This window comes from Rissa tridactyla, chromosome 2 (assembly GCF_028500815.1).
Source record: "Rissa tridactyla isolate bRisTri1 chromosome 2, bRisTri1.patW.cur.20221130, whole genome shotgun sequence".
In the NCBI taxonomy this organism is placed as follows: domain Eukaryota; kingdom Metazoa; phylum Chordata; class Aves; order Charadriiformes; family Laridae; genus Rissa; species Rissa tridactyla.
The window spans coordinates 165932341-166050835 of NC_071467.1; the positions used below are offsets into that span (position 1 = coordinate 165932341).

General features: G+C 44.1%; 3 protein-coding genes across 24 annotated transcripts; 1 reads left to right on the forward strand and 2 right to left on the reverse strand.

Annotated features, from left to right (window-relative positions):
• Positions 1–11166: 11166 nt before the first annotated feature.
• On the reverse strand, positions 11167–56382 carry SNAP47 (synaptosome associated protein 47). Of its 12 annotated transcripts, none has more exons than XR_008464804.1 (6): positions 49526–49546; positions 48458–49013; positions 42527–43011; positions 38009–38139; positions 32391–32564; positions 27773–27900 (listed from the first exon to the last, which is right to left on the reverse strand). XR_008464804.1 is itself a non-coding variant. In XM_054191038.1 (5 exons), the coding sequence occupies exons 2-5, from the start codon at positions 48952–48954 to the stop codon at positions 11185–11187; spliced, it is 1191 nt and encodes a 396-aa protein (XP_054047013.1). In that variant the 5' UTR covers positions 48955–49013; positions 49526–49546; the 3' UTR covers positions 11167–11184. The 12 variants fall into 12 exon arrangements, 8 of the variants coding, with proteins under 8 accessions (XP_054047013.1, XP_054047016.1, XP_054047018.1 ...); XR_008464805.1 differs by having other exon boundaries at positions 27804–27916; XR_008464806.1 differs by lacking the exon at positions 27773–27900 and adding an exon at positions 32978–33169 and having other exon boundaries at positions 32506–32564.
• Positions 56383–56464: 82 nt separating this feature from the next.
• Positions 56465–67841, forward strand: JMJD4 (jumonji domain containing 4). 4 transcript variants are annotated; one of them, XR_008464843.1, is made up of 8 exons: positions 56465–56570; positions 57164–57750; positions 58379–58544; positions 59678–59803; positions 60531–60798; positions 61458–61604; positions 62450–64892; positions 67186–67841. XR_008464843.1 is itself a non-coding variant. In XM_054191291.1 (7 exons), the coding sequence occupies exons 2-7, from the start codon at positions 57486–57488 to the stop codon at positions 62759–62761; spliced, it is 1284 nt and encodes a 427-aa protein (XP_054047266.1). In that variant the 5' UTR covers positions 56465–56570; positions 57164–57485; the 3' UTR covers positions 62762–66856. The 4 variants fall into 4 exon arrangements, 3 of the variants coding, with proteins under 3 accessions (XP_054047266.1, XP_054047269.1, XP_054047267.1); XM_054191291.1 differs by lacking the exon at positions 67186–67841 and having other exon boundaries at positions 62450–66856; XM_054191292.1 differs by lacking the exons at positions 56465–56570; positions 67186–67841 and adding an exon at positions 56677–56814 and having other exon boundaries at positions 62450–66856.
• Positions 65174–114112, reverse strand: ALS2CL (ALS2 C-terminal like). 8 transcript variants are annotated; one of them, XM_054191283.1, is made up of 27 exons: positions 106707–106886; positions 105154–105270; positions 94551–94659; positions 93475–93667; positions 91586–91651; positions 90680–90845; positions 89660–89788; positions 89205–89324; positions 87356–87432; positions 86848–86914; positions 85744–85940; positions 83160–83225; positions 82276–82374; positions 80441–80599; positions 80018–80129; positions 78266–78343; positions 76633–76760; positions 75223–75396; positions 74557–74650; positions 73825–73982; positions 71943–72011; positions 70762–70935; positions 69845–69887; positions 69095–69156; positions 67846–67995; positions 66720–66816; positions 65174–66440 (listed from the first exon to the last, which is right to left on the reverse strand). In XM_054191283.1, exons 2-27 carry the CDS (start codon positions 105262–105264, stop codon positions 66369–66371), a joined length of 2970 nt encoding a protein of 989 aa, XP_054047258.1. In that variant the 5' UTR covers positions 105265–105270; positions 106707–106886; the 3' UTR covers positions 65174–66368. The 8 variants fall into 8 exon arrangements, with proteins under 8 accessions (XP_054047258.1, XP_054047260.1, XP_054047263.1 ...); XM_054191285.1 differs by lacking the exons at positions 105154–105270; positions 106707–106886 and adding an exon at positions 114026–114112; XM_054191288.1 differs by lacking the exons at positions 105154–105270; positions 106707–106886 and adding an exon at positions 113307–113978.
• Between the last annotated feature and the right edge of the window lie 4383 nt (positions 114113–118495).

Genomic DNA, 118495 nt, shown 5'->3' on the forward strand with positions numbered 1-118495 from the left:
AACAGCCCCTCCTCATCTCCCCTGTAGGCCTCCTTCAGGTTCTGGAAGGCTGCTATTATGTCTCCCTGGAGCCTTCTCTTCTGCAGGCTGAACAACCCCAACTCTCTCAGCCTGTCTTCATAGGAGAGGTGCTTCACCCCTCTGATCATCTTTGTGGCCTCCTCTGGACCCACTCCGACAGGTCTGCGTCCTTCGTGTGCTGAGGGCTCCAGAGCTGGACACAGTACTCCAGGTGGGGTCTCACGAGAGCAGAGTAGAGGGGGACAATCACTTCTCTCGATCTGCTGGCCATGGTTCTTTTGAAGGTTATTGTTGCAAACTACCATGCCCGATAGCTCAAATTAAGTCAAGTAACTTTGCACTTAAGCAGATTTAAGAGTGCTCGGTTGGTCTGTTCCCTCCCTGTTTGGTTGTCAAACCACTCCAGCTATATTCATATGAGCATGTCGTTCATGCATCACTGAGTTGTGATGCCCGAGGTTGGGACATCTGGGCCCAGAGTGGGATGCAGAGCCCTGATTTAGGTACCCATAATTTCTAGGAAGTGCCTGGGCAGAGATTTTTTACTATTTTTTTTTCCTGAACTGAGAAAGAAAACACAAAACATCTACTGAAAATTTTGAAAGAGAAAAAACACAATGTTTCTGGTTTGTTGAAAACAAAACTTGCTTCATAATATCTAATCACAGAAACGTTTTCCCATCTAATTAAGATTTTAGCTGAAAATGTCATTAGCTGAATTTTTTTTTAATGTTTTAAGTCAAGAACAGTTCAAAAACCATCTATTCCTTTCAGTTTTCCTCAATATAAAATACTTTTAAAAGAAACACCAAAATTGCCCTTTTCCAAATAGCTTGCTATTTTGAAGAAAATATATTTTAGAGTGGGAGCATTTTTCTTTAGATAAACATTGACCAGTGCTACTGGTTGACACCAAGTATTTCTTAACACCATGTTACGCACACTTTTTGCACCAGATCTGATGCCATTCTCGCTGAGCAGTTACAGCAATTTCTCCTTTAGGTAGTTCAGTGCTAAATATGGGAGCAAGACTAACCAAGGAGCTGTGACTATTCTGAATCTTTCCCCTTGTTCTTCTCCTTTGCAAGTCATACACAGCTGGAGGTCATCATTGCTGCAACACGATGGATTCTGATCCGTCTGCATTTGGTGCTGTGCATATCTCTATTGTGAAAAATGTACTGTCATCTTGCTCATAAAACACCTTCACTTTTCTTGACTTCTTGAGTTCACTAATAAAGTAGAAGCACTGAGGTTGTGAAAAATTGCTTATTAATTGTGTCAAGTTTGCAGATCGCAGATGAGGTATATCAGGCATGTCTACGGGTCTGGGAATCTCATTTTTGCCAGAGGGCAATGAGTGACAGAAACAGTCTGTAAGAATCCTACTTGTTCATCTCTGAGACAACCACAGGGACAAACGATGGATGAAGAGCGTAGACACCCAAAACTGCTTGCCAGTCCAGTGTCTGGAGGGGTACAGAGGGAGGGAGGGAGGGAGGAAAGAATAGATCACCTGCAGAAAAAGAAGAAGAGAGGACATGGGCAGAGATCCACCTTTTTTCCATAACTTCTTAAAACCATGAAATATTGGTGTGACTTTGCCTTTTCAGTTGCTTTACACTATATCTCTATACCAACTTCACCTTGGTCCCTCCACTTTGCACTGGCAGGAGTGATGCTCTCAGGACAAAATACCCAAAACAAGGTAACCACCTTTATTTTCTTTATCTTTCTTTCTTTCTTCTTTAATGCTTCATAGAAGAATGCCTTTAATATGGTGCTGCCATGAAGTGATTACCCTGGGCATCAGCTAGGCATCTGCTGACCCAACTCCACCCAATTATCACATCATAAAAAGGAGAATTCCTCCTAAATGGAGCCTGGCTGCCACTTCCCAAAACACACACATGTTGGGGAGGGAATCGAAGGGCTGCCCATCAAGGGCACAGCTACGCTTCACTTCAGAGCAGGAAAAGTGATGAAGCTGGAAAAAGCCCAAACAATAAGGGCATGAATAAATGAAGTGAGACTCTTTAGTCTTTGTGACGTTTGTCTGTGGTGCCACACTCCTTCTACTGGCAGTGCAGCCACTATATTTGCTGGAGTCCTTGGGGTTGGAGTATCCCAAGGCACCGGAGCTAAATCCAAGAACATGCTGATTAACAGCAATTTCCCAACATCCTGGGTTCACACGGCATCACTGGTTAGCCCACTGGTTACTGAGTCCTCTACTAAACTGAACTGGAGCCTCTACTTTACGCTTACCCAGGACTTATTTATTTGTAAATTATAAGAAAATACAATGAGGCACAAGATCCTTCATCGGATTTGATGTAGATAACTAGTGCACTGTGCTTCTGTGCACAGCAGCCACCCTCCCATACTGTGTCAGGGAACTGTGGAAAGTTCTCAGTCCTTCTGGGATTCCCAGCAGACTAATTGGAAGGTCCTAAACTAAAATAAGGTAGAGCTTACAGACACTTTTTATGCTCAGGACTGTCCACATACAGAAGAGAGATCTGATGTTAAATAGCTTACGATTCTGTTCAGTGACACCATCTGTTGGAATATTACACATTGCCTTTCCTGATTTTTTTTTCCTTCAAAATTCCCCTCTTTGTGCTTATGGTGGGAACTTCCTCAAAATTCAAAGGAAGGGGTTTTTGACACTGCTAACTGTTTTATCCGGGGCTGAAAGCATCCACAGCACCATCACGAGAATGTCTTCAGATGGATTGGGTTATCCTGCCCAAATTTTTCAGAGGAACAAAGTTACCAGCATAAGTTAATGCCATGGTCTTGCAAATCCTCCCACAGTGGAGGCCTCCAAGGCTTTTGTTGAAGTTTGCATATGTCAGTGACACCATGTGGACGGTGTCAGTTGATGGACTCAAACCTGCATTTAGCTACTAGTGCAGAATTTCTAGTCACTTCACCTGGCCAGGTGAGTCACCTGCGCTCCTTCCAGACTTACAAAGAGAGGAAAATCCACAAAGAATTAATCGCATCCCACTAGAGAATCTAAAGGTAGGGATAACTGGCCAAATAGCTTAGATCCCCAGCTTACTCCCAGGTTTTGCTCCCCTAATTGTCCAGTGTGCATAGGTGTCAGCTTGTCCCCAGGTCTCTTGGAGAAAAAGCCAATTTACTCATTTTGATATTAAATCTGAGTGCTTGCTGGGAATATTTGGCTGCAGGGATCCCTCCTCATAAGCAGTTTGGACAAGATCAAACCACGTTTGCCTTCCTTCAGCTCACAGTGTCATCCAGCACTGTCCCAGCAGGTTTCATTTCCTCAAGCACCTTCACTACATCTAGTACTACAGTCCTGGGACATGAAATACTTAGCTTTGGTGGTGGTGTACAAAACCACCACTGCCAGGGACTGTCACACAACCTCCTCACCTTGGAGAATGGATCTGTCCATCTGGGCTCACAGGGGAGAGACGGGAAGGCATCAGTAGGATCAGCTGGACTTGAACAGTCTGGTTTGTGTCCTCACCACAATACAGGCACCTACCAGCTTGCATGAAAGCACATCTCATGCTTTTATAGACTGCCCCCAGGGTGGGCCAGTTTCCCTCAGTGGGGAGAAATATTCAGTGCAAAGGAGAGTGTGTTTTGTGCTTGTAGGCAATGAATTGAAAAGCTCAGGAAACCTCTGCAGAGAGAAAGCGCTCACAGCCAACCTGGCTTCATTTCTGGGTCTGAGCTACTGCCTGTCCTCATGCACTCTTGGCCAACTCATTTAATCTCACTGCTCTTGATGGTTGAAGGTGTCTAAACCACTCTCCACTGTTGGGATACCCAATCTGAATTGATTTCCATGAGGATTAGAAGTACAATGTGGATTTGGGTACCTAAACGGTGGTCTTTTTATGATGCTTTGCCTTGGTTCCCAATTGCAATGTAAGGAAGATGATGTCTTCCTGTGCTTGTGATGTCTGGTGAGGAAGACGATTTCTTCCTGTGCTTATGATGTCTACTTAGGGTACACTTGCTCTGAAATAGTGACTGTCTCTCACCAGGTAGATCCTATCTCAACAGGACTTGAGAAAGAAAATGGGAATTAGTCTGCTCTGTGCTATAGGGACTTCTACCCTGACGAAAGCTCTTATAGATGACAAACTCCTTCCCCATCAACCTACTGTCAAAGCCCCTCCTTTACAATGTGGGCTGGTGGGCTCCTGCTTTGACACCCAGCACAGAGCAATCTCTGTAACATCCCTGGGCCTACTGCTGATGCAACCACAGATGGGATATCGCCAGTGGGATCCACCTCATCCAGCTTCAGCCATCTCCAGATAAAGTGGACAGACTCTTTAACAGCACAGACCTTCCCTGAAGTACAAACAGAGATGCTTACTCTCCCAGGGGACAAATCATGCTATATGCCTCTGAAACCTCTTTTAAGATGAGGTGAATCACGCGCTGTCATCGCCCAGTTTCTCTTCATTGCCTGTAGATGTTTAACTTTGTAGACAGGAATCACAGAGCAGGTGAACCCCACACCAGGCTGAGACATCTACTCAGACATGTGTAGAAACTTCACAAGGGAGCCTCAGATTTTCCCTGTCCTGCTGGGTTTGAAGGGTTCATTGCTGGCCAAAAGGCAATTCAGTGTCCCAGTTAGACTAATGTAGAAGTAAGGCGCAGGGCTACTTGGTCTCCTCAGGGGACACTCCAGTTCAGGTCCTGACACAGGGGAGCTGCCCTGCCCTCTCTAACAACCTGTCTTTGACCATGGCTTATACAGGGAGCCTAGAGAGTCCTGAATTCAGGAAAAATGTATCTCCTCCTTCCATTTAGCCTCCACACATTCTCTCCAAAGCCCTTCCACCCCTCTGAGGTGGGTAAGAACTTCTCAGGGTGAGTGAAGCTTGCAAAACACAACCCAAAAGGAGAGGAAAGAGATTGGGGCTGGGAGCCACAGTGTTTTGTAACCTAGAGAATAAAAGTCCTATCACCCCACCCAATGCCAGCCATTCTCCTATATCCTTAGGGCTACATGTTTTTCCACATACTGTTCAATTTATTATTTGCCAGTTCCAAGTATAGCAAATTCACAGAGTGAGAAAAATCTCATTTTGAGTTGGTTTTGGCTCCTCTCTTGCAGTTGGACTCATTTGGAACAAGGTCTTTGTACTTTATTACAGCAAATGCCCACGGGTTATTATTTCTGAGAGCCATTAGGGAAAGCAGTCCAAGTAGAGGGGGGCAGTGGGCTGAAGGGGGGCCAGGAGAAAAGGCGCAAAGCTTCTGAAATGCATCATTTTTCACCTTGCCATAAAAACAAATGGTGGAGAGAACCTGAGCTAATAAACACCCATTGAGAACTGGGTGATTTTTCTCCCCCTCTCTCTTTGGCTTTGACTACTGGTGGTTTTTTTCACCTCTTTTTAAACATATGAAGATCATAGAAAAAAAAAGATTTCTATTCAAACTTACAAAGAAATACCTTCAGCCAAATTACTTAAAAAAAAAAAAAAAAAGAAAAGGCGGCTGTTGAAAGCTGTGTATGGATATGGCCAGATTAGATAGACAGGTAGATAGGTAAGTAGATAGATAGATAGATAGACAGACAGACAGACATATAGGCAGACAGATAGGACTGGAAGCATGGACCTGGATTTCAGATGTCCTCTTCTGCAAATTGCTGTACAGGCACCAGTCAGCCTTCTTATGGAGATGCCCATATAAAAGACAGATCAGAAACAATACCAAGATATTGGTTAAATCAATAGGACAGATTTTCTCTGATTTTGTATGATTGGTTTTCTCTAGGTACAATGTGTCTCCAATCTTTCTTTGACTGGTTTTCTCTATGTCAGCATTAGGAGTCAAGAATATGGTACATGCCAATACACTATATCTTGATGATTTGGTAATGCTGTTATACACAATTTCATTAAACATATCTTTGTCAAAACACGCATTTTTTTGTAAGTTATGTCTCAATTAGACAGAAGGTGGGATTCACCTTCAAATTCAGAAATAATTACCTGGGCTTCTGTATAGTCAATGGTGAGAAATAACTCTGTCATAGTGCCCCAGAACCTAAAAGTTCTGAGTCTAACCCTAGAGATAGAGATCTAACTTTATATGTCTAAAATTAGATGAGGAGGATACCACACTACTTAGTCATGTTCAGGTCATTCCTTTTTGTAGAAGGGATATTCTAGATGAATTTAACTCAGAAACAGGACACTGCATGCCTTGTTCAGTCAGGTCTCCACCCATAAATTAAATAGGGTTTTGAGGTGGTATAATCAATCATTTTATTTGGACACAAATATTTGAGATTATAAAGTATGGGGCTTTTTTGGATGACTGTAATCTACAATTAGCAGGGTCAAAATTTATATAAATCTTTTCTGCAACATAAAATATTTTCTGAAGCTATATTATTAAAGTTTTTGTGAAAAGCTATTTTAAATGACATTTTATTTGTTGATTTTTTTCACATTTTAAATGACAAAAAGAAGGAAAAAATGTTTCCCCCACCCCCCCAACACACTGCCTTTTCCCCTTTATTCTGGAAAGAAATAATACAAGACAGCCAACACCAGACTTCTGACACTGTAATAAAAGGGTTGAGTATTTGGAAAGAAAAATATTTTAGAATTTTCTGTGAAAAAGAAAAAAAAAGAAAAAATAGAAGAAAAAGAAAAAAAACATTAATCTCTTTCAGTAATTTTAATAAAAAATCTCACTTTTGGCCTACTCAGTTCTACAGTAATTTCAATCAAGGGAGGCAATCAGCCAGAAAATCTGAGCAAACATGTCTCTAACCAACATTGTCCTGATGAATAGCATTGTCAGGATATGTAAAATCATGTATTTTCTTAAACAGGAGGAGTTATTAGCAAAAATGAAAACCAGCTCCATGCACAGACAGAAAGGCGCGTGTCTTTCCTCGTTCCAGCTTTACCCCGTTCGTTAGCGGCCGTGACCTGCTCGAACTCCACCCACGGTGATACCAAGGGTGGGATTCGTACGATGAGTTGTGGACTTCACCTTATCCAGTAGCAACCATATAAACAAGGGTCAGATGAATCATGCCCTAAAAGTTCCTATTCCTCCCCATCGACCATAAAGGGACCCCCAAGTGACAATTTCTATAGCATTAGAGGAGATGAATGGGAGACGAGGGGCTGAGTCCAACACAACGAATAGCCATATGGCTGCTTGTAATGTACTGAGAACAGATGGATCAGTGAGGGATTTACAGATGGAATAATGCTATATGATCCCAACCCCATAATGAAGTAATATTATCCCCAGTTTGCAGATGAGGAAATTGAAGCATAGGGAAGTGTAGAGCCTAGTCCAATTTCTGGTGAAGCCAAATTATTTGTCTGTCATTACCCATGATGGGGAATATCTGGAAATATAACACAGGCATTTTGAGCCCCGTCCTGATACAGGGAATCCCAGCCATAAACTGTACGGTTACACACAGGACCTGGAGCTGACATGGAAAGTCTCCTAGTTGGCTATGTAGCCTGCTGCATCACAGTAAATCAGCTTAGCACACCCTTCCCACTCTGGTTTTGCTGCAGCTATGGGGAGCACCTCTGGTTCTCTCATGTCTTGCTGCCCATGGGTTCAGCTCTTTGGGGATATACCAGAAAGCAAAATAGTGAAAGGGTCGAGGGTCTTTCTGCTATTAAGTGTCACGTTGCTGACTCTTTGGGCGGTACCTTGGTTTGTACCTTTTCTTAGAATCATAGAATCATAAAATCATAGAATGGTTTGGATTGGAAGGGATCTCAAAGATCATCTACTTCCAACCCCCTGCCCTGGGCAGGGACACCTCCCACTAGACCAGGTTGCTCAAAGCCCCGTCCCGCCTGGCTTTGAACACCTCCAAGGATGGGGCAGCCACAGCTTCTCTGGGCAACCTGGGCCAGTGCCTCACCACCCTCACAGCAAAGAATTTCTTCCTAATATCTAACCTAAATGTCCCCTCTTTCAGTATAAAACCGTTATCCCTTGTCCTATCGCTGCACTCCCTCATAAAGAGTCCCTCCCCATCTCTCCTGTAGGCCCCCTTTAGGTACTGAAAGGCTGCTATAACACCTCCCCGCAGCTTTCTCTTCTCCAGGCTGAACAACCCCAACTCTCTCAGCCTGTCTTCATAGGAGAGGTGTTCTATCTGTCTGATTATCTTCATGGCCCTCCTCTGGACCTGTTCCAACAGGTTCATGTCCTTCCGGTACCGAGGATTCCAAACCTGGACACAATACTCCGTCTACTTCTTCTTTTACTACAGGACATGCTCCCAAGACGTGGACCTCTGGACACCTCATGCATGGTGGACCAAATGCTTTGCAGAAGCATTGCAATTTCTGTGTGTATGCCAGTTGAGTACATTGCACATTTTCCCAAGAAACATCCTCCCAGTCCCAAGGGATCTCCAGAAATGCGTATTTTGCTGCAGTTCACACTGCCAGCATGATTCGTTCAGCTATTCCTGTTCACCGTCTTTCCCAAGGACAAACCGTGAATCAGCACGTCAGAGTTGGGTAAAATGGTGGCTGCTTGTAGCTATCATCTTTCCCAAGAGCTTCAGAAGCCATTTCATGATCCAGGTAATCCCAAACCCAAGGGAGAGGCTGTGGCATCAGCAAGCACTATGGAAGCTGAACACAAAATGCTCCCTTCTCCAAAAGGACCCATCCAGCCCACAGCTTGTTATCACAATGACCTTGAGAAAGACTGTTGTTGAGAGTGGGGTTCAGGATGGATGAATTGTCCTGGATGTCCCCAGATGGGTTAGGAATGGAGTGTCCTAACTGCAGAGCATGGAGACTCTTTTCATGGAACATCTGTGCAAGATGATGTAAAAAAATGTAAATCTGCTAAAAGACACCAAAAGCACAGTCAGAGTGCCAAGCTACACCGATAGCTTTGAACTGATGAGCTGCATAATTGATCTTGCTGCAGCACCCAATAAAACACAGGCTAATGCGCTGAGCCATGGTTTGATGGTGGAAGGCAGCAGCGTCCCTGGTGATTCTAAACCACCACAGCCCCGTGGCACAAAGCACCAAATCAATACAAGTGAACTGGCCTGGATCAAACATATTTGGGTGGGTTAACTCTACACAGGCTCATTCTTCCTTTTTTCTGGCACTTTGCAGTGGAGAAGTGACCCAAGGGCCAAGAGGCAGAGCAGGCTGTAGGTCGCAGCTGATTGCTAATGTAATGGTGCAATGGCCCAGGTTAGGAACCACCTAACCCAGGTCAATAGGTATTTCATAACCTGGATCAGCATCGTACTGCTCAGGCACCTGGCCATGAGAGATCCACTGGTAGCAACTGGAACCCCAGCCTTAGCTTCATGGTCTGACTTTTCTGCCCATGGTGAGCTCTGTGCTGTCAAGCTGCCTTGCTCCATCACTGCCTGAGCCAGCTGATATACATTTCCCGTTCTTGTGGCCGCAGCGTGGGATGTGGGTTGATGTTACACTGAATCTGGTGTAAATGGCTCCTGTGAGCAGCGACCATCTCCCTTCTTCTCCGGTTACGTGGCTTTGATACTCTCAGTTTTGATACTCCAGCAGTCGTGGAGCCACATGGTAAATCAGAGAAACTGGCAGATCAGACAGAAAACCGAGGCAGTTCACATCAGAACAGTTCATCGGTCGCATTCACCTCTTGGCTGTGCAATTAGTAGGTCCAGCACAAGGGAGAGAGAGAGGGACCATGTGGCTGGGGCTGCGGGTGGGAAGGAGCAGACCATTCCCTCCACTGCCAAATTAGGTGGGACGTGAAACCTCTGGTTGCACAATGGTTTAAATGGTCTAAGACCATGGGGATGCTTCTTTCCCTTTTCCCCTCTTAATTCTAGCGGCTTCCCCTTGCCAGCACTATCACTCAGGTGGTTGCAGGATGCTCTGGGTCAGATCCTTGATGTGGATGGGAGAGAATTTTTAATTTGTTTTATTTTTCTTGGCGAAGGTTGCAGTGGGGTCAGTTCCCTCCCACAACTAAGCAAAGAGCAGTGGTTGGGAGCTGCAGAGGGAGAGGAAGACCACTGATTTTACAAGCAGGACAGATGCAATCCCTTAAACCCTCTTGCCAAACTGTGCCTCAAGACACACACCAGCTGGGTTGCAGATAAGCAGATTTGAGGGGGGGGGTGTGTGCACAGAACCATCCAGCACAGCACCGAGACTGTCACAGCAAACCAACTGCCAAAGTACAAAGCATTTTGTAGCTTCAGGTGGGTCAAATGATATGTTTAAAGGAGCAAACAGAAGTAAAGTGGGTGGATTTGCAGCAGAGCTGCAATGTGGACGCAACAACCTTCAGCAGGGACCACTTGGGATGGCGGCTCCGTGTGGAAGCAGCGAGCAATGCACCCACTGCAGGGAGAAAACAGGGATGGTAGGACATGGTGTGAAGGAGCTCAAATCCTTGTATAATTGAGGCATGATAAGAAAAATGCTTCATTGTCTGTTGGCCCGTTTTGGACCAGGCTCCTTTCTTTACCCCCACCTTACATCTGTTGAAGGGCAGTTGGAGCACAGGACCTCTTGGTGCCATCTGCCAAGGTGGCACCACCTATTCAGCCTACCCTCCTCCAGTACCTCCACCACCCTGGCTGAACTGGACACCAGACTATTCGGGGAGTGGCCTCCCCTTGATTCAAGCTGAATTAGGTGAGATTAAATTTTGCATTTTTGTTTTTTTGGTCATTCAGACAAATATAATGATATTCTCATCTGTTTAGCTCCAACATTATTATGGGCTTTTCAATGGATTCCATATTGCGCCCTCAGTTATAACATTAAACCAGCCAGCTCCAAACCGCAGGATGATTGAAACATTCTGGTTAAGATGCATGTTCCAGCTCACGTCAAGCCAAGTTACTTTAAATATATCAAAATTCATGGGATGCATAAGGAATGCAGGTCAAACACAGCCACAGAGATCTGTGGCTGATAGGAGTGGCGTTCAAAGAATGCCACGGGGGGAGACAGTACCCATTCTTGCTTTGGGAATTTAAAATAAAATGAAATGAAATAAAATAAAATAAAATAAAATAAAATAAATTTAAAAAGATGGGAGGAGACAGATCTTAGTACATACAATAGATTTGAAGTTAGTCCAGGTTACCTGGAAGATCCTGGGCAAATATGTCTTTGACTCCTAAATTTGCCTTTCTGGAATATGACGACTCCATGACCTCCAAAATGATGTCTGAAGAACCTCAACACCCAGCAATGTCTGGAAGACAGAACCAAACAAGCCTACAGACCTGCAGGTGTCCATGAAGCAGCATAATAAGGGGATGCATTGCTTTCCCTTCCCAGTATCTTAAAAAGCCAAGGTCAGGAGAAAAACAGTATAATTTTGGACTGGAACCTACAGATCTAGGACCTTTGAAATTAGGATTACACAGACTGGGAGTATGACACCACAGGACATGTTTCCTGAATGACTGTTTTTTATTTAAAATTCCCCAGTCTGAAAATTGTTACTGAAATATATCTATTTTCCTTAACAGAAAACCTCAACCAACCAGTACTATGAAAGTGCTTCTTAAAATACTACAAGAAACACAGAGTTGTGTTTCATCACTGTTGAACAGGTCAACTTTGGGTGAATGAAGTCTTTGAAAAGAGTACCAAAACCCAAATGCCACCCAATATTTGGAAAATCATTCTGGATTTTTTTTGGAAACTCATTTATAATGAATGTTCTGATAGCACAGTTGTACATTTATTTTCAGGTCACACATTTGACTGTCAGGAGAGAACAAAATCAAATGATCAGGATAATTATGCGTTAGTTACACTGAAATAACTGAACAGTCTGGTTTTATGTCCTGTTGAGCTCTCCGTCACTCTGTGACTTGCTCTATTACAGCGTTTATTCTGATCAATCTGAGCATATACAATCCTTTGCAGCTTTGCTGGATTCATTCAAAGCATCAGAAGTGATTTTTTTGTCCAGTGTAAACAATAGTAAGGACCAGCTTCAACCCATTTGATGTAGTTTTAGTATTTCTGTAAACCCATAGTTTTTATTTTTTTAATAAGAGTGAGAAATTTAAAAGTGAGTGTAAATGTATATTGTGTTTGCAATAATAGCTGGGAATTAGTCTGAGTGTATTACATCAGCCTGAAATATTAATTTTTCAGAATTCTGAGCTCCCTTTTGACTTTGAGGCCAAGCCCTTGAAATGCCAAGTGCACTGAACTTTGACTAGATCTCCATCCTTTGGGGGACATTTGCACCATCTATCCTTTCTGCAGCGATGCTGAGCTCCTCCGTTTTAGTTCCAAAATCTGGTTCTGTAGTATTTAGATGTTCAGGGTCTGGTTATCTCATCTAAGATCTAGGTTTAGGGCTGTAGGCAACCTCTACTACTGTGTCCAGCTCTGGAACCCTCAGCACAAGAAGGACATGGAACAGGTCCAGAGGAGGCCACAAAGATGCTCAGAGGGTTGGAGCACCTCTTCTGTGAGGTCAGGCTGGGAGAGTTGGCGGTGTTCAGCCTGCAGAAGAGAAGGCTCCAGGGAGACCTCATAGCGGCTTTCCAGTACCTGAAGGGGGCCTACAGGGGAGATGGGGAGGGACTGTTTGCAAGGGCATGTAGTGATAGGACGAGGGGCAATAATTTTAAACTAGAGCAGGGGAGGTTTAGATTAGACATTAGGAAGTTCTTTCCTGTGAGGCTGGTGAGACACTGGAACATGTTGCCCAGAGAGGTGGTGGAGGCCCCATCCCTGAAGACATTCAAGGCCAGGCTTGATGAAGCTCTGAGCAATCTGATCTAGTTAAAGATGTCCCTGCTTACTGCAGGGGGTTTGGACTAGATGACCTTTAAAGGTCCCTTCCAACCCAACAAATTCTATGATTCTACGATTCTATGATTCTATGATTCTATTCTTCTGTAGTCAATGGGGAGAGACAGCTGTGACCAGAGGGCAAGTCTTCCCTCTACAAGGAAGGCTGAATTGTCCTCTGGAGCTGCTGATCTCTATCCGCTGACTATGGAATAACTCTAACGTGACCACAGCTATCATGTAGATGCCTCAAATATGTGGCATACAGCGAGGTGGGATGAACTCAGGTGTACGGCACAGTCATACACAATGTCAAGGACAGTTGCCCTTTCTGCAGAACCTGGCCCAGTAAGAACCCTTCAGGCTTGCAGGAAGAGCGAACACTTTTACTAAGAGCATGAATGAATACGTCTGGAGGTCTCAGAAAGTGATGCTGAAGCACCATCAGCCAGGCATTTCACCTCTTGCACTTTTTCACCTCTGGCTCCATGCTCTTGGCCTCCCATCTCCCCCCATCCCGCCCAGCTGCAGCCCACGGTTATGAAGTGATGGAAGAAAGCTGGTGTGGAAATTATTTTCTCATGTACCTGGAGACCAGCATAATTTCATATTACTAGCTAAAATTAAAATCCTATTATAATAAAAGTAACTGGAATCCCAAGGGGACAACATACCAAACATTAGCTGAAAACACCTTCCTGAGCTTGCAAAGAGAATCATAGGGGAGAATGGCATCTGTTACTAACATCTGAGTGCAAATTCCTTCCACCTGCCACGGGCAGAAAGTCAAAACCCCTTCATTTTCTGCCGAGCACTTGAGCCGTCTGTTGAAAAGACCCTGTAAACTTCATTAAATGGCTTTCCACTGTGGCCTGCGTGGATGCTGTTTCAGGCCCTGCCATCAGCCAGCGCCAAGGAGGCACCTGGGGATGCTGGGCCAGCTGACCAGTTTGCCTTTCCCGGCTAGTGTGGAAAATGATGGAATGGTTTCATTTCCTGAGCAAAAACTGCAACAGTTTGTATTCCTACAGATACGTTGAAGCAGGCTAGAAAATCACTTATCAGGGCAATTCATCCACTATAGGGAAAGCAAAGCTTGATGCAAAAGAAAAGAGATTAATGTAGTCTTTGGATAGCACCAGCAAGCTAAGAACATAAATACAACAATAAATCATCATATCAAGATCTTATCATGTCCCATGTCAACCACAAGCCTTAAAGCCAATTCTGAAGGTCAATGACGTTAGCTCCATGGGATGTGTGGGGAAACTGAGGCACACAATACTGGCTGCGGGTTGTCCAGCAAAGCTGGAAATACAGCCTGTATCTCTGAAGTCCTCCCGAAGCCCTTCTGAAGGCAAATAATCAAGAAAGCAGAGCAAATTCGTGTCTCTCAGCCTGATGCAGTGTGTACTCGGGCACAGTGCGGTTCTGCAAGACGAGTCCTTCTGCACAGCCATGCTGGATCACCCCCACAAATTTCTTTCACGTGCCCTGTTATTTTTTCTTCTCCTTGTTTTTGCTATTTAATTCCCAAACTTGGACTATCTCTTATGCAGATGTAGAGCACCCAAAGGAGCCCCTATCTCAGGTTCCCATGCCTGTTTCTGCTGGATGATGGAGGCTGTGAAAGGGAAGCGTTCAAGAAAGACTCCTAAAATCAATCAGGTAATCAGAGGTTAAAAAAAGCATCAATGGTGCCTTTGGTTGTGCTCTTCAGCTGGGACTTCAAGATCAGTGGCATCACTGTAAAAACTACCCAGGCTGCAGGTTGCCATCCCGTGCGTTATCTGTGCAGCAAACAAGCAGAATAGGTAACACAAAGAAAAAGTGATCCTTTCTCAGCTGGTCTTGTAGCTTCTCCCTGCCTCCAATGCCCTTGAAGAAAAACTGGGTGGCTGGTATTAAGCAGACAAAAGGTCCTGGGATCTTTTCCTCGGATCCTGCCCCGAGGGCTGGTAGGATTTGTTGGCAGGCAAATTCTGGCCACAGCTGCTGCCTCTGTATCGTGCAACGGGGAGAGCAGCAGCACCAAGTGGTACCAAGATTTTGGTGTGTATTTCTAGTCCTGAGCACTACACACATGTCCCTGAGCCAGTCCCAGACAGCAGGAAGGGGGGTCCAGGGCTGAACTACCTCTGGGGACCGTGTAAGCACGCCTGTACACTTAGGTTAGTCACCTGGCATAGTGACTAATCCACTGGGATGGAAGCAAGGAATTCATGTTTGGTCTGGCCACAACACTGCTGTATGCTGCTACACAAGCCATTGTACCACCTCGTCCCAACCTCGGTTTTCCATTTAGAATTCATTGACTGATATTGCTCAGAATCACAGAATGGTTGAGGTTGGAAGGGACCAATGAAGGTCACCTGGTTCAAGCCCCCTGCTCAGCACAGCCACCTAGAGCCAGTTGCCCAGGACCATGGCCAGATGGCTTTTGAGTATCTCCAAGGATGGAGACTCCACAACCTTCCTGGACAACCTGTGCCAAGTGCTTGGTCACCCCCACAGTGAAAAATTGTTTCCTGATATTCAGAAGGAACCTTCTGTCTTTCAGTTTATGCCCGTTGTCCCTGGTCCTCTCACTGGGCACCTCTAAAAAAGAGCCTGGCTTTGTCCTCTGCACCCTCCCTTCAGGTATTTATATATATTAGTAAGATCTCCCCGGTCCTTTCAAAATCTTTGTAGTCCCTTACTGGACTTTCTCCAGTATGTCCATGTCTCTGGCACCGAGGAGCCCAGAACTGGACACAGCAGTCCAGCTATGCCCTCACCAGCACTGAGTAGAAGATCAACTCCCTCGACCTGCTGGCAATGCTTTGCCTAACACAGCTGAGGATACCATTCACCTTCTTTGCCACAAGGGCACATTGCTGGCTCATGTTCAACTTGGAGTCCACCAGGACCCCCAGGTCCTTTTCTGCCAAGCTGCTTTCCAGCTGGGCGTCCCCCAGCATGTCCTGGTGCCTGGGGTTGTTCCTCCCCAGGGGGAGGACTTTGCACTTCTCCTTGTTGAAGAAAAGCTGTAGATGCCCCATCCATGGAAGTGTTCAAGATCAGGCTGGATGGGGCTTGGAGCAACCTGGTCTAGTGGGAGGTGTCCCTGCCCATGGCAGGGGGTTTGGAACTAGATGATCTTTAACGTCCCTTCCAACCCAAACCATTAGATGATTCTATGAGGTTCCTGTCAACCCTCCAGGCTATTGAGGTCCCTCTGTGTGGCAACATGACTCTCTGGAGTATCATCCACTCCTGCCAGCTTGGTGTCATCTGCAGGCTTGCTGAGGGTACGCTCTGCCCCAGCATCTCGACGATCAATGAAGATTTTAAATAGGACTGGACCCAGTATTGACCCATGGGGTACACTGCTAGTCACTGGCCTTCTACTAGATTTTGTGCCACTGATGACCACCTTCTGGGCCTGGCCTTTCAGCCAGTTTTCAGTCCACCTCACTGTCTTCTCATCCAGCCCATTTACTTGCTCTAAAAACTCCATGATGTGACATTTATGGAAAGTGCTATATAAAAGCCAGACATTGTTATTAAATCTCACCCTCAGTCAGCAAAACACTTAAACATGTGCTTAAGATTTAGGGTAAGCCTAAAGCGCGTTGGGACTCAAATGCCTGATTAAGTGTTGTGCTGAAGCGAGAGGAATTGCTGATCAGTGGTAACACGCTCCTGGGTCACCTATTGCACTTCATGCTTTTACGTTAACGAAGTGCAACGTGGAACAAAGCTGGATTTCATTGCACAGATGCTCTGCAGCAGGGACTTGGCTCTGAAGTGCCCACCTGTAGTCCAATCCTAAAATCACCGCTGTCCTCCTCAGCAGGGAGATCTTCATAGAATCACAGAATCATTTAGGTTGGAAGAGACCTTTAAGATCATCAAGTCCAATCATTGACCTAACGCTGCCAAAACCACCACTAAACCAGATCCCGCAGCACCACGTCTACCCGTCTTTTAAATACCTCCAGGGATGGTGATTCCACCACTAAAGGACAGGGCAAGTACAACTCCTCCTGCTGCAATAGTCAGGGGTGACCCCAAAGAGCAAGGAGAAAGCCAACCTCAGACAGGTAAAAAGTCCTCTAAGCTTTAAAGGAGGCTCCGAGTTCTTTGGAGGAGGTGCTCCCCATCAATTTATTATGGGAGGAGCACAGGACCATCAGCTTCCTAACTTTGAGAAGCTCTTGGAGTTACAGAAGTAGCAGAAAAATCCTAATTTTAAAAGAAATCAATGCCTAAAACTTGCCTTTTTGGTCTTGAAAAGTTTGTAATGGTCTTCTGAAGCCAAAGCTTCTCCGCAACCTCAAAAATTGCAAAAAAATCAGATTCTCACTTAATGACCAAAATTTGGGAGCTGAAGTTTGAAGGGAAAAATTAAATTGCATGGTATTTAGAATCATAAAATCATAGAATGGTTTGGGTTGGAAGGGACTTTAAAGATCATCTCATTCCAACCCCCCTGCCATGGGCAGGGACACTTTCCACTAGACCAGGTTGCTCAAAGCCCCATCCAGCCTGGCCTGGAACACCTCCAGGCATTGGGCAACCACAACACATTTGTGGTAAAATTGACAGATTTGAGAACACAGTAACTCGCACAGCCTGAAAAATTTTACAGTTGGATGGTGTAGAAGTCTCTTGCTGATAATAACTTCTAAAACGTCTGTTCTTGCTAAGGATTATTTCTAAAATAGTCTGTATTGTGAGCTGATCCATTTTATGCTTTCATTCGAACAGCATGCTGCTTTAATTTATATTTTTATGAATGCATAAACCAAATATCTCGGTGTACTTATATAAGGATGTGAGTCCCACTGAACAAAATACCTGAGCACTCCACAATCTTCCAGAATTTATCATCTGGGAAAGGGCAGTCCAGGCTCTGGCACATCAGTCAAAGACTGATTTTATTTTGTTGCTTTGGGTTTTTTAATCCATTCATTTGAATATCTGTTTGAACTCGTATTTGTTTTTGAGATCCTGAGCAATTCCCTACAATGAAATCAGACAACCAGGGTCTGGTCGTGTAAATCAGTGTGAAGGGTTTGACCCCAAAGCATTAAAAAAAACCCTGGCCTTTAATGATAAAGGTGGCAACAAGTTAAATTGAAGTGCTTTAATGCAAATTCACCTTTACACCAAATAAGAAGAGTTGCCCTGAACAGCTGAAGAAATGAAAGCAAAAGAGGAATTTTTACATTAAATTTTGGCCCACTTTTATATATGTGTGTGTCTCAAAAAAGAAAGAAATTCAATAAATAAACGCATGGAAGCATTTGACGGTGCCATTACTTAGTGAGGGCTATGGAGACAGCAGGTTGACTTCGCACCCTGCCTCACACAGAGGATGTAGCAGTTTGCTCTTTCTAAAATGCTTCATTCTAGGTTTCAAGATGGAAATGCTCCATTTCTGTAACATAAAACAACATAAAACAACGTAAAACAATGTAAAACAACGTAAACCAATGTAAAATAACGTAAAATAAAACAAAATAAAACAAAGAAAAATAAAACAAAGAAAAATAAAATAAAATAAAATAAAATAAAACAAAATATTTCTACAAATGTGTTGTTGTGGTTGCCTCATCCCTGGAGGTGTTCAAGGCCAGGTTGGACGGGGCTTTGAGCAACCTGGTCTAGTGGGAGGTGTCCCTGCCCAGGGCAGGGGGGGTGGAAGTAGATGATCTTTAAAGTCCCTTCCAACCCAAACCATTCTATGATTCTTTGACATGCAGCTCCAAGGTAGTTGTACGTCCTTGCTTATCCCATCAAATGCAAATGTTTTAGTCTTCATCAAGAGGCATAAATGTAAAAACAACATTTACCACAGGGTAAGAATATAAAAATGGACGATGAGAGCAGGTGACCTGTTGAGAGCTCACAGCGTAACACCCCCAGCGAGCTCCTTGCCTTGCTTTACCACCAGGCTGCAAGATCTGTCTCTTTCCTTTCAGGAGGAAGAAGGGGAAACTAGACAGAAAAATGTGGCATGAAACCTGGGGTCCGATTGTCATTTATTTCCAGCCACAGCGCAGCAGGAAAAGGCTGGAACCTATCAAGTAGTTCACAATTGAACTGGATCCAGTTGTCAAGCTGAACACTTGATGTGTATGGAAAAAAAAAATTCAAAATATCACTTCTCGCAGTTAGGAAAGCGTAGAGATACATTCATTATAAATGCAGTCTCCTGAAAAGCTTGCATTCAGACAGCATGCTGATTAGCAAGTAGTAAGAGATCTATTACATTTAAAGTCAGTCGAGCACGACCAAGGAACAGAAGGAGAACGGTTCTTGTGGTCTATGGGGTGGGATATGGGTTTTCTGACCAGGATGATGATGCTCCACTTCTGGTTGGCATTGATACGCTGGAGGATTACCAATGAGAGAGATGGAAATACTGGCTTGGCCAAGAGCAACCAGAGTTAGGCAGCTTCATGTGAAACCTCTCATTCCTGCAAGTCCTCTGAAACCACAGACAGGAGAAAAGGTGACCAAGAGGTTTGGTGCATCCATCATCACTTGATGACACTTTGATACCTCGATTCTCTCTTCCTATAAAACATCTGAGCATCCCTGAGGAGAAAGACTTGAGGGTGTTGGTGGATGAGAAGCTCAACGTGAGCCCGCAACGTGTGCTCACAGCCCAGAAAGCCAACCACATCCTGGGCTGCATCAAAAGAAGCATGGCCAGCAGGGCAAGGGAGGGGATTCTGCCCCTCTACTTAGCTCTTGTGAGACCCCACCTGGAGTACTGTGTCCAGCTTTGGAGATCTCAGCACAGGAACGACACAGACCTGTTGGAACAAGTCCAGAGGAGGGCCATGAAGATGATCAGAGGGGTGAAGACAGGCTGAGAGAGTTGGGGTTGTTCAGCCTGGAGAAGAGAAGGCTCCAGGGAGACCTTATAGAGGCCTTCCAGTACCTAAAGGGGCCTATAGGAGAGATGGGGAGGGACGCTTGATCAGAGAGTGTAGAGACAGAATAAAGGGCAATAGTTTTAAACTGAAAAAGGCAAGTTTTAGATTAGATATCAGGACGAAATTCTTTGCTGTGAGGGTGGTGAGACACTGGCCCAGGTTGCCCAGGGAAGTTGTGGATGCCCCATCCCTGGAGGTGTTCAAGGCCAGGTTGGACAGGGCTTGGAGCAACCTGGTCTAGTTGCACAAAAAGTCGCCCTCCCAGGGCAGGGGGGCTGGAACTAGATGATCTTTAAAGTCCCTTCCAACCCAAACCATTCTATGATTCTATGATCATTTCCAGTTCAGAATTGTTTTAGCTAAAAGCTTGGAAAACAGTCATACTAGAAGTCATGCCGTCTATTTCAAATATGAATTTTGAGGCCTTACTGTGGTACATACCAATTTCTATACCTGTTACCACCTCTGTACAATGCAGGGAGTGATTTTTACACAACTTTCTGAATGCTGTGAGATGACTTAAAGCTGATACAGCCTCCGGTATTCACCATGCTACATATCCACCACGCCCAGTCAAAAACTCAGCCCAAACCCTGTGTTAAATCCGCATGATTAATACAGTGTATTAGGGAAAAAAGTGCAAGCCTGTGGTGTGGTTTGCTTCTTACGCAGAATTTACAAGGAAAAGAATGGAGGCCAGCCCAAGAGGTTCATTTCCTAAAGGAGAATTCAAGACCTGGAAACCATTTCATCGAACACAAATTCCTTTCCCAGCCTCCGGCATTGAGCAGCTTGGCAGTAGAGGAAGGGCTGAATGGAGATGCCGTCATGGAAGGGAGCCCTTGGCATTGCTGCATCCCTGCCATTACCCTCTCCCGTCTCTCTTTGTGTCCTTAACGGCTGTAAACAACATTCGCTGCCGCACAAAAAACCACGTGCAGTATGGAAGAAATCAGAACGTTTCCGAGCAGGTCTGTCTTTCTCAAAAGAACTAAAGTAGTCCTTGCAGATGTTCTGCACTCAAGCGTAACTGAAATACAAGCTCGTTGTCTGAGCTAGAAGCAAAATGGGAAGCAGCAAGCACTTTACAAGCCTACGATAAACACTACACAATGATGAAAAGCCTTATGAGCCTCACCGAGTGTTAGAAGATGGTCCTGCTCCCAACCCTATGCTTCAAAGGCTTAAGTGCAGTTTGTGGCTTAGTCATGTCTTAGTGAGATGCCGGAACACATTGCCCAGAGAAGCTGTGGCTGCCCCATCCCTGGAGGGGTTCAAAGCCAGGCTGGATGGGGCTCTGAGCAACCTGGTCTAGTGGGAGGTGTCCCTGCCCAGGGCAGGGGGGTTGGAACTAGATGGCCTTTAAGGTCCCTTCCAATCTAAACCATTCTATGATTCTACATACCAGGAGCTGCATCAGGCCGGTATAGTGAAGTTGCACCACCTGCTACAAGCCAATAGTTTCTGATACCATCATCCGCTTGGCTCTCTTCACCTCTTATTCCCCCCCAGCCTGAATGATCCAGGATCTAATTAACCTCTTAGGAAACAATCAAAAAATGCCATAATCTTGAATTCCTTCATTTTGGTGTTAACCCTTCTGCTGCCAAACTCTAAAAGAGTTAAAAGCCACTGGTTTAAAATTAAACCACATGACAGAAGCCAAGTTGGACTTTTACACCATTAAGCAAACACTTTTCCACTTCAAACAGGGGGCAGCTTGAATCCAGGGGGCTTGTTTTGTCTTCGGCGTGCCCTGGCTCGCACACAGCTGTAATTACCGTGAGGAGGCAAAATCCTCACCAGCAACAGCTCGGGCTCGCTGGGCTGGGATGAGCAAGCGCGTGACTGGTGGGCAAAGCCCGAGCCAGCATGTTTCCCACCAGGTCCATGATGGACAGCCCAAAGCTGCCCCATTAGGAGCCTGGTGCCAAGCTGCAAGTCGCAAACCCATGAGCCCAGGGCGGTAGGTGAGTCAAATGCTGTTTACTCTGCAAAGCCCAGCTCTTAAACATATGACTAGGACCATTACAAAATTATTTTTCCCTCCACCAGGCTGAGGTTTGACATTGCTCACACGCACAGCAAGCAGAAAGAAGGGATACTGCTGCCATGGTTTGTCGTATTAAAAAGTATTAAAAATAAATACAGCAAATTTCTCTCCCAAACACTCTTCTCAGAGGCGGGCTGAAACACTCACAAGCAGCTTTGCTCCGTTTCCTTCGGTGAAGAGCACAGCAGCGGTTTCAAAGCACTGGCTTCAGAAACACAGCCAGCTATTATGAGGCTTGGGTTAAATTAATTAACGGCCTGAAAAAAAAAGCTCCTTACAACACTTGGCTGAGGACTGCAAAGTGCCACGTTTATTACCAGTGTTTCACTGGTTCCACAGGAGACATTCCATTCAAACTGCCATACAGAAATACATTTAAGCTCCAGCCCTTTCAGACTCACTCATCACTGCCACGGACACACACCTACCATACCATACAGCACAATCTAGTTCTGTTTTGCAGGAGCTGAAAAGCTTTCCCAATTAAAACCTTTTTCTTTTTTAGCTTAGAATTTTTTTTTTATTGGTTATTTTCTTATGTCTCTTAAAGCCTCCCACCTGTCACATTATAGTAAAAGACCTGCAAAGAACTAACAAACTGTGCATCTAAAAGGCAAAAGTTAGCCTAAAAGTATGTCTCTCAGCCCCATGTAGATAATGTCAGCGAAGAATGGAGCACAAGAATATTGTTTGGCAGGTGTTACCTGTAGCATCGTCCCCCACGGAGCATCGGTCCAGATCTGCGACACTATTTGGATAACAACGGCATTTGGGTTGAAGGTAGAAGGAAACATGGGAGGTTCTAAGCATGACATTAAATTCTGTTCCATAGTATGACGAGGGGATGGCATAGAGGATTTTTTACTGCAACTTCTCGGCCAAGTAAATACAAGAGAGAAGATCGCTATTCCAAGATATTTAATAAGAAGAAATTACAGATTGAAAGTCCTCTGGGCACGTGAAATTCAGCCAATGCACAGCTCTAGAACGGGTCACTTCTTACAAACAATATTACAATTTATTTATTTTTTTTGCTTTAGCATGGACATGTCAGACTACACAAACCACAAAATACTGAATCAGATGCAACAGCTTGTGCTAAAACCCACAATAATAAAAATATGGCACAAAAAATGTTAAATTAAATGACGTGTAACTAGTAGTTACTTTTGGCAATCCTGGTTCGCACGAATTCAGTTCAGAGATTGGTTCCCAGTCAGCACCAGGTTCAGTTAACATACCATTCTGTGCAAAGTACCCTTTTAAATTCATGAAATAATTAGTTGTGTAAACGTATCTTCCTTTCACAGTAAAACGACAACGATTTGGGTATCGGAAACAAACGAGAGAACCCCAGACAATATTTTATTTCACAGTACATAGTGTATGTATATATAATCACCATATTCAGCAAGTAGGTAAAGTGCATGCCAGTAACAACTTGGACTGTAAATTAAGACTTTGAAGTGCAGAAGTACATTTTACTCCAATACTAACAAACTAATATGAAGTAATACAAAACAAGGTAGAGTAAGATCTTGAAAACAACATCCTCTACGTGATTTACTGTGTCTTTCTTTAAAAGGTAGGGCTGAATTTCTCTGAAACAGGAAACATTTTACAGCTGCTATCAATGGAATAAACAGTTCAAAGCTTCACTAGTTAAAAATATTGCACCAAAAGTGTTGTATTTGAAAGCAATACAAGAAGAATTTTTAATATAAAAACACTTTAAAAAAAAAAAAGACACATTACAACAGCTACTTTTGAACTAAAATAGCTGGTAAACTGTAGGAATTGATGAAATGTGAGTTCTCTGCCACAGGCGATGGATATATGGATTACCTGGAACCTCTCCTATGTAATATTAAGTAAGTTAGGAGGGGAAAAGGTCCCCACTCTCCTGTAGTCTTGATGGAGCCAACTGTAAACTCAACAAAACCGACTAGATAATTGATGGTATTCCCTTTTATTTTAGAAATACAGGTCTACAAGAAGTCTTGAAATGCTTCACCACCAGTTAGTGCAAATAGAATCACAGAATATAATCTTCATGGTTGGAAAGAACCTTTGAGATCACTGAGTCCAACCATACACACACACACATAAAACACATAAATCTCTGCCACTAGAGCATGCCCTGAAGTGCCAAATCTATATGTTTCTTACATACCTCTAGGGATGGTGACTCAAACACCTCTCTGGGCAGGCTGTTCCAGTGCCTGACCACTCTTGCAGTACAGTAATTCTTCCTAATATCTAATCTAAACCTCACCTGCTGCAACTTCAGACCATTTCATAGAATCATAGAATTGTTATGGTTGCAAGGGACCTTAAAGATCACCTAGTTCCAACCCCCCTGCCATGGGCAGGGGCACCTCCCACTAGATGAGTTTGCTCAGAGCCCCATCCAGCCTAGCCTTAAAAACTTCCAGGGATGGGGCTTCCACCACCTCTCTGGGTCACCTGTTCCAGTGTCTCACCACCCTCATGGTGAAGAACTTCTTCCTAACGTTCAGTCTGAACCAACCCATCTCTAGTTTTAATCCATTCCCTCTAGTCCTACCACTACCCAACATCCTAAAAAGTCCCTCACCATCTTTCTTGTAGGCCCCCTTAAGATACTGGTAGGCCACTATAAGGTCTCCTTGGAGCCTTCTTTTCTCCAGACTGAACAACGCCAGCTCTCTCAGTCTGTCCTCATAGGAGAGGTCCTCCAGCCCTCTGATCATTCTCGTGGCCCTTCTCTGGACACATTCCAGGACATCCATAGCTTTCTTGTAGTAGGGACTCCAGAACTGGATGCAGTACTCCAGGTGGGGTGTCACGAGAGTGGAGTAGAAGGGGAGAATCTCCTCCCTTGACCTGCTGGCCACGCTTCTCCTGATGCAGCCTAAGATATGATTGGCTTTCTGGGCTGCTAGCGCACACTGATGGCTCATGTTGAGCCTCTCGTCCACCAGAACCCCCAAGTCCTTTTCTTCAGGGCTGCTCTCAAGCCAGTCCCTGCCCAGCCTATATCGGTGCTTGGGATTGCCCCAACCCAGATGGAGGACCTTGCACTGGGTCTTGTTGAACTTCATGAGGTTGGCATGAGGCCACCTCTCCAGCCTGTCAAGGTCCCTCTGGATGGCATCCCTTCCCTCCAGTGTGTCAGCCGCCCCACACCGCTTGGTGTCATCAGCAAACTTGCTGAGGGTGCACTCTATGCCACTGTCCATGTCACTGACAAAGATGTTAAACAAGACCAGTCCCAGTACTGATCCTTGAGGGACTCCACTCGTCACTGGCCTCCACTTGGACATGGACCCATTGACAGCCACTCTTTGGGTGCGGCCGTCAAGCCAGTTCTTTATCCACTGAATTGTCAGGCCATCAAACCCATATTTTACCAGCTTGGAGACCAGGATGTGATGCGGGACAGTGTCAAAGGCTTTGCTCGGGCCCAGGTAAATGATGTCAGTTGCTCTTCCCTCGTCTATTGATGTTGTGACCTTCTCATAGAAGGCCACCAGGTTTGTCAGGCACGAATTGCCCTTGGTGAAGCAGTGTTGATTGTACCCAATCACCTCTTCGTTATTTTTCTGCCTCAGTTGTGCCTCCAGGAGGATCTGCTCCATAATCTTACCAGGCATGGAGGTGAGACTGACTGGCCTATAGTTCCCTGGTTCCTCCTTCTTTCCCTTTTTGAAAATGGGGATTATGTTTCCCCTTTTCCAGTCAGTGGGGACCTCACCAGACTGCCGTGACTTTTGGAATACAATAGAGAGCGGTTTAGCAGGACCTGTGGTTCCTTCAGTACCTGTATCCAATCAGGTCCCATGGACTTGTTCGCTTTTCAGGTTCATCAGATGGTCACGAACCTGATCTTCACTTACAATGTTCTTCCTAATTTTCTCTTTGTATAACCTAACAAGATCTCTGTATTCCTCCTGAGTTGCCTGTCCCTTCTTCCAAAGGTGGTAAACCCTCCTTTTATTCCTAAGTTCCATCAGAAGTTCCTTGTTCATCCAGGCTGGCCATTTCCCCCGCCCTTTAGACTTGCGACACCTGGGGACAGCCTGCTCCTGGGCCTTTAAGATTTCCTTCTTGAAAAGCGTCCAGCCCTCCTGGACCCCTTTGCCCTTCAGGACTATCTCCCAAGGGACTCTCTCAACCAGTGTCCTGAACAGGCTAAAGGCCGCCCTCCGGAAGTCCAAGGTGCAGGTTTTGCTAACCCCCCTCCTTACATCGCTACGAATTGAAAACTTGACCATTTCATGATCACTAAACCCAAGATGGCCTCCGATCACCACACCTCCCAGTAGTCCTTCTCTGTTTGTGAACAGTAGGTCTAGCAAGGCACTTCCCCTGGCAGGCTCACCTTACCAGTTGTGTCAGGAAGTTATCTTCCATGCACTCAAGGAACCTCCTAGCCTGTCTGCTCTCTGCTGTGCTATATTTCCAGCAGATACCCGGCAGGTTGAAGTCCCCAACCAGAACAAGGGCTGGCGATTGCGAGGCTTCAGCCAGCCGCTTATAGAATACTTCATCTGTCTCCTCATCCTGGTTGGGTGGTCTATAGCATACTCCCAGCACAAAACCTAACCACAAAAATTAAATAAAAGATACATAGGTGCATGTACCACGACTATCAAATGCCACACAGATGCCTACAGCTCCGACCATAGGCCCCATGGCCTGTGAATCTGGAGGAGACACACAAAAACCACATGATGCTCCACACAACTCATGAAATTCCTATTTAGAGAGTCAGAGACAAACAATAGGAGATCCTTGGAATATGAAAGACAGAGAAGCAAAGAGACAAGAGACATCCATCAGAGATGTGGCAGCCCAGATCCAACATTTAGGCACCACACTTAGTGAATACTATGTTCTTGATGCTTTGAAGACGCCACATCCCATGTCAGACAATTACCCAAAATATAAATCCACTGTGTGCACAGGGATGCAAACAGCAAACTCCAAGAACTGAATAAATTTGCCCGTGAAGAAAATCGCTTTCTCCACTCCAAAAATCAACTCCTACCCTAGGTGTGCAGTTTAAAAAGGAAAAAGAAACCACACAAAAACATGCAGATGATCACTGAAGATCAGCAGTCCCTTTTTGGAAAGTAGAAGCATGTATTCAATTTTGACACTTACTTTTTATAAGTGACTTAAGTCAGCAAAACATTTATCAAATAGCAAAAACCCAAAAATCTGCTCAATAAGTAGGTGCCTGTACTGATACATGCACATTAACTAACCTTCTTCTCTTGATTTCCCAGGACATGGCATCAGACAGCTGTGGCCACTAAGTCTTCACTACTCTTATAAAATTTCTGGGTATATTGAAACCACGATTGAAACCTATTAAAACTATTTGCTCAGGGAACACAAGGTTTTATCACCATCATTTGCTCACCTCAGCATTAACTTCCAAAAAAAAATGCCTCAATGACTTGCAGTTGGACATCTGGCCCTTAGTTCGGCTATTAAGTATTTTAAAGAAAGACCTTGAGAGAGAATTAATAGGCTGTAATCATATAAAGTAGTCTCATATGCTGTTCGTTTTTCCTTCACTTCTTTGTTGCAACAACAAAAAAAAAATAAAATTCCAAAGCAGCAACATAAAAAAAGCACGTAAAAGTTGATTCAGATTATATCACATCCCTTCATATTTACAGATTTTCTGTAGTAAAGAATCCACTATCATTTTTTCACCGTAATTAAAATTCTTGGCCTTTTTAATCCTAAACCAGCCTTCAAACATCGTCCAAGTCTGGAAACATTTTCAAAACCCTCAGGAACCCGACAACAGCAGCATCGTATTCCAGACAATATTGCAAACACCTCCCGTGCAATCAAAGCATCTATTAAAGAAACAGTCTTGAGAAATTCAGTTCTCCGACCCTCCTCTTCCTCATGACACCATCCCCACCGTCTCATGCGGGCGCTACGTTAGTTTCTTGATTCTGCGGTTTTGCTTGTCGATATTCAGCGTCGCGCGATCTACGGAGGTAGTGATGGAATCAAGAGCTTCGTCCTGTCTCTCCAGTTCAGCTTCCGTCTCCAAGGCAAGGCCTTTCAGTTTCTTTAGTATCTGTCAGAAGAAAAGACTGAGAGCTTTCAGCAATCGACCAGCCAGTTCTTTGAGAAATGTAACAGACCCCATGGCAATTTTTTATTTCATTGCTTTAAATGAGCAAATCATTTGCCTGACTCTGCCCTGGAGTGCGCTGGTGAAAAGACACAGGTCTTGCTCCGATAAGCTGCATGGAGATGAACTAAACAATGAACTAAAGACCAGAAAAATCGAATCTCAAATGTTAGGGTTATACGAGGAAGGGAATAAATTAGAAGTAAAAATCAATGTAAACATCAGCTTTATGCTGGCTCTGTTGTTATCTCCTTGGTACGTCTGCATCTCGGAGCAGTGGCTTGTCCTGACAGGTTGCACACATTGAGAGCCAACGCAGACAGAGAACGCGGCCAAAAAAGGCGACCACGTGGCCGAAGGCGTAGCAAGGTTATGCAGGGACCAGGTCAAAGGGCAGAAAATGCTGTTTTACTGCAATCCACTAAAGAAAGAAGTGTCACTAGACAGAGCAGAAGGGAAAAAGTGAGACTTGGGCAACAAAACAAATAATTTTCAAGGGACTGGAGGGTGGTGTGGTATGAACGGACGTCAAGGCGGCCAAGAGGCTCAGGCTGTACCCGAGATGAGAAACAACAGATGCACTGGCTATACCTCAATTCCAGGCTGCAAGCATTATATTAAACATCAACCACTTTACACTATGCTTAGCAAATTACTGTTCATGTGTGGGGCTGTAAGCAAACACCCTGAGCTGCTCCAAGATTGTGTGGAAACCCTGTTGTCTGAAAAAACCTATTGATACTGGTCCAAACAGGGCAGAAGGCTCTAAAGTGAAAAAAGAAAGCTAGGCTGATGCATTCTTAAAGCCAGAAGACATCCATAATGATACCGTGCACTGACTTATGGGTCTTACTCAACTTTAATTTTCATCAGTTCACACAACCAAGTCCAAGAGCAGAGATCCAAACAACACAAGAAAAATCTGTCTTAATTCCTCACCCTATAACGCTGGCTCATTTTTAGCAGCAGTTCAAGGCATGAGTTATATCATTGCCTTTTCTTCCCTCTTGTGGCTACTCCCTTAATAAGCCCGGCTGCGTGAACTGAAAGCACCTGCCTGACAGGCAAACCTCAGCTGCCTTCCCTCGGATGTATCGGAGGGAGATTTGGAAGCATCGTATCATACAGACTGGAAATCCAGCTTCTCAGTCAATTCAGATCATAAAAAGGTTGTCAGTGCTGGCCTACATGATAGAATCCTACAATGGTTTAGGTTGGAAGGGACCTTAAAAATCATCCAGTTCCAACCCTCTGCCATGGGCAGGGATACCTCTCACCAGACCAGATTGCTCCAAGCCCTGTCCAACCTGGCCTTGAACACCTCCAGGGATGGGGCAGCCACAGCTTTTCTGGGCAACCTGGGCCAGGGGCTCACCACCCTCACAGCCAAGAATTTCTTCCTAATATCTCATCTCAATCTCCCCCCTTTCAGTTTAAAACCATTCCCCCTCTTCCCATGGCTCCACTCCCTGATCAGGAGTCCCTCCCCAGCTTTCCTGGAGCCCTTTTAGGGACTGGAAGGGGCTCCAAGGTCTCCCCGGAGCCTTCTCTTCTCCAGGCTGAACCCCCCCAGCTCTCTCAGCCTGTCCCCACAGCAGAGGGCCTCCAGCCCTCCCAGCATCTCCGGGGCCTCCTCTGGCCCCGCTCCAACAGCTCCATGTCCTTCTTATGTTGAGGACCCCAGAGCTGGACACAGTACTCCAGCTGGGGTCTCCCAAGAGCGTGATCTGCTTCCTTAGGCATCCACAGGTGAGTCCTTGAGGAGGATATCCTCTCACTGCCTGCTTAATAAAAGCAGTTTATTCAACCAATTGCAATAAAAGTCTCCAAGAAAGCAAATTATCCCATCACTATCCCACAACATCAACTGCTGTGGTACATGCGCATCCAGGTAATGCTACGGAAGATACCTGCAGCCCATCTAACAAAATAAGTCTGTGTCTTTTGGTAAAATAGGGGAAAAGAACTGTACTCTACACATGTTTAATTTAATTTTGTTTTCATTACAACTGGTGAACTCTTGTTTTCCTTTTAGAATATACATAATCAGGCCCCAGAAAGCTGCTGTGAAACATCACCAGCCCCGTTATCCACATGTGGGGCTGAATTCCCCAGCAGTCCTATCGTTTGCAGCTAGGCAAATTACCGGTTTGAGGAAAGCAGTGAGGAATATTGTATCTAGCTGGAATGGCACAGGAATTTTACGCAGAGAAAATGCTTTGACTGAAGCTGGACGTCAGCCACAGTAGTGAGATTTATCTCATAAAATATCTCTCAGCTCTTTCCATAAATCACAAGCAGTTAGAAATATGGCTGTGTGAATAACTGGTTCTGCAATTTGGCTGCCAAAGCAAAAATACAAAATAAACCATGGATCAAGCTTAACCTACCTTTTTCTGTTCTTACCAAAACTACAAGCTAAAAAATCCTCTGTTTCTATCCCAAATGAAACGCTTCATGTTCTTTCACTGTAACGGGAAAGTCAGGCTGAATTCCCCAAACTGGAGGCGGTAGATGTGTGTAGGATACGCATCAAAAAGAAAAATGACAGGATCAGATCTATCATGCGTATGATTGAGGACATAGGTCTGAAGTAAGGTCTTGCCTCTCCTGAGAAAGTAACTTTACTACTTGGAAATGGGAAGTTCAGAGGTGGCTCTCCCTCAGCTCTTCCTTTAAACTTCTTCTGCATAGATTTTATGTAATATATATAAAAACACACAAAATAAATAGCCAGCACTATATGAAATGATTCCTACCATTCATCAAGTCACAGTATAATTAAGATTAGAAAAGACATATGAGGGTCTTCTGGTCCACTCCACCCAACTGAGAGCAAGGCCAGCTTCAATGTTCAGCTGAGAGAAGATTACAGGGTTTCAGCCTCCAGTCCAATAAACTTTTAATTCTTTATACCAGTTTAAGAGAGAAGAGACCTCACTCCTTCAGTATATCCTAAAGGATGGCAGTGAAAGACGTGTTTCGTCATTTGCAGATGATTTAAAGATGGTCCATGCTGACCCTTTTTCAGCAAGTTTACTAGAAAGCTTTATACAAGAGCATCCAAAAGTTTGTTTTCCAGCACTGCAGAACAGAAGCAGCAGTGTCTGCCAACTCTTTCTAGATCACGGCTTGACACATGCTCCAGAACGGTCCCTCCAGCCATTCAGCACCTTCTGCTGCAGCAAGGCACACACTTAGAATCATAGAATGGTTTGGGTTGGAAGGGACCTTAAAGATCATCTAGTTCCAACTCCCTGCCCTGGACCGGGACACCTTCCACTAGACCAGGTTGTCCAAAGCCCCGTCCAGCCTGGCCTTGAACACCTCCAAGGATGGGGCATCTACAACTTCCCTGGGCAATCTGTGCCAGTGTCTCAGCACACTCATACTGAAAAATTTCTTCCTGATATCTCATCTAAATCTCCTCTCTTACAGTTTGAGCCCGTTACCCGTCATTCTATCACTACATGCCCTTATAAAAAGTTGCTCTCTGGCTTTCTTGTAGGCCCCCTTCAGATACTGGAAGCTGCTATAAGGTCTTTCTGGAGCCTTCTCTTCTCCAGGATGAACCCCCCCAACTCTCTCAGCCTGTCGTCACAGCAGACGAGTTCCAGCCCTCACAGCATCTCCATCGCCTCCTCTGGACCAGCTCCAACAGGTCCATGTCCTTCTTGTGCTGAGGACTCCAAAGCTAGATGCAGTACTCCAGAGAATACTTTTGGAGGTTTATCACCAAGCACCCTTAGCAGTGCGGCAAACTCAGCTTTCCCGAGCTGTGTCCTCACCCAACACATTTCAGTTCATGAAACCCACTGAGGTGAGCACATAAATGTGGTGACCGGCAGTGCAAGTGTCCAAGAGAGCTACACAGCAAAGAAGGGACTGGCACCAGAGGATGCAGAAAGGAAGCAGGGACACTCCTCCTTCCCCACCTCTCCAAGAGGCACCCAATTTATTTGTAAATCAAAATTGTGCCCAAAAAGGCCCAGGTTTGCTATGAAAAAGAGTTTATTTTTAGTTTCAAACCAGATTATTTTTGATAGGCTTCGCGTTCATCAGAGCACGCTTAACATTTAAAATACAGAAAAAGACACAATTGTTGAGAACAGAAAAGCTTTTAAAATACGAAAGCAGTAAAATGGAAACTCGGCTACAGGGCTCTGCTCGCTTCACCTGCCAATTAGGCTCTGCCTTGAAAAGCAGTGGGCGATGATGATGTGGTTACTCACACACAAAAAATAAAAGGCAAGCGGCTCACTTTCATCTGTTAATTCTCTTTGCCTAAGAGAGTCTGGTAATAAATCCCTTAACCCTTTGTCTGTCAGCATCTTCAACTGTTCAAACTGAGCGCTGCTACTCAATCCAATGGGACCTGAAATTGTTAAGATGCTTTTCCAGCACAGCTCACAGAGCTTGCCGGAGAGACTTACTGGAATCTGAAGTCTGGCCAAAGCTGGTCACTGTTTTTGCAAAGCGAAATGATGGCAAGATGTCTTGTTATCACTGCTCCAGTTCTGTCAGCTGCTCAGACCAGCACTGTCTTCTGTGCCAGCACGTCATTTGGACGGTGAACCAAGACATGAAAACTCAGCGTGAAACTCTATCTGTTACACAAAGCCAAACAGCAGGTATGAGCCCATCAAAGACACGTTTTAAAGACACATTTCCTCAGGCACTGGGCAATCTCACATTGAGACAGCCTCAGATTTATTCCACCGGATTATGAATTGGAAAGTCTGACTTAGGCCCATGGCTCCGCCACAGATTTTCTGTGCGACTTCAGGCTAGTTAACCTAATATTCCCACGCACAGAGCTCTCGCTGTCAAAAACAAGGAAGCAAATTTGTCACGGCTCTCCAAATCTGCCCTGTGTCAAGTGCTCAACTACAGCAGACTTGGGCCTTTCTGGGAGAAGGTGTCCATCCAAGCTACCTACCCCAAGTTCTTGTACAGACTATGAGGACCTAGACAATGCAGTGCAGTTTAGGTCATGCTTCATCTCTTCTATTTTATGTACCTGCTTACGGAGGAGTTCAAGCGCTTCCCATTTCTCTCTGCTTTGGCTCAAGTAGGAGCTGAGGTGACCAGCTTTAGCTGGAGGCCATCACAATGTAGACACAGATGGAATGACATGAGAGGACTCCAAGCCTGTGAATCTGCTCAGTACTTAGCCCTGTTATTTCATCACTTTGCCACGCCACCTGAAGACCTAAACCCAAAGTGTCAGGCATTGTACAAACAGAGATTATAACCTAAAGATCTCACAATGGAGACTTGAGTTTAGTTCGGGTCCTGAGATGCCATCACAGTCGTGCTATTTAGCTAAAGCTTGTGAAATATGATCTACCGTCTCAATACACTGAGTATCCAGCCGTAAAAATAAGATACAGACAGTGTCATTGTCCAGGAAGTACTGCCAGTTGTAGCTTGCCATAATAAAAATCTATGGACACTTCGTGTTTGGGATTGCTGCTATCAGCGCTTGCCTGTAGCAAAGCAGACATTCCTTCTGCTTGATCCAGGGTTGCCTTTGGTGTAGGAATACCGGAGCTCTACACCAGCCACTAGCAAAAACGCTTCCGCCTGCTCTAGAAAAATCAGGTTGCCTCTTGTCGCACAAAACTTCTGAGCACAGAAAACCCTGGAACAGGCAAGTCTGACAGGACAGCAGGTCCCTTGTATTTGAAGCTGACAAATTTTAAAGCATCAGCTCTTTTGAGCCAGTGGCTATTCAGACAGCGTGGAAGGGTCAGTGTTTACTATCTTATTCTTAGTGGATGATTTCCCCCATTATTTCTTCTTGGACTGATGCAGAAGTCTGATTTTATTTACTTTCTCAGGGAGGACTAAGGACTCATGGTGCCACTAACACACCACTGACCTTGTCTGGAAAAAAATACTCAAGCAGCTCCACAGGCTTAACTACCACCTTTTATTTTGGTACCACTAAATACTTCAGTTACACACAAGTAAATACAAAGCGTTTGTTGTGAGGACCTCTGTTCCCTCCACGTATTGTGCCTTCCAAAAAAATAAATCCGGGGCATGGTCATTACACGTGTCTGTTAAGATCGGTTGTCTGTTGATCGCTATAGGCCATGGAACAAGGCCATCCCATGAGCAAATTTGGTATTTAGAACTTGGAATGAACGATTCCTCCACAAAACTCTTTTTCTCTGACGTAACGGTTGTGATTTCCTGAGATGAGGCCACAATAAAAGGGTAAATAAACACTGAAGAGACTGTGAAAGTAGTAAAGGGCTGAAATGGAACCATCTAGATCCGAGAAGACATCGAGGAAGCAAATGTCGCAAAGATATGCACTGGGATACGGGTTTTTTTTCCCAGATGTAACGGAATTAAATTCTTTAATACTGTCTCTGTCTCCATGGCATACGCGATCTGCAGACAGCAAATATCAGGGCACCAGTTCTCTAGCAGGAATGGTTTCGGAAATTAGAAAGCACTGGTTTGGCAAAATAAATTCAAATTCAGTGAACTCCTCCCCCCACCCCCCGCGACCACAGCCCTTAAGCTAATGTTATCCTATCCCCTCCCTCCCCCAGTGCCATCATGTCAGCCACAGAGAGGCAGGAGGCGGAAGCTCCGCCAGAGACCACAGAAACTTTGTAGGCTTCTTTCTCCACCTCTATAGCACAGCTAAGGAACACAGCTCCCACTGCCACAAACTCTGTGGTTTTTGACATAAACGTCCCTCCATGAAGTCCCAGTGAGGTTCTTTACTCTGGCACCCAATCACAACTGCAGACCGCTCAGGGCTTCCAGCTCTAATGGAAGGAATTTAGTAACATTCGACAATTCCTGTGGCAAAACATCTATTATAATTACTACAAGTACTTTGTTTTTGAGGAGAGAGGACGAGTGACAGCTATTAGTCTGTTTATCACAACTTACTCTTACTTCTCCAACTTCAAAAGGTCTGCTAGACTTACCCGCATCATAAGTAATGAGGGTGACAGAGCTGAGCTCTTCCGGGCTTTGTGACTTTGTTGGTTTTTTAAAAAAACAAGTGCTTGGACTACAGATAATCAAAGAATAAAACATAATAAACCTCAAGACAGGAAACTGCTCAGGCAAACACTGTAGTTACCAACAGAAAGACCTCGAATACCCTTAGTTCATTCATGGAAGTCTGATGCCACAAATGTCATTGTCTTCAATGCACGTTAATGCTTTGCACTTGTAACCATTTTCCCCCTTCGCTCTCTAAACGCTTTTCAAACTTGATTAACCATCATCGTGCTCATTCCCAAAGCATGATTAACCACTATCCTGCTCATTCCCAGTGTGGGAGCTGAACTGAAGCAGTGCAAAGAAGCTCTCAGAGAGCAACACCTCAGCAAGGAGCACCCTAAAACCCAGTTCATGTCTGACTGCTTAAAGCCACACAGCTGGAAATGAGACAAAGCTCCTGGTTCCCTGCCCTGCTTTCTATTCATGGACTTAACCCACTTCTCAACTATCAAATGAGTGAATATGGCAAATATAACCTTAGATAAAGCCTTGACATAACTTAGATAAGCATTAAATGCCCTGCTTAGATGTAATTTCAAGATCTTCACCTCAAAATCTTCACTTCAATACCCAAAAGGCTTCATATGGTGTTTACCATGATGCTGCCCTTGAACCCCATCAGAATACATCCCCAAACTCCATACCTTTCAAATCCGCTTTTACTGTCAGGAGCTCCTGACTTCAATCACACTTTCCTTCACTTCCACATCTTTACACTTCCCCTCTAAACCTCACCGCGTTCTCTCCTACCAGAACGGAAAGATCCTGAGTTATTTCACTCTGCTTCGGGCTTCAGAGCAATGAGAAAAAGCAGTGCTTGCACAATGCCTGGGAGCAGCTGGAGAGACACCCGTCTATACAAGACGAGAGGCTCCATTCCCAGTTCACAAAACCTGTTGGAAGATGCTGAACTCCTCGTCCTGTGTTTCCTCTGCTTCTCCAGTCACAGCCAACTGCTCTGGTAAGATCAAGCATCAACAAAGCTTGGTGTTCACCTGTCAAGAACTGGCCCTGAGGAAGCAATTCCTAGAGAGCCTTTTCTTTTGTTTGCAAGGTATAGCAAAATGTGTCTTCAATAGTAGTCCCTGATCAACAGTCCTTTATAAAGTATTTAGGTTTTTTTGGGTCTGGCTACAAATCAGAATTATAGTGCTGAAAAGCTGACATTTAAGGAAGGAACAACTAGCCCCTCTGAATACATAACAGCTGTACAAAGTGCATGCACACAGGAATAATAGATTGCTGTTATTTGTACAACTACTACTGAGAAATACTCTCCCTTAAAATCTTCCAAAAGGTCAATGCTGCTTCAGAAATGCTTGGTTTTTGATAAAACGACAGATCGCGGAGAGAAGCTCTTTAAAACATGAGAAGAAGGGAGAATGATTCAATGGTGAATGCCCATTTTGGTTCTGAAAAAGCCCAAATAAGATATTTCAGTCAAAAGATCTTGATCATATTTTGGTCACAGAGCCAAGTTTGGGTCTAAAACTGTGTATTTATGTGGGAAAAGGAACAGGAGTTTTATAGGAATTACAGCACGTACTTTAAAATTATTAATGACTGGAATAATGATTAAAGAGGTCTCACTCTCTGGGAACAGGTGCTCAGCAATGATTGGGAAAAAAAATCAGGCCAATTCATGGCCCATCAGTTTGGCTTTCAGATCCTCTCCCCACTCACACCACCCCACAAGCTCACCCCAAATCATTAATTGGCTTAAAAATTCTTGGCTTGGAGCGATATAAAAAAATACCAGAATTGTCTTTTGAGCTCTAGTTAATCTTGAAAGTGTTTTGTTTTGTTTTAAATAACACTGGCCATTTAACACTGTTTCTAGTCCACTATCCAGCACAGAGAATTTCAGAAATTTCTGAAATTACCCTTCTGCAAAGGTTAAACTCTCACTTACCCAACTGTCTTTTAGTTAATTTTAATAAATAGATTTTTCTCCTGCAAGCAGTTTTCATTTTTAGCCACTCGAGTCACTACTAAGAGCTCATGACTCTCAACTGTGTTCTAATTCTCAATTATAAAATAAAAGAACGGGTCTAGAAAACTGCAGGTTTGGCTAAGAGGCAACAGAATTAGCAGAAAATTCATATGATGCTATCACCAAACTACAGATGGAATATTAAGGAGAATAAAATGCTACAGGGAAAAAAAAAATATATATATATAATCTCCAACCACGTCTTCTGATGTGGCTGTGATCATCACCAGTAACCTATTTTAACGGAAAAAACACTAAAACCATAATCCTTTGCTTTCCCAGTTAGTTCACTCTTTCAGATCAAGCAAAGAGGGATTTTTCATTAAAACTCTGAACATCAGCTATGAGAGAAACTCATTAAAGAGCCATTTCGAGTAACAATATCAGACTGGATTAATTTAAATAAATATCTTTTTCTTGTAAAATCTCCAACCTATTTCCCCTTTATGAATTTGCTGGACTGCATACTCATTTCCTAGCTACAATTCTCTCTGTGTGTCTATAAAACACTTCACGCAATCACGGAATTTTCAGAGTTGGAAGGGACCTCTAGAGATCATCTAGTCCAACTCCCCTGCTAAAGCAGGACTGCCTAGAGCACATTAGTCTTTTTTCAGCTTTGTGGATATTTCTGAAATAGAACCGCTACTCCTCACTAAAAAGAATAAGACAGCACAGGAAAAACACAAAAAAGCTGAAAATGATTTAACTGTTAAATTTCTTAATCTTCAGAAAAAAACAGGTTACAGTTAAGGATTTTCCTTGTGTCATAATCCTATCACTTAATATATATTACTATAATCCCTGATTTGTTCAAAATAGTTAAAAACAAATATGAAGTTATCAGTGTATTTTAATCACAGGCTTGATTAACTATTTTTTTAAATATGCCCATCTAAATTTAGGGAGAGAAATATTTTGTTAAGGACAAGGACTATATTTCTGATGATAAAAACGCACGTTATTAAGGAAGAAGAGGGAGTGAAACAATTCTTATATCAACGTGATCTCAACTTATACCTGTTTAAGCTCTTTTGCTTCTTCCTGGGAGATTTTCTCTTGCTTCTGTAGCTGAACCTGGTCATCATCAATCCCTTCTCTGTCTCCCACCAGAGAGCTGGGCTGCACCACTCCTCCAAGGAGTCCTGTGGCTGCAAGAGAAATTCCCATGGTCAGACTGCCATCTCCTGTACCGATGGAGAGAACTACCGCTACCATCAAACTGGTTGACCTTTGCATTGCTCCATAGCAGTTTGCGAGGGGACAAGTACACTCAGAGATGCCTAATCCAACTTTCCCATTAAACTGTGTTCTTGTAGAAAGGACTCGAGCTGTATTTTGTACAATACATAACCTGGAGGTGACCAGATTGACAAGAGATGGCATTATTAAAGGCAACAACTGGAGAATGGGCTCGCTTTGGGCTGTGGAGATTCATCTCAAAGATGGTCCGAGGGCTGGAGCCCCTCTGCTGTGAGGACAGGCTGAGAGAGTTGTGGGGGTTCAGCCTGGAGAAGAGAAGGCTCCGGGGAGACCTTGGAGCCCCTTCCAGTCCCTCAAGGGGCTCCAGGAAAGCTGGAGAGGGACTCTTGATCAGGGATTGCAGCAATAGGACAAGGGGTAACATTTTTAAACTGAAAGAGGATAGATTTAGATGAGATATTAGGAGGAAATTCTTGGCTGTGAGGGTGGTGAGACAGTGGCCCAGGTTGCCCCGAGAAGCTGTGGCTGCCCCATCCCTGGAGGGGTTCAAGGGCAGGTTGGACGGGGCTTGGAGCAACCTGGGCTGGTGGGAGGTGTCCCTGCTCATGGCAGGGGGGTTGGAATGAGATGATCTTTAAAGTCCCTTCCAACCCAAACCATTCTGTGATTCCATGATCTGAACAGAGAGCGTAGAAGCAGCAACAGATTCCCAATCGGATAAATGATGATTCTCCACCTGCTGCTTCTTCTTTCTTTAATCTTTTTTAATTAAAGAATTTAAAAGTGATGAATCAGGGACAGAGCCCAAGAGTCAAGGCAGCAAATCCCTGAAACAGAAGGGCAACACTGACGCTAACAGCCACCCCCAGCTAAGCAATGTGGACACAATCCCTCGCGTAACATGCCACCTGTCCTTTATTTAAAGCATCAGCTCTTATTGCAGGATGTGATACTACCCAGTAGGGTAGCAGGGACGTGCTGCAAGGAAAGGTTGTTATTTCTGATGCAGATGGGTGCTAAACACCTGAGACGCTAGAGGCATAGTGCCTAGAGGCACTTCAAACATCTCCAAAGCTTTCCCACTTAGAGAGGTACCAAGAAGGAAGCTCATGCTACTGCTGCCACCTGCGAGCACGTGGCCTGACCCAGGACAGGGCAATGACAGCAGCTCTTATGTACATCAGCACAGAAAGCATGTTGAATGCCAGAGCATCCTGCCAGGTCGAAGAGCTGGTGCCCAGCTGGCTGGCCAACTGACGGTGTACACCCGACCGCTTTGGATAGCATTACTTCCCCGTGAAAAGGGAGACAAAAGCTAAACCGAAAGCACCAAACCCTAAATCCCTCTCGAGTAATTACTGCAAACTCATAATCCCCGGAATTATTCGGTTATCAGCCTGAGAGTCACTGAACTCAGACACCGTCAAGATTTAAGACAAGCAAGTCATTCACTGTGCTAGTGTTACCCCGTGCAAATGCTCCTTGTATTCAGGGGGGCTAAGAACCAGGCACTGAAAAACGCTGCTTATGGTAAATTACTGTCGTGATCTCCCCCAAAGCAGGGAGGGAACGACAGACCTTCCTACAGCAGCAAATAGCCAGATGAGATTCTTTGTGTTTCTTATCAGCTGAGTGTCACTATATGCTAATTATTTCATTAAAACCAAGAAATCTATCCATTTCACTCCATTAATCTCGGTGAGGACAAGAAGAAGAGGGGGATATGACAACAGCGCACAAAAAGAATGGGATGAGGAAGGAGATCTGGCATTTCCCAGCAATTTTCTAATTAAAAAAAGGGAGAGAATAGAATAGAAAGGCAGAAACATTTAAAAAGCAATTTTGGTTTGTTTTTGTTACACCCAGTTGGACGGGGAGACCCGCTGCCACCACGTGAGGATAAGAAGGTACCAAACCTCTGGACAAAGTGCTGGAAACACTTTGAGAACATTCGGTCGCAGGGGTAAGCAGGAAAAATTCAGCAGCCTCAAAAGGGATAAAAAAAACCAAAAACCTGTGAATGCCAGTCTTCAGCTACAGGATTAAGACAGCACTGCCCCAGATTGTTATACTGCAGATGCACTGTAGGATTTCTTGTGCCTTTTAATCCCAGGTAGCTGTTATCAGCCATTATTGAGGAGGTTATTGTCTAGGAAATCTTGATTCAGCACAGAAGAACCTCTGTTACAAAAAAAACCTCCCTGCTCCGTCCTGAGCATTTAAACACCCGTGCAGCTTGGTCCAAAAATACAGTCAGAAAAGACATGCAAAGCAGCTAAAAATACTTTCAGATAATCTAGTGTGTATAAAACTCTTCACAAATTCCTCTCCTAGGTGGAATCAAGCCAAATCTCTTAGGAAAGATGAGGGTTTTTTTCAGTATTTAGTTATACAAATGTGCAATATGCCCAGCTTTAAGGCAGGATTAGTATAAACAGACAGGATCCAGATGAGACTGTGACAGTTGTGGAAATGTTCACATCTTGGAGTTGCACCACCGAGGGCAAAGAATAGTGCACCGAGACAGATGTACCTCCGCTGCAAGGATATTTCTCCTATAAATCTCTGAATCAACATTCGCTATCTGAAAATAGACACATATATTTTATGTCTACACAGAGGCGGGCATGCATAACACAGACTTCCCCCCCTCCCCGCTTTAGGAAAAAAAAAGAAGAAAAAAAAAAAAATTAAAAATCAGTATTTCCACCATGTGAGCAGCCATGGAAAAAACCCAGAGGTTAAAACGCAGTCCGTGACTGCCATCTTGCGACAGAAGACAGAAGGCGACAGACTCCGGGCAAGGAACAAACAAGGGTTTTGGTGGAGCTGGCGAAGTCAGGATTTCCATAACCTCCAGTTTTCTTTACTGACATTTCCAAATTAAACAGTCAAAATGCAGGTGGGGGTAGGAGAGCAATATCCTTGACTCACTGACTCAGATGCAAACAGAGCAGAGCAGTGGGAAATTAAGCACAGTAGGGCTGTATATCCAATTATTTTATGTAACCAGCCTTAAGACCATCAGGAACTGAACACCAATTTGTTGGAATAACTCAGTGCTTAAGAAACCAGCAGGTTGTTTTTCCTCTAAGTTGTTGTGCTGACATTTTAGTGCCAGATGTCCAAGACTTACTTCCTTAAAAATTAACAAGCTTTTCCAAGCTATGGCCCTTGACAACAAGACGACATTATCCTCCCTGCTGAAGTCCAGTTTTAGCTTGGTGCACAGAAATAGATTCATCTATTGTTTTACTGTATCATTTTTCTACTTGTTTTTAATATGCTGGCAATAAATCCATCCACCAATTTGCTCTTTTGTCACTAACAATTAGGAACAACAGAGAATTCAGGCGTGTTGAGAGAAATAAATTCCTAACAGGCAAAAATTCACCAGCTATCCAAATGAATCCCGGGTTGAATTACAAAAACAAAAAACCAACCCTGCCCGGAATTTTAGAAGTAATAGTAGTAAGGAATGTCATTCTTATTGTTGTGAAAGGGAATGCAGTCTTCTCTGCATTTTCTTAAAAAGACTAAACTATGCATTCACCTAATCTGAGACCTAAAATCTCCTAAATCCAAACACCTGAACCTCTCAAGTAACAAAATTCTATTTTTTAAGATATGAAAATTAACATGATGTTTATCCCGTAAGTTATTTAAAAACCTGCTGGACTGGAAATTTGTTTTGAACTTTCTACAATTAACCAGATGACAGATTTAATATAAATACGCTTCCAGCTACGAACTGCCAAAGGAAAAATAGCAAAGATAGAGGACTCCAAAGCACGCAGTGAGGAGAGAAGAATGGATTTCTAATGACCCCTCCCCACAGAGTGGCACAATATTGAATTGGTGACCACCCGAAAAAGAATGACATTGTAGTTAAAACCCAGGCCAGTAGCTGGAACTCAAATTAAGCTAATCCTTTCACAAAGCGGTGTGGAGCTAGTGACAACACCAGCTGAGAGCACTACGTTAAAGAGGGCCTGGCGTGTTCCAGCTGCCAGGCCCCCAAGGGACACACACCTCCAGCATCCACAGGCACAGGTTTGGGTAATGTAGTTGGGGTAAGTAGAAGGTAAATCCAACTAAACTCAAACAGGGCCACACGATTCTGTCATCTCTACCCTCTCCCTCTTGGCAAGATGGTCTAAAGTCACCCAGCAGTTATTTTTTGCATTTTATCATCAGCACGGTCTCATCGTTGGGGCAGGTGGGAGAGGATTTGCCTTGTAAATATTATACAGTATTTTGAGTTTGAAAACCACTTGGAAACATTTGGTGCTTGTGTTACTGCTGACGGATGGGATTGCTTTGCCTGCCACATACCTGCTTGCCAAATGGACGTCCCCAAATCTACCTGTGGAGACTTCCTGGTGCCAACAAATCCTAGGGCATCTTCTAAAAACTGTATCTTCTTGCTAAACTGCATCTCCAAGATGGGGATTGCTTCTGGCATCTTTGCTGACAAGAGCCGGTAAGAGGTGTCGGGCTTCCCAATAAATCTCTGTCGGACACTGATTTCATATGGCGTATGAACTCTGATATCATCCACATCCTTTGATTCAAACCGGTGAATGACCTGAGAATTGCAGTCACTGATTTCCAGGCCAGAAGCGAAGAGCGTGAGTTTTCCTGGCTTGACATTTGAGTCTGTTCTGTGGGTGATAATAACTGGAATTCTAATTATGATTCCTTCCTGGTTCTTCGAATCGGAAACTGTGGCAGTTTCCTTTGGCTTGGTTTCCAATGGCGCTTTCCAGAGCCTGCTGCTAAATGGCCACCAAGAAGGAGATTCGAGCTCAGTCAACAACCTAGCGGAGACAAGAGAGTGTTAGAAGAGTGAAAGCCAGTAGCAGGGTCGTGCTACCCCACCAGTTCAAAGCAAATTACCGCAGACACAATGATTTCTTAATACTGAATCCAGCCCTCTGTTATTTCGCTTCTCAAACCTATTCACAGCTCACCAGGATCCATCCGTTTTAAACACCAGCTTTTCTTCATTTCCTAACACTTTGGAAAGCGGTCCCAGAATCTCACTGTTCTGATGTAAGAAATCCAACTTCCAACTGGATTTATTCAGGCCAATTTACACCCATCTGGTTCTTCAGCTAACACTGCCTTTTACCTCAATGTTTCCACACTTGGCCATCACCACCACTGCCTTTTTTTGCTTCTTTATACCTCAGCCCCACAGTCCGATGCCACCTTTTGCTTTGTCCCCACTCCCAAATTCCCATTGCCAGTTAAAACACTAACAGTGCAAGGTTGAGGCTGAAAAGCCCAGCAGCGACTGCCCGCTGGGGTCCAGCATCTGCCTCACCATCAGTCTGGGGTAAATCCTGAAGGGGAGAGGCCTCCTTGGTGGCAAACTGTTGCCTTAGCTTAGAGATAACCAGACTCCATGAATTAATTAAGCAACTGCTTCCAAGGAAGACCATTGTATAGCCAGAACTAACACAGCCTCTTATTTCTAAGCAAGAAGATAAGTAGGCACCTAAGTAGGTACCTAAGTTTATCAGCTGTGGGCAAAAAGGATGTAACACGCAGTTAGGAAGAATCAAGGATATGGAGGACACGATCATTCTGTTCTATTTGCTATCAGTATAGCTCATTCCCCTTTTCTGGGCTCCTCTCCATCACAATCACCGATCTCTTTGGGTCTAAGCCTCATCAGTACTCTTTCTGCCAAAAAAAAAAAAAAAAGGGGAATGAGAGGAAAGGTGGTGGTTTTGGTTTAATTTTCCATGTGCTGTGCTGCCTATCTGTTAGCATCCCTTTCCAGGTCTAGACAAGAATTGGAGGCAGAGCCACAGTCAGCACCAATGATGTACCGTTGCCAACACTCCTCTCACCCCCTGTCACCCAAACCCACCCTGCTAGCAGAGGATCCTGTATTTCAGAATGACTTGAGCCTCAGTGGCTGGAAAGAAATTTTGGGGCCAACTACATCTCCCCACGCAGTCAACAGTAACTTCAGATCCCTCCCACTGCTCAACCAGCCATGTCCTCTCTCACCCACCAGCAGCCTCTGGTACCCACCTCGCATCTGAGCCAAAATGGTTCATCTCCAGTTACAGGTAGGCATAGGAAGAGGCAAGTCAACCCTCTGGGATGCATCCACTGCTCAAACAATCCTACACCACTGGAAAACAGCGGTGAGCTGGCTGGAACATCCCACAAACCAAATCAGTCTGCAGGCCACTAGCCTGAGCAGGATGTTTTAAAATGGAGATTTCTCAGCCTACCCGTCAGTCACTGAGCAGAACAAGAGAACCACCTCTGGAGGCACAATCAGCTTCTCAATTAACTAACGGGAGGGAAGAGGTTCTGTTTAAACCAAACCAAAAAAAAAAAAAAAAGCTCTAAGGAAGCTCAACTCAGACCAGAATAGTGTTCCGCGTGCTCCATAAATACCTTAAAGACTATCCAGTGATTAGGCATGTGCCACTGGCACAGCAGTTGCATTAGGTGCTTCTAAATAAGCCAGACCACATGTAATAAAATCTGTAATGAAACACTGTGATCTTACTGATGCTACAAAATACTATTATATTAACTTAAATTCTACAGAGGCAAGCCTTATCAGACCAAAATACAAAGCACTACTGCTTCACTGCTATTTTGGAGAGTCAGGGGGTTTTTTATATGGCTTTTTATAAAAGTAGCGCCTGATAAAATATGCATCACAGCAGTGCTCCACTCAAGATACTTTTTGTAATGATTTATTTTCCATGAGAGAATCAGAGAGTGTCTACAGAAGACTTTGCAATTTTAAAATCCTGTTTACTTTGTCTGTATACAAAGTCTAATCTGAAAGAGGATGCTCTAACTGAACACGCTTTGTTTACTAGCTATCAAAGTTCTGCACTGGCTACAAAACAGACCTACTTAAAGAAATTCATCTGCTACAAAGAGCAGAAAAAGTCATATTGGGTGCCAACCACTGAATTCATGGATAGCAGAGGCAGAATGAATGGTTCCAAGAACCTACTCCCAACTAAAGCAGGAACATCAGATATTTATGTAGATAGCACGCAAGATGAGTAATGGGTCTGGAGCTCTCCGCTGCCCTCTGAAAATGCTGCAACACTCCCCTAAAAAGGAGGGGGGAAGACAGACCAAAGGAGATGTAACAGAAACTTGTACAATAACAGAATTTGTAATGGCACGGTATCATAGATTTAGGGCTGAATTCTGAAACTATGAGGTTCAACTTAAGTTCAACACAGAGTATGACTGAAAAAGCCCTAGGCTCCGCTAGCACACACCATCTTCCAAATTAAAAGCCATGCTCTAACCTACCTGCTGTAACTGAACAGAAACAAATGACCTGATCTCATTTCTACAGAGCACAAAGCACGTTTTCTGTCCTCTTGATGTATGAAAGAGCTACAAGGTACTTCAGGGCAACAACAGCCTATGCCTGTGTCAACCTTTGAAAAGTCATTGAATTCCTACCCCAGTATGCGTTCGCTCATCACATTCACCGTGAGAAAGGCATGTGCGTTCATTTACTGAAAAGCAGCTGCAATGTGACAAGTCTAAACTGTCTAAACTTATTCTGGATAGCTTAATTTTTATCACTTTGTCCCTTCACCCGTCTCCTTTCCCCTTTCCCCAGGGACTGACATCCCGGCTGGGCAATGCCTAATTTACAGTCAAGATTTTTCTGTTGCACAGCCCCAACAAAGGCTCCAGCCAACTCCTCTGGCCTTCCACGGAGGAGTCATCCCTCTGTATCAACAAACTGTATGACCAGTCCTTATATACAAATGAAAATTTGCAACTAGAGTACCCTGTCCTCTGATAGTAATATATTAAAAAGGAACCAGTGAATCTGGCTTTCTGTTTATTTTTGGTCTTCGAACATCTGCTAGCATGTCAGGCTCAGCTCTGCTTATCTGCACACAGTTCCACTCAAAGCAGCTGTATATACCCAAGCACACATAAGAACAGAATTAATAATCCGAAAAAACCCCACACATACAGGCAAGATAAAATTAATCACAGTTTTAAACATATGAAAGTAGATAAAGGGCCCTGGTTCTTTTTATAAAAGACACAGCCATCAAACTGGTGTCGCTTACACAACCTCGAACTAACGGACGCAAAAGTTCATTTCCTTCCGCACAAAATCTGCTCTGCATGCAAAATGGTCCCACATGTAATTACTTCTCATCAAGTTTCTAAAGAAAGCAAGAGTCAAAGAGCCTTAACAGGCATATTTATCTATGCTAATAGTCTGAATTTCCTCATATGCAACAACTAAATGAGCTTCAGTCACTGTCTCCCAGGTTTCTACACCGGTTAGGGACATGAAGAAAAATGCCCTCAGGTTAAGAGAAGACCTTGTGGGTGGGAGGGAGTGGGGAAAGCAGCTTTTTTAGAAAAAAAAAAAACAAAAAAAACACACACACAAAAACTATGCGAATAAACCAGGTGTTAAAATTCCCCCAAAAGCATAATGCAATTACAACACAGTTTGGCTAATGGATTCTGAGCTGCATTTCAGCCTGTGAGCAAGCTGGCCAAACTCTTCATACTGTATATAAAACAGAATCCCAGCTAACGTTCGGTCAATGCCTTCCTTTATTTTTCCATTTTGAAAATCAAAGCATCAAGCTCTTCAGATTCATGAGGACAAATAATACCTCCCAGTGCATCTTAACCCAAAACAAAACTCTCTTCCAAAAACAATGAGCAGGTATTTATTTTCCTACTCATTGTTTATTGCCACAGAACTTTAAAAGCTATTGCTGAAGCTTTCAGTTGTCTTGGCTTTTCATTAAAGGGTATGGAGAATATCACCAGAATCATTGTGAAATCAACACCTTCTTTTAGACATGATATCCGTCTAGAAACAGAGGCTTCTTCCAAAAACAACTAGTTTGAACTTCATTGTGCTTGTTTCTTCATGCAGGTGTTGGAGCTTCCACAAAGACACTCAGAGCTATATATCTTCAAACATTACAGTACTACTCCTAACTTTACTGTCTATTTTGGATTGCTATCAAATCCAACTTGCAGCATACCAAAGAAGAGAATAATTCACTTTGAGTGTTAATCATTAAATAGTAAAGTCACAACGTTCTGATCAAGACACCAACCATTTACTATTCACATTGAGTTCTGCAACAGCTAAAGTTAAGCAACATCTCAAATGTACTCCAAATCTCTTATTTTAGTTGCCTAAAGCACGTGGTGGCTAATTTTTTTTGAATTTTGAGTAATTTATTGAGATTACCACAAATAGTCTAGCATTGTCTCTCCACTTCTTGCACCCCCAGACTCTGCAAAGCTCAGTTCAGTGCTGCTCAACACTGCTCATTTTCTTCTCAAAATGTATTTATTCCACCTAGACCTAAAGGCAGGGAGTATTCCATGTAAGGCTCAATGCAGTGTAGTTTTACAGCACAAATAAAGGAGCACTGTTTCTACAGCCATTTTCATGACTACATCCACACCGCAGACCCAACCCTCGCTCTTGTGCGTAGCTGGGACGCAAGTACTTGTGAAGGAAAGGGCAAATAAAACTACACACATTTTGCATGCAAAAAGCAGCCTCAAGAGCTGACTTCCATGCACAGAGAAAGGAGTACAATCTACTTGAACTAAAGATTAATTGGCCTTTGTCCCCTGATAACTCTGGGAAACTGTCTCCAAGTCAGCAGCCCATCTGCCATATTCAACATTTCCTTTGATAAAAACCAGAAAAGCCAAACTGTGGTTGCATTTGCTGCGAACAGCAAAACAGGATGGTCCAGGACTGGCAAAATTAACCAAACCCAACTTCCAGTATTTTTTTATTTATGCATATTCTAGGACACCTAATAGAAATGTAAATGACATATCTTGTCCTTCAGTGGGGATGTTAATTTACACCTCTTTCCCCTAACTGGTTGCCAATTCTCTCAAAACTTATAGGTTGTTAATATTTTGGCGATCTCTACTATTTCTGACAGTTGTGGCTGAAACTTATAAGGGCTTGAAAAGTTATTTGAAGGAAAGAGGACAGGTATATATAGACAAACAGCTTCACCAGGGTGAAAAAATGTCGCACAGAAGGGAGGACAGAAAGACAGAAACATCTTATAACAAGAACTAGATACACAAAAGGCGATCACAAGCTTAGAGTTTCACTAAAAGTCAACAGTTTAATTTCCTAAAGACCTCTGTGGATCTGCCCCATAAATTTCAGGCATAAACAATACAGTCCCACAACCTCTGCTTAGCTCAGAGGATGCTCCAGTACCGTACCTATCTGCCACATCCATATCCCCTTCGATCCTGTTGAGTCCTCTCATGATGTTATCAAACTGCTCGCCCTGGTAATGCAGCACTTTTGCTGTGTCCTCCAGTCGCTTCTGCGATCCAGTCAATAACCCGGTCAGTTCTTTTCCCTTTGTTGACTGCAAAGCTGCTGCTTCTGCTCCTGCCCCTTCACTTGACAGCAATTGCTCCCTCCAGAAGTGCTCAAGGATGTTGAACACCACATTTCTGCTGGGTTGCAGAGAACTGAACCAGTGCTTGGTGCTCTTCTCTAAGATGGTAAGAGAGCTGAAGATTAAATTTGAAGATTCCTTCTTGATCTCACTGATACTAGAAAGATGGAAGTTGACCAAAAGCTCCCCAGTCTTGTCAGCTATAAATTTGATCGCAACAGGAGTCAGAGATAGTCTGCCAGAGACCCATTGTTTGCTGGTGTCCAAATAGTACGAACAAGGCCAGCTATGGATACGTATGTCTTCGTTCATCAGCTCGCCGTTCAGATCCTCTTCTACAAGAGCAACGCTCTCAAAGCCAGAAGGAGAAACTAGAATAAAAAAAATGCAACAATCCTTAGCAACGTATAAAAGATGATGTTACAAACACTCATAAGTAATTAATCCCATCCACAGCTGGCTTCCAGTACTTTCACTGTAACCTTTCAGGTGCACACCTAAGAGATTTGGAAATAGGTACGGATGGGTTACAAAATTTGATAATCATTCCTAACCATCCCAATATCTCCTTCAGAAAGGCTCGCTCTTTCTGAAGAGGACCATCTATATTATTGCCCACTCCATAAAAGCACTGCCACCCCTTTTTATAATGTTCTCATCATATTCCAGCACTTGATTTACAACAGCACAAACTTCAAATGACTATTGCATTAATCTCCTGGGTATTTAATACCTGCTGTGTGGTTTTGAACAGCAGAGGTGCTTTATAATTAGATTAGTCTATACGTTCACATGTGTATGTTCATATTTTTGAGTGGAGGGGAATCTACCAAAAACAGAATCATGAAAAACATTTACTGACTTTTCTGAGTCTTTCACATACCCCTTTTTACTGGAAAATGATCATTTAAGAAGTTTTCCATTCCCCACCTCATCATCAGAAGCAGCTTCCCACGGACCAAGAGGTACTGAAGAAAACCCAGAATAGACCAAAACATAAGCTCATTGATGTATATCTACAACAATCACAATAAATAAATTGTCCTTCCAATTCCACTCTGATATCTCAACATTCAGGTATGTTAAGAACACACCCAGACTGTTTATCCAACATATTCAACAGCGCAGGTGAAATCAAAATCTCCACTGACCAGAACTCATAGTCACTAAAAAACAGCAACACACAGCCACAAATATTCTTCAGAAATCATCATTATCTCAGACCACCACTCTTGGTCTCAGGAGACTTGCAAAAATATCTACCTTATAAAACTCAAGTCGATAACAGAACTTCTGGTAGAACAATGCAGCCAAAATAACCCCCCACAAATCTGCAGTATTTGTTCTGTGAAATATCCATTTCTACCAAAGATGTTTGGAAATAGGAGTTTGGAAAGAACTGCAAACCACTTAGCAATGCTAAGTGGGAAAACCCTGATGGACCCAAGTGGAACTTAAGATGAAAAAGATGCCACCGTGGTACTGGAAGAGGTGCTGCTGGCCTGTCATGCAGAGCCATTCCAGACACGACAGCAGAGCAAGCAGCAGCAGAACCAGCAGAGGCTTAGAAGAGCCAGAAGAGCTGACTCTACTCACGCAGTGTGAATGGACACAACATTCAAAGCAATGGTGATTTCATCGCACCTCTGTGACAGGCCATGTTTTCCTGGGAGCCCATGATGCTATTTGATGACATAATATTAATGCTATAAGACGTGCTCATCGCTATCTGGAATCCCAGCATGAAAACATGGAGCTGTCATATGTCTCAGGCCTGGGTTGCTTCCATCAAAACAAGCTCAAATTTGGAACGGTAAATTAAATTAAATGTATCTGGAGCGGCATCTCTCCACACTTCTGAAGAGGCTTCTTGTATCCAAGGGTCAGATTGTTTCCTGTAACATCTCCTTCATAATCCTACAGCTTTCAGCACTTCACTGAAGACCAATTACGTTCCACAAGTAACTTCTTTGTGAACACCCATTATGTAATGATGATTTAATCACTCACATATTCATTATCTTCTCAAAGCCTTTGATGTATCATGGCCCAATTTACAGATTAGCACCATAACATTATCTCAAGGTGTTCTGCTACTTGAATAGCGCAATAAATGAGAAGAGCTCCACCACAAAATCCCCACTTAGGTTGACACTGACACTAATTACAGCTTTTTACTTCCATACATTTGTTCCCCTTAAGGAAATGTCTAGGAATCCTAATGCAAATTTTAAAATGTCCTTTAAAAAGGTCCTTTTTCAGGTGAAAATTCACTGGTGCGAATTCCTACAGCACACGTTGAAGATCTAGTGCTTTCACGCTTAAAAAGAGCACTCTAAATCTGAGCCCAGTTCCAATGACGTCTTTTATTAAATATATTCAAAACTTCATTATTACTGGAAAAGGACTACTCACAGAATGCCATATTCCACAAAAATCTTTACTTTGGTTTTCATACCTTATCTCCACGGCATTATGAATTTTAGTGATGCAAATGGAAAAAAAAATAAGCCATAAGTTTACAAAACAGCGAGAGTTTAAAGTGAAAATTCTCAATCTGTTTTTGGGCTAATAAAACCAAAGTCCTAGAGAGACAACTTCGCACCGTACTATGGGCCAAAGAGAGGGTGAAAAAACCCACAGAAATCTGATTTAAGTGAGTAGCTATAGCCAAAAAAACAATGAAACGTTCTAGGAAATATTATTTCTTTCTCAATCCTTTGCTACAAAATTTCGTAATTTGGAGAAAAACCTAAAAGCTCTGGCCTCAATTCCTCTATCTAGAAAAAGAAGGTAGTTCCTCTAATATAGCAAGGTTAGATTACCCAGATCTGATGGCGAGAATTTTTTATTTTTCCAGCCTGACTGGGCTTTGCGAGAAGCCAATTATTATAATTTCTATTTAAAGGTTATTTTCTTTCTGCCATACACAAAGAAACAAGAACAAGAAAAATACTTTTTAACTAACAGTCAGATGTGAATGCAAAGAAACAAACAGCAGCAGTGGGATTCCAAAACAGCCATAAACAGAAAAGTATCCTTTTACAGGATACTTTAAGTGGAAAATGTTTCTAATATGGATACGCAATTATGTGCTGATAACAGTATACTTTTTATTACAGACAACTCTGTCAGTTTAAACAACATAAATTACCTTAGTGACACTTGAACCTAAATCCTGTTATAGCTTTATTAATCAGGATTTACAAATTACTAATCATAATTGAGCTTAACTGTTTGACACTGCCTAGATATGAAGTAAATACTATAGCAAACAATAAACATCTTGTATTATGCCCTCAAGCTCCTCCTAGCCTAAACGTATTGCAGAGGCAAATGAAATCTACTGAAGAGCTCCCACCAGACCCAGGAAAAAAAAAAAAAAAAAAAAAAATTAATCAGCAGCCTCCCAATTTATCAAACCAGCAGATCCCAGTCCATACAAAGTAGCCGACATCCCCTTCACCACTCTGCACAAGTCTTCGCTACCTCCACTACTTTCTGAAAATCTCATAAATAGAGAACAGCATGCTGTTCACAGCAAGCTGTTACCCTGAGATGTTATTTCATAAATAAGGTATATAAATAACGATAAAACCAAGACACTGAAAGATTATACGCCTTGCAGAGGATCACAAGGGAAACCTGGAACCAAGTGCAGGTTTCTCAATGCTCACTGCTGGGACAGGCGTCGCAGAACATAATGTTATCTGAAAAACAACTCCTAGGCCGTGCTAACAGCAACAGCCACCTTCCACCAGGCACAGCCATACTAGGGAGGCAAAAAGAAACTGTAAACAAGCAAATGACTCTCAAACTTTTGTAAAATCTCAGCCTAGAGCCCACTTTCACGTCTAAGAGTTCCACACACTCTCTTCAACCACCACTAGCTCCCCATCAGGACAGTATTTTCTCTCAAGCCTGCTCTCTATCTTTAGACTGTGAAAATATTAACGTTTGATGCAGTCTCACAACTGTGCCATAAAAAAAGATCTTCCTAAACCGTATGTCAAGCTTCTTACCTCTATCTGTAGACGCAGAACTCACAGGCAGCCTTTTGGGGGCTGCTGCCCTTACAGAGCTGTCCATCTGTAGGTAGAATTTTTTTTCCTGAGTACTTCTTTCTCTTCAAAGTCCAAAAGAGCAGGTAAAAAACCTGAAGCTAAAGCAAAAATCCTACTATGCCCGTTACCAAAAGGAAAAATATATAAATAATAGAGGATGTATATTTAACCCTGGATCTAGCAGTAAAACAAGTCCTCTCAGTCCGGGAAAAAAAATGAAGCAGTCACTTGACCTGTGTATATATATGTGTACATGCCTTGAGTCATATGATTTTTGACTCACCTGAGAGCTTAAAGGCTTTGCCTGACAGTCAGCTCCGTTCTGTGTCCGAGGCCAGAATCGCCAAGCAAAAACTTATTTGGTAATCAAATCCATTCATTGTTTCAGCACATTTTTCCCCAATATAGTATATAGCATACTACAACACAAGACTTCCAGGAATCAGATTAAAACACATGAGAAATTTTACCAATGTTAAACAAAAAAAAGAAGAAACCATCACAACTATTTGAAGTTAGCTGAAAAAGTCATTAAATATGTACTTCACCTATGACAACGGTGCATTGTGTTGTATAATGTTGGGCATTAACCTGTGATTACGGTTTTTGAGCAGCTAAAAATCAGTATTATCCTATTACTTTTGTAACTCTCCTCGAGTCAATATTAAAGAAACTTCTTTATCTACTGGCAGAACTTTGCCTTTTATAAAACAGAACCTTGTCTCTGCTTCTCTCTCTGATTAGTTTGTACGGCACCTACACGGAGGATGCCTCACTGTACTTGAGCTGTGAAATGAAAAGCAACGTTAAATACACCGACTTCACTTCTGATGTAAACAGTGAACTCGCCGCTAAAGACCAAATAGCTCAGCTACTGTCCTTCAAAATTAATATTTTTTCCCCCCCATATTTCCTAAACCTTTGACAATCCCATTTCAGAAATGCAGAGACCTAGGCCTTCTTCCATTTACACAGCTCGTTTACTATGAGGAACTATTACTCAAAATTCAGAATTTCTCTCCTCTCCTCTTCCTATCACTTTACTTTGACCCCACCACCTGAGGTTGACCATTATGTCATTCACCATTCTACTACTCCTAAAACATGATTAGAAATTCCTTATATTACAAGACATGGAATATTCATAGTTTTGTAAAATACACTGAAAAAAAAAAAGCCAATGGAAAAAAAAAACACAACAAACAAAAAAAACCAATGCAACAACAAACAGATGCAAGTCCTTTAGAATGCCATGCAAAAGGAAAAAAAAAAAAAAAACACACACACACAAAAAAAAGGCTTTAAATTACTTGTAAATACAGCCAAGAATAAGTTTATGAACTTGAGAGGGTTACAGTCCTTAAACCACTTCCCTGTATGCAATGGAAGAGGAAGAGATATCTAAAGGATTTCACAATAAATTCCTACATATTTTTTAAAGAAAAACATGTGGGCCTACATGTTTGTCAACAGACCAGATGACACAAGCAGTCTCTCCCAGTCTGGGCTCCCCAAAACATTATCCACATCCTGTAAATCGCCTCTTTTTTTGGTAAATAGTTTGTCTTTTGACACATCTGCCTCTCGAAACCGAGCATAGTACCATACACAGCTACACACAGCAACACAGAGCAAGAACGAGGATTAGCAGCAGAGGCTTGTGGATTATGTTTCCGTCCGCGTCACCACAACATTGTATAAATTCTTTAGTTAACACATAACTCAGGGATGTTTCTATAAAAAGGAGGTGACTCACCTCCTCTTGTGAAGTGCTTTGAGATCATTCAATGAAATGCAAGCACTACTAATTACCCCAGGTGTGAGAAGATGCTTCATACACCAGGAGAAGGTGCTGTCAGCTCATGAACAGACCACAATCTCTTCGCAATGTCTACCTCAGAGCCTCCAAAACTTAATCACAGATTCTTCTCATCATCATTTCTGCACCCATTTCTAATGTGTTGGTGTTTGTTTACTTTTTCTCCTCCTTCACGGCTGAAGTTTCCATTGGGTCATTATCTTTGGTGGTTTGTTCCCAAAGCTACCATCAGGCAAGTGATGAGTTTAAGACTCCTTCAAGCCCAACAATCCCCATAATGAAAATGTTTATAAGGCCTATCAAGTGACTCTCCCCTCTTTTTTAAGTAAAGGCATGAGATGCAGTTCCACCAGCTTTCTAACTCTATGGTTCTCCAAATGATACTACGAAATACTCAGGGGTGACTCTCCAAGAGGTGCAGCAGGCAAAGACACACAATATCTCTCTACTATGGCACACAGAGAAATTCAGCCCCCTTTGTCTTAAAAGATCAACAAATCTCCACTAAAGAATGACTCTAGACCGAGGGGCTTCCCCACATCAACATGTTTTCATCCTTCTATGGAAAAAACATTTTGATTCCACTCCATTTCTAATACAAAGCAACTTTATAGAAGACAGAAGTCCCACCAACCTCTCCCAAATACATTTAAATATGGAACTGCTGCAGTTCCCATCCTTTAACTCACATCAAACCCCCATGCTTTACAGAATCATAGAATTGCCTATGTTGGAAGAGACCTTTAAGGTCATCAAGCCCAACCATCAACATAACACTGCCAAAACCACCACTCGTGTGGTGCCCCTCAGCACCTCATATCCCTCAGCACCATATCTACTCGTCTTTTAAATACCCGCAGGGATAGCGAGACTCCGCTACTTCCCTGGGAAGCCTGTTCCAATGTTTGATAACCCATTCAATGAAGAAATTTTTCCTAATATCCAATCTCAACCTCCCCTGGTGCAACTTGAGGCTGTTTCTTCTTGTCCTACCACTCGTTGCTTGAGAGAAGAGACTGACCCTCACCTCGCTACACCTTCCTTTCAGGTAGTTGTAGAGAGCGATAAGGTCTCCTCTCAGCCTCCTTTTCTCCAGGCTAAGACCCAAGGCTTCCCCACAGCCAGACCTACCTCTCCCTTCATGTCCACCCTACTCTTATAGAGTTAGATATTCAAACCTCCATTCCCACAGCTCCCCCCAATTCCAGGCCAGACCCCCATTCCTTCCCCTAGGCCAATCTCCACCCTCATCTTTCTCTCAGCCTTCACAGAATCATAGAATAGAATCATAGAATTGTCTACGTTGGAAGGGACCTTTAAGATCATCCAAGTCCAACCATTAACCTAACACTGACAAAACCACCACTAAACCATGTCCCTCAGCACTGCGTCCACCCGTTTTTTAAATACTTCCAGGGTTGGTGATTCCACCACTTCCCTGGGCAGCCTGTTCCAATGTGTGATAACCCCTTCTGTGAAGAATTTTCTCCTAATAGCCATCCTAAACCTCCCCTGGCACAATTTGAGGCTGTTTCCTCTTGTCCTATCGCTTGTTGCTAGCGGGAGGAGACCAACCCCCACCTCAACCGTTCGCTCTCTGTAAGTCAGACTATTCAAACCCCTGTTTCCACAATGCCCCCCGCCCCAATCTAGGCCAGACCCCCATTCCTTCCCCGAGGCTAACCTCCACTCTCATTCTCCCCTCAGCCTTAGGCCAAACCACCCTTAACCAGATACTACCAACCTCCGCCTTCCCCGCAAAGCTCGGCTAGACCGCCTCCCCCTTTCCCCGGCGCCGCTCCAGGCCCGGCCCCGCACCCACCTCTCCCAGCGCAGCGCAGCCGGCCGGCCCCCGCATCCACGCTCTACGCATGCGCCCGCCGCCCGCTCCTATTGGCTGAGCCGCTCTCCGCTGCGCTCCCCCTTCTCGGCCCCCCCCGGGCGTCGCCCGCCGAGCGCCGAGGTTCCGGGAGCGGTCGCGGCAGCCAGTCCCCTCCGGCGCCGCCGCCACTCGGCCCGGGGTCCTGCCCCGCGGCGGGGCGGGGGTGAGTATCCCTCCTCCGTTGCCCTCTCCGCTCCCGCGGGTCGCGGACGCGCGGGGGTGGACCGAGAACCCAACGCAGGGATGGCGTGTGCGACGCCCTGTGGCGTCCGGGTCCCCCCTCCGACCAGCTCCGGGAGCTCCCTGAGGGGGGGAACCCCCTCATGGCGGCCCCTTTTCCCCCCTGAGCACCCTGGTCCCCTCTTCACCCCTGGTGTTTCCCCTTTCCTGAAGCCCACCCCTGCAGGGTATGTGGCCTCACTTGCCCTCGGGCCTCCTCCCTCCTGCTTTGTGCTTGCTCCCATCCCCGCTTCCCCGGACACCTCCCTTTTATTCACTGTTATTTTCGTCTTTTTAATCTTTTCCTCTTTAATCTTTTTAATTATTGCTGCCTGTGCCCTAGAGAAAGGTCTGACGAGGGTGGGGGGTGCCAGGGCTTCTATCTTCTCCTGACAAAGGGGTGAACCCCAATAGAGTTGCTGGTCTGCAGTGGTTTCCCAGGCTCCCAAATATTTAGGGATTTTCCTTTCCTCCACCCCAGCAATTAATTCATTTAGCAGGGATATCCCACTGAAATTAATGTTTCTGCTGTTTTAGGAAGGAACCAGCCTTTGCTGGTTGCCCCCAAGAGAGCGTTGTCACCCTGGCAAGAAGGTGACGAGGGAAAAGCAACATCTTCACCATCCATAGGGTGACTTTATTGTCAGATATCCCACCGGCATTAAACATTATAAACTATGGAAGATCCTAATTAGCCCAATGTGGTGGGATGTTCCTGCACGACTGCTTCTTTTACCTCTGGTGGTTTATATTTTCCTGTGAGTTATGGATTTAGAGACTCGAGTCACGTTTTAAAGCTGTTTTTTTTTGTATCTGGTCAACGCTGCCTTGGCTAAGCCAGGAAGAGTATCCAGCCTGCATGGACAGGGCAACATTCGCCTGTTCCACTGCCTTTTTTCGTGACTACAACAGTTCATCTCAGGGCGCATTCTGCCTCCCAGGAGGACACGTTGACTTTATTGAAAAAGTAGAATCATTCACTTACTCAGACTTTTTCCGGGATTATTTGATTCCCAACCATCCCTGTATTTTCTCAGCTAAATTCACTGAAGACTGGGGCAGCAGGAGAAATTGGGTTACTTGGGATGGAAAGCCTAACTTTGATCATCTGCTGCAGAAGTTTGGTAAGTCATGTCATTTTTGATACCTAATTAAAACCTGTATGTTAAATGACAAAGCTTTTTTCTTTTTTTAATCTTAGAAATAGAACTGCTAGACAAAACCAAACAATTCTCCATACTTTTTTCTTAGTTAATACGTTCATTTCCTATACTTACTCACACTTTATGTTTTGCAGATTCCAATCTTGAATTTATTCCCATAATGAAATAAAATAAAAAGTGTTGTATAATTTAACCATACCAATTTATTTATCTGCTTAACTTTAACCACAGGAGTGGCCTGACACTTTCGCCAGGCAACGTGAAAATATCCTGTAGTTACACTGAAATATTTCTTCAGGCTGTAAAATATTAGTGTATTAATAAGAATCAATACCCCACTCCTAGTGTAGTTTAAGAGGAAAATTCAGGTCACGTTAAATAAATAATTTCTGGTCTGAATTATGTTTGCCTAGAGTGATGGTGTTGGGAGGGAAAACTGGGCTAGGCATTGTTGCTTTATGTGTTTGTACTGTACTTGGCATGATAGGGCCTAGGTATTAGAGGCTGCTGCAGGGGATAAGGTTAAGGAAACTTAGTTTCAGCATCAGTTATTCTGTCCCCACGTGGGCTCAAAGAGTTTATATTTCAGGAGAGGCTGTAGTACCTGTTGCCAACTGTGACGTCAAGGAGTACAATTCCAACCCGAAGGAGCAGCTTCCCTTCAAGGAGTATATAAAGTACTGGAAAGAGTACATTAAAAATGGCTACCGTTCATCCCGAGGGTGTCTTTATCTAAAGGACTGGCACCTGAGCAGGTAAGAGAACACTGTGGAATTCCCTGCAGAGCAGAGAGCTGCCGTGGAACCTTAACACTCAGCTTTTAATGCCCCAGTGTTTAAATTCCGGCACTGCTTTTTGTTAGCACTTGCCCACCAAAATATCAGTCATGTGCTGCACAGTTCTTGGCATACTTCACACGGTGAGATCTTTAAACAAATCATTTGTTCTTGAAGATGCTGACGTTCTTGAGCACTTTCCTTTTCATCTATGTTTTAAATGACGGTATGTTATCCCTGTGGAGACCGTGTGGCTGAAACATTTGGCTTTTATTTGACTGCTACAATGCAAACCTTACTTCTTAAGAAGAAGGGGGATGTTTCTAATTATGTTTAATTCAGTGACTGTGTGTGAGTTATAATCCTTTACTATCCTTTTGTTTTAATATTAACCTTCCCTGTCGGTAAAGTTCTCTTCACCCTGTACTGGCTTTCCTTCTCCTCCAGCCCACTGCTTGCGAGGTGGATGCATTGTCCATTCCCCATTTCTGCGTAGGACTTTTATGTCTTTTCGCTCAAATCTCTTCTTCCTTAAATGTATCCTGCTCTTAATTTATCTTGTGATCACCTCTTTTCATTTTTGAGTGTGCCGGTGACTTACAATAGAGGACGTTTGTCAGTCTCTGCCTCCCTGTTTGTCTGCTTTCCCAGACACCGCTGCTGTGGCTTGCCTACAGAAAGTCTGCAGATGCAGCCTAGGATGGGGAAGGGGCAGCGTATCCCACGGGAGGAGGCCACACACTTGTCAAAACCCCACAGCCTGGCTTCCCTCCTAACCCTCACACCCCCAACCTGTCATCCAGTTGGACCAACCAGTTTTGCAGGCGTCTCATCTAAAGAGAATGTGTTTATTAGCAACTGTCTTTGCCATAATTAAAAGGAGTCTCCCAAATAGTAGTTAACATTCACAGCTTTCCTGGGAGAGAGAAAACACTATTGTGTGCGTTTTGCATGCAACTCAGAGTTATCGATGATATGAAGGAGATGCCAGCAAAGTATTAATGGCCTGTTAGAGACCTGGTTGGTCTCTTTATCTGGGGTTTGGGAACTGAAGCAGAAGGAGCAATGCTGCATTTTTCTGAGACAGACTTCCAACACGTTATCTTTTTAAGAGCTTTCCCTGAGCAAGATGTTTATACAACCCCTGTGTATTTCTCATCCGACTGGCTGAATGAATACTGGGATGCTATAGCTGTGGATGATTACCGGTTTGTCTACATGGGACCTAAAGGTTCATGGTAAGGCAGTATAGTTTCTGTCATTCTTACATACTCTTTTTTTAAGATTAACATTACAGGGGATTATCACATTGGCCTTCAGGATAGCACGATGCTGCAGAGGCAGTGTGTGGCCATACGGTACAGTGTTGTACCTGAACCTAGCCAGTCTTGTTTGTTTCTCAAGCAGTTCATTTGGTTCTGGATGTGAGCCATCCTATTCAGTCAGCTAAAGTGCTTTTGCACTTCAAAAAGCCCTGGATTGTGCACACAAAATCTGCAAAAGATGTCAGCTAGCTTATATAAGGTTTTAGAGCAGAAAGTCTCTGGGGATCATCCGCCTTTTATGATTTGCAGAGTCAACAGAAGCCTTGGAGGGGCGCGGATGAGTTGGTCGCATATTTTGCAGGCGAAAAATTAAGTCCAGCATTGGTGATAAAGTTGCATTTACAGTATTCTCATCAGTTCACATCACAGAATCTCCTGTCGTTGAGGTATTTGTGGGACAGATTCAAAACTAACTGATGGAGAAGGGCAGAGGCTATAAAACACTGCTACACTATGTAGATATAGTGGCCTTTTAATACTTAAAGCAGTCAAAATTAAATGAAGAGGGTACAGTTTGGGATCAGGTTTGCATAGTGAAGGTTGATTTCTGTGTGTGTGTCTGAGTCTCAGAGACTTTAATTCATCTTACAGCTTTTAAGTGTTGTCTTTACTTTACTTTAACCTCTGATTTACCCCACAGGACTCCGTTCCATGCCGATGTCTTCCGTTCTTATAGCTGGTCAGCCAATATATGCGGGAGAAAGAAATGGTTGTTGTACCCTGCAGGACAGGAGGAATACCTCAAAGACTGCCATGGCAACTTGCCCTTCGACGTGACTGCACCTAATCTTCAGGACAGGAGTGTTTACCCTCGCTACAACCAAAGTCAACCCCCTGTTGAAATTGTGCAGGAAGCAGGGGAGATAGTCTTCATCCCCAGTGGATGGCATCATCAAGTTTACAATCTGGTAATGTGACTGATACCAACCTTTTCATAACCTAGAGAGATAATCAGGCTTAAATCACCTCAAACTTTTATTGCTACAGCATGTTGTGGATGCCAGAAGTCTTTAACTGGGCTGCGAAAAGGTTTAGAAGGTTCACAGAGGAAAGGTCTATCAGTAGCTGCTCAAGATGATGGCTAAAAACAAGCCTGAACTCATAAGCTCCTTGGCTCATTGACCACTAGAAGCTCTCTGAACCCTCTTTTCTTATGCTTTTCCTCATTAGATGCCACTAGTCATCAAGAAACAGGATGCTAGGTGAGATGGACTTATGATGAGGCTGTTAATCTTGGTTTCTAACTGTAAATCATAATTTAATAATGGAAAAATGCTAACAAATTGGTCTTCGTTATGACAAATTAACAGCCTTGATCCTTTCTCCCCACCACTTTCTCCCACCTTTGTGCCCTTGAAAGGTACGCTCAGACAGAGTGGAACAAGATTTGATTATTCAGGGAACTTAGAAAGAGACAGTCGTTCCACACAGTGCTGGTATTGGTGCCAAAGAAGCAGTTCTGTTGCTGAGGAGTATGATTTTACTTTTTGCAGCATTGGTGGCGTTACAGCTGTTTTCTCCCACTTTCCTATGCAGAGCCTAGTAACCATTTAAATTATTCCTTCAGGAGGATACCATTTCCATTAACCACAACTGGGTGAATGGCTGCAATGTGGCTATAATGTGGTGCTTCCTGCAGGATGAATTAGCAGCTGTCCAACGGGAAATCAATGAATGGAAGGACCCTATAGACGATTGGCACCTACAATGCCAGGTACAACAACACGATGCTGGCGGCCTAACTCTCTATTAGAGGATCATATATTTCTGGGGTGCATCGCTCCACCGTATGAGGTCTAAGACACACAAGTCCTTAACCTCATACCTGGAATTAGTACGTGTTTCATACGGAAGTAGGACCTGGTGACAACTTCATTTTGCAGGAAATCAAACATTGCTTTAGTGACACAGGGAAAGGCTTGTGCCAGTGCATATTTGCTATGTCAAGGAGGTTAGGATGTTGTCTGAAAAACTAATGCCTCAACTGCTAGTATTAGCATCAAGATCAATCCTTTATGGAGTATTTACATCCCCCTTTATAAATATAAGTGCTTTTTAACATGAACAGAACTGATAAGACAAACCCCATGCAGAAGAACTGATTTGAAGACCATTCATGATGAAACAGTGAATCTGAAACAAGCAAAATTAAGGTGAAGGTGGCAGCAGGTTTCTGTGTCTGCAAGGTGATGCTTTCAGACCACATAACTATATTGAGCAATGTTACGTCTTGTATGCTTCCAAAATCTTAAGCATGAAAAAAATGCAAAGTTTGTTTCTGGAGGCTGTTACTGCTGCTTGGTTGATAGCCTTCAAAAATAGTTTCAAAAAACCCAGTCATTTAGTACTTAGAAGAAATAGACTGCTGCTTTTTGGGCTAGTGGCATTTCAAGTAAGGTAAAGAATTTTAATGCCGTGGGGGAATTACAAAAAAAAAAAATTAAAAATTGTTACTTATGATTCCAGATAGTTATTAGCTTGATAAAATATGTTATTGTAATTCTTACTGTACATCAAAGAGAGTTGTTCCCATTTCATTGCTGGTTTTTTTCCCCCTAGTTGATCATGAAGTCTTGCACAGGTATAGACTACAAGGAGTTCTACAACTTCCTCAAAGTTATTGCAGAGAACAGGATTTCTGTCTTGGAAAATGGCCTCGATGACGAAGCTTCGGCAAAGAACACTCCCAAAGCTGCCATTTCCACCTTGGGCATGCTCCATGCAGTGTTTGATTTAAAGAGGACTGTGAAGGTGTTAACATCATTGAGTGCTAATGAAGATTTCAAGAAACTAGACCTGACGTCACTTTCTCCACCTCCGGAGGCATTACTCCACCACTTGAAAGCAGCAATAGATACAGCGCTACTCTAACTTCCTATTTATTATGTTCTTTGTAAAATGAACCTTTTGCAAAATGGGTGTTTGTAGAAGACTGACTCCTCCCTGTTTAATAGCAGTTTAAGTACAAAGAGCCTTAATATAGAGTGGGGAGAGAGTACATTCATAACAAGACTGAATACTTTTTAAGTAGACACCATTTGAGCGTCTAGAGTAATTACACAGGAAAACCAAAAATCTCAGATAAAGGAAAAACCCAAATCATGTTAGTATTGTATTATGAGCCCTGCTGGTGAGTATGCATTCAGGGAAGGGGAACAGAAATTCTCTGTGGGTTGAGCTTAGGTCTGTCAGGGCTAAACACTGAACTTTCAGAGGTCTGCACCATATGCCCTCTGCTTCTGACAGCAAACCTGCACTGCAAGCTCCAGCAGTCAAGCTCTGCTTTCTCTGGTCACACCTAAATTGTTTTAAGACCTGTCCTGCTTCCAGGTGCAGCTCAGCCTTTCTTTTTCTTTTTTTAAATATTAGAGGATCCTATTTAATTAGCTTCCCTTGAAGCCTGAGCTGGCTCAGCAGCTGTAGCCTGGATATGGAAGAGCTGACTCTACTATTTTCCTGTACAGTGGCATCTCTCTAAAGCTGAAAGTCTCAGCTAGAATCAGCCTTCACGCTGCTCCAGGGTCTTCAGGATTACATTTAATGTATCAGGAAGCTGGAGTCCTGGTAGCAAATCTTCTAGTAATAATTTAAGCATGTGATCCACCCGAGCTCAAAAGGAAGAACTTGAATGTACTCTCACATTTCTACACTCTTTCAAGGCACAGTATTTTAATCAAGCAGAGATTTGATTAATCAGGGAAGCTAGCCAGTAGCCTCGTGTTATCTCCTAAAAGAAAGCCATGCTGTTAACTCACCAAATAGCACTACTGCATGGTTACATAGCACAATTTGCAACCCGATTGCTACTCTTGGTCCAAAAGGGTGTTTTCCAGTGAAGTATCCCTCTTGCTTTTACTGGTTGGTGAGAAAGCCTAGAAGCACAAATGGCTGCACACTGTTACCTTATTTGGCCCTTTTCGGGCTCACTTGAATTATTGCTCAAGAACTTCCTCTGTTTTCAACCAGATGACCAGTAAGAGCCACTAATAACCCTACGTTTAGAAAATGCAATAGTAGAAATCTTCAGTAGGCTGAAAAAAAATCACATTGTTTTCTAGATAGTCCTGTGGAGTTTGTACATGCATGCATTTTGCATGTCCTATTTTCTAGTAGAAGTTCTGCATTTTTGACTAGGTACCTGAAATTCAAATCAATACCCAAAGCATGGAAGAATACAGTATGGAGAAAACAAACTACTTTTTTTTTTTTTTTTTAAACAGCTGTGACTACATCTCAGTGATTCAACCTTCTGGCAGGGTGTTTCTTTAGACTGGAAAACTGCCAGGTTTTAGGCAACTCTGAAAATTAAAATTTCACAGCTGTTACTTATGGCTGTTTACAGGCAGCTGGAACTTTTTTCCTTATATGAATAAGGTGAGATTTCAGAGAGGTGAGAAACGATGGTTTAAAGTTGACAAGCAGCATACTGCGAGGACAGCATCGGTTTGGGTTTGTATTCCCCGGTCTCACCGCATGCTTGTGGAACTGGTTTTGGCACCAACAGCTTTAAAGGCTGCAATTTTATAAAGGGTTTGCTTAGATAAACAGTACTTTTCATTTCATGCCCCGTGAAGCTGGAAGGGCTGTGTGAAAACAGCAAAACTACAAGTCTAGATTTACGCTGAGAACCCAGTATCCCGACATACCGGGGACGAGTTTAGATGCTGTACTGTCCAGCAGACCGCATCTTCCTTTGGATGGATGGCATGAGTTTGTTACAATGCAAAAATTCAGGCAGCAGTTTTGGGGGAAGAGCTATCATTTCTACAGTTAGTTCCTCTTCCCTATGCAAGGCTGGTAAGAAAGAAGATGCCTCTTCTTCCTTACCCGCACAGTGGGGTGGCTGAAGAGATGTTCAAGTAAAGGAAGATGGGTCTCAAATACTCATTTTTTTCTCACCTCAGCTGTCTCTGCACCACAGCATCTTCAGCTCTGAAAATGTCCAAGAGCTGTCCTTCGTAAGGCCTGCTAAGGCTCCATGTGATCAGGGCGAGACAACGAGGTAAAAAAATAGTAGTTTAATTGCAGGAAATGATCTTAAAAGTTTAAGCCATGTTCTCCTTGCTGATTCAGCAAGGAACAGAAGCACAAAAATTGGTTTTATTGAGTCAGGCTCTCTTACAATTACATTAGGAAACTGTTTGTCGTTCAAATTCTCCATTCCTATGAATGATGGTGAGGAAGCCACCCATTTTCTTGAGTTAAATAGAGGAAAGCAAATTCCCAAATGCCTGAAGACAGCAACAAGATTGGAATAAGAAGTATGCGAGCCTGCAATCTCTCTTAAGAATTAAAATAGCTTTATTTAAATACAAAGTTACTGTAAAACATACACTAGGATACTCTCATACCAATATATTAACTATTGTAATCAGTGTACTATTTATTAAAGCATAATACTTGTCAGAAAAAGGAGGAAACAGCCTGTAGAGTTTTGTTTTGTTTTTCTTAAGTCATAGACCTGGACAATTTAAAGTTAAACTGTAAAAAAAAAAAAAAAAAAAGCAGGTTAAAATCTAGTTCAAAAAGAGCTTTTGCTCTAAATAATATGCAGCTCAGACGTTACTATTTTTGTCTGATGGTAACAGGATACCAAATATCCATTTGCCTTTTATAAAGGCAGCAAAAAACAGTGTTTTTTACAGCTCTATCAGTGCAGAAATCCAGGTGCATTTATGTTTTCTCTCACCAGGATTTGAGATTTCTCAGCCCGGGACAACGTATGGCCTTCCTATTAGGCACACGTGCCCCCCTGCAGAAAGACAAAGCAGCACTAGCGTGGTCAAGGTGCGAGTGTGATATCCCTGAGATTGAACAGGAGGCTGCAGGGGATAAATATACACTTGTAAAGTATCATAAAAGAAGGAAATTAGTTCAATAGCAGCTTTACAATACAATGGAGAGGTACTGAGTTTGGCCTGGGGGTGGGGGAAGAGGAACGGAAAAACCTTCCTCTTGGGGATACAGGACAAGGCACCTCACTCCAGGAACAGGTTGAGGAGCATGGAGATGGCCTCTCCTGGCCACGCCACGACCAGAAATAGTCCCACCAAAACAAGTTCTTGTGGTTTCATTTAACGGCTTTCTATAAAACCACCTCCCTTATGTCAGTTCACCAGTGCAAAATGAATGCAGCGTCTGAGAGAACAGTTCAAGGAGGTTTCAAGGCAGATTGCTACTTGCAGGAAAGTGAAATAAAAACTACAGGGCAAAAAGAAACCTTGGCCACTTTCCGCAGAGAAACTCCCAAACACGAGCTGAGGTTGCGTATTGAAGGCTTTTAGCTCAGAGCACCTGTATCTCTGTGCTTTACAACCACAGCTAGTCAAGGAGAAAACCCAGCAAGAAACCCTCATCTGATAAATTAACCGTTCTTCCCTTTATAAAGGCAGCCGGAACAGCAGTGAGTTGATTGTTTCTTCACCCAACAGTGTTTGGTCAAGGAAGTGCGGCAGGGAGGAGGCTCCCTTCAGGTCCCTCAGGAGCTGTGAGGCACCTGGCAGTTCTCTCTCTGGTGGAGTCTCATCCTCTGTATGTGTTCGTAGCACGACTGGGCAAGGAAGAGAACAACCCATTAAGGAGAAGGTTTGGAACTTTGGGTTAAAATTTGGTCTCTTGCACACAACGGGAAGCCATGCTGGCCCATGGGCTAGACAAGAGATTAGATCTGCACATCATAAATTAAAGATAAGCGTATTCTCTAGACTAGAAGGAAAATAACCTGTGCTAGGCATATAAAATTAAATGAGAATATAACACATCAGTGTCTCTGCTACTCCAGAAAGGCTACTGCAGCTTGCAACTGCCACTGGTGAAGACATTTCCTTACCTCCAGCGCTGTTAACAGAAAGTCGTACAGTCCTCCTTCATTGGTAGGGTCCATCAAGTCTCTGATCAGATGGATTTCAGCTCCCAGGTGCTGTATTCTAGTTTTAAAAAAAAAAAAAAAAAAAAACCACAAACAAACTAAAACCAACACACATCACAACTAGAACAAATCTCTGGGCAGTGGTGTTTGTGGGTGGATGTTTGAAATCAGAGTATGCAGAGAGGGAGTCATGAATCTGAATCATAGAATGGGAAGGGACCTTAAAGATCATCTAGTTCCAACCCCCTGCCCTGGGCAGGGACACCTCCGACCAGACCAGGTTGCTCCAAGCCCCGTCCAACCTAACCTTGAACCCCTCCAGGGACAGGGCAGCCACAGCTTCTCTGGGTAACCTGGGCTAGTGTCTCACCACCCTCACAGCAAAGAATTTCTTCCTGATGTCTCATCTAATTCTCCCCTCTTGCAGCCTTCTCCAGACTGAACAACCCCAGTTTGAACATTTCACCCTTTGTTGGAGACCAAACACATCCAGAAAGTCACTCAAGGACTTTGACTCAGATTTGCCAGAAAAAAAAAAAAAGCACTTTCATTCTACTGGACATAAGCAGGTTCTTGCAGTTCCAGTGAAAGCAGCACAGACAGAGCCTCTTTGGCAGAATGTGTTACATCCACAGTCATTTCTACACAGGAAATGTGTAATTACTAGGTGGTCGGTGTTCAAGACCTTCCTCGTCTCCAAATTGAATCACAGCACCCCACTGAGAATGGAAAATAGAAGATGTTAAGATATGTAGATGATGCCTTGAAGGCACCAACAATTCCTGTTTTCTACAGTAATCTGAGATGCAGGTAAGACCGCATTTCCATGACAACCCTAAATTATCTTCTTGGGTAAGAGATGGACACTCATCAAGTCTCTGACCACTTTATATCATGGCCAACACCAGCACATCACAGCTGCCAGACAGTAGCACACAGAAACCCAAACACATCTCAGGAAAAAGCATGTTAAAACACAAGCCCGTGTTTTTCATTTAAACTATTTGGCCTGGCAACGTGTCTGTCCTTTCTCCAATTGAGGTATCACACAACAACGGGACTAGGAAATGGAGGTCCATCCACTTACTTTGCTCGGGATACAACGTACATCAGTAGGGGCAACAGGTCATCCATGGGGAGCTTGTAGTCCTTCTCCACCACCCGGGATACTGTGCTTTCAATCTCCTCATATGTCTTCTGGAGGATCACCAGCTTTTCCCGGGGATCCACCGTGGTGCTGTCAGTGTGAAAACAGCCATGTCAAAAATGCTTCCGCTACACAGCTAAGAAGATAAAGCAGCAGAACTAAAAAAAAACTCAGAGCAGACCGTCATGCTACAAAAAAAAGTCCATCAATCATCTCAAATGGCTGCACTAAAATGGGATCGACAAGGTTTTGCCAGGAGGCATCACCAGGGTGTAACATCATCCAGGTGGACCTTGAGTTTTCTCAAGTCCTGAGTATGACCTGCTCACCCTAGTGTCAGTCTTTCATTTTAGACAGGACTAACCTGAGCCACGGTCCCTCAAATAAAAACTAAACAGTATGAGATGAACGACTTCTGTGGTTCTATCAAGGTATTGCTCTTGCGAGGGACTAATCCAGTTGTCACACCTATAAGGTGGGTTTTTTCTGCCCATAAAGCCCTGCCAAGGTACACATAGCCTGTGCTTCCTTCCCCAGAAGAGAAGTCACACTGGCTTTCATAGGGAGGCTCTCACCAGGACTAGTGTATTTAGGGAGCTGACACCTCCTGTCTGATGGATCCCACAACACTTCCATGCTCCCCTTTATCTTCCTTCCCATTTATTACTGCAGCACCATCCCCTAGGCTGGGCTTCAAGACAATAAATCAAGCTGAGCTTCTTAAATTGAGCTCTGCTTTGCTACATTAACATCTTGAGATGCCACACTGGATGGATAACCTTCACGTAGCTCCATGTGTCCAGAGAAATGGGCTCTAGCATGACCAGGTACCCACAGCCAGGCCCAATTTTTTATGCACACAGATAAGAGTGATTTCTATTTCATCAAAGTCAGATTTTGTGTAGGAATGTCTCTGCAAAATTAAGGGAAGGGAAGATATTATCCAGGGGACAGTTGCATTTAAACATCATCAATATTGTCTTGATATTTTTTTGGGGGGGAAAAAAAAAAAGAATTCTCTAGAAGTTACTTTTTTTTATAAACAGAAATAATATCAGAAACAGCATTTTCTTAAATAATCTTGCAGGTTGACCCAGAAATGCTTTTGTAAACAGGTGTAAATTTATGGCATTTCCCAGAAAACTGAAAATCCCTGGTTGTCAGTCAGACCTTATGGACAGTGACTTACATCAGCTTCTGCAAACACTCTGTGGCAGACAGGAAACACTTGTCTTTGATAAGGGACCGTCTCTGGAAGAGAGAGAAAGAGTTGTGCCTCTGTAAGAGCATCTCTCCAAGACCCACCACACGGTTCCTTAACTCTGGACTCAAAATAAGCATGTTTGCTGCCCATAATGGAGGGCAAAAATAAAGCTGTTGTAGACAGTGCCACTCTGAACACACTTAGATGTCTTCAGTGCCACTGTGAACACATATGTCTTTGAAACATCAGCGAGCAGAGCATTGCAAAGCAATCCTACACAGAGCTCATATTCCCATCCATGGAAATTCATATGCAGCAGCTACAGATCATGACTAATCATAGAATGGTTAGAGTTGGAAGGGACCTTAAAGATCACCTAGTTCCAACCCCCTGCCCTCGGCAGGGACACCTCCCACCAGACCAGGTTGCTCCAAGCCCCATCCAACCTGTCCTTGAACCCCTCCAGGGATGGGGCAGCCACAGCTTCTCTGGGCAACATGGGCCAGGGGCTCACAACCCTCAGAGTAAAGAATTTCTTCCTGATATCTCATCTAAATCTCCCCTCTTTCAGTTTAAAGAGGGAAGATTTACCCATGTCACGTAGCTCCAATTTCTGAGCACGGTCTGCCCTGTGGTTATTTGGGTGAAGCTCCATCATTAGCCAGCAGCAACATGTAGCCCCAATGCCATCTCATTAACACACCAAAGTTACCGCTTAGTGTTAATTTTTTTTACCTGGTTGGTTGTCAAGGTGAGATCTTTCAGAGGCCAGAGGTGTCTGAAAGGAGATTACAGAGAGAAGATTTAGAAGGCAGATGTCCATGTCTTAACTCCACCCTAAGTCAGTCGTGGTGGTTTTTATCTCCTTGTTCAAGCTGATGCAAAATCTTGTAGGTGCATGAGGCCAAGTTTGCTCCTCTTGTTACACTGCTACAGGAAGAATTAATAGCTTAGACTCAATGACCTGAGTGTAGGGTTCATTTCATTCACAGATGCTCCTGTAATAATCAGTGGAGAGTTTTGGCATTTTCAGATTCAATTCTTCTCACTGAGTCTAGACTGAATCAAATCAAATTTAGACTTTGGGTCTTCTGCTACTCTGCTTAAGCCCTTGAGCTGCAGATGATGCTGTGTTAGAAAAGCTCACAACACCTCTTTGAGTCTGAGCCATTAGTCCTCACATTTCACTTCCAAAGATGGATCCAGCTGCAGGAATGGGTGAAGGAAATATCTGGCTCCATAGCCTTTCCCCTGTGTCAAGACTACATCCCCACACTGTTACAGGAAGTACCATTTGTTGGACTATAACTCTTTCTAAGACATATTTTATAAACTATATCTGATTATTTCTGTGTTGGAGCAAACCATTTGTTTGATGAGGTAGAAAAGAAGATTTTTTGCTAAAGGAAAGTGAAAATTAGTATAGATAATAGCAGCTTTCCACTAGCCTATATTGTTCCAGACAGCATTGCAGGCACTCTGTGATGGGACTTCCTCTGACAGACTAGGGAAAACTTCGGTGCTACAACCAATGATGGACCCAGGAACAGGTTATATGTCCTCTCCTCCTGTGCCATCAGAGATTTCCCTGGCTGCGACCTTCCCAGCTGGTATTGTGGGGTTACATCCTGTGATGAAAAAGTGTCACTTACTTCTGCACATCCAGAAACTCTAGGAGCTTGATGTCAGGAAATAGACTGAGGTCCACGATCCCTTGGCAGTAGAGGTCATCTTCTCTTTCATGGTAGAGCATGTAGAGCATGAAAAGCTCGGGGTAGAAGCAGGGCAAGATCAGTGGTAGGACCACACTGCATGCCTTCTGGTCACTATGGCAGAGAAAAGCAAAGCAGAGTCCTACAGTGAGACCTATAACACCTTGATATTACCAAAAGCCCCACAGCACGCAATGGAAGAGGCAGCTTCTGACCTGCAAGGTGTTCCCCTTGTCCTCCCCTCCTTCCTCCACCTTTGAGTTCAATGTCACAGGCGGACAGTAGTAACCATTATAACACTCTCATGCGTGTGCCCACAAGCTGAGGATGCAAGTTTATCTTATGGTGTAGGACAGGACAGGGTACTGTTTCTCCACAGGATCTCCTTCGTCTCCGGGAGAAATCTGGAGCACTAGAGACCTATCTCCAGCTGTTCTTTCTGAGCTGTTTCAGTACAGCACTTCTTATTTCTTAAGGGATAAAGACCAAATTCATTCAGATAAAGCCCTTTTCCAGCTGCTTATCACTCCACCAACCTCTTGGCTTCATTCAGCCCATGTTGGGATGGCTGCAGATAACAGCAAAGAGAAATCCAGACCAAACGGGGACAGATGAACAAAGATGCTTCTTCCCACCCACAAAACCCCTAAACCTGGGTCTCCCACAATTATTTCCACATTCTTATTCTAGGAACATCATGTCATCTACCTCCTCTGCCACATTTTCCACACTGTAATCCTTATTTCCAGGACTACCTTTCTCTCAGTGCTGGTATGGAAGTCACAAGCCCCACAATGAACAAGTTCCTGTGACTAATGCAAAGCACATGGTGGTGCTGGGACTACCATCTCACACACAACTGCACAGTAGCCGGTGTGAGTAGTTTTGCAAGGCTGTGTGCCACCCATACCTCCAACTCGCCACTCTATTCTGCTACAGACCATGATTAGAAGTTGCTCTCGCTCTTCAAGCGGAACTACTGAAAGCTTTGCACTCAGAGAGTGTGGGCACTAAAGCTGACTCAAATGGGCAAAGACAATCAGTTCAGCACTTAATGTATTTTAAAAGACACCCCATATGTCTAAGCACCTTAAAATTAAACAACCAGTGGTAACACATACCTTGTATCTCCATCCACACACTTTGCGGGCAGTTGGCCTTTCTGTTCCAGTGCCAGATGGAGCAAACCCCTAAAAGAAGAGAAACAAGGTTTAGCTCCCTCCCTTTTTTTTTTTTTTAAGGGTAGTTTGATATTCACAAGTGAGGAGCTCAGCAGTCCCAGTGTCAAGAGGACTATTATTAAAGTTCTCTGTAATCCTCGTGTTGCTTCAGCATTCACGTTTCAGTATTTGAGGGCTTTATCCATCACCAGCAGAAGCCACCAGGAATGTTTCAAAAATCTTCATAGCTTCTGGAGAGTAGGGTGGTCACTCTGAGGATCCTAACTGTGGTCTGCATTGAGCACCATCTCCTTGTATGCGCATTCAAGGGACACGAGATTTCAGGACCTAGTTTCAGCTTGGAGAAGATAAGGCTCTGGGGGGACATTATTGTGGACTTACAGTACCTAAAGGGGGCTCCTGTAGCGATAGGACAAGTAGTCATGTTCTTAAACTAAAAGAAGGTAGATTTAGACTAGATATAAGGAAGAAAATTTTTTACCATGAGGGTGGTGAAACCCTGGTCCAGGTTACCCAGGGAGGTGAGAGATGCCCCATCCCTGGAAACATTCCAAGTCAGGCTGGACAGGGCTCTGAGCAACCTGATCTAGTTGAAGATGTCCCTGCTCATGGCAGGGGGGTTGGACTAGATGGCCTGTAAAGGCCCCTTCCGACCCAAACTATTCTATGATTCTATGACCTGTCATACCAACCAATTTTCTAATCCATCTAGGAATATCAGAGGATGTTCACACTTTGAAAAAGTAGCTTAGGTTTGTCTTGATATTTCCAAGCCAAAACTTCATAATCTTAAAACACGGATTAAGGAGAGGTAGCCTTTTTTTGGTATAGAAATATCAGCCTAGGAAACCCAGCTGGGGCACAGCAGAGTGAGGTGTTTCTTCCTCCCCACACTGCACCTGAAAGGTCTTGAGACATGAAGCAAGCTTTCCAAGCTCAGAAGTGCCTTCACCTGAACCGAGGCTCAGGTTGTCAGCCCTGTTGTCCTGTTCATGAACACAGCTCAGATGAACTGAATCAAATCTGACTTGTTCCTGTCAGCTATGCTGCTCTTCCCAAACTGCTCAGGGACAGACAACCCTTCATCACAGAGCTGGCAGTCTTCCTCAAGCACATAAGGCTACATGGATAACAACAGAGCTTTTATCCAAGCTCTAATTTCTAAAGCAATATCACCCTGAGTGCAGCTAGAGGCAGAGTTCTCCACCTCTGCCTACTGTGGCATTTCTTCTTTCTTCTCCTAAAAGATATTCAAACAGCAACAGGACCCCGATCATGCCTTTGATGCAGTCCTTAATTACCCATGGCCACAACCACACAACAGAACAACCTCATTTTAGAGTCACTACCCACATGAGCTGAGCCTCAACAACGTGCTTACACTGCATGTTCTTAACTCCTGTTGAGGCATGTTAAGTTTAAGCTATTTTTCATTCAAACACAGATATCGAACACCACTGTTGTGTGCTCTCATGTGCTTTGCTGTCCTCATTTCTTAGTGAGGTTTCTTGCTCATATTTGTGCCTGTCTAAATAAAGTCCTATTATGGGCAACAGCTTATTGAGCTGCCATAACTCCATGAGACTGAATCACAGTAAAGCTCCTGGGTCATGCACTGAGCAACGAGCATAATAAAGATTTTCTAGGTCCATATGACCTCAGTTATTGCAAATAACTCTTTAGCACCATTCTGAAGCAACACTCCCAATAAATATGCTGTAAAATAAAGCAGCCCTGTCACCTGAAAAAATGACCTCAACGTTCTACTCCACAAGCCCTCCGTGCTCATAGCCATTGCAAGGACTCAGCGTGTTTGACTTACTGGTAAAACTCCCATATTTTCTTTGCGTAGTACTTGACTTCCTCTTGTGCCATAGTCAGCAAGTGTCTGTTGGCCCCAATCCCAGAATACGTTGCCTGAAAAGCTATCATCAAGGCCTTCAGCAGCTTTCCTAGTGGGTGTAGGGAAGACTTCAATGCCTGCATAATAGAGCAAAATTAAATTTTACAAGTCAGCCCTTGCCATTAGTAGAAGATAACACTGAAAGGCCACCCAACCTTCTCTTATCAACAAAGGAAAACAAGCCTAGAGGTAATCAACTATAATTTTGGTCTGGTTTTGCTGCCACAAGCCCATTCTCCCCCCATTATCAGGCAAGAAATATAATTAGTAGAATTGCTGTTCTGATGAGATTTGCTGTGGTATTCAAGAGAGAGCAAAGGGTGCTTCAAGGAAAGGTTGGCCAAGTGAAAAACAACCACCAAGAGTGCATGGAAGTTTATTAATCATTTCCAGCAGCTAGTTATTCCCTGACACAGTTTGAGAACCAGGAGCGAAGCTTTATCATCACTCCTGGCCTGTATAGGTGTACACAAAACTAATGTCCAAAAAGCATGAAGGATAATCCTCTTCTTCACAAGCGTAGGTATTCACCCAGAATTTAGAGAAGACTCTTGAAGTCACCGACAACGTTATATGTGCTAACCGAAAGTTGCTATAATCTGTGTCCATGTCTAGCGGACAGACGTGGATCATTATGGTTTTAAACTTTACCTTCTCTAAATAACTCTGTAGTGATTCCAGTCCTTGGTGCTGGACAAGCTCTTCAAGAATATCTTCTATCTTCCAGGATACATCCTCAGTCCCTCTGAAAAGATGGGAGGTGAGGGAGGAAAACCACACAGTGAAGCGCTGGGATAAATCCCAAGTGGCGTTGCAGGTGGATACCAGGAGGACAATAAGATTATTAGAACAAATGGATTTTTCTCTACCTTTTTCAGTGGAACTGCCCCACTGACTTAAAACACCTATGATTATCTAAATTCATCACCTTCAGCTCCCCCTACAACCAGCCTGGGTTGCATCCTGCCCATGCTCATCTTATCTACTTCTGGTATTTTCTTAAAGGGAGATGAGTTTGCTCTGCAGCAGCTGATGATCGTTCCCCTCAAATACTAGAGGAGCCAGCAATGACTGGGTCATGTGCAGATGCTTACATTCAATCAAATGAATCCCATCCAAGTTTTCACTTATAAGAATCAGTCTCAACAGCACAACCTTAAATTCATGCTTAAAATTCATCCTCCTGTCTCATGAGCAGGAACAACTGGAGAATGCTTGGGTTCATAACTTTAACATGCGGCAGACCCTAATGTAAACCAGTATCCTCTCTGCACAAATAGGCTTCTCTGTTGCAATGAGGGTATGTGATACTCATACCTTTGGCAGAAGAGGTACTCCTGAGATTTCCGCAGCTCCTTGCTAGTTTGTATGTGGAACCCTGTGAAAGACTCCTCTGTTTCTTCTTTGCAGCCAGAATGGATGAACTCCAGGAACTGGTCATAGATTCCCTTCCATCTCTTCTCCACTGGGAACTCCTCGAGGCCCAGCTGACTGCAAAACATAATATGGCATTAGGTTTTTCTGCGTCCCTCCTTAATTATTTCAGACTTCACCTTCAAGTATGGGAGGTTCTCCAGAATCAGAACTATGGGAGCAGAGAAAGATGGCAGAGCCTATCTGGTAATTCAATGAAAAGCAACTTAAGCCTATTGTCTTGACAATGAAGTACTTCGGCTGAAGGAAAATTCCTGGTGCGTGGAACATCAGTAATCTGAATCTTTGCTGGTGAACCGATCACAGGCTTTCTGCTCCACTTATGGATATTTCTGAATATAGACTATTTATTTAAACTGAAAGCCTGCAGAAAACACTGACAGCAAGAAGACAGTTGAGCAACCATCACCAGTAGTTATTGCTGTCTGAAAAGCACAGGAAACAGGAGCTGTTTCTGCAGTATCGATACTCTGATGGACTGGAAATGTTTTGAGGAGGAAAGAAGAGGAAATTGAACTGGGTTTTGTGAGAGCAATTCGGCTCAGGGGACAGGCGGCTGTCTTTCCCACTGGGACTCCTTCATTTGGGTTAAACTGTCTGAACCCAGGCCCTCCAGCCTGGCAACCCTTTGCAGGGTTCAGGCCTGAGGATAAGAGTCTATATCAAAGGATGTGGCCTGATAACTTCAGCTCGGTCACTCCTGCCCTGCATTCACACCATTCCCTGCCAAAGAAGCATCAGCACCCTGTGAAGCTCTGACCCTGGCTCTGCAGCCTTCCTCCACATAGAGCACTACCCAATTCAAACTCTTTGGAGCTTCTTGTGCTGTGCTTCACACTTCTTGATTTTTGGCAGCTTTTCCTACCTCTAAAATATCAGCTGGTGATATTCATGTAATAGCACAGGGAGACCTGAAAGGAGCAAGTGATGCATTTTAGCAACTTATCTTTGCCTATATAGCTTCAGACCTGTCTGTCTGTACACACAGAAACGCATGTGCGCACACATCACACACGCACACATCACTGAAAAAGTTAAGCCTCCAAAACTGTCTCCAGTCTGAGGATGGGAATATCTCTGGGTGGATGGTGGCAGGATGGGAGTAGAACATCTGTTTTCTGCTTCCCATGAGGCATAAAGATTAAATGTCAAACTTTTCTCTCCTTTCCTCCTTGCATATAAAGCAGTTTTTAGACCAACTCTTTCAGCAAGGACTGCCTTGATGCCTGTAGGGATTGGTCCGGTACTCCTCTAGGTAGAGTCAAAATACAAGCCGTGACCCATGTTGCTCACGCTTTGGTTATCCTGTCATCCAGCAGCTCGTTCGACGTGTTCAGGATGCCGTGCGTCTGAAGGCCTTGGCCCGATTTGTTAGTAAATGTTCCCTCCAAAATGAAGCCATTGGCAAAGGACAACTTTCCCTGCAATGGAGAAATAAAGGGTCATTCTGCCAAGATCTCATTAGCGAGAGGAAACAAGCTGGACTGAGATCTCAAATTCTCTTTTCAACAGAGCCAGCTCCTGAAACGGCAACTAAGAACAACTTCCAGCACAGAGGAGCACATTTTCAACATTCAAAGCAATAGTGTCATTAAGGTGTCAGTCACTGGAGAAAACATCTCCTTGCTATTGAATGACACAGGTAGGGTTCTGGAGGGGAAAGACTGCCACAATCACAGACTAAAATATTTACATTATGCTTTAAAAATACTGAATATGATCTTTGAGTTATAAAGTATTCTGGCTAAATTTGACAATAGTTATTTCTAACCTAGAGTGAACACATGAAACTTCAGTTTCTCCTCTGTTTTTCCTCCTCTGCTTGTTAAAACCACAAGGCAAGTTTGGCCTCACAGGTAGGGGGAATCACATGATATTCACCATAAACACTTTGAAAGTGTTCGCTGCTACCAAGAAAAACGTTAAATTCTCTGAGGCAAATACAGAAGACATGCAGTAGCTGGACTCAAACTTAGAAATTTTAATTAAATCAAATCCAAACAATATCGTAACTCGTCTGGCTTTGAATACGAGCCTGAAATCCTCATCGCTAATAGCAGGAGGCACTCCATCTTCAGATAAAGAACGGATTTTTCTAGATTAACCACTAAAACTAACCATTAATTTTGGAGGAAGCAGTATCTTAGCACTATAATCAGTCTCTGCAAAATCCACCCCAGGTCTTCTGCCTGAAGATGATGATGACAAACTCATCCTCCCATGACAAGTCAGTAAATGACAGGGCTCATTTGCAATTGTTACCAAGTATTTTGACATCCATTCCCTCTGATATAACCACATACTTCCTGTCAGACTCATCATAGATTTCTGTAACAAGCCGAAGGACTAGTTTTCCCTGCAACGGGGCACTTTGTGAACACTTTGACCAGATATTTCAGTTAAAGATCAACCACAAAATGTTGAACGTGTCAGTGCAGTGTCCAGGTTGCAAAATTAAGCTTCCAAGATCCCTCATCTCTGCTAACATCTCAGTTACGTTAGCGTAGTGCTGGTACTGCAACTCTGTTTGGATTATACGTCGTTTCCTGTGTTCGCGACCACTACAAAGCTAACCCATTTGTTCTAAGAACACAAAAGCATCCCAACTGCAGCTGTGAAGCACAGCCAAAAACGTCCCACAGACAACAAAAAATCCCAAACCCTCATTGTAAACAAAACAGTAAAAACCAAAACAATTGACAAAACCCCAACTACTTGAAGTCTCTCAGCTGCAGCCTTCCCTCTGTGAATGAGACTGATAATAGAAGAAAATAAAAAACCCAAAAAAACCCAAACCAGGAAAATGTTATTTTCTAGGTGACTGGGTGAAGTAGAGCAGGAGGGCATGAACTTTGAACATTAATCCATTGGGCCTGCTGGAAAGTAAGCAACTGTACAGAAAGGCTGAGATGAACGAAGTGCTCACCTTTCCAACAAATGTTAGATCTTCCGTGAAGTTCCCTTCATAGACAGAGTCATCTTCCAAAAGCAGAATCCCAGAACCCTTCATTTGAAAGCAGAAGTAGTGAATTGATGACATTAACTTCCTACCTGCTCAAGCTCATCTAGAAACAGCCACTGGCTTGGATTATTTATGGGCTGCCAATTCCGAGAACCTTTTTGAAAGCCCAACATAGCATTGCAATGCTCAAGAGAAAAGGAAGGAGGTTCTCTAGAGATAACCCATTAGGCGTCACTGCACAGAGAAGTACTGGGTAGGCAGGAGACTTCATTAAACAACAGTACTATTGCATTAATTTCCCTAGAACAAGGAACAAAATGTTACCCAGAGGAGCTGTGGATGCCCCATCCCTGGAAGTGTTCAAGGCCAGGCTGGATGGGGCTTTGAGCAACCTTGTCTAGTGGGAGGTGTCCCTGCCCAGGGCAGGCTGTTGGAACTAGATGATCTTAAATATGCCTTCCAACTCTAACCATTCTAAGATTCTAAAAGGCAGGCTCCTGTTTTAATAACTGTCACCAAGAATTGCCGTACAGGTCAAACTCGTGGTCCTCCCAGTCCTATGACCTGGTGATTGTAGCCAGTTGTGTCATTCTTTGAAAGACAATTAAGGGAAAAGAGGAAGGCAGCTGCTATGTAGAATTAGTTTTGTGCCTTGCTGTGTAGTAAACGCGGCTTTAATGAGCTGCTCCTAAGCATTCGTAAAATAACTCATTCCATGACCTCCCAACTCCCACAGCTGCTTACAGTAGCACAGATTTCAGGGAAAGAGCACCAAGATGCAGAACAGACACAGACTAATTTATACCAATGGGGGAAGATTCTTCTTGCTAGGGCTTAGCCCATGGTTTGGGCCCGAAGGTTTATATATACCCATACCAGCCAGAAAATGTGATCACTTTTAGAGCTGTAACACATTTTCCGCTGGAATGGTTTTCTTGGTGGAAAGCGCCCTTTCTGGCAAAAATAAAAGGTTTCCAAGGGAAGTTTCTTGGCTGTACCAATTTTCCACTAGGAAAGCTGAAGCGACTACTCCCCACCCGGAAGCCTTGTGAAGTTAAAGGAGCCTTTGGCAGCTGGCAAACTAAAAGAGAGCTTTATTTTGGTTCCCCACAGATGGAGTTTTTATGGAAAGCCCTTCTGACAAAGTTTCCATGCTAAACATTTTGTCCTAATTTGGTGAGTGGGGAAGGGGTTGTTTGTTTTTTTAAGCACATATTTTTTAATGAGAAGAAATGCTTTTATTTCCAAGCCAGTCCTAGTGATGCCAGTCCCTTTTGCTTTCCACATCAACATCTAAACTTCCAATGAACTGGACAGCCAACTTGTCATAGGTAGGCTCACACTGGAAAGGTAAAGGCTTAATGACCTCTAAGATAGATTTAATATCATATATAACTGTACAACTTTACATATGAGTTCTGGTATATAATTGTGACCTGATGGTCAAACAGACAGACCTATAAGGTGTCTTAACATAAGCAAGGAAAAGTGACAGTCTCACATCTAGTTCCTACCCGCAACTCAGGAAGATGATAAGAAACAAGACTTAATCTAGGCCTTGTTCTTCAAAAACATTACTATGGTAAAATATCAGTGCTTACATTTTCTTACTTTCTATTTTCCCTCAAAGATTATGAGGTGAAATCTTAATTTTGCCCTTGATGAGGATTTCCATGTTTTATCGATCTAGAGAATCCACTGAAAATGGGTACTCACCACCATTTTATCAGCGTGAAATGTCCTTTGATAGCAGACACCCGACTGGGTTACTACAATGCCTTGTCCATGTTTGTGATCATCAAGCCATGTCCCTATGTATCTCTCCCCTCTGGAAAGCAATAGAACACAAATTAGGTTTTTTTTCACCCTGTTTTATTAGATCTTAATCAATTTGATGTATCGCCTACTGAGGCTAGCTTTAGCTGATATAATGGTCCATGCAGCACCAGTGCCAGATGTACTGCATAAATTCAATTCATAGAATGTTTCCCCAAGGAGTTCAAGCTTTATAGCAGAGGTTGAACACATCCCCCTCTTCATCCCCAAGTCACCCCATCACAACATGAGGCTTTACCCCTGCCAGTAGAAGGACAAAACTCTCAGACATCTAAAGCCAGCTCTCATCTGTACCACCTTTACCTGTCTTTGTCTTCCCACACTCCATATCCATTCTTCTTGTCATTTTCCCACTGTCCTGTGTATTTAAACGGATGCTCAGCTGAGAGGTTCTCTAGTATCCCAAACCCTTGACGCATGTTGTCTTTGAAGTAACCTTTGTAGACCATATCATTCCCATACCTGCAGGGAGAGAGATAGACAGAATTTAAGACTGTGCCTATTTGATAGCTGCTATCGGAGTAGGAAGCCAAGAGACTGAGTAGATTGGGCTCATCTGCCAGCTAAATACTCCAAATATTTGACTGGTACGTCTGGAGCTGGTAGTTGTTTGCTATTAGGAACATGCATCACCCAAGCTAGTCACTCCACAGATAGTTTTCTATTATTATTTTATATATCTATATAGATAACATTATCTAAGGACACAACAATTAGGCTTGCGATTGTTCTGGGAGAGGCCACACAGTCCTTGACCTCTCACCAGCCAGGTTGCAGTGACCACTGTTTAATCCAGAGTGGGAGTAGATAAGATCAAACAGGAAGCCAGATCTCCCTCCACCTTTCTATGCTTGCCAACCATCCCTTCTCCCAGGCTCATCCCCCTGAGAAGAGTTCCTCTTCACTCTGGCCATGTTGGCCAGCAGATCTTCACTTCTACAACAGAGAAAGCACTTATGCTAAGCAGAGCTAATCTATAATTATCAAAATGCCTTCACATTTGACACCAGAGCCACTAGCGCAGCACTGCTTAGTTGGCTCCACGTTCCCTAGAGATTTCTGCATGTCCTGTACTTTGAGTTTGATTCATAAATAAGGAGCACAACAAGCAGGCTGTAAGAAGGAAGATGGCCTATCCCATAGTAAGCAGCTGGAAAGGTGGGCTGTGTACTTTCCTCTGCCACACTTGGCTCTGTGAAAGCAAGGGTAAGCATGCGTGGTAACAACGGGCAGTCCAGTCTTTACGTTGGCCAGCCCATTTGGCTACAAGCCACGTGTGACCTAAGCAAAGATGAGGATGCTGTTACGCTCACTGCTACATAAACAAAGCGAGCTGGCCCTGTCCGCTTAGCTCTGTAGGCTGCAAATGAAAGCGCTTTATATCTACAACCTACTGAGCAGGCCTCCACTGCCATTTCTGGCTTTCTAAATGGAAGGTAGACAGTAGGTAAGTCTGGGACATCATCACCATGTGCCCACAATAGAGTGCTTTACAGACCAGGCTCCATCCAAATTCCCAGCAGTGCTTTGAGACACAGGCACATAAATGACTGTTTCCAGAAGTAGTTTGATGAGTAAAGAAGAAAAAACTCAGACTCCATTTCTAAAATTAAGCTCTAGGTTTAAGCTCAGAATTTGAATGAGCAAATAAAGCCAACTGGGGGAACCAGCCCCCTTCAGCAGTTCAGGATAACAGTTATGACTCCCAAAGCAACAATCCCATCCATCATTAAGGAATTAATCTCTACAAGATTTAGTCCAGACAGCCTGGCCAGGGGAGACAGAGAACACTGTGTGCTCCACCAAGCCTGTCCAGGGCTGGTGGCACACCATGTGCTCTCTGCTCTGCAACCACAAGCACAAATGCAAAATTATATCCTCACCTACAAGACACAGAGGATGCTATGTCAGGTAGTTACAATGGTCATAGCTTGCAGAGAAGCTCTTATCATTCTAATGCTCAGGAGACTCAGGGCTTGTGAAGAAACCATACTGCCAGTCTCCAAAGCAAAATCTTCTGGCATCTGAATTGCGCTTGGTTTTACACTGTGACTGACCCTTCCACAGTGAGGTGGGAACATTAAATATGTGGAGTACCCTTTTTTCCCCCCCAGAGTCTGTCTTTGTGTTTTACTTACTCACAGATTCCATAGCCTCTCATCTTGCCCTCGTACCAGTGGCACTTATAGCAGTCATACCGGTCTTCAGATCGGCGTGGGACAAGGCATATTCCAAACCTACAAGGTGGACATGGCAGAGATCAGCATGGTAAAAGATGACTCAGTTCTACTGGTTGAAGTTTAAAAAGCTTCCAGACCTCCAAGCTGATTTGCATGGTTGGGGTCAGCTCTACACCTGACACCATTTCCAGGTGTCGACGGACTTGCTCCAAGGAAGAGCTCGTCTCCTTGTGAACTGCAGTCACAGTTTTTCATTGCTTCTTCTACAAAGCTACTTTCAGTGTTGTTGTTTTTTGCTGTCTCTCCCCCTTCCCCAGTTTAGGAGCTGAGTTGGACTGCCAAAGTAATTGCTTTGGTCCAAACTAAATGTTCTCTTAATCCCAAAACAAAGTATTGGAGACACTTTTTCCCTATTCTGGAACTCATGTAGAAATGAGAGATCTAAAAGTCTTATTTTCAAAAATAATAGAAAAATAAGGTTTGAATCTCATAATATGGTTACTTTCCCCTGAAAACTCATTTAAGAGAGGTTTTTAAATATTTCTAAAAGGAACTTTTTCAAGGTATTTCACATGAATAAATACTCCTAGATTTAGAGATCAGGGGTCAGATTCATCCAACTGAAGAGACGTTTGCATCGGAACTGGTCATCTGCGCACACTCCCTATCCACTCACTCTAGGTTACAGTTTACTAAGCCAAGTATCTAAAATAGGTCAGGTGAATTGGGCTGTAACAGTGAATAGAGTCCCTCTACAAGATGCCAGTGTCTCTGTACCCCTGGGAGGTACCGTTCCTTAGTTTATTTTGCAAGCAAGAAAGACTCTGTTTTTTAAGGCTTACCCATGCTCCAAGCCCTCTTTGAAATCTCCGACATGGTTGCGTCCGTCACGCCACTTCAGTGTGCCCCTGCAATTCAAAGTAAGCATTACACAAGGGACATCACCAGCAACATTCACAGCTACAACACAAAGCATCAAAGCACAACCTCGAAATGGCTAACATCAAAACATTTCCTCAAGAAGCAGAGACACAGAAGTTCTCCAGGCACCTCTGGGAAGTTGGTTGGCAATGTAAGGATTTAATACCATAATGTTGTTGTGCCAGGAATGAACAGCAGGAATCCTCTTCCAGGTTCCCTAATCTCAAAAACATTTTGTAGAGTTGCTGGGTCATCCATTTAGGACCTTGCACATGATCCTTTTGTAATTGCAGCGCAGCATGTGATTAAGCCAGCTGAAGTTCCAGCATGGCACATCCCTATAGACAACATAATGACACCACAGTCCAGAACTTCATTGTGCAGGCACTATGAAAACAAGTGAGACAAGCGCTGGCCTGAAGGGATCATATCTTTCCATCTGTTTTTTTTTTTTGGGGGGGGGGGTGGGTGGTGGGGGGGCGGGGGGGGAGGGTGGTTGTGGTTAGAAATGATTACACAAGTTAACAATGCAACAATGAGACTGGAACTGTCAGTGCGATGGTCGAACTACTGCACGGCCATGCCCAGATGTGGATGCATTTCCTTCCCTCTCGGTCTCCCACTCCACCCACACCCTCTCACTCTTTTAATTCTTGCATCATCCCAGACACAACCAGCTCCCTACACATTCCCTGACCAGAGACAATAGAATATGGTGCCCTATCAAAACCATGACACATTTGTTTGACTTTCACCAAGGTTGTTGCTTTAAACACCTACATGAGACAGGCTCTTTTTCTGGTATTTACAGGGAAGTGGTCAGACTAACTTTAAAGGGATTTAAAATACGTCTCCTTTTGCTTTGCTAGTATGAATGCTAGCAAAGGAAAGCAAGCCAGTGAGAATGCCTGCTCCAGCCATGGGCATGGTTCGAGCTGCTTCTCAGAGGGAGTATCTCCTTCCCCCACACCAAGTCACCAGGAGTACTGGGACAGAACAGTGAAGAATGCAGATATTTTTGCTGAAGAACCCTCGTTCACACTGCTGCAACTTTCTGCTCATGTGCTTTGCCACGCCAGTCTCTCCTTCAGATGTGGACAAGCCATCAAGGCCAACTTTGCTGCCCTGTAATCTTGTATTAGTAGCAAGTCACACAGAAAAGCAATTTCAGGAGTGGGAAGGACAGCCTAGTAACTATGCAACTAAAAGTCTGGGCATTAAAAGCACCTGAAGTCACTTATTTCTGCCACAAATTTCTTGGGATGCCTCAACCTCATTTAATCTGAAGCAGCCAGAGGTGTTCATCTTATTTCTCCAACCCTAGGAGAGGAGAAAACAAAAAGGAAGGAGAGGTGCTTGTCCCTCTGTCTCTGCACACACAGTGGTTTCCAGATCTCTGGCAGGAGTGCAGGTGCTGGGGAAGGTGGGGATGATGTCAAGGACTGCCTTGGGCATAGCTCTACTCCAAACACCTGTTTAATGCTATTCTGGGGCAAGGCACAATCTCTTCCACAGAAAGTTCAGGATTAAGCTTTTGATTTTGGATATTCTCATTATTTTTAAGGCTCTTTCAGGCCAAGTTTCTACATACTTTTTGCTTCAATAGCAACTGTAAACAAACTGCGTTAACTCAGGAACTATAAAACTTACAAATCACCCTGTTTTGGTGTCCGAGGAGGTTGGCAGTATTTCACGTTTATTCACAAAAACAGAGTCTGTGAGTTATCCTCTGTCAAAGAGACTTTGCTTGGGACCATTTAACCCTTAATTTACAGGCCATCCCCTTTTGGCAGACCTCACTCTTAAACTTCAGTTGGATTTAGTGAACAGCTCTCATGTTCTCAAGAAACACATTTGAGCCTTTTCTGTATTTTTTTTCTTTTTAATTCCTTTGATAAGAGTTTGGATATTAAAATAGATTTTGGCAGCACAGGATAAAACTTTTCTCTCATTCACAAGCAAAGGCTTTTTATTGTTGTTGTTTTTGTCATCGTGATAGTAAGATTTTATGCCTCAGGCTGAGATCTTGCAAATAAACATTAGCTCAAGTCTAAGCCCTAATTACAGGCATAAGCCAATGCAGTGCCTTTAATATGATCATTACCACATTATTAGGGTCAGCCTCTACAATTTACTGCATTAACCAATATCACTAGCGAGACATCTACAATACAATGGATCATGTGGCAGAACTCATGTTTTGACCAAGCCCTGAAAGCAAGCAAACATGTCCCATTTGCCCCCTGAATCGGTCCTCAATACTAGATTTCCCTCTGGAAACAAATGAGGAAGGAACCAGGGAGTCTGGCACGCCCTGGGAGATCACCTCCCCAGAGTCTGTGGTCCAGGCCCTCATCATGGGATGGATCACCTCATTTCCACAGTCACTCTCTGATAGCGATACCTCCACCCGTGCATCCACTGGACCCAGACAGTGCTACACAAAGACAGCAGGATCATCCTTCCATGTTCTTGCTCAGGAAAGGGGCAAAAAAGGCGCCTTACTTGCCATGCGGCTTTCCCCAGTGCCACTCGCCCTCGTAGGATGCGCTCTTGAACTTGCCCTCCAGCCTGAAGACGTAGGTGAAGAAGCGGCAGGATGGGGGCTCGGTGCCTTCACCAGTCTTGCCCCACAATGGGAAATCTCGCTTCCCATTCAGAGCCTGGCGGACAGCCTGGTTCAGCTTCCATTGCCAAACAGCCTGGGGGCAGAGAATCACAGAATGGTACGGGTTGGAAGGGACCTTCAGACATCATCTAGTCCAGCCCCCCTGCCAAAGAAGGGTTACCTAGAGCTCTCTGGACAGGAACGCAGCCAGGTGGGTTTTTAATATCTCCAGAGAAGGAGACTCTGTAACCTCTCTGGGCAGCCTGTTCCAGGGCTCTGGCACCCTCAAAGTAAAGAAGGGGAAGAGGAGTGCTGAACTAATGAGTGAAGAAAGCAAAATAGCTCCCAAGAAGAGATACTTCAGGAGAAGCAGCAAGAAGATGTTGCGTTCCCTTCAATTCCATGCCATCCAAGCTGGCTGGGCTGGGGAGTTATGGCTCATCTACAGCATCAATAGGAGGTGTTATCTGGGGTCCTGCAAGTTGGATACTGCACCAATCCACAATGCTTCCATGTCATTTAAGCCTAACTCTCACCACCACTACAGCACAGGACCATGCTGATGGGACTATATTGTCCCAAGCTCTGCAACATATACAACCGCCCAGGGCAGACCACTTCCAGCATCTGGATATTTTTGATCTACCATCAATTGTCTAAGCCACCTCTGGCCATCTGACACAGTATTAGCTCTACAGAGGGGTGGAGAAAAAAAACCCCACACTGCTTATTATTCTGCTTTAAATAATAAAAAATAGCCAAAAAAAAAAAAAAATCACAGAGGAAAAGCCTCAGCTGCATTTAAGGAGGTGCAAAGCCCACTAATCTGTCTTCTGTTCAGGAAGCGAAAATCCTGTTGCTTAATGGGATTTCAACTTCTGTTCAGTAGTCAATGTTTTGCCTCCGCTACAGAGCTGCCATCCCCTCTATGCCATTCCCCCATTTCAAAACTCAGTGCACAGTATTTCAGGTGGGACAGAAACACCCTGCGCACTGCTAACCTTCATCTGTGGGTCCTTGGCAGAGAGAAAGAACGTTTCTTCTGGGGTTATAATGCGGAATACATACCTGTGAAGCAAAAGACATTACAGAGACTATGAAAAAAAAAAAAAATCACATTTCTCCATCAAACAGCAGTTCCTGCTCTTCCCATTCCTCTTCAAAAGCTAATGGTGCTTTTTGCAGTCAGTTTTTCCTCCTGAAGAGGCACTCAAATAGTCAATTCATCTTTGTTCTCTAAGTCTGCAGCAAAAACTATTTTACTATTGATTGATTTCAAGATGCTAACAAATGCAAGCAGTGAAAATCCAAGGTGCTGTGGATTCCATCTGAGAGGTTTTGCAATTACCCGTGGCCCAGAACCAGCCCCATTGGGTAGAACGGAGGTGGAACAAAGTTTTGAATTGTGAATTGTTTTATCGGTTTCACAATCAAGTTGAAAGCTTCTTTTCTTAATTTTTTTCCCTTTTTTTTTTTTTTTTTACCTCCAACTGGAAGTTTTTCACTTACATTCCTGGAGCTGATTTCTCCCTGCAGTTTTCATCTAGCCACACAAGCTTCAGATCAAAACTCTGAAAGCTGTTTCCCTGGAACAAAAGGAAGAAGATGTTCCTGTTATTGACGTAAACATCACACTTTGCCCCCACTCTGTCAATCCACTGAACAGCAGAGCAAGACTGGCAGTGAGACTCTTCGGCGGTCCACACATCTATCCCACACTACGATGGTAGACCTTGGAGACTGAAGAAACGTAGGATTAGGAAGAAAATTCTTAATTTATCACTTAAGTGGTGGCCTGTAATGCCATGGCTACAACTAAAGTGCCATCTAAGAAGGTCTGTCACTATATCTCTACAAGAGTTTCTTCCCTGTTCCATGGCAACACTCCCAAACCATCCTCGATGCGCAGCATCACCTAGTTTTGCTTACGATCTATCTAGGAGCTGGACTCCAGATGACACAACCACATAGGAGTCACTATTTTAATCAATAGCACACCAAACAGAAGAAACAGAAATGGTTGAAATATTAGGTAAAGACCACGTTTAATATCACATCTTCCTTCCCTGTCGAAAGTCCAGGTGCCCACACTACAGAGCTGCTATCTGCAATGATGTGGTTGAACAAGGTCAGATACTAGCACTGTGGAGCTCACCGTGAGTTAATCACTGATGTATCTACCAGATTTGGGGGAATTGGGGGGGAGGGAGGTTCAGATTCCCAGCACCAGAACCCTCATCAGCAGACTCCTGCTAGCAGCGCAATCTAACCAGTCCAATCCCAGTTCAGTTATGTCTCTCCAAGCCTCAATAACAGTCACAGCAGCAGATGAGACATAGCGGGTGGGAACCTTTGACTGAACAGAGATGTCTACAATGTAGATATCTCCACATGAGCTGGTTAACCTGTGCTCTTGTCCTGGAGTCAATGGAGTTGAGGACATGATTCAACTCATATTAATTTTGGCATCTAAAATAGGTCAGATGAACCACACCTAGACAGCGCATGTTTCTCTTCCCTGACTATAAAGGGAGCCTGGGGGCACTTGCTCACAGCGAGATCACTACAGCACTGAGAAATCTGCAAGGTAAAGTTGGATGAGATAATCACCACACGATGTCCTCAGGCCTAGACCCTGCAAGCTGCGTAGGACTGCCCAGCCTTATCATAAAGGATCATGTTTGGAAGAGCCCGTAAGATCTGTCAGCTCACAAGGCAGTCATGTGTTTGGCCACCTGAGGGGCTGGCACATGACTAAAGAGGTGCACATGAAGAGAGCCGTGCTAGATTACAGGTATTGTCAGTCAGAGCAAGCCAAGCTGGACTTAGTTAACATGCTGCAAAACAGCTTTGAACACGTCATATTCATCTAGCTATCCATGGCTATAGACACTCCCTGTCTGCCCCACACCCAGGCCCTAAATCCTTGAAATAACCTCAAGAACACCTGCAACTTCTGCTGCCATGCTACTAGCAGAGTCAACCATGAAAGATCATATTTAGTTCTATGCATGAGCCCTTCCAGTATAATATCTTTGACCCATCAGGCCCCTTTCGAATAAACAAGGATAGAAACCAACAGATTCATATGCAGGCATGGGATTAGGTTACTAGAAAGGTGCCTGTAGTGATGGCACAGTACACATTTACTGGGAAAAAAAAGTTACGTGGAGACTACCCTGTCCCTTCTGCGTTAGGGTTTCTTTTATTCTCCAGTACAAACCACAGGTGCGTGGATCTGAGACAACGTTTTGCCAACAGCCAAGCTTTGCTGCATTTTCAACATTAAAGGAACCTGAATTTTACTGTCATTTGTCTGTGTTGCCCTTCCAATCCCTCTGGAAGATTGAAGGCTCACTTGAATTAGCACAAGGACATCATCGAAGAGCAAGATCCGGTCTGATCGATTCGTGCTGGCAGAGATGGGAAGATTTTTGCTATCTTCCAGCAGCCTCCTTTCAGGTACACAGAGCATGTCCTGCAGAGGGAACCACAGAGGTCAAGAGGGTGAACCAAAAGCATCGAGAAAGATCAGGATTTGGGAGAGGACATACAACTAAAGACAACAGTTCCGGAGACTGTCTGACTTGTGGCACAAGCTGACAGTGACAGCAGAACTGGACACAGGGTGAAACTTCTAAAATACCCATTGTCCATATGGTTTCTCCAGGGCTTCCACATCGCCCTGCTCTGCTGGCTTCCAAGCCAAGCCTCAAATTCTTGATCCACATTAAATTTCCTCCATGTGTAAGCAGAAGTGTAAGACCTCCAAAAGAGCTCCCCATCAAGCCACTTTCTACATCCGTGACTCACTGTGAATTTGTAGCCCAAGGATTTCCATAAGGACTTGGTGAAACAAGCTTCATCCAGGACTTGGCTGATGAAAGACTCCAACTTAATGTATTCCTTGATGGCAGTGGTAACCACATCCTTTTCAGTCCCCTGATAAAAGAAGGCAGGGCTTGAGGAACACTTCAGGCATGCCTGTGCAGCACATCTACTCTGGGCTACAGCTGCAGGAAAAGGCTTCAGCAGTTCTGAATCCAAAGGGTTAATGAGAGTTAACCCTCCAACCCCCTTTGCAAGGAAAGCCTCCCAACTCTAGCATTACTTCCGCCACCTGCAGAAGCATGCAACCTTAGGCCAGTCACTTGGCCCTTTGCAGCTTCTCTATATAATGAGTATATACTGGGCTGGAGCACCTCTCATATGAAGACAGGCTGAGAGAGTTGGGGTTCTTCAGCCTGGAGAAGAGAAGGCTCCAGAGAGACCTTAGAGTCCCTTCCAGTATCTGAAGGGGGCCTACAAGAAAGCTGGAGAGGCACTTTTTACAAAGGCAAGTAGTGATAGGATGAGGGGTAATGGCTTCAACCTGGAAGAGCGTAGCTTTAGATTAGATATCAAGAAGAAATTTTTCACTTTGAGGGTGGCCAGACAGTGCGCCATACTCCCCAGAGAGGTGGTAGACGTTCCATCCCTGGAAGTGTTCAAGGCCTGGTTGGATGGGGCTTTGAGCAACCTGGTCTAGTGGGAGGTGTCCCTGCCCACACCAGGGGGTTGGATCTAGATGATCTTTAAGGTTCCTTCCAAGTCTAACCATTCTATGATTCTATCAGTAGCTCCTACTACACTGAAATGGCTGCTGTTCGTTGCTTTGAGACCTTCAGGTGGGCTTCACTCCACTAGTGCTGGTTACTACCACCCCACCTGTGCACTGGAAATCATTTTCCTCCCGGCCTGCTTTGGATTCACTGACACCACTACAAAGCCCCGCAAGGCCTGCATAAGCTGCTAGCATAAGCCAGTCAAGTAATGTCACACAAAGTTTCTTACCTCCTTGAGAACCTCCTTCAGCTTGGTAAGGAGCAGTATATATTGCTCGATATGATCTCGGATAGGTTTGTGAAGAACAGTGTACAAGGCCAGTGACATGGAGGTCTCAGAGGTGAAGTCCGTGAGGAATTGTTTCAGCACTGTCTTATGGTGCTTCCAGGCTTCACTGCAAGATGGTGAATTAAGACAAAGGTTCATTAATTACTTTTTTCTGAAAACTGCCACTCCTCTGCCTTCCAAACTTTATATGCTACCTCGCTCACAGACACTTGAAAGAGCAGAAGATAACATAGTGCAAATACCTTTGCACACCAAACAGAGAAATAAGGCAAGTGATTGCTTGTAAGGTAAGTGATGGAGCTCAAAGAAGAGTTCCATCCCTCCTGCCTCTGGCCCAGAGGTCTTTGCAAATAGGAACCACACCCACAGCCATAGGGAATATAGCATGACTTTCACGATAGTTTGCACACCAAAAGGGTGACTCAGATAAAGTGGCTGTGAATCTGCTCATGTCTCGTGCTCATGCTTTCATTTGTTATTTCCTTGAGACATCTGGGACAAGTAGTGGAAATTTCCTGCCAGATTCCCACATCACCCTTTCTCAAGTCCCACCCTTTACCTGAACCCCCAAATTCCAAAGTTAAAGGCTTCCTCTCCTACAAAAGGAGTTGCGCGTGGCTAGGAGGAGATGGAGAGAGATCTGTAGAGGAAACCTTTCAACAGCTGCTGCCGTGGTCTCGGAAGATGGCAGGAGCAGCCAGTATGGCCAAGCAGCTGGACCATGAAATGGAAATCACTGCAAGGTACAGTGCTCAGTGCTGCTCACCCCAGTTTAGTGTCTTAATCCATATAATATCATTGTGTTCCTATCAGCCCCTTCAAAGGAACGTTTTTCAGCCCACTGACCTTTTGCTCTTTGTGGCATGTTCGAAGCCGTGGACCACAACGTAGTTTGCAAAAGTGACAAAATATCTGTTGGCAAGAAAAAGAAAACAAACCACAAATACACACAAGCATGAGATGTGTTAGAGATGCACGTTAGCCACAAGGTTTAAGCAGTAGAGGGAAGAAGCTCATTTGAAAATGTCATGTCAGGTCCACCTTTCCACAGGAGAGAAAAGGAGTAGCTACTGGACTTCTCACCTTGGGTCACTCCCTTTTTGTCCCCTTTGCCAGCTCCTTGGTTTAACTGTTGTGTTGACTTCTGCCCTAGTATCGTTACAGGAAGTTTAAATCATCCTGGCATTTGGTATAAGCAGAAGTAAACTTGCACAACTGTCCTGGAAAGCAAATCTACAAAGGCTGAGCTTAAGATTTCAGCTTTGGATGTCTGAATTCCTGCTGATTAAACTGAAAGTCTGTATTACTGATGGTAAACTCAAGTCAAGGTGTCCCAGTGTCAATGTATCTCATCTCACACTAGAGGGAGATCGAGCCATATTTTGTCAACAAACACCACACTTTCTTCCAGTAGTGTTTTCGGATAAGTCATGTACAATGTCCAAACTAATTCTCATTTATTACATCTTTCAAGGACATGTGTTTACTGTTGATTTTCAGGACCCTAAACGGCAGCTTTGCTTCCTCCTGTATTGCTCCAATAACTGTGAGACGTTGTAGGATCAGGACTGCACACAGTGAGTCAGCAGAGGTGGATAGGAACCAGCTTTTTTTTTTTTTTCTTCCATGACGCCCAACAGAAACAGGTTTTAATTTCCAAACGAGGGGAAATTAGATCTTACGATAAACTTCTCCTTTGTGTCATCTGAAACCTTAGCACAAGTTTTCATCTTTTATATGCCCTTTTAAGGCAAACCCATTTTAATTCACTGAATGAACATCACACATCCTCTAAACTCCATTCACATGAAGGCAAAGTTGGTTGTGCATCACTTTCTGAAATGATACTGGCCAAGTAATAACAAAACAAAAAAAGTAGCCCTTCCTTCCTCCTCCCTCCACACGCATTAAAACCACAAAACCCAAGACTAGGTGGACAGCAATGTCCAGGAGCCAGTGAGCCCAACTCCTGTTCCTATGTGGGTGCCAAACTGCACAGACGGTACAAGCCCATCTGGCAAGGGCTTGGCCACATTTGTGGCCAACGTGATGAATGAATGATTGAACACTGGCTGATCCTGATGTCATCTCAGATGTCCATGAGCCATTTTTCATGCTCGGACATCAATATACAGGTTACACACGCTACAGTGATTTCGGTAAACATTTTATTTTGCATTGCAGACAGATGGGGAGCAGACATAATTAATTATAGAAACAGCAATAGGGCATTATGTTTTTCACATCCATCACTTGCTATCATATCCCTTGCCAAAAGCATAAAAATGTGGCACAAACACGTAACATGAACCGTGTCTGGTAACATCTTCCTCTCCTCATCCCTATGAGGCCTTTAAACCTGCTTGTGCATCTGTTTCTGTTCCTGATGACAGCCCAAGCTTTGCTCTTATAAATTCCCCAGGCACAGATGCTCCCCCTGTCCTCTTCCTATTTTTAAAATGCATAAAAAACACTGTACTTGCAAGAAAGAAATTCTGCCTCTTATAAGCATACTCACAGCTACAAAACAAAACAAAAAACAACAACAAAAAAACCCACCCTGCTGTTTATTATGCTGTTTATATTCCGTAGCACTTGTCCTGAACACTGAATGCAATCACTTCCCTGACCTAATAACCGAACACTAGTACACAGGACTGACCAAATTAAATACACACATTAATTGCACCGACCTACCAGTTACTTACACTACTCTGAAATGCTTCTGTACTTACTGGATGTAGAGGCTTAAAAACAGGTCTCCTTTCCAGACAATGTAAATGTCCTGGATACAGAATGACTCAGAGGTGCTGCATTTTTGTTTCAGTATCCGGTAATTTTCGTCTGTGAGGTTCCAGAGAGCTTGAAAACGATCATTCAGGAGCAGGAAGAGCTTAAAGTTCTCCTTTCCTTTCTGGTCACTAGGCTCTTTGAGGAAAGATGAGGGGAAAAAAGGGTATCAGAAAACCTTGATTCCAAGAAAGATTGTGGAAAACATTGCCTATATTTAATACTTAGCTCAATTTTTGAGCGTGAAGCACATGCGTTCTTACAGAAAAACAATGCCAAAGAGGAAGGAGATGATGGTTTAGGGTTGGGTCCCTGTGAGTTATTGCAGGGACAATCCATGCTAAGGCTTTGTCCTTCCCATTCTTGTGGGGCATGGGGTCAGGGCCACCTGTGAGGCTCAGCCCCAGCTTAGACACAGGCACCAGAGGAAAATGTTCTGTCCCTGCCCCAAAGGGCTGTTCCCGGTCTCCTTGGAGGCTAGACTGAAAAGGTGGTGACATGAGAAGGAGCCACCCTACGGGTCTAATCCAGTCATTCCACTTTTGGCCAGACAGGCTTGTGAATATTTATATGGATTTGTTATTTCAGTGGAGCTTCTCTGATTTAATGCCAGCTCAGAACTTGCACCCTCAAGTTTTACCTTCAAAGATGGGCATGACCATGGATCGAGAGTAGGGAGGCAGAATGGGCACCATTTAGGGGCTGCGTATGTGTGAGATGCATTTTGGATTTCCATGCACCATGCTGGAAACAAGCCTCGGAGCAGGTGTAGAGGCTGACATTGGTTAGAATCTGGATAACCTCTAAAAACAATAGGAACCACAGTCCTAGGCTTGAATGGAAGGCCACAGGCATCCTTAAGAGCTCACTATCTTAAGTGAAACAGCTCTACATATCACTTACTCAAGCAAACCAGCCTCCAACAAGTCCTCAGCCATGAAGTTTCAATTATAATTCCCTTCGTAGGTGTGCCAGTGACTCGAGGCTAGAGCTACAGACTAAAAAGTGGTCTTTGACATACCTGCCTGGAGCAGAGGCTTGAGGATGAGGGCATCTATCCGTGCCAGGCATGCTGAGAAGGTTTCTTCTACTTGGAGAAGAGATGCAGTTGCTTCAGCTGCGCACATGTCCTGGAGACAACACAGAAGGTACACATAAATTCCCTTGCAAGAGTATCCATCTACCAAGGTTTCAGTGCTCATTGCAAACAATCAGCCTTTCCTGCTCTTGGCAGCACACACAGGTGTAATTGTTGTTGCCAAAAAGCATTTGAAAATGTTACAAGAGGAAATGGAAACCGACAGCTCAACATAAGCTGGTATCTCAGAAGACCACCGAGGCTATAGCCCATTTTCCTGATGCTCCCATTCAAGATCTTCTCAGGTGGGCCATGATACCTCTTTTCACATGACTGGAAAGTCCCTAAACTTCTTGATATGTCTTAATCCTGTTTAGTGTCAGATTCATTCTCCCAGAAGAAAATCCCTGAAGTACAAGGCAGCAAAGGATGAAGGAGAGCATCTCTTCTCATATCTCTCACCAGTTTTCTGCCCGGATGCCTCAGTCTGCACCTTTTGGCATTAAAAGCTATTGTATGGAGCTGCAGAGCCACGCTAGCCATGCTCAAACATCCAACTCTCCAGAGGAACAGAGGTCTGGTGTCACTCCTTCCTGAGTAGGACACTGCACTGCTGGTTATATGTCACAACTGCTGCGTCACCAAGGAAAGCTTGCCTAAAGTGGAAGTGGGCAGCACACCCATGTGAGCAAACTCCAGCAGCTTCCTCCTTCCAGCATTACCTCCCAAAAGAAATGTGTCAGAGGAAGTGAACACAGCCAGCTAGTAGCATGTCATGAGAGACTACTCTGGAAAAAAGACAGATGGTGAAGATACTATAGGTAGAGTCAGCTGATATTACTAATGGTGATAAAAATACAAAAATCTGAGATTCTTTTAACTTTATAAAACAGCATACTCAAGGGACTGAATATGGTCTGTCCATATTTAACCTTAGCCTGGTTGTATTGCATGCTCAAAGGCTATGTTCACAACAGTAGGCAAATGAGGATATGGCATTATGCTGCAAAGTTTTACATTGCTAAATTGGTGGCAAAGACTTTGTCACACTTTTGATGTGTGTCAACGAGTACCTCTCCGAGACAATTCTCAGGCATGGCCCAGGCACCATTTGAAATGGGTAGCTTGCACATAGTTGTGCCATTTTGGGAGATAAGGAGAAATTAGCTATGTATAAGATATGCAATAACCACTTGGCTATGGGGCTAGACCTAATTTATTTACTAATGGAGACATAACTAGAGTCTTTGCACTGTTTCCAGGAAGAGCTGAACTCATGCTATCTGCTGGTGGCATCCTCTAAGACTTCTTGAGCTTCTACCCTGTTGCTACAAACAATTGGTGACATTCATTCTTCTTGTGTTGAGATGTCAGGAAGTTAGGTGTAGAAGCCTAAATCTACTTTATACTTCATAGGAAGAAATACCCTGAGCATCTCAGCATAGAATTGTGGAATTGCCTAGGTTGGAAAGGACCTTTCAGATCATTTAGTCCAACCATCAGCCTAACACTGACAAAAAAACATCACTAAACCATATCTGTAAGCACTATGTCTACCCATCTTTTAAATACCTCCAGGGATGGTGCACTTCCCTGGGCAGCCTGTTCCAATGCTTAATAACCCTTTCAGTGTAACAATTTTTCCTAATATCCAGTCTAAACCTCCCTTGGTGCAACTTGAGGCCATTTCCTCTTGTCCTATCACCTGTTACCTGGGAGAAGACACCAAGGCCCACTTCTCTACAACACAGACCATAGCATGGACCATAAAAAGGACATCTGGGTGGGGTGACTAAGTTAGGTGGGAATGTCTCATTTGTAAGCTTCAGACGTGGGTGGATTCTTTGCTAAATAAGAGTTTGAACTTCCTAAAGTCACCAAACTCTGCTTAGAAACTCCCTTTCCAGGTCATCCTGGAACTTGGGATGAAATGGTGTCATAGAACAAGGGACACTTTGCAGTTTGAATAGTTAGCTGGCCTGCTTTTAGGTGGTTGTTTCGATCCAGACACAACTGACTGCACAGACAAATGACAATGTTTGCCTCTTAGTTACTACTGCCTTTTAAATTTCACTTGTCTGAAAAATGGGAAGCATTAAAAAATTCCATAATCTCATTAGTTTGCAAGTTTTCATACATCAAGGTCTGCATGACCATAAGGCTATTTTTTGCAGGAGCACTGGTGATGTGTCCCAGAGGAAAGCTCTAGGCAGGCAAACAGGTCAAAAAGCTGGAATCCAAACTCCTCCTGGCCCCTCCCAGTAAAGGCAACTGAGCCAAGAAAAAAGCAAAACAAACCAGCAGTCAGCCAGCTCTCACCCCAGAGCACTAAGAGGACAGGACAGATCTAAAATTTTATTTTTTTGCCACCACTTAATCCCCTGTCTTGTAGACACAAAGATAAAGTTGTTTCTCACAGGTCCTAGAAAGCACTCAGGCTTGTTAGAAATGTCTAAGCATAAGTAGGCTTGCTTAATCAGTGAGTAAAGTCAGGCTGGATATGTGACAGCATTTCCTTTTCAAATGCTTCAGCGGAACAGCATGTAGTTAGTGGGGTCATATTAGGCTCACTGAGTAACAGTCTGCTGGTTTTTACGTATATTTTTTAAGCCTGACTATTTTGTCTATTTTTGGAGAAGGGAAGACGATTCCATTGTTTGAGATTGCTGTGATATGGGAAGGGCTGCTTGTCTGCCTGGTCCTTATTTAATTCTGCAAGAAAACATTTCATCCTGTGCAAGACAAAAAGAATGGGTGCTAGATGCCAAGCTCAGAAAGTCTTCCCCAAACTGTTCTCTTATCAAAACAACAGAGAATCCACCCATTCATTACATACAGCTGGCTCAATGTAAACTGAATGACTCAAACCAAGGGTGCAGATACCCACAGCTTTGCTCCATGGGACCAAGACAGTCCACGAATAGATACAGGAGGCTGAGGAGCCTCTTCAGGGCCAAAGAACACATGCACAACAGCACAGGAACATAACTGCCCCAGCCTAAGTGTTATTTGGTTACTTCTGTAATGGTCACTTGGAAGAAAAACTATGTATGTCTAAGGTGAACCCTCTGACCTGGATGCAGCATCACCCCTTCCAACCATCAGCTGGTCCCTGCACTCTGCCTCCTGCCCGGCTGCAGTCCTGGTTTGTTGAGGATCTATCACCCACGAAGACCTCAGCTCAGACCTTATGGGGATGACCCGAAAGCATCCCCATGGTGCAGTACGTGCATTGAGAAACCCTTGCAATAGCAACACTGTACAGACACCCAAGCTAACTCTGCAAAAAATAGAAGCATTTGGATACTCTTTTCCATTATAACCTGATACAGATTTAACACAGTGTTTTGTTGTGTGTTTAGTGTTGGGTTTTTTTTGTTTGTTTGGTTGGTTTTTTTTCTTTTTAGCAGTCGTGTTCTCATCCTTCCTGGGAAAATTTGTGAGCTACTTCCAGCCTGAACACGACAGTCAAGGATCATTTGCTGAATGGGCAAGCAGCACCAGTCAGCTTTCAAAACAGCCCTTCCGGCACCACAAAAAGACCAAAGTTGCCACATCACATCACATCACCCAATAAGGTAAGCGTGAGTTTCAGCCACCCCTTCCAGGCTTTCCCCATGAGTTCTGTGAGAACAGCGTTTGCGCGCTTATTCTAGCCCAGTCAGGCAAAGAAAATTTGAAGTTTGTCATTTCATGAACAAAACCAACGCTGGCTCAGCCACAGAAGGCAAAGGAAACAATGGGGACTGCCCAAGGGCACACAGAGGTCGTGTTGTACATTCACACATGTGAAAAACTGAATGCAAACTGCAGTGCCGCTGGGTGATGGGACCACCGAGCAGAAACCTGGGGTTGTCACATGTTGTCTTCCCCCAGCTTGGACACAGCATTCACATGACTCAGTGGGTTTGTAATTCTGTGTTTGCTTTGTGAAGGGCAAGGCAAGCTTGAGCAGAGCTACTCTGAAGCCTGTTCATGAGGTTTTAGCTGGTTCTACATGGATGGCTCTGCTGCTAGGGAGTCAAGACCTTTGAAGATGGTGCACTCCTGATGGCCAGAATCGAAGGAGGTGCACCTCCAAGGAAGGATCCAGTAGCTGCATGTAGCATGACTGCGCCTGGTTTTATATGCAAAATCAGAAAGTCTACGGCCCTTGAGGATGGAAACTTCCACTAGCAAAACAAAAGAGCCACCAGCCTGCTTCAGGATCCCATGAGGAATGATGAGATCTCCCTTGGAGAACATTTTCCACAGTATGAGACATATCTTTTTAATTCTCCTTAAATGAAGGTACAAGGAAGCCATACAGCACAGGTCTGTAATTAGAGAAGGGACACATAATAGTATTCATGTAGAAACAGGAAAAAGACCTTGAGAAACAACTTCTGTAGGAGTCATTGGATCTCTGTGGCTCATCATGGTCTTGGCCATCTGTCCGCTGAGCGTGACAGCATGGGCAGAAAAAAGGGAGATGCAGCAGCTAATACCAACCTAAGAGGCTGCTCAGCATCCAATAGAAGGGAGCAGCCTGGGTCATCTGGAGGAGCATTTAGCCTCAATAGTGTCTGTCCAAAGCTGCTAAATGCACATTTCAGCAAGAAAATACATGTCTTGAGGAGGCACAACAGGTCATTACATCCATTTTCGGGCAATTGCCAGAAGAGTGGGTGGAAGAGATAGGAAACCAAGCAAAGAGATATTTTGGTGAAATGCTGGGCCTCATTGTCAGCTTTGCATAGAACCCCTTTCTACATCAGAGTCTCTAGCTCTGAGGCAGCTCTTCCACCAGGAAAATGTCTGGAAAACCCCATAGATTTCAGATGAGACACAAAGTTCCTCATGGAAACACACTTCTAGTCAACCTTATCAGCTCCTGTATATTAAGGAAGAAACTGGGCATCCACAGAAGGACTATTCATTTTCCATCTTCCTCTTGTGAATCCCCCTCTGTGCTCAAGTTAAGAACATCAGTCAACAAAAACACCTCTCAGATGGGAGAAACCAGTCATGTACAATGCCAGATTTAGGAATCGCTTAGGGCATTATAATACTCAACCACCTGGGATGTAAATGCCGCGACCACTTTTGCTGTAGCCCCTTCCCTCCTTAAAACTCTTCTCTTTCCCTGTATCAGCCGTACCTAAAGGGCATCACGCCTTTGCAGCCCTTCCAATCTCATCCATCCTTGCAATTCATGATCTTTTTACTATCAATTGCTTCAGAAATGAGGCCAGTCTATCACCCTACCACATACAGTCCTCAAACAGACCAAGTTTTCCCTTCCCTGCCCTTTTAGAGGGAACCAAATTATTGCTGCCGTGCAGCTGAAGAGATACCTTCCTCCTACAGCCCATGTCAAGCGAGTACATCATCTTTGCAGAGACAGGGATAAAGCTGCTTTAATTCAAGCTCTAGTTCAGAAGTAAATACAAGTGTTCCAAATTGAAGCCAAGCAGTACTTAAAGATACTTCTCTGTTAGAGTAAACCTGAAACTCTTCCTCAGATATTGCTTTTTACTCTCTAGGACACTTGCTCTCATGCTGGTAATGGTTCTGCTTCTAACTAAAACACCTAAAACTGTCTAAGAATGCAACATAGAGCACTTACACTTGGACTGGTAAATTCCCCTCCACTTTGCAGGAAGATGCAACCTAAAGCATTTGAAATCTAAAACTCTTCTCTTGCCAGACAGTCTTCTAGATGCCCAGATGGACACACAAGTCCTCCCTTGCTGTGAACCACTCACTCACCCTTCGCATGAGCATTGTGTCTTTCCCCAAGCAGCGTATAGCTCTAAAGCTTGCACTTTACAGGGTGGAATAATATACATCTCTGCACAAAACCTGCCATTAAGGAGTTTCTCCCTCAGAAATTAGCAGATAAGCTTATTAAAAGTTTTTTTCTTAGACTGAATTAATATAGGCCAGCACTTTACATCACATCACAGTGTGTGACGTAATGGACAAATCTTGGGACCTTAAACCAGAATGAACATAGACCTAACTATTTATTTTCCTCCCCTTGTTCACGTCAACATCTGTATTATCACGATTAATATGACCAAAAATAGTGGGGTTTGGGGGAAAAAATGGATTAGCTTTAAGAGTTGCTCTTAGGAGGTGGATGGGGGAGAGGAAAGATTTTTTTTGAGCTTGGACCATGGACTGTAGCCTTCTTTTCCAGATTATTTTTTAACCTAAATCTGTTCCCAGCATAGTTTAACGTACCATCAACATAAACATGCCCACGAGCAGGGTGGGATCTTGTCATTCAATTAGTAGTGCCAGCTCAGAGTCCATAAACTCCAGAGCTTCTTAGGCCATGGGGGCAAACTCTGGTGGCCAATGAAGAGATGTTGCTCCTCTTTCTGTCCCTAACTTTGCTGCTTTTCTCTAGGGGTCAAGTATCCTCATGCATCTTAATTGTGTTTCCAAAGGACATCCCCCCCTCACGTGTCACGCTCCCACTGAGTCTGTATTCAGGCTGGCACAAAAACCATTCTGTCATGTGGAAAAACAATTCCAGGCTTTGTTTAACCAACACCAACATGCTGGAACAACTTCTTCCATTCAGACTCTGCTCTTGTCAAGCTTCAGATCATCATGACTTGGGATGAATTAATGTTCAACTTACCGGAGCCATCTCATAAGCAGCTAGAAAGACACAATGTGGGAGTTAAGAGGTAATCGGGAATAAAAGGGGCAGAAAGACAATAAAATCCTGAATCCCAAGACAGCCCTTAGCAGCATAAAAAGGAGAAAGAGAGGAAAAGAGGTAACAATTACTTGGATCAGACTTTAGCATGGGGTACAGGGAACATGCCAATGCCAGCCATGTGAAGGAAGTAGGCAAGATCTCATTCAACATTATCTTTACCAGGGAAAATTGCAGAGTAGGGCAGCAATGAAAGTAGGTAGGCACAGTGCACGACGTAATTTAAAAACACAAGAAAATTAACAAACCCATCAGAACTCTCACCCCGAATGTAAGACCCTCAGGCTTTCAGTTGGTCCATGTTCATACACAGACAAGGCCACACAGCAAACGTTTGGGGCACAGCACAACCACCTCTACCCTCAAGTTGTGAGGCCAGGTCACAACAAACAGCAGGACATTTAACCCCACAATGCGTAATTAAGCCATTGAACTCACTGTCACAAGAGTCTGTCATTGCTATGAGAATACCATATGTGCTTTCAAAAGCAGCTGGATAAGTCTATGGTGGAAAAAAAAAAAATCAATTAAAAGCTAATAAAAACAAAAGCATCAACTCCAGCTCAGGAAGTCCCTGAGGAGGCAAGAAGCACATATGGAAGAAGTATTACTACAACCTGTCCCAGTTTTTGTGGTGGTGTTCTGGAGGCATGTTCTTCTACATTATAAGAGGTGAGATATCCTGGCTTGGTATAGCTGATTTTCTGTATCAGTCATAAAATTGTTTGTGGTCACCTCCATGGCAGGACCTCAAGCACTGAAAGAAGACACCGTGCAAGGTTGCCGAAATATCAACCACATTAAAATCTCAACAAATTTAGGATAGCAGTGTGTGTCAAGGAGCTTATGAAGGGTCAAACGAGCATTCACTACTCTCTTCAGAAAGCACCAAGGCTGTATAATTGATTTTTCAGCCCAAGGAGAACCTTTTTTTTTTTTTACCCCCAGACTTTTATTTTCTTCCATCTTTGACACAGAAAAACAGGAAGCTATGTGTGGGGGAAGGGAGTGTGTTTTTCTCTCTCTTTCCCCCCCCAACCCCACCCCCCACCCCCAGAAACAGGGAACACAAAAGCTTTACACAAGCCTTATCTGACCCAACTTTTTTTCATGCTTCCCCAAACCCAAATTTGAAGCTCATTTTCCTTTTAGGAAGTTCACTCCTGAGCCTAATGAAAACAACCATAAACCTCTAGTTGACAGCAAAAGGACAAAAGCCATTTGCCCTTTCTGGTGTCTGAAGGCTGAACTACCCACTGCAGACTCCCTTTGTAACTAAAGAGGCACGTGAAAAGCTCAATTTCACCCAGCCTTAGTGACATGAGCAGACCTTAGGGCATACCTGGTCTCTCTCCACTAGCTACCGAATTAAACAGCTCAGATAAAACCCTTTACTTGTTGACAACTAAGGCTAGAGAAGGTCACTGTCAACACAATTAAGGATATCATTCAGCCTTTGCAAATAACAAGACGAGTACGACAAGGCCTGCAGGTGAGATGTTTACTTCGTGGTTTAATCCCCCTTGGCCTTGTAGTTCCCATTATCATTATGGTTATCACTTACAAGCAGTTTATGCATGCAGAAGCATAACTATTTTGACCCAGCGACTCATATGCAACACAGAATGACTTGGGATTACTGGGTGAAACTCCAAGCCAAATCTGAAATAACTACAGGTTGTCTTGGAGGCAGCAAAGGAAAGATCGTGAGAAAAGGGGACTAAATAATTCTCCATTGGAGTGGAAATATGGGAAAGATAGAAGATAACAGCTAGGGACAATTTTTGTGTCACAGCTCTTGTATCAGCTTTGGGAGCAGGTGTTCCTCTCCCTTGGCCTCGTGCTCCCAATATGCCTACTCTGCTTTTCCAAAGCAAATGGGATTTCAGCACAGCCTCAAAAAGCATGAAAAATGAGAGACTGCTACACGTCTGGGGTTTAGAATGTGTGTTATCATTTACATTGAAGGAGTTTTGAGTTAGACTCTGATAAGCAGAGTCTGAATTACAGCCTGGAAACCTGGAAACCCAGAGGCACAAACAATATCAGAGGAGCGTTCCTTGGGACAATGGGAGAACTGATAGCAGAACTGCTTCACAGATGAGATGGAATTCAATGTACAGCAATGTCAGCCCTCTGAACCACCCTTTCCACTCAGCACTTCCAGAACCTGAGTAGGACCAGAAGGGATTTCACTTCCTTTGTGCTAAAAAGACAGAAAATCATCATAAAACCGTGAGAATAGCCACCTTTGAGATGGCTGGTTCTGCTGAATATTCATAAGTGAGGCCCTGGATCCATCCTCTAGTTGCCCTGGCTTTTGACACCACTACTTGCCTCTCCTCTCATCTCACAGGTGTTTGCTTATGCTAGAGGCAATGTCCAAAAGCTAACGACATATCACTCCAAAATGCCACTTACAAAGCCTCCCAGATCTGCCTTACTAAGTGACCCAGGCAAAGTCTAAGCACTTCACAGCATCCCCAATACCTGCCAGAAAATGGGCAGGGCTGAAGTCCGTACAAAGGAACAGGAATGGAGGCGGGGGGGGGGGGAAGACTTTGTTGGATTACTTTAATCTCTACACTCAGCCTTTCTCCACTTTCTGTGTGAGTCTCTTAAACACACTCATGGCTAGGTACATTAACAACAATCCCAGCTGAAGAACCACCAAATTTTTCTTCCTCTCATGCCCAAGGCCTTTACCAAAGGCTGAGTGTAGTAGGAAGCTTCTAGTGTTTCATCATTCCCTTCAGGTGCTCTTGGAGGACAAATTACAAGCCACTGAAGGCAGGACAGACGTGCAAAGAGTCACCAGCGCTTCTTAACCTCTGATCATCATTTTGAGACGCCACAGTTCACTGAAATGCTTTGAGTGCCAAAACCCAGGTCTTTTGATGACCTGAAGAGCTGGTCAGAAGCTCTGACAAAACTGTTTCACAAGAAAATTCCTGTTTGTTGTGCCCAAAGTGCTTTGCATGAGCCCTTTCCAATTCAAAAGGAATGTAAACATTAGCCGACCAGCTCAGGCCAGTGGTCCAGCTAGTCTAGCAGTAAGAATAAGAGCTATTATTTAGAGAACAAACAGAAGCTTGGCCACTTTCTGAGGTTCATTCCTCTTGTATTTCCTCAACAACTAACTGTTGCATTAGGGATCTCCAAAGGTGCAACCCTGTTCCTAGTATCTGCCTATGGACCTGTTGTCCTTGAATTTATCTCATCCCTCTTGAAGTTGCTGATATTGTTTCCTTCCAAAATGCATTACTAAATTGCAGGCAGGATCCTGAAGGACAATTCTGCCTGGTTTCCTTGCAGATCCTCAAAAATCTTGTCTTGCAGCTCATTGGGAATTAAAGTCGTTGCAGCAACAGTAATGAAACTACCAAGTTCAGGGAGAAGCTACAAGGTCTAGGAAGCTTCCAGGCCATAGGAAATTTCCACAGACAAAGAGACAGGGCCTTGGTTCGGGTCCAAATTAAACTAAGCTAAAGTTTAAAAACAGTCCCTCCTGTGAACTGCAGCTCCTCCTCTTCTGGCTCTAAACACATAGTTGTTTGTTAGTTTTAAAGAGTCTTGAGTGGGTTACTGTTCCCCTATAACCGGGCCTTTGACCCAGACTTTTCACTTAACACCTAAGACACCTGCAAGCTCTTGACTGCTTCCCTCCCTTGCAAAAACCCAGGCAAGCTTATCAACCTCTCTTGCCCTGACTAATTAGTTGGGTATTGGTTTCTTTACTCTGCCAGGCAAGCTGTGCAACCTCAGCGTGAACGCGCGGTTTCCAGCCTTACTTCATCAGGCTTGTATTGCCAGGTGAGGCTGCCTGCTCACCTGGCATGAGTGGAAAATCCCTCCTGCAAAACAGGAGCAAGCCCCAACACAGACAGTATCAGATAGCTGCCCGCAGGAGAGGGACCGCGCGTGCACAGGCTTCTCCAGCATCCCTTTCTGGAAAACACAAGGTGAGAGCACGCAGAGGGTTTAATGCCACAAGGCCAGACCATACTGGGAATTAAACAGCTTACAGACAATGTACCTTCTTTATGTGCTGTCAAGATGAAGCACAGGGGTGCACGCAAGTGCATTTTATACTCTACTTTGGTCCCTTGCACAGGTAAAATTCCTACCTGTAGAAAACATTCCCAAACTTTACTCTGCCCCAGGACTTTTACTTATAGCACATAACCTTCAACAGTCCCTTCAGCCCGCTAAGGCTCGTCTTAACACCCTTCCTATGGTACATGTCTAAACATAAAACTGAGCCTCAGGAGCAACGGGAAAACAACCAACTAACGAACACTGGTCACGAAACCCAAAAATAACCAGCGCGTAGAGCAACGTACCTCGCATAAGGTGGCCAATTAAAATTCCCCCGTGGTAAATGCTACGGCAGTAGCTCCTCTGAGCTTCCGACTCCTGAAATACCCGGTGCTCCCAGTACCGCCGCTCTCCCCTCCCACCTCTCCCTCCCACGTCCAGCCGCCTCGTTTGCTGAAACACAGATCTGGGCCTGTTCATTAGATGAGACACCCACAGAGCCCAGAGAGACAGTTACGAAACCCATGCACGTAGGGTTTCTACAGCAATTGCTTGTTATTTGCCTTTTTTAAAAGGACAAGAAATTTTGGGATCTGTGCTCTTGCAGCGTACACATTGGGGAAACTGAAAGGGAAAAAGACAGGATGTGTTTTACTTTGTGCAACGGCATTTCTTAGCTCTAATCCCTTTTCACCTACAGAGCATTCCCACAGCAGTTTGCCAAATGAAGCTCCTGTGCTTTTTCCCCTTCTTCTGCCACTCTCTCCCCTCGCGCGACCTCTGTGCTTGCTGTAGCTCACAGACGGAAAACCCTGGGAAACTGGATGTTTCCTGCTATTCAGAGCCTGCGGAGAGCGTGTGACAGCCTGCACGTGATGCATGCAAGGTCTGTCCTCTGCTACACCTCAGCCAGCAGTAACTATTTCCCCTCCTTCAAAAAAAAAAAAAAAAAAAAAAAAAACCAACCTAAAAACAAACCCCAAGCCCCCAAGTCCATCTATAAGGAGGACCCAGAGTCCTCTCCAGCCCATCTTTTTGGCCTCAGCCACTATCCCACCTCCTAAAGCATGAAAGCATTTTTTTCCAGTTGATCCACAATTACAGCATATCCCCACAAGCATTTTGTTGAAGCAGCCACCGCCACCATGTACTTGCTTTCCACACCAGAAAGAGTAGATACACTGCCTTACAAAAGCCCCATGCCCTCCCCTTCTGCTTCAGAGCCTGCTGAAGAGCCCTAACAAAGCCCCATTCTTTCCCAGGCGCTCCAACATGTTACGACTCAGTGGCTTGCCTCCTCCCCAGCTATAGGATTTCAAGGATTTTTACAAACTACTGGAACTTACTGTGGGCTGAGAGATCAGGACAAGTCGGTTTCGACAGCGAGGATGCTCAGGGTGTAACAGGAGACAAGAAATGCCTCAATCACCTTTTGTTCAGAAAGGTTCTTCTATTGTGTTGATTTCCTTCCCATTTTCCCAGACTCCTGGGGTCTTTTCAGAGCAGAACGTGCCCATAACTCACTGTCTGCCTCAACACAATGGTTTAAACCACACAAGCAGGCAGAGCAGCAGCCCTTAAAGCAGCAGTCCTCATACACAGTGGGGAACAATACCAAGGAAGGACAGCAGACTGGGAATGGAAAGGATGAGTGAGCAATGAGCTCACCGCCGGCCTCCTACCTGCTCTGCAAGCTGCGAAGTCAAAGAGCTGGTGATCAAGACTTTGGCGCAATTACAGACCTTTTTTCTTTCAGTCTAAAATTTGGAATGAAATCATGTTTTCCACATCCCGAGGAAGTGCTCACCCACAAGGGACTGCATGGCAGACAGACACCTCAAGTCCTTTCAAAGTCTTTGCGTGGGTGCTTGAGCCCAGGAGGAGTTCCCAGCCTCCAGACCCTATATGGACAGAGACTGCTCCCTGGCATAGCTTATGAAAGTGCCTGCGCCCCAGAAAGGTGAGAGGCTTTCAGAGGTCCCAGTGCTGAGCATTTCCCTGTTGAGCACACAAGTTTGGGGATCTCCAGCTCCTCTGTGGCATTGTGTGAAAGGCTCAGGAGCTCTGCTCTTCTGGGGCAGACAGACACTGGAAAGCCCACCTTACATCTAAGGTCTGCTGGTTCAACCCACTGAGTGCAGTTGGGTCTGGGCCTCAAGCTCAGCTTTGTGGCTTGTTTCTGTACAGTTTTAGTCAAGTGGCTTTGTTGTGCATGCATTGGACTCATGTTTTTCCCCCATTATTCTTTTTAACTCTAGTCCAGTAAAGCTGTGGTGAAACTGTGATGACACAGAAGGGTGTAACAGTTTGGTTCGGGACACATCTTTTACTTTTGGTTGTGCTTCCTCAGCAGAAATCTGTTTCCAGTCACTCAGTTAGTTTTCCTGAAATGTTCAGAATTTGCACAAATGTCATGTTCGGTGTGAGACCTCCAGCTTCACATTCCTGCCCCCTACGTGCTGTCCTCATCAGAGGTAAGACCTTCAGCTTCCATATTTCCCACCATCATCTAACCTGTCCCCAATGCACAGACAACTCAGATGATTGTACAGCAGCTACCAGATTGCCACAGGTCAGAGCATGAATTCTTGTTGCTTTGCCTTAAAACACTGGGCGAAAAATGACTACTTGAGCAACCACCAAGCTATCCTAAAGCTAGGACCACTCCAGTTCCTCTGCATCCACATTGGGAACCTTCAGCACTGTGGACATCTTTACATCCAGCCTTTAAAACCAGATTAGGTTTGGGTTGAATATGAAGGGTGAGACACAACATGGTCCATCACCTATATCGTATAGGCAGTATTTCCTTAAGATAAAGACTGATAGAGCTTAAGATAAAGACTGTCCAGGACATTTCTGCAGCAGACAGGACAGTGATGAGGACAGAGATGTTTCAAGAACATCTGTGTATGAGGCTGTGTATGAGACATGCTTCTCATCTCATAAATGTAATACTGCAATTGCTTCCCCATCCTGCTTTGATTTGGGGGGGGAGGGGAAAAAAACATACCTATAGACATGTTTTGCAAATAGGTAAGTTTTAGTCCTGATCAACATGAAAACAAAGAGTCTCGTTCTGATCTTGGGAGAAAAAAAAAAAGAGAAAGTAGACACAAGAGACTTTCAATTGTAAAAAAGAAATAAAACAAAACAAAAAATCAGGCACGGATTGACAGATGGAGCTTTTCTTTTTGAAAAAAGGTATCTATGCCTGGAGTTTTGTCAGAACTAAGCTTCTTCCACTAACAGTTTTTATTAAATAAACACAGTGGCTTTCTACGGAAGTCTTTAGAAATCCTCCCTATCAGCTCTAGGTCTCTCTCCCATTATCCGACCAGATCGTTATTAATGAAATTGTTGCTGGCTATCTGCAGCCACAGATCTTAAACATAGAGCACATAATATCATTTCTAACCAGGAGCTTAGGGGATGCTACTGGCACTCATTTGTCTACAGAAAGCAATATCAGGTGGTTCAGGCTTCATATTTTGCTCTCCTGCTTTTTAAGTCTTTTTAAATCCTACAGTTTTAAAACTTTGTTTCCTATGCTTGCACGTGTCACTTTGGGGAACATGGTTTAAAGCCAGACTTAACACCATTACTAGAAACATCCACTCAAGGGATCAGGGAGAGGCAGTTACAGTGCAGTGGCACCAATGAACATGATGTCTCCAAGGGGTCTGGCCTTAAATAGATGGCACAAAACATTGGCATTCAACTACCTTTGCCAGTTAAAAGCATTTACCCCTCTAGAAACACCAAACTAGGTTTGATCAAGAAAACTCTAAGAGAAGGAGTTCACCTTGCTCCTCCTGCTTAGGGTTTTTGGCCATGAGAACAGAAAACTCCATCAAATCTCACCCCAACTTGTACCTCATGAGAAAACGTCTCCTTTCATAGAATCATAGAATGGTGTGGGTTGGAAGGGATCTTTAAAGATCACCTAGTCCAACCTCCTCGCCATGGGCAGGGACATCTTTTGCTAGATCAGGTTGCTTAAAGCCCCATGCAACAAGAGTTTGAACACTTTAATGATGAGGCATCTACAATTCCTCTGGGCAACCTATGCCAGTGTCTCATAATTTCCTAAAAATACAGCTTCCCTGAAACAAGTTGTCTTTTCCATCAATAAGTTTTTGTTTCATTTTGGTTTTTTGGGTTTTTTTGTTTTGTTTTTTGTTTGTTTGTTTGTTTTTTTGTTTTGTTTTTTTTTTTTTTGAACCAAAGCCTATTTATAGTCCAGGTTCCTCTGCTGAAACTATGTCCCAGGCAAATTCTTGTGTTCTGGGGCCAGTGATGCTGAGTCAGCTCCGTTGGCCAGCACATCTTTCTATCACCAGGGCAATACCACCCCATGTTACGAGAACCAACCATTCTGGAAATAGCTGCTTTATGACTCACTCAGTTACAAGAATATCCTTAACTATACCAGCTCCAATACCGGGTTACTGAAGCATGCCCCAGAGCAGTGGCAAACAGCTTGCAGCCTCCCATTCCCACAGCATCACTCGATAAAACCTTGGCTCCTGCTCACCCCTAGGTAGAGAGTGTTTGAAGATGTGAGAAAAATAAACTATTCTTTTCCCCTCTCCAACAAAAGATAGTTCCTCCTAGCATAAATCATAGCATCATATAGCTTTATTTTCCTTCCCAAAAGCTATTTTTAAAAATCGGCAGCTTCATTTACCTTACCCCTCAAGACATCCCAAAAGTTTTGGATGCGCATCAGTGTGAAGTAAAAGAGGACCGAGTTGGGAGATGGAGGAGGCAATGCAAATCGAAGATGACACCAGGCCCAAAATCCTAGTGAGCACCAGCTTGATATTTCTGCTGCCTTGCTACGGACTTGCCACAGACCATCCAAGGCCTTGGCAGGGAATAGGGCAATCATAGCTCTTGGACCTCATTGGAGCTATTATGCTTTAGACAGCTAAGGTTCTGACACAGCACCCACCCCAGACAGCAGCAACAAGCTGAAATACTCAGATTCACACTCATGCAGGGGACTCTGAAGTAGAAATGGATGTCTGATCCAAGCACATACTCTTTAACTTGTGCCTCGCAAGCCCAGAAGCACGGTATTTGTGCATACCATTGGGAAACTATGCATGGAAACAGGAGCTAAGTGTGCAATTATTCATATCTCATGCAAAAGAAGTTTCACAACCTTCTTGATAATTAAACTTGTCCTGGTTCTTTTCACTGAGGCAACACAAGCCTTTTCCCTAAAGGCTAAGAGAGGCATGCAAGGCAGGAGTGATTAGAAAACAAGGAACAAGAAACTGGGATCAACAGTGGGTACAGAGTGTTTTCTACATCTGAGCAACCATTGAGCAGTAAACCACTATAGAAATCAAACACTTCTAGAAATTCTCCAGACTCATGTCACGATGCACAGAAGAATTCAGGTAACGTGCGCTGCAAACAGTCCTATGTCTGTCTGCATCTATATTCCTGTCCATGAGAGACAGAGGTGACAATCAAACAAGACCAGGGACAGACTGCAACACAGGACTGGCCAGGAGGTGGGACAGGCAGAAAACAAGCATAAGGAGAGGAGACATGGAAAAGTTAGTACCATGTACTCAACATCTTTCCTTACCACACTCATTTCCTTACGTAGGGAAGCCCCATATAAAATTAAGAGACTGACTCTTCCCACAACCTCCAGTCTCAGTGTCTGCTACACAGAAAGCTCAGATGCAAACTAAATGTCACAGTATTGATCCCACACAGGGTCTCAGCATGAAGAGTCAAGAGTTAATCCCTGAAATGTACACAATCTAGACATTTCAGCCTTAGTTGAATAGCCAGATGACCTAAATACCATTTCCCTAGCTGTTTACGTGACCTTTGGTAAGTCCACCCCAACCTGTGCTGTGATCTATTAGATGACAGTTGGTCCTGGATCTGTCTCCAATTACATGTCCACACAGTGCCAGGTCTATGGCAGACCCAGTTCTTAGCACTAGCATTGCTGAAGGTCCACCACCAGCAGGAACTCTCTACAAGTTCTTTGACTGGTAGAAGCACAAGGTCCTTCAAAAGGCATTGACAAGACCCTGCACAGACAGTAGCTGTTGGCTGATGGCCTTCACCAGGTAGTATCTGGTTCTCCAGGTAGAGCTGGAAAGGGGAAAAACCAAACAGTGGGCATGCTGGCCATCAGCATGAGGGACAAAACATTGGTCCTGATCCAAGGACCAAAAAGTACCCGAGTAACATGTCTTCATGTGCCTGTTAGTCAAGCTGTACCAGTTCCTTAGCCCGTTGGACAAACTCCAGCTACAACGAGGTGGTGCTGAAACTGTGCATCATGAGCTGCACCAACTGGTCCCATCGTCCCCCTGTCCCACACAGCACAGAAGATTAGGCTGCCAAGGCAGGAGAACTAGATGGTCGTGGGGGGCATGGTCACCATCTCAAGATGTGACACCTTCATGCCACCTTCCGTGTGACCTGTGGTACTTACCTCTACCCTAAGGGCAGAGGAGTCAATCAGGAAGCCCATCCATCTGGCCATAGCGCCCTCCAAAGGTCAGGGAGCTACATTGCTTTCAAAACTTTGGAAAGCCATGATCATTTACTGACACTTTGGGAAGATACCAGGCACCTCTGCAATAACACCCAACCCCACATCATATCCAAAGGCACAAGCTCACTTGGGGCACATGGCGTTACACAACTAATGTGTTTACTGTTCAGTAAAGCAATTCTAATTCTTATTCCACAGAACAAAACACATAGCAATACCAATCCTTAGAGCAGCTACCTTTGACAGTGACAGATAGCCAGACCAAGAGAGGCACAGGGACTCTATTTGAGAATCACTTTTCTGTAACATACAAAAGGAAGCCTTTTTTAAATAAACCCATGATGCCTACTTAGTTACAAGAATGAAACGTGACTCATGATTCCAAACTGTTTATGGCTCTGTGGTAGCTTGTCTAACTAAAGGCCTTGCTAAAGAGGAAAATAAACACTAGCCTCTGGCAGTTACTCCTAATTCCATAGGAGCTGTTATGCATGCAGATAGCCACAAAACAGGAAAACAGACCAAAAAAAACCCCACTTTCGTATGTCAGCACCAAGCTGTCATCTTTCAGCTCAGAACAGCTTCTTTCTCTCTGCAAAGTTATCGGAATCCACGAGCCCGTCCGTAGTTGGTTGGATGGATAAGTTTCTAGAAAACAGTGTAATAATAATAAAAAATATTGTATTGCTCTTTCATTGTAGCAGAATGACTGCAACCCTTCTGGCTCTGAAAATGACATGAAAATTTGTCTACATTGGAGCAGAGAAGTGGTACCAGTGAGATAAGCAAGTACTTAATTGCATGAGTCTTTTGTACTGCAGAACAGCCCAGCCAGGGAATGGCACAGAGGTCTAAGTGCTTGACTGCAGGAGGACAGTGACTTTTACCAGGGCTCTTCCAAATGCTCTGAGCACGGTGGCAGAACCCCAGCCGCAATGCTGGAGCCTTCTTCCCACTCCTTCACAAGCTATGTCAGATGCATCCAGGTGGTGGATCAGAGGAATCCGATAGCCAGAGGCATATGGCACGTGGAGACATGAAAGAGAAGTAAAGGTGCAGAGCTACAGATAGACAAGAGACTCACTGAAGGAGGATGGAGAACAGAAAACAACTAGATTTTCTTTCTTAATGCACAAGATATTTGTGTGGCCAAGACCAGTCCCTCCCCATCACCCAGATGGGTTTTATGGGTACCTTCTGAGAAAGCCACCATTTGATTTGAGAGGGCTGGGAAAGGCTCTCCTTAACCACAGGCAGCGTGGGAGAAGATAAGGGCCAGACAGAACATGAGCAACTCTGAAGGGTAGAGCAAGTCTTGGCCCAGTCTTACCCCCATTCCTGTGCCTCCCAGTTCCCAAATCCCCCTTTGAGATAGCAGCATAGACCAGACAGGCCACCAGCAACATACCTTTGCTGTAAGAGCAAGGACAAGTCACTGCAACACTGTCCCTGGAGACAGAGCAAACCAGGAGGAGGTGACATTCCTTCTGCAGCCACATGAGACCAGCGTCCTTCTCCTTGCCTTTGACCAACCTTCCCACAGCACCACCTTGGCCTTATCCAATCTCTCTCTTCAGCAGCTAAGTGGGGACAGCAAGGTCCTGTCCCACTGGGCTGGAAGCCACCCACAACCATGAGGCACATTGGCTACATAACAGGTCCAATCGCCCAGAAACATGGTGCTGGAGAAACAAAGGCACCTTGTCCCACAGAGTTCTGGTGAATCGCACCATTATATCCTGCTCCCGCGGCACACGCCCTATTAGCACTGGGAGGGATTTTGTGAATATTTGCTTCGACGCGAGTAGGAAATGAGCAGCATTCCTTTTTTATGGAGGCAGAGATGGTAGGATTTTGCTGAATTCACAGCCTCCCCAAACTTGCGTTTTAAACGTGGGTGCATCCTTTTCTAACCCTACAAAATACCCAAGCAATAAACTTTGGAGAGAGACACTGTCATGCACTGAATATCACCCCATTTTCAAAGCTGTAACCCCCTGATCTTCGTCATTGCACAGAGCCAATTCTTTTCCAATAGGACCACAATCTCCCACAAGACCACTTCAACAGCAGTTTAGTAGCATCTCCCGGCAGCCGAACGCCACCTGAGCAAAAAGTCCCTCTTACCATGAGTTGCGCTGTCAGCCACGGTACGTAGCCATGTGAATGGAAAGAGCTGGTGATGAAAGCTGCCTGCTCTAACTTTTCAGCTGCTTATTTACTCACTTTAAGGGGAGGGGAAAAAAAAGAAAAAAAAAAAAAATCGAGGAAGTAATGCTCCCCTCCCAAGGTGCACTGCAAAACATTCTTGGTAGACATGGAAACCCCTGGCAGGCTGCCATCACTTGGCCAGTCTCCACATTAAGGTTTCAGCAAGCAACTCAATACTTGAATGGCTTTTAGAGAATTTAAAGGGAAACGGCAGCCACGGACAGGCGATGTGGCTGCCGCTCCCCCTAGGCAAGCATTAGGGGTGTTCCCGAGTTTGCCTTCATCTCTGTGAGGAAGCTGGTCGTGCTTCTGTGGTGCACAAAGCAGGCAAGTTATGACTGAGCCAGCTGAAAACAAATGCAGCCTCCACACTTCTACAAATGAGGTTTCCTAGCCACAGTCTGCAGGGACCGAGGGCAACCTTCAAATACCTAAAAGGGAGCTGTGAAGATGAAGGGAAAAATGTTTTGTGATGCTCTGGGGATTAAACTGCAGCTAAAGGCATTTAAGAAAGTCTATTCCTTCCTTCTCCTGGCTTTTCCCCTCTCTTGGCTCCCAACTTTCCTTTCTTGCCCGGAGGCTGCCTTCTCTTTGCTCATGATTGGGCTGAAGACCGATGGGAAACTGGGAGGCTGGAGATCTCCAAACACCCGGGAGAGCAGGGAAGCAGTGGGCATGGGACCTCACTGCTCTGGGGGAAGTGCAAGGAGAGTAGAGAAGGTCTGGAACTGATTGCTGGAGGGCATGGGGACTTCGGGGGTGGTTGGGCAGAGGTGATCCCACTTAGGCATGAAAGGAGACCCTCCAACTTCCCCTAAATGCCTTCTTCCCACTCATTCAGGAACAGCATTCTGCATGATAAAGGGGCATTTCCCTCTAAACAATCTAACCCTGCACAGTGCCCATCACTTCGGCTTCAAGGTATTTCAAAGCACATTGACTAAAAGAATCAATGTGCACCCAGTAAAATGAGCAGTGTTAACAGAGCCGTGACATGCACAAAAATTACCCGCCAGTCCAGTCTCAGATTTCCACCAGCAGTGCCTGCAAAGAGTTTTGCAACACGTATCGCACATAAGAGCACGAGAACATGTGGGACACACAGCTTCTCTCTTCAGGAGCCTTCTCACAAAAGACGTTTGCATTAGAAATCTCTGTTAAGAAATCCTAGACACTTGGAAGACATCAATATAACAAGGCAACTCCCTTCCCTGCTCTTTCCTTATGTGCTCGCTGCATTTCCAGGGAGACCAGACCTCAAGTCCTCCACAGCTCTTAGTCCATTTGTCCATCATTCCAAATGCAAGCAGATCGCAAAGAAGCCCCCGGGTGAGGGAAAAGATGAAACAGGCAAGACCCACATCCCCTTTCAGTGGTTTGACCCCTGGGGCACTGAGCAAACTCCCTCGCAGTTCAAGATGTTCTCCCAAATGTTCTCCCAAACTGTATTGTCATGCTTTTGCATAGCAACAAGGCCAGTGCTGCAGTGGTTGGCGAGGTGACATGTTTAGCAAGAGCTGCATTTCATTTATTTCCCAAGAGGATGCAAAAGGCCTGAGCTATAAATAGGAAGCTGACAAGTTTAACAGCGCCTGTGGTTTCGTTAATAGATTGGTGGTCATCCACTAATTGGTGAGTACATAACAGCGTGTGCAATGTGGGCTGAGAGTAACCTTATCCAGTGAGGGGTCATTGCTGGTAGGGCTGTATAGGGCAAAAAGGCAACTATTTCCCCTCTCTCTACAAAGCCCACTTCCTCATTGTTGCTAAATTCAGGTTTTGAAACACTTTTTTTTCCTCTTTACAAAATATCCAGCTCAAGGAGTCAGGTCATCAAATTAGAAGTAAGTGTTTGCATATAAAGAGTTTGTTCATCCTCCTTGTCATGAAAGAAAATGAAAAAATATTAAATAAATAAGTAAATTTATTTATTTATTCCAACTCTGGAAGCTCAAAGCAATAACATGAAATCTTACAATTTAAAATCCCAGCAGGACATTCTGGTCTGACCTACTCCTCCAGGTATTTTTAAATTATCTCAAGGAAAGAAGCTGAAATGAAGTTATGAAGTGCTGAAAAGTCTGGAGTCTGAGAAATCTACTTTTTTTTTTCCCCCTGAAAACTAAAGGAGGCATTCCACTTCAGTGACCCATATATAGAATTAGAAATCTGGAGGTTGGAAAAAAAAAAAAAAATCAGGTTTGTTTGTGCTATTTTTGCCTAGCTCTTGGCACAAATGTTTTCCGGCCATGGTTTGATGCCATGGCGGGCCTGGTTTGCAAGCACACGGAGAGGAGATAGATCCCCCATCAGCTGCAGGAAAGTCACAGTCTAAATTGCTCGGTGCATTAAAAACTGAAATAAAACACCAAAACACCTACAATTCTTGAGAACCCGCAAATAGAAGGATGGGAGCAATGTTGAGCAAACCTTAAGCTGGCCTGCCTATTTGAGCTTGTAAATGATTCATTTGCTATGGAGCTATTTTCCTGAAACTGTGCTTAGTTCTCGAAAAATGCTAGAACACAGTAGCAGAAGTGACTAGATCCTCTTGGATCTCATTGCTTGGATTTCCAGCCCATGGGCAAGGCACTAATAATAAACTGCACTCTGAAAAGAGCAACCCAGAGACTTTGGGACCTCATGCTGTGTTTGACCCAGGGCACAGTAGGTGCATTTCCACAAGTTTCTCCTCATGCTTTGACAACGTTTTCTGAAAGGAGAGAGTCCCATAAGTAGTGCGACTGGAAGCCCAGTTTGCCGTGGATTTATGCCCCATGGCTGCATCCGCTGATGTCTAGCAAGATGCAGGCACAAACCAAAGCTCCCTGTGGCTTGGGTGGTCATAGCGTCTCTGCCCAGTGTGTCCAGCAAGAATTGTCCACATACTGTCCTTCTTCCTTCCGCGGGGACCACAACCGACTTAAGTTTTTACCCAATGGCATACTTTTAAAACAAAATGCCCAGAAATTCAGTATCTCCCAGACTTTTATCCCTTGTCCAATTTCAACTGAATTAAACCAGCAAAGTTTTAGAAGTCCAGAGGAGAGAAGGGAGGAGGAGAAGGGCAAGCAAAGTATCATATCCAAAAGCCCCATTTCCTTAAGAAATCAAGCTGAAAAACGTTAAAACCAGCTCAGAGAACCACTGCTTGGGATCTCAAGAGCCCAGGACTGGATTTTCATCGTGGAAAGGAGGACCAAGCTGCACAACTTCTGAGGCAGATGCATGATTCCCTGCCTCGATGCTGCCACCGTCTGTTTTCTGTTGATGAGACCTCCTAACACAGTACGCTGTGTTCTTTTTCCACCGCACCCAGTTCTTATACCGATTTTCTGAGGGGACAGTTTCCCATCATCTCATGCAGCAGTCACCATACAAGCCTGCAGCAAGCACAGAAGCAGCAGATAGCCAAATAGCTGCTTTTCCTCCAAAGCAATGTACACGTTGGCATCCTTCCACCCTCCTCCAATCCTCATAATCTAATCAGTAATGCAAACCTTAAAGCTAGCCTGCCTATTTGAGCTTGTAAAAGATTCATTTGCTATGGAGCTATTTTTCCTGAAACTGTGCTTAGTTCTCGAAAAATGCTAGAACACAGTAGCAGAAGTGACTAGATCCTCTTAGATCTCATTGCTTGTTTTCTTGCCTAAAATCATAGGATCATAGAATTGCCTAGGTTGGAAGGGACCTTTCACATCATCTAGTCCAACCATCAACCTAACACTAACAAAAACCATCACTAAACCGTATCTCTAACGTCTATGTCTACCCATGTCTGTTACATACCTCCAGGGAAGCTGACTTCACCACTTCCCTGGGCAGCCTGTTCCAATATTTGACAACCCTTTCAGTGTAAAAATTTTTCCTAATATCTTATCTAAACCTCCCCTGGTGCAACTTGAGGCCGTTTCCTCTTGTCTTATCACCTGTTACCTGGGAGAAGAGGCTGACCCCCACCTCTCTACACTCTCCTTTCAGGCAGTTGTAGAGAGCGATAAGGTCTCCCCTCAGCCTCCTTTTCTCCAGGCTGAACACCCCCAGCTCCCTCAGCTGCTCCTCACGAGACTTGTGCTCCAGACCCCTCACCAGCTCCCTTGACCTTCTCTGGACCCGCTCCAGCACCATAACGTACTTTATGTGGTATGGGGCCCAAAACTGAACACAGCACTCAAGGTGGGGCTTCACCAGTGCCAATTACAGGGGGATGATCACTTCCCTAGTCCTACTCACCACACTGTTCCTGATATGGGCCAGGACACTGTTGGCTGCCTTGGCCACCTGGACACACTGCTGGCTTATATTCAGCTGTCAGTCGACCAACACCTCCAAGTCCTTTTCTGCCAGGCAGCTCTCCAGCCACTCTTCTCCAAGCTTGTAACACCA

What these genes read in the sequence shown, in the direction of transcription:
- SNAP47 (XM_054191037.1), bottom strand. Translation starts at nt 52,731, where the DNA reads ATGGACAGCTCTGTAAGGGCAGCAGCCCCCAAAAGGCTGCCTGTGAGT. An exon ending in GATATGGATGTGGCAGATAG is followed by an intron (nt 43,012 to 48,457) that starts GTACGGTACTGG and finishes TGTCTCCGCTAG; the next exon opens with GTTGTTGACTGAGCTCGAAT. An exon ending in AAGCAAAAGAGCTTAAACAG is followed by an intron (nt 27,901 to 38,008) that starts GTATAAGTTGAG and finishes TTCTTCTGACAG; the next exon opens with ATACTAAAGAAACTGAAAGG.
- JMJD4 (XM_054191291.1), top strand. Translation starts at nt 57,486, where the DNA reads ATGGACAGGGCAACATTCGCCTGTTCCACTGCCTTTTTTCGTGACTAC. An exon ending in ATGGGACCTAAAGGTTCATG is followed by an intron (nt 59,804 to 60,530) that starts GTAAGGCAGTAT and finishes TTTACCCCACAG; the next exon opens with GACTCCGTTCCATGCCGATG. An exon ending in ATTGGCACCTACAATGCCAG is followed by an intron (nt 61,605 to 62,449) that starts GTACAACAACAC and finishes TTTTCCCCCTAG; the next exon opens with TTGATCATGAAGTCTTGCAC.
- ALS2CL (XM_054191283.1), bottom strand. Translation starts at nt 105,264, where the DNA reads ATGCTGGAGAAGCCTGTGCACGCGCGGTCCCTCTCCTGCGGGCAGCTA. An exon ending in CCTTGGGCTACAAATTCACA is followed by an intron (nt 89,325 to 89,659) that starts GTGAGTCACGGA and finishes TTCCCTCTGCAG; the next exon opens with GACATGCTCTGTGTACCTGA. An exon ending in TGGGGAAAGCCGCATGGCAA is followed by an intron (nt 83,226 to 85,743) that starts GTAAGGCGCCTT and finishes TTTGAATTGCAG; the next exon opens with GGGCACACTGAAGTGGCGTG.